Source organism: Phascolarctos cinereus, unplaced genomic scaffold, assembly GCF_003287225.1.
Source record: "Phascolarctos cinereus isolate Bilbo 61053 unplaced genomic scaffold, phaCin_HiC Scaffold_7;HRSCAF=346, whole genome shotgun sequence".
NCBI lineage: Eukaryota > Metazoa > Chordata > Mammalia > Diprotodontia > Phascolarctidae > Phascolarctos > Phascolarctos cinereus.
In genome coordinates this window covers 6,158,024-6,302,202 of record NW_027556180.1, presented here as the reverse complement: position 1 = coordinate 6,302,202, position 144,179 = coordinate 6,158,024, and the positions used below count along the sequence as shown (strand labels likewise).

The 144,179-nt window shown below is 39.1% G+C and overlaps 1 protein-coding gene and 1 long non-coding RNA gene across 3 annotated transcripts; one reads left to right on the top strand and one right to left on the bottom strand.

Annotated features, from left to right (window-relative positions):
- The first annotated feature begins 65,096 nt into the window (after positions 1 to 65,096).
- On the top strand, positions 65,097 to 96,317 carry OSTN (osteocrin). Of its 2 annotated transcripts, none has more exons than XM_020964772.2 (5): positions 65,097 to 65,175; positions 77,252 to 77,350; positions 79,552 to 79,766; positions 92,193 to 92,289; positions 96,113 to 96,317. In XM_020964772.2, exons 2-4 carry the CDS (start codon positions 77,252 to 77,254, stop codon positions 92,275 to 92,277), a joined length of 399 nt encoding a protein of 132 aa, XP_020820431.1. In that variant the 5' UTR covers positions 65,097 to 65,175; the 3' UTR covers positions 92,278 to 92,289; positions 96,113 to 96,317. The 2 variants fall into 2 exon arrangements, with proteins under 2 accessions (XP_020820431.1, XP_020820430.1); XM_020964771.2 differs by having other exon boundaries at positions 79,549 to 79,766.
- On the bottom strand, positions 72,060 to 133,083 carry LOC110193147 (uncharacterized). The gene is made up of 2 exons (XR_002320378.2): positions 132,611 to 133,083; positions 72,060 to 74,118 (listed from the first exon to the last, which is right to left on the bottom strand). It is a non-coding gene; the product is annotated as an uncharacterized LOC110193147 (long non-coding RNA).
- Between the last annotated feature and the right edge of the window lie 11,096 nt (positions 133,084 to 144,179).

The window sequence follows — 144,179 nt, the reverse complement described above, 5'->3', positions numbered from 1 at the left end:
AGAAACCAATTCCATCAGCCATTCCACATATGCCGCAGACCGTGGGGTCCGCAAACCAAGCTGCCCGCAAATGCAGCGGCCTACTCTCCCAATTCCTGTGATACTGAATCCCGTGTTGATCTGCCCCCGGGGCACACCCTGGGCTGGAGCCCCTAACCCTTAGGAGCCTCCATCCCAAAGCTTCCCAATCCACCCTGCTGATTGCCCTATCCCAATTCTCCCCACCCTAGGCACCAGGGTGTCCCTAAATCCACTCTCCCTGCCCCTTCCACCCCCCCATAATGTCTAGATGCAGTCTTCCCCACCCCATTCTCAGTGCCTTGTTCCCTCCTCACCGTGGCTTGTGGTGCCCCCATCCTAATCTTCCTTGATCCTAGTCCCCCAAACTGCCTTCATCTAGAGGCTCCCTACCTCTGTCTCTATGGACCCTCTCCACCCTCACCCTGGGGCATCAGCATTCAAATTCTGCTGGACACTAGCTAGCCCCGAGGAGAGTCTCATCCAAGTCATCCTACTCTAGCCCTTCTGAAGAAATTGTTAGCTCCTTTCATCTGATCTATACATGACTCTCATCTCTCCCTGGCCATGCTTTCCAGCCCTGGCTGCCCCCTCTCTGTGGATTTTTTTCAGTTGACACCTACTGAGCAGCAGCAATTACAGGGATCAGTTTGCTCAGGGCCTATTGTTGGCACTCAGCTGGCCAACGTCAATCAGCAAACTTTCCTTTGAGATTCATGAGATCCAAATACCCTATTCTAGAAGTCCTTAACTATCAGCCTCCGGGCATTTTTCCTCCTCTCTTTATGAATTCAGAGCCTGGCTTAGGATTTTCCTCTTTCCTCCACCTCTGCTCTTACACTTAGAGACTTCAATAGTCATATTGTCATTACTTCAAACACTCTGGCCTCCTACTTCCCCAACTCAGCTCCCTCACCTTGCCTTACTCCTTCACGCTTTCTAGCTGCTTTCAAAGTCAAACACAGACCTAAACTTCCACTAACAGGAATTCTGAAGTTCCCATATCTTCTTTACAGCTCTCTACATGACATCTCTTGCCGGTCCTCATTTGAGAACAAGGAAGATTGTTGTGGCCTTTCTCTGTATCCCCAGTGCTCATTACATAACAAGTATTCAATAACTGTTTTTGTCTTCACCATAACCTCCAATAACTCCGATCTTTAGTACTTTCCCAGGCCATCATCCCCTTTGTGGATACTCTTACCTTGCTGCTTGGGTAGCATGGTAAATAGAGGACTGGACTTGGAGTCAGACCTAAGTTCAAATCTAACTGGGCAACTCTCTTAAACTCTGTTTACTTCCATTTCCTCGACTGTCAAGTGAGAATAACAATAACGGCAACTGAATTGTAAGAATCAAATTATATGTTTATGAAGCACTAAGTCCCTGGCACATAATAGGTACTATATAAACACTAGCTATGTTTATTATCATCATTATTAATATGTAAATGCTTTTCCTCTTCTCCTTCCCCTCCTAATCTTTACCCTCTAGTAAATCAGTTCTGTGTTTCCTTTTCCTCTGTAAACTTCCTTGCCTCATTGTCCTAAAAACATTGAGGTCAAGCCTCATCAATCTCAGCCAAAGTCAGCCCTGGATTACTCCTACCATCTCTCTCCTCCACATCTGTAGGCTTGCTACTTTACACTGCTGGAGGAAAGCATACGAAAGTACTTCCTAGGGAGAATCCTCCATTGCACAGAGCTAACCCTTCCATTCCTCTAATTGATTGTGAAGCAGCTTGGTCAAGTACAGAAGTATCAGATGTGCAGTAGCCTCTGAGTGCCTTCCCAACCAGACTCAAATACGAATGAGAGATCTTTAACAAAATAAACTACAAACGTAGGTAGTGATAATATGTGCTTTTCCAAGTCAATATGCAGCTTAGTGGCTTCTGTTTGTACTTGAGTTTGACACCAATGGTGTCATAGATAGAATGTAGGACTTAAAGTTAGCAAGCTCTGGGTTCAAATCCCAATTCAGACACTTACTAGCTGTGTGACCCAGCATAAGTAACGCAGTCTCTCTGTATTTCAGTTCCCTCATCTAAAAAAGGAGAAACTTGAACTCAGTTCTCTTGGATTATAGATATTTGTTTTATATCTTTTAAGCTGTTCTTTAACCTGTTAAATTCACAAAATTGTCAGTTTTCACACTGTTAATGAGAAGCCAATAGGTGAAGAATTTGTATTTAATATCTGCTGTCATTGGTAATGTGTCCTTAGGAACAAACCTTAGGAAGGGTACTGTAAAGCACCATAAAGAAATTTGTAGTGTGGTGCAAAGGACATCAGAAAAAAAAACATGAAATAATTTAGAATTCATCAATTTTCTTTGAATAGATGTCAGGCAATTGAACCCCTCCAAAAAAAGTCATTTGAGCCAAGACTGCATTTGAAACCGCATCTATTTCATGGAAACTGTAAAATTCTGTATGGTTTAGAAATTTAGAACAAAACAAAGCATTTTCACAAATCACAATCTACATTATGGGGAGAAATTTGTCAAGAACTCAGATTTTAACAACATATTATAAGCATCAAGTCACATGACAAGCTAGAGGAACAGTAACCTAACTTCCATGCAATGAGATCATTAGTGATTCCTACTTCTAGAGATTATCTCAGCTTACATGGCATATATGTATGTGTGTATGTGTGAATATGTATATATGTATGTATGAATATATGTATATTTTTGTCATGTATGTGTTATATATTCACACATAGATACACATGTGTAAATTTTTATATATATATATATATATATGTATATATGTATGTATATGTGGGTGGGTGGGTGGGTGTGTATGTGTGTATATCCTTCCTAAAATCAGAACTCTTAAAACAAAACTATGGATATTATGTATGTACATATATGGTATTAATATGTGTATATGGGTATGTATATACATATATACATATAAATACACACATATATGTGCATATGTATATAGACATATAGACAGTACATATGGATATGTGTGTATAGTGTATATATTCTTGTTAACCAATGTCCTCCCTACAATCAGGACACCTAATTTAAAATAATACTTCAAATATGGCCTGACCATAACATCGCACACAAGACTATCTATCATCCACTTTGTGTTCTATACTGCATATTTCTTATTGCAGCGTAACATTGCATTTTGATCCTTTCTTGCTGTATTACATAAGGAAGCTATTTTCACTCATGCTGTCTTCAACCTTTTAAAAACCTTTAAAAAACTTTCCCCCCAAGTGAACTGCTATAGTCATACCTTCTTCTGACTTATATTTGTTATGCTGATTTCTAAATGAATTATAAACCCTATTGTGGACCACAACCTTCCTAGTTTTTTTGGTCTCCTATGGATTAACCAGAGAGATTTCATTAGGTTCAATAACCTGGGATCTAACAGATAGAATTTGAAGCTGGGTCTAAAAGCTAAGGATATGCTTAAAATAGAGGGTGTCCATCCACCGCCAATAACACCGTTTTTTCAGTCTTCTTACACTTTACAGCATTTCCCTCTGCACTACAAACTCTGAGGTTCTGTGACGCTGGTCTCCTTTCTTTTCACGAAGAAGACACTCCTTGTGCCAAACCTGAAGATTTTTCCTGGCTGTTTCCCCCACACCTGGAACACTCTCCCTTCTCTTTTCTACCTGGCTTCTCTGGCTCCCTTCAAGTCGCAACTAGAACCTCCTCTTTTACAGCAAGCCTTTCCTGATACTCCTTCATTCTAAGGCTTTCTATCTGTTGAATGTCTCAAATTTATCCCTTTTTATAGGTTGTTTGTATGTAGTTGCTTTGCATGATGTTTCCTCATTAGATTGTGAGCCCCTTAAGAGCTAGGATTTTCTTTTGCCTTTATATCCACAGTTTAACATAGTGCCTGACACATAGTAGGTGCTTAATAATGTTTATAGACTACTTCCTTCTTTCGAGTTCATATTTTTGTCACTTTATTCAAGTCCTTGGATAAAAATTCCAAGAAAAAGTCAATTCTTTTGTTTTTCAATAAATCAATGACTCAATCAACCATTACTAATTAAGTACCAACTATGTGCCAGGGCCTTTGCTTGACACTGGGGACACAAGTACACAAAATGAAATAATTCCTACTTGAAATAAGCTTAGTCTATAATGGGGAAGACAAGGACAGACACACATACACTGAGATACATCCAAAATATAAAATGATATAGATAAATACAAAATAGTTATGGACAAGGTTTTTTTTTTTTTGGAGGGGGCAATCAGCATTAACTGACTTGCTCAGGGCCACATAGCTAATAAGTGTTTAAGGATTTGAAATCAGGTCCTTTCTGACTTCAGGGCCAGTGCTCTATTTACTTTACACCTAGCTGTCCTAGAATTAGGTAATTTGAAAAAGGGGGCCCTAACAGTGTAGGGGTGGATCAGAAGAGCCTTCATGCAGAAAATGGTGTTTGAGATGTGTCTTAATGGAAGGAGGGAATTCTGTAATGTGGAGAAAAGGAGAAAGCTCATTCCAGGCATATGGAATGGCTAGGGAAGGTACAAGGTATGGAGTGTTATGTGTAAGGAATAAAGAGAAGGCCATTTTGTCTGGATTTACAGTGGGGGAGGATAAGTAATATTCAGTGAGGGTAAAAAAGATGATTAATTATCAGGTTGTGAGGGAAATTAAAAGCTAAGAAGTGAAATGTATATTCTATGCTGGAGAGTTTAGGAAGTCATTGAGTAGGGTAATCATGTCATCAAATCCATGAGTAGGGAAAATTACTTTGGCAGTAGTGTGGAGGATGGACTTGGGTAGTTAAGAGACCAGAGCCAGGGCAAACAGTTAGAAGGCTTTTGAGGAAATCGTTACCAGTAATAATTATCTTAGGTAAAGTAATGAGGTTATGAACTAAAGTGCTAGGTATGTGCAAGAAGAGACATGATCAGATGTTAGATGGAGGAGTGATTGAAAAGGCACTGCTTGGAAGCTGACTGGATATATGTGGTGGGGGAATGAGGACTTGGATAGAATACCAAAGTACTGGACCTGGGATGATGGTGAATTCTACAGAAACAGGGAAGGCTGCAAGATCAGAGACTTTACAGAGGAGAGGTCCAATACATTTTCAAGCATGTGGAATTAGACATGCCTATTGAACAGTCCAAGAGGCAATTACTGATTCAGGATGGAAGACTGAAGGAGAAAAATGGTTTGAATACATAGAGCTCTTAAGCATCTTCCTCAAGATGATAATACCATGGGAACCATTCAGGCATACTGACAGAATCTATAGAGAAAGAGAAGGCAGAGGGAGCTCAAGTTAGACACTTCTGGATGCAACCAAATTTAGGGTGTGATATGGATGAAAATTCAATATGGAATGCTAAAAAGGAGCAGTTAGACACACAGGAGGAGAACTGAAAGAGAGGGGGAGAGAGAGAGAGAGAGAGAGAGAGAGAGAGAGAGAGAGAGAGAGAGAGAGAGAGAGAGAGAGAGAGACTCATCCAATGTAGAGGGTATAGAATTGACAAGAGGAGACAGTAGTCAACAGTGGCAAATTCAGCATGTAAGTCAAGAAGAATAAGGACCAAGAAAAGACCACTGGATTTGACAATTCAAAGGTTAGTCATAACTTTAGAGAAAGCACTTTCATTTGGGTTATGAGGTCAGAAGGTATAATGTAGAGGGTTTGAGGAGGGAGAGGACAAGTGGACACAGTTAGCATTGACAAAATTTTCAAGCAATTGACATTTGACTCGTGGTAAAAGACTCAGTGGAGTTGTCTGTGAATAGATCTGATGGTGTTTAACAGCCTTGTTCTGGCACTTAGCATTGTTGCCCTGAGCAGGATATCCAAATATCCCCCCCATGATGGATTTATATTCTCAGTCAGACTGTTCTCTTCCACTAATAATGGTGTGCTTCATTTGTGTGCTCCTTCTGTTAATTGAGATATGACCATTTAGTAACTTGGTAAATTCACATGGGTGGATTATTGCCAGAAATAATTATGGGACAAGGATTCAGCCAGCTATGAAGTTTTGCCAAAAACAGACAAACAAACAAACAACTTTTTTTTTTCTGGCATTTGGAACTCTGCCTAGGGCAGAGAAATCTATTCCAATGTCTATCTCAGCCAGTCTCATTCTTCCTGGGAGGCATTCAGCAGAGACCAGAGGCTGGCAACTGTTATCATCAAAATTGTGCATTTCAGTGTCTCAGGGAGTGAACCATTGTGGTGCATATGAACTTTGCCCTCACTAGAGATTGCCATCAACGGGAGGTACATGGTACAATGGTTGGATAAGGGGTAGAACTGTAGCCTGGCCACTGTGGGAAAGGTCAGAGCAAATCAAGACCTTCAAGTGGTAGCAGCAGATTGGAGTTTGTGTCTGGAAGGGAAGTGGAGAGGGGAGAGAGCTACCAGGACAGGGCGCAACAAATGAGTTCGCAAGAAAGTATGAGTCAGGAACTAGTGCTGAGGAGTTCTACCAATAACTGTAGCAATGGAGTAGGTGGTCCCATTGAGATACGTACATCATGCCTGGGGAGTTTGATTAAAAGGGATTTGAAGAGCAGGAGGCCAAGAATGACACTGAAATGTCAAACATGAATAACCGATAAGAATTCAGGGAGAAAAAAGAAGTCTGATATTGTAGGTACTGGCCAGTTTGCCTACCCAATGCTTGATTTTTTTTTACATTTATTCTTCACATATTTTACGTATACTTGTCTCACCCATTAATGTATGTATGTGTGTAAGTATGTATGTTAGAGATTCTTTAATTTTTTTTGTATCTGTACCCTTAGCATCTAACTCAGTGTCTGGCACATAGTAAACAATTAATAATTTTGCTGATTGTTATATGTTCAGGTACTCAAACATGGGCTGGGCTGCTAGTTCTCCTTCCATCTGTTCCACCTGGTGAGTCTAAGGCTTCTCCTGATTTTTTGACATATTTAATCATTATCCTATCTGAAATGCTCCCAGTCTGAAGATATGGCAAGCATCTGGTGCAAGGTCATTGTTATTTCCCTTTCACAGTGCTGAGCTGAGACTAAAAGTTTAATTCAGTAGCATTCATTAAAATGGATTAGTTTATTACACCGGACTTTATAAAGTGGTTCAAAGAAGAGCCTGTTGCTATCACACAATCTCAGAATGGGAAGGAACCTCAAAGGTCATGTGATCCAACTTATAGCTGCACAGGACATCGCTCTCCAGCAACCTGAAATTGTCATCATTCAGTCCTCAGACTGAATATGCCCATCTAACTTTGAAATGGAAAATTATAGAGATTTTCCAGATATCAAATAATATTCATTCTTCTGCCACTCTAAGTCAATAAAGTTTAGTTAAGTATCTGTTATGTGCAAGGAACTGGGCTTGACTCTCAGGATACTCCTGTAAACCAGTGGATCTGTGATGCAATGAAATATTACTTCTGTGAGGTACGGCACAGCCCAGTTCCTCTTGCTTACTCTCTCTCTCTCTCTCTCTCTCTCTCTCTCTCTCTCTCTCTCTCTCTTTCTCTCCATACATACACACACACACACACACACACACACACACACACATACAGACATATACATACGTATATATGTGTGTGTGTGTGTGTGTGTGTGTGTATATATGTATGTATATGTATGTATTTCTTCTTTGTTCCATGAGTTATCTAAATTATCTAGAACTTCCATATTAAGTATCCATTTGGTTCTATATCTTTTGTTTGTGAGTCTTGTACTTGTTATTTTTATGGCATTATGGTTTACAAAGGATTATTTCTTCCTTTTTTACATTAATTTGCAGTATCTTTGTGCCCTACTACATCATCAAATTTTTAATAATCCCATGTGGTTCTGAGAAAAAAAATACACACACATACACACACACACACACACACACATACAGATACATATTCTTTCATCTAATTGAGAAGATTCCATAGTTCTCTCAGATAGAGTTTCTCCAGCAATTTGTACAACTTTATAATTCCTTTTTGATTATTTTTCTGTTAGTTTTATGTAGGATTGAGAGGTACATTAAAACCTCCTGCTATTATTGCATTCTGTTTACATATTCTTACATTTTTTTCTTTATGAATTTATATGCTTTTGTAGTATACAAGTCTAATATGTATATTGGTTTCTTATCTATGGTCCTTTTCAGTATAATGGAGTTTTCTTGTTTATTTCTGTGTAGCAATTTTTTCCCTTTGTTTTGTTTGACAGTAGTTGAAGCTTTTGCTTTTTCAACATCACCTGATGCATAGTCAATTTTGTTCCAGTCCATTTTTCTTCCTTATATGTTTTTGTGTTATAGGTATTTTAAGGGAAAAAAAAACAGACCATGGCATTTTAATTTTTGTTATGGGGCATTGTAACCAAAGCCAACTCACTTGAGAGGAAGGAACCCATGTGAGAGATGCCAGGGACCTGCTTCTGGGAGAAAATAGCATGATAACATGTGAACAAATGCAGCCTTTTGTCTACATTGTCTGTATAGGAGAAATTTCTGCATTTTAAAAACAAACACAGACCTTGGGCAAGTCACTTACCCTCTGTTCCCTCAACCCCTCCCCCCAAAAAAGAAAAGCAAAACAAAAAACAAAACCAAACAAAAACCCTAGTAGCCTAGGATAGTCTCACTCTTGCTGACATTCCCTCTACCTGCCCCAAAGTATAATCATCGTTCATTAAGCTAGATGGGGAAGAGCCACCCCGCCCCTCTCCTTAGGCACTACCCCCGAAGAAGCCGGGCTTGGCTTTTGGTGCCTTGCGCTCCGTCCTTTGCAGTTTTAGGTGCAGTGGGCTAGTTGTTAGATACAGGACTTGAAGTAGGACGTTAAGTCGTGGACATCTTGGTAACTGAATTCCAAGACAAATATTGCAACAGTTCAGAAGGGAAGTTCTAAGAAAGCAGGTTGCAAAGCAGCAAGCCCCGGGGACAGGACTGGGGGGTGAGAGTAGGGTTTTTTGGACTTAGCACTTGGTGGGACTAATGCTATTCAGGAAATGAATTAAACTGAATCAAAACCCCCTCACCTCCTCAGAGGTGGAGGGATTTGAGGGAGAAACATGTGTAAATTCCATTGGAAATACTTTTGTTTCTTGTTGTTACAATTTTGAAGTAAATATTGATTTGAAAAGCTCATCTGACTCTTAAGTGGATAAGTGGAATTGGACTGTTTGGAATCCTAAAGTAATCCTAAACTTAGGGGAACGCCATCAGTTGGGACTCGAGTCAATATCAGAGACTGACCATCCCCCAAGTCCCCTACGGGTGCAGAGACTCTAGTGGGAGGGGTGAAATGTGGCAAATCTGGTTTCAGGTTAAAGAAGCCCTTTCTATTTTCTTATCTGACCTTCCCTCTCTTTTATGGGGTGTTTAATTCATTCACATTCCAAGTTAGGAGAAGTAGATTTAGGTTTTCCTCCATTTCCCAGACTATCACCTTTTTCTCAATTTTGATCTTTTGTTATTGTTCTCTTTCCTTTGTAAAGACAGTAATGAACTTTACCACTTCACTTATTTTTGATTAATTGAATTTAAGGTAACTATTCTCAAAGGCTCTTTTCCCTTTTCTTTCAATTCCTCCTCACATTTCTATGCCTTTCCATAGTTTTTTTTTATTTTTAACTAACTTATTAATTCATTTTCTTCCTTGTATTTAGTTACCTAATCATTACTTTCCCCCCTCTCATTTAGTCAAATAAAATCCCACTTCTCTCATCCAACATAGTGTGTTTCTTACAATTTTGTACCTTTTTTTCTCAGAAGGATCTCTTTCTCTAATTACCTTATTGATTCTATCCTTTTCCTTTCTGTCCAAGATATTTATTCTTTGATTCATGGTATTTGTACTTCTTTATTCCTTTCAATTCTGCCTTCCTTGTGGAATGAAAGATTCAAAGGTACTGATTTTCTTTTTCTTCTTCCCCATTCTATCTATGTTAGTTCATTACAGATCTTGACTCCTGTTCTCTTTTTCCCCCATCGTATCTATTTCTGATAGAGATAAAGAGGATAAAAGTTTTGCCCTGTGGTAGAAATTTTCTTGTGCTCTTGAATGGGAAATTCACTATAACTCCCTGCCTTCTCCATGATCATTATCCTTACTGGCTATAGGAGATATTTCTCTCTCAAGTTATGCTCTGGATAGAACTCTTTATTCTTCTGGATGTCAGTTGTTTCCAGAAGTTTTAATTTGCATATTCTGAGGCAGGATGCTCTCCTTAGAGGCAAAATAATCCCCTATAGTTCATGTTCTCAATAAGTACCAAAGTCCTGCAAGTTATATCCAATATGAGTTCTCTATCACCAATTATAGAATCTCTCTATTCCCAGAGAAATTTTCTTCAGTAGGACCTACTCCCACCCTGAATAGATGTCATTCTGTTTGACCCCTGCCTTTGCCACCTTGCCAAACCTATTATACACTCTTATATTCTTGAAAAGCCACAGATGTTATTTCCCATAGATTTTTTTACCATTAACTTGATAAGAGTATGCACCATCTTTCCCTCTGTCTTCTTCTTCCTCTTACCCTTTATATATATATATATATATATATATATATATATATATATATATATATATATTTCCCCTCTGCAGATAGCTCCCCCTCCCACTTTAGGTGGGAAGAGGAGGGAGGCATTGGGGAGTACAGTCTGTGCTATTACTTTTGTTGGTCTGATTTCACTCTTGTCTCTATATGTACTATCAGAAAAAAATTAAAAAAAGTTTAATGGTCCCTCTGTTGCTATTTTTGGTTGTTAACCATAATGTTGTTTCTAACCTGAAAAGTGATTTTCTATTTCTAGGTTTTCCCTTCTTTTTTTCCTTGGACTATTTTACTTAGTTATTTATGTTTTGTTGGTTGCTACATTTTTAATACCTCTCTTGCTTTTATTTTTCTGACATTACTGCAAAATAAAATTCTGCTCATGTCTTGTTTTTTGTCTATTTGCTTACTTTCTTTGACTATCCCTCTTTTATTTAACATCCATCTTATTTCATTGATAATTAGGCTCAAGTTTCAGGGTACGTTCCCAAAGATGTCATCTTGAATTAATTTACTCTGTAGAATATATTGTTCTATTTTCTACTGTGGTTCCCGGTTGATTCACATCAGTCTTATCTTATTCAAATTTATTTTCTACATATAAAAGTTATTTTCCTGGTCACTTACATAATTTGTTGTTTGTCATTGAAATTGTTCAATTTCATGACTGTTGGGTTTGGAATTTGCAGCTTAGGGTTTTCTTCCCCTGGAGGTGCTCTGTGGATTCATTCAATTGCCACATTTTCTATCTTCAGAAGTTCTGGATAGTTATATTATTTTTTGAATTATATTGTTAAATGTTTTTTGGCTTGCTGGGTCCTTTTGGGAGACTTACAATCTTTACGTTGTCTCTACACACCCTGTATTTGAGGTCATTATGTTTTGTTTGCATAGGGATCATTTTTTTAAACATTATTGCTTTTTCCCCTTCTCTTCATCTATACTGTCCTCTTTTGCATATATTTTCAAGTTCAATCTGTTTTTTCAGTTTTTGTTTCTTTAGTGGTACTTGCCACTGTGGATTCAAGTTTTTCTATTCTGCCAATTATTTCTACTCTACAAGCCATAAATTCTGTTTTATGACTCCTATTTCTCTCTTTAACCATGTGGGAACATCCTGCTACAGTTTCATGTTCTCTTGGAAATCCATAGGGTCCTTTGCCATGCCAGATGTTGGGCTTATTTAGATGTTCTGAAAATCATGTTTCTTTCTGTTTTTTAGTATTTCAGTTCATTAATATATTTGTGTTAAAAGTTTGTAATTGAGTTTATTTCTCCTAAGATCTTTAGTAATTTCAGTACTTTTTTTCCCTTATAATCTGTCTTGCTCATATTTGAACTGCTTCTCCTTTGATGCTAGATACCTCAAGGGCTGGAACTCAAAATCATCTTAGCCTTCTCCCATGCTGGAGAATTCACATTTCCCCAGAACCAATCTCTTCCACAAATGATTCCGTAGGGAACTGCCCTCATCTGGATACCTATCTCCTTTCCTTCAGGCCTGGTGGAAACTCTCCCCCCACCACCACACACAGACACACACAAACACACACAAGCTTTTATCCTGCACTAGTTTCCTATGCTCTTTATTTCTCTGACTGAGCACTAATTCAATGCAGCATGTTAACTCTTTATAGAGAGCAAACTTTCACTTTCATGTACCTCCACTACCTCCATGTAGGGTAAAGTTAGAAGAACAAGATATCTTTCTTGTTGCCATGGAATTATTGGGTGAGGGCAGGAGTAGGTGCTGGCATATTATAGTAATAGTAAGGTAATTGATGAGTGGATCTGAAAGCAAAAGCCTGTGATTCTCATTTTACCAACTTTCTAGAGCATGAGACCTAGTTGAGAGAGGGATATTGAGTGACTTTCTGAGGAATAAGGTATTAACATTAGTTGTTTTCAATTCACCAAGTTTTTACCCCATTGAGGTTCTTGATGCCAGCATCTGGACACAGATGTAATTAGTTTATACATCTTTTTCATAATTATTATTATTTTGAAGAGGTCATGATGATTGGGGGAAAAGTCTAGTCTTCTATGTTGTTAGTCACATGATCATAAAGTATGAGCTTTCAATAAAGAGTCTCATGTTTTTCATTAGATGTCCAAAAACCTTACCTAGATATTATTACGAACCAATGTAAATAAAATGCAAGCTTATAGTTTGCATTTTATATTTAACAAAACATGCATAGGGTAACTAAATGTGTTAACATGCTTGGATATTTACTGGAGTCAGAGCATTTAAAAATTGTTATGGGATAATACGTTTTGACTTACAATGAAATTTAGATATCATCTAGCATAAACCCTCAATTCTTTTTTTTTTTCAAATACGGCTGCAGAAGCCTAAGAAGAATAAATGACTTATCCAAGATCACACAGATAATAAATGGAAGAGGCACATTTTGAACCCAAGTCCTCATTATATTGCACCATGTTGGTTCTTATATAATATTTAACAAGGAATGAGTTAGCTAGATGCACCATTTTCCATTTTAAAATGTCACATATGTATAGCTTCAGTACACATTGTTCCCCTTTCCCCCTTGTATTCTCAGAATTTTACAAAGCTCAAAGCTTCCTGGACCTGCTCTATATCCCCTAAAAAGTGTTTAGACTAACCATTGACCCAGGAAAAACAAAGTGATTTGGCATGCTTGTTGTCTTCCAAAAAATGAGAATTTAAAAGAAATAAATATCTATAATTATACAAAGTACTGACATGAATAGAAGTTGTGATAGACATCTTAAACAGTCTGGTTTCAGGAACAGATTATAAAGAAATTGTCTAGGAGGGAGGCATGTGGGGATGGTTAAATTGTGGAATGAAGCTGACAAAAATCAAAAGACAACTATATTTCTTTTTAAAAAGATAACTCCATTGAACTGAATGTGACATGCAGTTAGATGTCCTTTCTTATAAAGTTCATTCTTCAATAAATACCTTGGATAGACACTAAAAATAGGAAGCAAATTAGGTCCAGAATTAGGTGGAAAAAATAAATACCAAATTGCTTATGGGGGGGGGTAAGAGGAGATGGAGCCAAAATGGCAGAGTAAAAGCAGTGACTTGCTTAAGCTCTCCCCCCAAACCCCTCCAAATACCTGAAAAATGTCTTTGAACAAATTCTAGAGCAGCAGAACCCACAAAAAGACAGACTTAAATATTTCCAGCCCAAGACAACCTGTATTAGAAAGATCTATTATGTAGACCTGGGAGAGGATCACAGTTCAGCATGATCCATGCAAGCAAAGACGGGGCCTCAGTGAACCTGGAGCAGTCCTCAGGGAATTAAATGAAGGGGAAATGTGGAAGTTTCCAGACTTCTCAACCCATAAACACCAAATACAACTTAGAAGGTCAGTAGGAAAGGTCTGTCAGATCCTCAGTGAGAAGACTTTGAAATATCTCATTGGAAAAACAACTGACCTGGAAAATAGATAAAGGAGAGATAATTTTAAAATTACAGGACTACCTGAAAGTCATGATCAAAAAAAGAGCCTAGACATCATTTTTCAAGAAATTATCAAGGAAAACTGCCGTGTTATTGTAGAAACAGAGGGTAAAATAGAAATGGAAAGAATCCACTGATCACTTCCCAAAAGAAATCCCCAAAGGAAAATTTCTAGGAATATTGTAGCTAAATTCCAGAGTCCCCAGGTCAAGGAGAAAATATTGCAAGCAACCAGAAAGAAACAATTCAAGTATTGTGAAAACATAATCAGGATAACACAAGATTTAGCAGCTTCTTTATTAAGGGACCATATGGCAGGAAATATAATATTCTAGAGGGCAAAGGAGATAGGATTGCAACCAAGAATCACCTACCAAGCAAAAATGAGTATAATACTTCAGGGGGAAAATGAATATTCAGTGAAATAGAGGACTTTCAAACATACTTGATGAAAAGACCAGAGCTGAATAGAAAAGTTGACTTTTAAATACAAGATTCTAAAGAAGTATGGAAAGGTAAACAGGAAAGAGAAATCACAAGAGACTTATTAAAGTTGAACTGTTTACATTCCTGCATAGAAATATATTTGTAACTCATGAGACCTTAGTCAATATTAGGGTAGTGGGAGGTGGAAAATTTTATGGAGAGACAGACAGACAGACAGACAGAGAGGTAACAGGGTAAGTTGAAGATGAAGGGGTGATATCTAAAATTGAAATTAAGGGGTGAAAGAGGATTATACTGGGGGAAGGAGAAAGGGAAAGGTAGAATGGAGTAAATTACCTCACATAAAACAGACAAGAAAAGGATTTTACAAAGGAGGAGAAGTGGGGGAAGGTGAGAGGGAATGAGTGAATCTTATTCTTATCAGATTTGGCTTAAGGAGGAAATAACATACACACTCAATTAAGTATAGAAAGCTATCTTGCCATACAGGAAAATAGGGGGGAGGGGATAAGAGAGCAGGGTGATGATAGAGGGGAAGGCAGAGTGGGTGAGAGTGTAATCAGAAGCAATTACTTCTGAGGAGGAACATGGTGAAAACAGAAAAGATTAAATAGGGGGCAGGATAAGATGAAGGGACATACACTTAGTTTTCCACAACATGAGTAATATTAAAGTGTTTTGCAGGACTATGCAAGTAAAACCTGTATCAAGTTGCTTGTCTTTTCAATCAGGGTGAGAGGGGAGGAAGGAAGGGAGAAAATTTGGAACCTAAAGTTTTAAAAACAAATGTTAAAAAGTGTTTTCACTTGCAACTGGGAAATAAGATATACAGGAAATGAGGTATACAAATATATCCTGTCTTACAGAAAGATAGAAGGGGAAGGAGATAAGAGAAGGGAGGGGTGATAGAAGGGAGGGCAGATTAGGGGAAAGGTTATTCAGAATGCAAACTGTCTTGGTGTGGGGAGAAGGGTGAGATGGGGAGAAAATTTCGAACTCAAAATCTTGTGGAAGTGAATGTTGAAAACTAAAAATAAATAAATTAATAAATGTTGAAGAAAAAGGAGGTAAGGAAGGAAGGAAGAAAAGAAGGAGGGAAGGAAGAAAGGAAGGAAAAAAGGAAGAAAAAATGATGGAAGAAAGGAAAGAAGGAAGGAAGGTGAGAGGGAGGGAGGAAGGAGGGAAGAGGAAAAGGAAGGAAGAAAATATGCATTCATAAAGTACTTACTATGTGACATATCCTGTGCTAAACAAGACTGTTGTGGGCTTTGAATATCAGACTTAGTAGTGGCCTATGGAATAAAGAAGGTCTTTTGAGCAAGAGCCAGATCTGTGCATTAAAATAATTGTTTTGGCAGCTATAAGAAGGATGGATTATTGAACAAAAAGACTAGACACTGGGAAGCCAGGAAGAGGGTTCAAGTAAGAGGTGATGAGGGCCTGAATTGGGGTAGTAACTGTGAGTGGAGAGGAGGGAAATAGGTAAAAAGTAAGAGAATCCATTTACAATTGTGATTTCTATGACTATGTACCCAGTGTAGAATAATTGAGTACAACGAGACTTTTGAGGCTGTTTCACAATGATTTTACAGGAGGAAACTGAGGCCCAAAAGGATGAAATGACTTAGCGACTTGTCAAAGATCACACAGATAGTTGATGCCAAGGGTCAAATACAGGAAACATTTTCTCAATCAAGGAAAGATATAAATTTTATAGTAGCATCAAGTGTGTGCTTGTAAATGCTCAATAGCCAGCTCTCCAGGAAAGGATAAAAGTATGCATCCTACACCTTTCAGCTTGATCTGCATTTTCCTCATCTTGCTCTTAAATCTAAACAATCAGCAAAGCTATAAATCAAGCCTTGGTTTAAAAAGAAAAGATGGTGCTAGTCAATATCTGTCTTGTTATATTTTATTTCCAACTTTTGGTGTCAAAATCTTGTTTAAATAGAGTTGCCTCAATTTCATGCCCTATCTTCTTGTTTTTGTTACTTACTATAATTCGGTATTAAAGTATATGTTGATTTGAAAAAAAATTAATTGCCTATTGGGGAGCTATCAGGCTCTTTTAATGGCCCTACCCTTCTCTCTGAAACATTTATTGAAACAAAGACAATTTCTTTAATCCAAAAATTTTACTTGTGTTATTGAAAAACTATGATTCCTGGAACACTTTGATCTCTAAATGAAGGTATTTGTATATCACTCAAAGAACACTAACAAGGTCTACAGTGGGTTCAAGCAAGCCTAACATATAAAAAAGATTTAGAAGAAGACCCAGTGTAAAAGATATCATTAGGCAAATGTTTGGCTGAAATTAATGGGTTGATTATAATAAGATAAGAATGTTGGGCAGCAGGTAGACAGCCATAATTGTCACTGCTATCACTATAATATCAACATGAAGAAATGCCAGTCTCCAGAATATTAGGTGGAACCCTGAGCAAGAACTTAAAAGGAAGAGACCACTGAAAGTGATACAGTAGGAAAAAGCAGTACAGCCTAGGTCCCCCACACAGCTATACCACAAAGACCTAAATAACATACCAAACCAAGTCCTGACTAGAATATCCAAGAAATATATATATATTTTTTTCCTGCCCAGGTTTGCATAGAAAGAGGCATTTAAGTACTGCATGGAGCCTGTGACTGAGGGCTCTGTACAAGGGAAAGAAGAGGTCCCAGCTTCAACGTGCAAGGGCCTAGCACTGTGCAGGGAGCAGGGATAGAAGGCAAAGGGCATTTCTGTTGTTCGTGCCATAGATCTGGCTCTCTGATCCCTTAGGGTCTGGGGAGAAGACCTGAGTCCAGAGGTATGTCCTAGGGACCAAAGGGAAGGAAGCTCTGTCACTCATAGCCTAGGGCTAGCTCTGACCTCATGTGGTTACAGGAGAATATCTGTGCCTAGAAATGTGCACCAAGGCAGAAAGCAGTCAGTGGCCTGAGTTTGTGTACTTTGACAGAAGTAGAGAGCGGCTGTGTGCTTCTAGCATCTGGAGGATAGTAAGGTCTCATATTCAGCCTGAAATCTGTAGGAGAATAAAGAGAGAAAAGAGCTCAAATCAAAGGGAAACCCAGAGTTTTAGACTCCTTTACCTAGCTGATGTTGGCTAGGGTAAACAATAATCTACTGGTACTCTAACAAGGAAGATACCTAATGTGGGATTTCCTAGACCCAAACCCCGATCAAAAAAATTGCAACGGTCAGACTATGAGGATAGTCATCAGTTTTTATCCTGCTATTGGCAGATTTAGGAACACTGAAATCTTCCAGGGCCCCAGCATGAACTTCCTTAGTCCAGACATTCCCTCCAGTAGTGTGCAGAGTCTAAATTTGGAAATTAAGTCTGAAAGAATAAAGAACAAAAAGACAAATGCTATCATAAATATCTATTAGAGTGACAATGATCTCCAACATACAAACCCAGAAAAAGAGAATGACACCAAATATTTTTTAAAGAAAATATAATTTTAAAAAACAGCTTGGGCATTAATTGGATTAGAATTTCTAGGAGACAAAATCATGCTAACTTTTTAAAAATTTGAAGAAATTATTATGATTTATCTTATTTTTTTTACATTTTGAGTTCTAAGTTGTCACACTTCCAATCCTACATTAGAGAAGCACGTGTGTATATGTGTATGTATGTATGTATGTATATAAAATATGTGTATATATACATGTATGTGTATGTATGTGTGTGTAACTACACAATATACACTTCCATACATCAGTTCTTTCTCTGGAAGTGGATAGCATTTTCCTTCATACATTCTTTAGAGTTGATTGGAATGATCATATAACTCAGAAGAACTAGTCACGGTTATCCTTCATACAATGTTGCTCTTACTGTCTACAATATTATCTTGGTTCTGCTCATTCATTTAACTCTGCACTGTTTCCTGGAAGTTTTTCCATGTTCTCTTTCTAAAAACAAAGCGCTTGTCATTTCTTACAGCAAGGTGGTATTCCATCAAGAAGTTCAATGAATTTAAATGATAAATGATATAATAGCGACATAGGAAATGATTGAAAAAAATCGAGTCATGGAAGAGAGAGCTGAAAAGATTGACAGCTTATTAGAACAAATGTAAGGCCTTGTCCAAGCAAAAGAAATTCAGTGGAGAGTAATATGGACCAAAGAGATGTTAATGACTCCATAACACAAACAGAAAGATTAAAACAAAGGACTGAAAAGTAGAACAGTAGAAATGCGAAGTATTCCAGAGGGGGAAAACAATGACCCAGAAAACATACTGAAGAGAAATAATTTTAGAATCACTGGACTATGTAAAAGTCATGATTAAAAGAAAAAGAGCCTGCACATCATATTTCTAGAAACGATAAAAGGCAACTGTCCCAATATCTTATAATTAGAAGGCAAGTAACAATAGGGGAAAAGAATGCACTGAAGGAAATATCAAAATGAAAACTTGCAGGAATATTATGTTGAAAATCTAAAGCTTCAAAGTAAAAGCCAAATGTCAAATAGCAAAAGAATAACTAAAGTTCCAAATAGCCAGAGTCAGCATAACACAACATTTAGTAGCAAGCACTCTAAAGTCCTGGAGAACTTAGAATGTGATATCACAAAATGTAAAATATATAACTTTACAACAATAATAAGTTGCAAAACTGAATATAATCCTACAGGGAGGGTCCTTTAAATTCAGTACTTTCAAGCATTTCTGTTGATTACATCAGAAGGTAGTAGAAACTTTGAAATGCAAACACCAAAGTCAAGAGAAATAACAAAAAGTAAATATAAACAAGGTGATAGAAGGATGTAGACAACAATGTACTTTTTATGTTTTTTCTGTGTGTGGTGCCTTTTTTTTAGGTTTTTTATTGAAAACTTTCTGTTTATTACATCGCTATAATACCTCATGGATATCCCCCCACCCAGAACTATTCCATATGACAAATAGTATTTTTTTTATTAATTTATTTTGATTTATCAACAATCACTTCCAGATGCTTTTGGGTTTAAAATTTTTCCCCCTGTTCCTCCCCACTGCCCTCCCCAAGACTGTGCACAATCTGACATAGGCTATACATTTACATACTTATTGAACATATTTTCACTTCAGTGATGTTGTAAGGAAAAATCAAAACCAATAGCAGGAACCATCAGAAAGAGGTAACAAAACTCAACAAAAGAGAAAAAAATAAAAAGCAATTCAACTTATACAGCTGTTTCTTTGGATGTGGATAACATTTTCCATCACAACACCTCTGGAGGTGTCCTAGGTCCTCGTATAGCTGAGAAGAGTTAACTTTGTCAATATGAGTCGTCGCAAACATGGCTGTTATTGTGTACAACATTCTCTTCGCTCTGCTCACTTCACTCAGCATCAGACTATACAAGTCTTTCTAGGTTTTTCTGAAGTCAGCCTTCTCATCATTTCTTATAGAACAATAGTATTCCATTACATTCATATACCACAACTTGCTCAGCCATTCCCCAACTGATGGGCATCCTCTCAATGTCCATTTCTTTGCCACCACAAAAAGAGCTGTTATGAATATTTTTGTGCATGTTGGTACTTTTCCCATTTGTATGTTCTCTTTGGGATATAGCCCTAGAAGTGCTATTGCTGGATCAAAGGGTATGCACATTTTTATAGCCCTTTGGGCATAGTTCCAAATTGTTCTCCAAAATGGTTGGATCATTTCACAACTCCACCAACAATGCATTAGTGTTCCAATTTTCCCACATCTCTCCAACATTTATCATTTTCCTGTTTTGTCATCTTGGCCAATCTGATAGGTATAATGTGGTACCTCAGAGTTGTTTTGATTTGCATTTCTCTAATCAATAATGATTTAGAGAATTTTTTCATATGCCTATAGATAGTTTTAATTTCTTCACCTGAGAACTGTCTGTTCATATCCTTTGACCATTTATCAATTGGGGAATGGCTTTTATTCTTATAAATTTGATTTAATTCTCTATATGTTTTAGCAATGAGGCCCTTATCAGAGAGACTAGTTGTAAAAATTCTTTCCCAATTTTCTACCTTCCTTCTAATCTTGGTTGCATTGGCTTTGTTTGTGCAAAAACTTTTCAAGTTAATGTAATCAAAGGTATCCATTTAACTTTTCATAATGTTCTCTATCTCCTGTTTGGTCATGAATTCTTCTGTTCTCCATAGATCTGATAGGTAAACTATTCCTTGTTCTCCAGTTTACTTATGGTATCAGCCTTTATATCTAAGTCATGAACCCATTTTGACTTTATTTTGGTATATGGTGTGAGATTTGGGTCTATGCCTAGTTTCTGCCATACTCTTTTCCAGTTTTCCCAGCAGTTTTTTTCGAAGAGTGGGTTCTTATCCCAGAAGCTGGGGTCTTTGGGTTTATCAAAATAGATTGCTATAGTCATTGACTACTGTGTCTTGCATATTTAACCTATTCCACTGATCCACCTCTATTTCTTAGCCAGTACCAAGCAGTTTTGATGATTGCTGCTTTATAATACAATTTAAGATCTGGAATTGCTAGGCCACCTTCCCCTGCATTTCTTTTCATTAGTTCCTTTGATATTCTGGACCTTTTGTTCCAAATGAATCTTGTTATTATTTTTTCTAACTCTATAAAATAATTTTTTGGTAGTTTGATTGGTATGGCACTGAATAAGTAAATTAGCTTAGGTTTTGTCATTTTTATTATATTAGCTTGCCTACCCATGATCAATTGGTGTTTTTCCAATTATTTAGATCTGGTTTTATTTGTGTGAAAAGTGTTTTGTAATTGTATTCATAGTGTTTCTGGGCTTGCCTTGGTAGGTAGACTCCTAAATATTTTATAATGTCTACATTAAATTTAAATGGAATTTCTCTATCTCTTGCTGTTCGACTTTGTTGATAATATATAGAAATGCTGATGATTTATGTGGGTTTATTTTATAGCCTGCAACTTTACTGAAGTTGTTTATTATTTCAAGGAGTTTTTTACTTGATTCTCTAGGATTCTCTAAGTATATCATCATGACACCTGCAAAGAGTGATAGCTTTGTTTCTTCTTTGACTATTCTAATACCTTCAATTTATTTTTCTTCTCTTATTGCTAAAGTTAACATTTCCAGTATGAGACTGAATAACAGTGGTGGTAATGGACATCCTTGTTTCACCCCCAATCTTATTGGAAATGCTTCTAACTTGTCCCCATCATACATAATGCTTGCTGAAGGTTTTAGATAGATGCTATTTATTATTGTAAGGAAAACTTCATTTATACACATGTTTTCTAGTGTTTTAAATAGGAATGGGTGTTGTACTTTGTCAAAAGCTTTTTCTGCATCTATTGAGATGATCATGTGGTTTCTGTTGGTTTTTGTGTTGATATGTTCAATTATGCTAATAGTTTTCCTAATATTGAACCAATCCTGCCTTCCTGGTATAAATCTTACCTGTTCATACTGTATTATTCTTGTGAAAAGTTGCTGTAATCTATTTGCTAGTATTTTGTTTAAAATTTTTGCATCTATATTCATTAGATAAATTGGTCTATAATTTTTTTTTCTCTGTTTTGAGTCTTCCTGGTTTAGGTGCCAGCACCACATTTGTATCATAGAAATTATTTGGTAAAACTCCTTCTTCATCTATTTTCCCAAATAGTCTATGCAGTATTGGAATTAATTGTTCTTTAAATGTTTGATAGAATTTGCATGTAAATCCATCTGGCCCTGGAGATTTTTTCCTAGGGAGTTCATCAATGGCTTGTTCAATTTCTTTTTCTGAGATGGGGTTTTTAAGTATTTTACTTCCTCTTCTGTTAATCTGGGCAATTTATATTTTTGTAAATATGTATCCATTTCACTAAGATTGTCAAATTTGTTGGCATATAGTTGGGCAAAATAATTCCTAATTATTGTTTTAATTTCCTCTTCCTTGGTGGTAGCTTCACCCTTTTCATTCTTGATACTAGTAATTTGGTTTTCTTCTTTCTTTTTTTAATTAAATTAACCAAAGGTTTATCTATTTTATTGTTTTTTTTTATAAAACCAGCTCTCAGTTTTATTTATTAGTTCAATAATTTTCTTAATTTCAATTTTCTTAATTTTTCCTTTGGTTTTCAATATTTCTAATTTGGTGTTTAGTTGAGGATTTTTAATTTGCTCTTTTTCTAGTTTTTTTAGTTGTATGCCCAATTCATTAATCTCCTCTTTTTCTATTTTATTTATGTAAGCATTTAGAGATATAAAACTTCCCCTAAGAACTGCTTTCACTTCATCCCATAAGTTTTGGTATGTTATCTCATTATTGTCATTCTCTTGAATGAAATTATTAATTGTTTCTATGATTTGTTGTTTGACCAAATCATGTTTGAGGATTAGATTATTTAGTTTCCAATTATTTTTTTATTATATCTTTCCATGGACCTGTATTACATATAATTTTTATTGTGTCATGATCTGAAAAGGATGCATTTAATATTTCTGCCTTTCTGCATTAGATTGTGAGGTTTTTATGCCCTAGTACATGGTCAATTTTTGTATATATTCCATGTACCACTGGGAAAAAGTATATTCCTTTCTATTCCCATTCAGTTTTCTCCAGAAGTCTATCATACTTAACTTTTCTGAAGTTCTATTCACCTCCTTAACTTCTTTCCTGTTTATTTTGTGGTTAGATTTAACTAGTTCAGAGATGGGGAGGTTGAAGTCCCCACTAGTATAGTTTTGTTGTCTATTTCTTCCTGTAACTCCCTAAACTTCTCCTCTAACAATTTGGATGCTATACCATTTGGTGTATACATGTTTAGTAATGATATTACTTCATTGTCTATGGTGCCTTTTAGCAGGATATAGTTTCCTTCCTTATCTCTTTTGAAGATTATTTTTGCTTTTGCTTTGTCTGAGATCAGTATTGCTAACCCTGCTTTTATTTACTTCAGCTGAAGCATAATATATTCTGCTCCATCCTTTTACCTTCACCCTGTATGTGTCAATCTTTTTCAAGTGTGTTTCCTGTAAATAACATATTTTAGGATTATGGTTTTTAATACCTTCTGCTATCCACTTCCATTTTATGGGAGAGTTCACCCATTCACATTCATAGTTATGATTACTATCTGTGTGTTTTTCTCCATCCTTTTCCCCCCTATTTATGCTTTTCTTTCTACTTTCTCCTTTTCCCCCCTCACTAGTGTTTTGCTTTTAACCACCACCTCCTTCAGTCCCTCCTCCCTTCTATTTCCCTTTCCCTTTTCTTCCCCTTTGCCCTTACTGCTTCTTCCCTCCTTTCTATCCCCCCTCACTTTTCTTTCTCCTTTTCCCTCCTACTGTCTATAGGGCAAGTTAGATTTCTAGACCTAACTGATTATGTTATTCCCTTCTTGAGCCAAATCTGATGAGATGAAGGTTCAAACAATGCTCACCCCCATCCCTTCTTTCCTTCTGTTGTAATAGGATTTTGTGTCTTTTCCTGTAATGTAATTTACCCATGTCTGCCTCCTCCTTTCTCAGTACATTTTCTTAGATCACACGAATCCATTTACTTGGATCCATTTAACCCACTTGATTAGATTTTTATTTATCATTACATCAAAGTCAACTTATATTTACCCCTTTTATGTATACTCCTTTAACATGGTGTAATAACACTACAGTTCCCAAGAGTTGCAAGTGTCCTCTTACCTTGTAGGGATGTAAGCAGTCCGCCCTTATTAGCAACATATTATATCTTTCTGTCCCATTTACCTTTTTATGTCTTTCTTCAATCTTGTACTTGAAGATCAAATTTTTTGTTGAGCTCTGGTCTTTTTATCAGGAAGGTTTGGAAGTCCCCTACTTCGTTGAACATCCATCTCCTCCCCCGAAAGATCATGCTCATTTTTGCTGGGTACTTGATCCTTGGCTGCAATCCAAGCTCCTTTGCCTCATGGAATATCATGTTCCATGCCCTGAGGTTTTTTAATGTAGAAGCTGCAAGGTCTTGTGTAATCCTGACTGTGCTTCCATGACATTTAAATTGTTTCTTTTGGCCACTTGCCGTATTTTCTCTTTCCCCTGGTAATTTTGGTATTTGGCTATTATATTCCTTAGCGTTGTCAATTTGGGATCTCTTTCAGGTGGGTGAGCGACGTATTCTTTCTATGGTTATTTTACAGGTTATAGGACTTCAGGTCAGTTTTCCTTCATGATTTTCAGGTAGTCCAATAGTTTTTAAATTGTCTCCCCTGGATCAATTTTCCAGGTAAGTTGTTTAACCCATGAGTTATTTTACGTTTTCATCTATTTTTTTTCATTTTTTGTTTCTGTTTGACTGATTCTTGCTCTCTCATACAATCATCAGGTGCCATTTGTCCAATCCTAGTTTTCAACAGATTGTTTTCTTCTGTTAGTTTTTGTATTTCCTTCTCCAATTGGCCAATTATATTTTTAAGGGATTTGTTTTCTTCAGTGTACTTTTTTTCCGGTTGGGTAAATGTGTTATTTAGGGACTTGTTTTCTTCAGTGTACTTTTTTTTCCAATTGTATATTTTAAGGCCTCTTCTGCCTCTCTCATTTGACTTTTAAAATCCTTCTTGAGTTTGTCTAAGAAGGATTTTGGGGCTTCAGACCACTTCATACTCCATTTTGATGTTGCAGATGTGGGTTTCTTAACAACGTTGTCCTCTTCAGAATTTCTGTCTCGATCTTCACTCTTCTCATAATATGAATCTATGGTATGTTTCTTTTTACTCGTGGTGTTTCTTTATTCCCTGGCCTTTACAGAGACTGAGCTCTCCTGCTGGGGAACAGAGGGCACTGACCCAAGCTTCTTGTGTTGGGATCCTAGGTCTTGGTCACTGGCTTTGTGTGCTGGGGCCTCTTAAGTTGGCAGTTGTAGGCTGTAGGGTTCTGGCAGCTTACCTGGTGTTGGGCTGGAATCAGCAAGACTGGAACTTTCAGGCAATTCTAGGTTGCCTGCTTTTCCTTTCCTTTAGCTTTTTTCTGCTTCTTTTAGATGAGTGCTGCAGGGTGTTTTTCTGCCTAGGGCCCCTAGCAGTGCTGATTCCCTTATTTCTGCTGAAGCACTGGGAGACTCCTTTGCTATAGAATGCCAAGGCAACTGGTGGTTTTCTAAGCTGGTTTCCACTGGTTCCCTACCCTCACTGAGGCACTCAGAGGTCCAGGTGTTAGTATTTGCCTGGTCTACCACCTGGGCTTTAGGACCTTCTCCTGGTTGGCAGTTGGAGGCTATAGGGTTCTCACAGCTTACCTGGTACTGGACTGGAATTAGCAAGGCTGGAAGTTTAGAGTGATTCTAGGTTGCTTTCCTCAGCTCCTTTCAGATGAATGCTGCAGGGTGTTTATCAGCCTGGGGCCCTTTATAGTGTTGCTTCCATTATTTTTGCTGAGTCACTGGGAGGCTATTTTGCTGTAGAATGCCGAGGCACCAGGATCTCCTCCTGGTGTGCTAAAGTGTGGCTTTCTGCTAGCTGGTTGGGGTGCCTCCAATTCCATACTGCTCCCCTTCCCCCAGGGTGAGAGGGGCTTTCCCATTAGTCCCTCAAGCTACCTGGGCTACTTCACTGCTGCTCCTCATCTTCTGGTTCAGGTATTCCACAGGTTTTTTTCTGGGGTGATGTTTTCTGGGTTTTCAGAGGTTGTTAGAGGAGGGTGAGACCGACTACCTTTTTACTCTGCCATCTTGGCTTCTGGAAACTCTTTACATTCTTATTGAGGAGATTATTCTATGTCTCCTCAGGCCCCTAATACCATTTTGGGGTTATAGATGGAGTCAGATCAGACTAAGAGATTAGGGGCATTTTTATTATATTTTGAAGACCCTACAATAAGAAAGGAGAGGAATGGAAAAAGGAATATCCTGAGAAGGGAAGAAATGTGGGGGAAATTGTCTCACATAATTAGCGAGCATGAATAGAGATCTATCCAAATACAGAAAAAGAGGTAGGAATTGGGAGACACTTGAACCTCACTTCCATCAGAAGTGGTCAAAGGAGACAAAAATGCCAATCCACACAGTTTGATACAGAAATGCATTTTACTCAAATGGTAAAGAAGAAAGAAAGAGGAAAAAAGGAATAATAAAGAGGGTAGATTAAGAGATGAATTAGAAATAATGCAGACTCAAAACAGAGAGGATGGGTTGTAAGGTATTGAAAAAGAAAGACATAGGGGCCAGTAGGTGGCACAGTGTATAGAGCACCGGCCCTGAAGTCAGGAGGACCTGAGTTCAAATCTGACCTCAGACAAACACTTGACACTTACTAGCTGTGTGACCCTGGGCAAGTTACTTAACCCCAAGTGCCTCAAAAAAAAAAGAAAAGAAAAAAAAAACAAAGATATAAAAAGCAAGAACCTGCATTTGGGCTCTGGATGGGGGAAAGAGAAAAATAGAAATAAGAAAAAATAGACTGCATAAAATTTTATAAGTTTTTGTACAAACACAAATGCAGTAAAATTTCAAGGAAAACAGGCACAAACAAAACTATTTGAATCAAATTCCACTGATGAAGCTTCATGGTCAAGATGTATAAGCAACTGATTAAAATTTATGAAAATAAGTTATTTTCCAACTGATAAAATATCGAAGAATATGAACAGATAATACTTAAGGTAAGAAAACTATATTATCTACATCCTTATCAAAATATTTTAAATAATTAAGAAATAGAGAAATTTAAATTAAAGCCTTTTTGAGATTCCACTTCACCCCCATTAGATTGTCAAAGATGACAAAGGAAAAGGAAAATGACAAATGCTGGAAAGTCTATGGGGAGGAAGGTTACTTGATGGAGCTGTGAACTGGTCCAGACATTCCAAAAAGCAATTTCAAACTGTGCCTCAAAAGTTACAAAACTATGCATACCCTTTGACCCATCCATACCACTTTTAGATCTATATTTTCTAAGAAATCACAAAGGAAAAGGATTGTTTTATAAAAATATTTAGAGGATGTCTTTTTGCAATTGCAAAGAATTGGAAACAAAGGAGAGGTACTCATTAATTAGGGAGTGGCTGAATACATTATAGTACATGAATATAGTGCAATTCTATTTTGCTATAAAAATGATGATTCGGACAGTTTCAGAGAAACTTGTAAAATGTGTATCAACTGATTAAAAGTGAAATAATCAGAACCAAGACAACAATTTATAAAATAGCAAGGGAAAGGGAAGGAAACAAGAATTTATTAGTTACCTAAAATATGCCAAAGAAGGCAGCTAAGTGGCTCTGTGGAGAGGAGGCTGGAGCTGGAGTTATGAAAACCTAAGTTCAAATCCAGACTCCGCCACACACCAGCTATGTGATCAGAAACAAATCACTTTATCTCTTATTGCCTTAATACACTGAGGAAAGCAATTGCAAACCATTCTAGTATCTTGGCCAAGAAAAACACAAGGGCAGTATGGTCTATGGGGTCACAAAGTGTCAGACATGACTGAAATGATTAAAGAACACACGCCAAACACTATGCTAAATGCTTAACAAATATCCCATCTGATTTCCACAACAACCCTCTGAGGTGGTTGCTATCACTATCAACCTTATATGACTGAGGATACTGAGGAAGGTAGAGCCTATGTGATTTCTCCATGGTCACATGTAGTAAATGTTAAACTCTAGATTTGAACTCAGGTATGACTCCAAAATCTACCTGTGTTCCTTGACAACATTCTAAATACAAACAGTTTTGAAAAAAAATTAAGAATTGTGATCAGTGCAATAACCAAAGATAATTCCAAAGGATCTGTGGTTAAATATGCTACCCAATGCTTGACTGACTTGAACAAAGGGTGAAGACTGAGATGTATATATTCCTGGACATGGTCAATGTGGGAATATGCATATTAGTTTCAAGACCTTTTTTTTTTAAATTTCTTTTTCAACTTTCACTTGAGAAAGGAATGTAGGAGGGAGAGAAAACGGATTTATTTTTTGGTCAATTGAAAAAAAAAATAATGGACTTCAAAGGATAGAGCCAAGATAGCAGCATAGAGGAAACACTCAGACAAACTCTCCAACATTTGCCTCCAAACAACTTAAAAATAATTCCTTAAATCAAATTCTGGAGTGGCAGAGCCAATAGCTCAAGGTGAGATATCGTTCTAGCCCAAGACAACTTAGGAGGTCAGAAACATCCATGACATAAGGGTATAGGCCAACTCAGAGCCCATGTGGACGAAATACCAGTAAAAGGGTACGGCGATAATGACACAAGCAGCAACAGCTTCAAGAACTCTCAAGCCAGAGATGGTAAGGGGATGGAACTTGTCAGAAGCAGAATGAAAAGGACTAGCCCTGGATGCAGGGCAAGATACTGTTTGGAAAATCCATTAATTATACACACTTCTGGGTCACAGATGAAGAGCAGAGAGGACTACTTTCAGTCTCTAGGGAGAAGGAGTCTGAGGGGTAGTATCAATTTTGGGCACGAAGGATTGAGGACACTGAGGAACAATATTGCTTGTAGTCCCAAGAGAACAGAGACCCTGAGGAGCAATATCAGATGTGATTCCAAGATATCAGGAGCCCTTCAGGCAAAGAGAGCAGTGACCATACCTCTGCCCAGATTACACCATCTTTAAAGCAATGAAAACTTCCAAATCCCCAGAACTAGCTCTGAAAAGAGCAATGCAAAAAAAAAAAAAAAGCCTAAAGCTTGGGACAGTTCCCCTCTTTCCCAATAATGGGAATGAAGCCCAAATTTAACATAAAGTTCAAAATCAAGAAATAGGATGGGAAATCAACAAAGATTTTTTTTAACTAACCATAAAAATCTTCTATCGTGACAGTATAGATGAAGGAAAAAACTCAGAAGACAATGATGTCAAAACAGCTACAACCAAAGCCTCAAAAATGTGAATTGGACACAAGGCCAGCAAGAATTCCTGGAAGAGCTAAAGGATTTTTTTTTTAAATGAGAGTGGTAAAGGAAAAATTAAATAAGAAATGAGTGGAGGAAGAAAATTATGAAAAGGTCATTAACAACTTGATAAAAGAAGCAAAGAAAATATATTGAAGAAAATCAATTCTTTTAAAAAAAGAGAATTTGTCAAATGATAAAAGAGATACAAAAATTCACTGAAGCAAATAATTCCTTAAACATTAGAATTTGGGAAGTGGAAGCTAATGTCTCCACCAGATGCCAAGAAAAAAAATTTAAAAGTCAAAAGAATGGAAAAAAATAGAAGAAAATATGAAATATCTCATTGGGGGGGAAAAAAAACAGGTGACCCAGAAAATTGATCAATGAGAGATAGTTTGAGAATTATTGGACTACCTGGAAACTATGACCAAAAAGGATTATAGGAATAATTTCAGAAACTGTTTAAGGAAAACTGACCTAATATCCTAGAATCAGAGGGTAAAATATAAATCAAAAGAATCCATCCATAACCACCTGAATGAGATTCCCACAATGAAAACTCCCAGAAATATTATAGCTAAATTCCAGAGCTCCCATGTTCAAAAGAAAATACTTCAAGCAGCCAGAAACAAACCATTCAAATATTTTAGGACTACAGTCAGGATAACACAAGATTTACCAGCTACCATGTTAAAGGAGCAGAGGGCTTGGCATATGATATTCCAGAGGGCAAAAGAGCTGGAATTACAACTATGAATAAGCCACCTAGGAAAATTGAGTGTATCTTTTAAGTGAAAATGCATATTTAGTGAAATAGAGTATTTTAAAGCATTCCTGATGAAAAGACCAGACCTGAATAGGAAATTTGAATTTCAAATACAAGATTCATGAGAAGCATAAAAAACATAAAACTGAAGGAGAAATCATAAGGTATTCAGCAGGATTTAACTCCTTATATTCCTCTGTGGGAAGATGATATGAGTAAATTCTAAAATTTCATGATTATTAGAACAATTAGGATAGAAAGAGGATGTGGAAGTAAATTTAATTGGGGTGATGTAGAAACAAAAAGGATGGGTGAGAAACAGGGATGTCTTTGGAGAAGGGAGAATGGAGAGGAAGAATGGCAAAAATTATCTCTCATAAAAGAGGCATGTAAGAAAGAGCTTTTATATTAGAGAAGAAAATAGTGCAGGGGCAGGCAGTATTTAAACCTAACTCAGATCTTATTTGGTACAAAGGGAATACACAAACAATTGGTTATAGAAACCCATCTTACCTAATAGGGGAAAGAAAAAGAGTAGAGGATAAGAGAAATGGAGAAGTTATAAAATTAAGGGTGGATAAAAGAAGACAATGGTCACAAGAAAAACACATATTTGAGGAGAAAAGGATAAAAAAAGAGAGGGAAGAATAAACAGAAGAAAATAGGTTGGAGAGAAATGCATCGCTAGTAGTCATAACTGTGAATGTGAATAGGATGAACTCACCCATGAAACAAAAATGGATAGCAGAATGGATTAGAAACCAAAATTCAACAACACATTGTTTATAGGAAACACATTTGTAATGGATAGATGTACACAGAGTTAAAATAAGAGGTTAGAGTAGAATCTACAATGCTTTAGCTGCTGTTCAAAAAGTGCAAAGGTAGCAAACATTATCTCAAACAAATCTAAAGCAAAAATAAACTTAATTAAAAGGGATAAGCAGGGAAACTTCATCTTGCTAAATTAATGCACCATAGGCAATGAAGTAAGATCATTACTAAACATATATGCACAAAATGGCAAAATATCCAAATTCTTTTTTTTTGTTCTTAATAGTATTTTATTTTTTTTCAAATTACATGTGAAGATAATTTTCAACATTCACTTTTGTAAAATTTTGAGTTTCAAAATTTTGTCCCTCCTCCCTCTCCACGACGGCAAACAATCTGATATAGATTAAACATGTATAATTATGTTAAACATACTTTCACATTAATCATGGTGTGAAAAAAGAATCAGAGTAAAAGAGAAAAAACACAAAACAGAAAAAAAACCAAAAAACTGAAAACAGCATGCTTTCTGCATTCAGACTCCATACATCTTTCTCTAGATATGGTTAGCATTTTCCATCGCAAGTCCTTTGAATTATCTTAGATCATTGACATGATGAGAAAAGAAAGCTAAGTCTATCAAAGTTGGTCATCACACAGTGTTGCTGTTGCTGTGTACAACATCCAAATTCTTAAAAGAAAATTTAATCAATTACAGGAGGAAATTGAGAGTAAAGCTATACTATTGGGGAAACCTCAACTTTCCTCTCTCAGAGCTAGATAAAATTAACCACAAAATAAATCAAAACCAAGTTGAGGAGATGGAAAGGCTCTTTAAGAAGTTAAATATAATGGACCTCTGGGGAAAACTGAATGAGAAAAGAAATAAATATGCATTTTCTTAAGCTGTACATGTCACTTTCACAAAAATTAGCTATAATTTGAGCAGGGTATAAAAACCTCACAAACATGCAGAAACACAGAAAAATTACGTATCCTTTTATGACCATAATGCAATAAAAATTGCATTGAATACAAGGCCATGGAAGCATAGATTAAGAATTAATTAGGAACTAAATAATCTAATATTAAAGAATGAATGTGTCAAAGAATAAATCATACAAATAATAAATAAGTTCTTTAAAGAGGATGACAACAACGAAACAGTATACCAAAATTTTGAGGATACAGCCAAAGAAATACTTAGAGGAATTTTTTTTTTATCTTTAAATGCTTACAATAATAAAATAGAGAAAGAGCCAATCACTGAGTTGGACATGAAATTTAAGAAAAGAAACTAGAAAAAAATAACAAATTAAAACTCCCCAATTAAGCACCAAAATGTAAAACCTGAAAAGCAAAGAAGAGATTATTAAAACAGAAGGCAATAAAACTATTGAACTAATAAATAAAACTAGGATCCAGATTAAGAGAAAAAAATAGATAAAGCATGGTTTACTTTGATTCAAATAAAGCCATCTTGGCAGTATTAAAAATGAAAAGCATGAATGCATCATCCAAGAAGATGAAATCAAAACAATTATTATAAGCTATTTTGCCCAATTTTATGCCAATAAATCTGACAACCAAAGTGAAATGGATGGATATTTACAAAAAAAAATTTCCTTGAATAAGAAGAGAAGTAGAATATCTAAATATCCCTACCTTAGAAAAATAAATTTTACAATCTATAAATGAGTTCCCTAACAAAAAAAATTACAGAACCAAATAGATTTACAATTAAATTCTACCAAACATTTAAAGAACAATTCATTTCAATATTATATTAATTTCATGGAAAAATAAGCAAAAAAGGAATCCTACCAAATTCTTTTTATGACACAAATATATTTATGATACCCAAATCAGGAAGAATAAAAACAAAGAAGGAAAACTATAATTTCCCTAAGGAATGTTGCTGAAAACATTTTAACTAAAACACTAATAGGAAGATTACAAGGACGTATCACAAAGATTATGCACTGATAACAGGTGGAATTTATAACAGTAATTAAGGGCTGCTTCATATTAGGAAAACTATTAGCATACTTCACCATATCCATAACAAATAGAAGAAAAAATATCATTATCTCAATAGATGCAGAAACAGCTTTTGACAAAACACAACATTTAATCTTCTTAAAAGTACTAAAAAGCATAAGATCAAATGGAATTTTCCTTAAAATAATAAGTAGTGTCTATCTAAAATCATCAGTAAGCATTGTCTGTAACAGAGATAAAATAGAATCCTCTCCAATAAGATCAGGGATGAAGTAAAGATTTCCTTTATCACCAGTATTATTCAATATTGTACTAGCAATACTAGCTATAGCAATTAGAGGGAAAAAAATTTGTAGGAATTAGAATTGTTAATGAAGAAACAAAACTATCCTTTTCAGATGAGATGATGGTATACTTAGAGAAATCTAGAGAATTAACTAAAAAATAGTTGAGACAATTAATAACTTTTGCAAAGTTGCAGGATATAAAGTAAACTTACATAAATCATTAGCATTTCTATACATTACCAACAAAGTCCATCAGGAAAAGATAGAAGGATAAATTTCATTTTAAAATAAGTACAGATAATATATAATACTTGGGAATCTACCTGACAAGAAAACCCAGGCACTATATGAACACAATTACACTTTCTACACAAATAATGTCAGATCTAAATAACTGGAGAAATATTAACTGTTCATGGTTAGGCTGAGAAAATACAATACAAATGACAATTCTGCATAAGTTAATTAACTTATTCAATGACATACCAGTCAAACTGACAAAGAAAGCTAAAATAAATAGTAACAAAATTCATTTGGAGAAATAAAAAGATCAAGAATCTCAAAGGCATTGATAAAAATGTTTTTGAGGAAAGGTGGCCAATTTTCTTTGCCAGATTTTCTTTTTTTTTTTCCATCGGATTTCAAACTGTTATCTCAAAGGGGATAATCACCAAAACAATCTTTTACCAGCTACAAAACGAAGTGGTGCATCAGTGGAGCCCACTATACTGGATACACAGTAGTAAATGGCCACAGTAACCAACTTTTGATAAACTGAAAGGAGTAAGACTCAGTATTTGACAAAAAATTGTTAGAAAAAGTGGAACGCAGCTTAATAGAAACTATGCATACACCAACATCTAATACTGTATATCAAGATAAGGTCAAAACAGATAAATGATTTAGACATAATTGATGATATAAATAAATCAGAGCATACCTTTCAGATCTATGGATAAGAGAAAAGTTTATAACCAAACAACATATACGGAGAATCATGGGAGATTACATGAAACAATCATCTCCTGATTCTGTTCACTTTACATGTCTTTATATAAGTCTTCCAAGGTTTTTTCTGAAACCATCCCTCTCATCATTTCTTATGGAAAAATAGTATTCTATCACATAGGACAGCCAGATTGTGTGTATAGAGTAGTGGGCCTGGAGTCATGAAGACTCATCTATCTCCCTGAATTCAAATATGGACACAAATATTTATAGCTATGTGATACTGGGTGACTGACTTCACTCTGCTTGTCTTAGTTTCCTCATCTGTAAAATGAGCTGGAAAAAGAAATGGCAAACCAGTCCAGTATCTTTGCCAAAAAACCCCAAATTGGGTCATGAAGAGTCAGACACAACTGAAACAATTGAATAACATTCTATCATAATCACGTACATGAAATTTAAAAGTTTTTGCACAAACAAAAATAATACAGCCAGAATTAGAAAGAAAACAGGAAACATGGGGGGGAGGGGAGGTTACAGCAAGTTTCCTTCCTAAAGGTCTCATTTCTCAAATATATAAAGAACTGAGCCAAATTAAAAAAAAAAAACACTCCCTAATTGATAAGTATTCAGAGGACATGAACAAATTTCAATTAACAAGAACAAATCACAGATATCAACAGTTATATCAAAACACTCTCTAAATCACTACTGATAAGAGACATATACATTAAAATAACTCTGAGATATAACCTCACACTTATCAGATTGGCTAACATGACAGAAAAGGAAAATGACAAATGCTGAATGGAGTGTGGCAAAGTTCAGGCACTAATGCACTATTAGTAGAGTTATGCACTAGTCCAACTGTTCTTGAGAACACTATTCCCAGAAGTCTGTAAAACTGTGCACACCCTTTAAGCCAGAAATACCATTATTAGGTCTGTATCACAAAGAAATCAAAGAAAAGGACCTATTTGTACAAAAATATTTATGGAAACTCCTTTTGTGGTGGCAAAGAATTGGAAACTGAGGGGATGCCCATGAACTGGATAATGGCTGAACGTATCATGGTATGTGATTATGATAGAATGTCAATCAATTGTTTCAGTTGTGTCTGACTCTTCATGACCCAATTTGGGGTTTTTTGGCAAAGATACTGGACTGGTTTGCCATTTCTTTTTCCAGCTCATTTTACAGATGAGGAAACTAAGACAAGCAGAGTGAAGTCAGTCACCCAGTATCACACAGCTATAAATATCTGAGTCCATGTTTGAATTCAGGGAGATAGATGAGTCTTCATGACTCCAGGCCCACTACTCTATACACACAATCTGGCTGTCCTATGTGATAGAATACTATTTTTCCATAAGAAATGGTGAGAGGGATGGTTTCAGAAAAACCTTGGAAGACTCATATAAACACACGTAAAATGAGCAGAACCAGGAGATCATTGTGCACAGTAACATCAACTGTGAAAGACTTAGCTAATCTAATTAAGACAATTATCCATGACAATTCAAAAGGATGAATGATGAAAAATGTTCTCTACCTCCAGAGAGAGAACTGATCAACTCTGAATAGAGATTGAAGCAATTTTTTTTAATTCAGAGAAAAAGGAAAAGAGACAAGAAGGGAAAGAACTTCAAAAAAAATTAAATGAATGTTAAAAAAAATTCCATATAGATGAGAAATAAAATAAACAAAAATGAATTGGGGAAAAAGAAAAATAATGGAGGACCCAGGGAAAATGATGTAGATGAGTAGATATAGATGGGCTAAAATCTTCATCATTACAAGGAAAACTCATATTAATGAGATGATAGATCCACTGGAGATTGATTTTTTAATGAAACTGAACTTTTTATGTTTCCTGGTAAATTCTCAGCTTCTTACAAGTTGGGCTTCTTTTTCCCATTTTTTTTTTTTTTACTTACAACTTCAATGCCTGGTACACTTTGAGAGAGCTGGAACTGTGATGCCATCAATGTAGGCAACTCCCTCAGTATGGTTAATCACTCAACATGTATATATATATATATGTGTGTGTGTGTGTGTGTGTGTGTGTGTGTGTGTGCATATATATATATATATGCACATATTTATATGTAATATTCATTACATATCAAGTATTGTTCTAAGCAGCAGGAATACAAAGCAGGCTAAAATAGATCCTGACTTCAAGAAATGTTAATAGTGGAGCTCACGTGTACACTTGTTGGGAATTAGGATGGACAACACACATGCAAAAGAATTGGAAAGCAGCTTTTGGGGGGAAATTTCCAGCAGTCAGGGGAGTACAGGGAAAACGCCTGACCAAAGATGTGGTTGAAGCTGAATCATAAAGGAAAATAAACTAAGTTGTGCATGGAAGGAGGGAGAGCCTTTCAGGGGTGAGAAAAAGCCAATGTAAAGACCCAAAGTCAGGAGATGGAGTGTGGTGTGAGAGAAACAGTGAGAGGCCAACAAAGTTTGACTGGACAGTGTGTCAAAGGGAGCAAAGTGTAAGAAGATTGAAAATTATGAAGACGCCAGGTCATGAAGGACTTTACCTGGCAAAGAAAGGTCTCTCTATTTGATCCTGGAGGTAACAGAGCTTCCTGATGTGCACTGAGCTATGAGGTAACAGAAGAATACATGTGCTTCAGGAAAATCAAGTTAACAGTATGTGGATAATGAACTGGAGTGAGAAGAGCCTGGAGGCAGCAAGGCCAAGAAGAAACCTTGTGCAATTGTTCAGGTGAAAGTGATGAGAATGAATTACAGTGAGAAGTATGTGAGTGGAGAGAAGGGGCCATAAATGGGGATTTTATGAAGGTAGAAGTGAGTGAGATAACTGATTCCATATGGGTGGAGTAGAGGGTCACAGCTTAGTCATGTGAGTTGATGAGGTCACCAAGTGATATCTTACAGAGAGAAAGAGACAAGGGAATATTGGCAATTCAACTGCAATGGTCTTAGAATTTTGCTTGGGACTTATTCTATGTCCAAATGAGGACTTGAATCCAGAACTTCCTGGCTCAATCACCTCTCTATTCCCTATAATATGATCCCTTTATTTTACATGTACCACATGTACAACCTATACCAAATTGCTCACCATTTTCAGAAGAGGGAAGGGGAGGGAGGAATGAAGGAAGAAAAACCTGGAAGTCAAGATCTTGTAAAAATGAATGCTAAAAATTTCCTTGACATGTAATTGTGTAAAAAATAATATTAAAAAAACCCAACCCACAAATAAAAGTAAGTAGTCACTGAAGGAATCAACTAATAAATCCATCTAAGAATGAGCATTTATTAAGCACCATGTACCATGCACTATGCAAGGCCATGTAATACAAAGACAAAAGGAAAAAACAACTGCTCTCAAAGAGCTTGTATTCTAAGGGGGAAATAACATGCTTACCCAAAAGTAAATACAAAACTCATACCAATAAATGCAAATTATGTTGTTGTTTTTAATTAATTTCTTTATTTTGATTTATCAACAATCACTTCCATGTGCTTTTGAGTATACACACACACACACACACACATACATATATATACACACATATATATGCACGTATATACATATTTCTATTAAACATAATTTCACATTAATGATGTTGTAAGTAAGAATTAGAACCAATAGGATGAACCACCAGAAAGAGGAAACAAAACACAACAGAAGAAAAAAATTGGCAAATAGTATGCTTTGAACTGCATTCAAACTCCATAGTTCTTTCTTTGGATGTGGATAGCATTTTCCATCATAAGTCCTTTAGAGATGTCTTAGACCCTTGTATTGCTGAGAAGGGTTAAGTATATCAATATTAGTCATTACACAACATGGCTGTTACTGTGTCAAACTTTCTCCTGTTTCTGCTCACTTCACTCAGCATCAGATCATGTAAGTCTTTCCAGGTTTTTCTGAAGTCAGCCTGTTCATCATTTCTTATAGCACAATAGTATTCCATTACATTCATATATCACAACTTGTTCAGCTATTCCCCAATTGATGGACATCCTCTCATTTTCCAATTCCTGGCCAACACAAAAAGAGCTGCTATTAATATTTTTGTGCATGTGGGTCCTTTTCACATTTGTATGATCTCTTTGGGATATAGCCCTAGAAGTGCTGTTGCTGGGTCAAAGGGTATGCACAATTTTATAGCTCTTTGGGCATAGTTCCACATTGGTCTCCACAATGGTTGGATCTTTTCACAACTCCACCAACAATGCATTAGTGTTCCAATTTTCCCACATCTTCTCCAACATTTATCATTTTCTTGTTTTTTTCATCTTGGTCAATCTAATAGGTATGATGTGGTACCTCAGAGTTATTTTGATTTGCATTTCTCTAATCAATAGTTATTTAGAGCATTTTTTCATATGCCTATAGATAGCTTTTGTTTCTTCATCTGAAAACTGCCTGTTCATGTTCTTTGACCATTTATCAATTGGGGAATGACTTGTATTCTTATAAATTTGACTCAGTTCTGTATATATTTTGGAAATGAGGGCTTTATCAGAGACAATGGTTGTAAAAATTCTTTCACAGTTTTCTTCTTCCCTCCTAATCTTGGTTGCATTGGTTTTGTTTGTGCAAAACCTTTTCAATTTAATGTAATCAAAATTATCCATTTTACTTTTTGTAATGTTCTTTATCTCCTGTTTTTTCATGAATTCTTCTGTTCTCCATAAATCTGATAGGTAAACTATTCCTTTATCTCCCAGTTTGCTTACAGTATCAGCCTTTATACCTAAATCATGAACCATTTTGACTTTATTTTGGTATATGATGTGAGACTTCGATCTATGCCTACTTTCTGCTACATTCTTTTCCAGTTTTCCCAGTAGTTTTTGTCAAAAAGTAGGTTCTTATCCCAGAAGCTGGAGTTTTTGGATTTATCAAATAATAAATTACTATGGCCATTGAATACTGTGTCTTGGAGCAAATTATTTTGTAGTGGATGACTAGTTACTGGGTAAGAAGGGGAGAAGGATATTGAAAAAGAAATTATGTGAGAAGTGGTAGTTGATCTGAATTTTTTTTTATTTCCTTATTTTTTTTAAAATCTCTATTACCAAGGAGAATTTGCTGCATAGGGGATATGATGGAGATATATCTTAAATGAATTTGATATCAAAATAAAACACATTAGTATTATCTGCAATAGCTTTATTTATTGCCACCATATGCAATTGATGCCTCTGTTCCATGCTATTCAATGCAGTTAGGATGGGTCAGTGTTTGAGGATTCTTTTTTTTTTAATTAATTAAATTATTTATTTTTGCTTTTCAACATTCACTTCCACAAGATTTTCACTTCCAAATTTTCCCCCCATCTCACTCCTCCCCCCACCTCAAAATGGTATGCATTCTGAATACCTATTCTTCTAATTTGCCTCTCTTCTATCTCTTTCCCCCACTTCTCCTATCCCCTTTGCATTCAATTTTCCTGTAGAGCAGGATAGATTTTTATACCCCATTTCTTGTATATCTTATTTCCCAGTTGAATGTGAAAACAATTTTTTTTTAATTTTTGTTTTTAAAACTTTGGGTTCCAAATTTTCTCTCTTCCTCCCCCCTCACCCATGCTGATTGAGAAGACAAGCAACTTGATACAGGTAATAAATGTGTAGTTATGCAAAACACTTCCATAGTAGTCATGTTGTGAAAAATTAAGTATATTTCCCTTAATCCTATCCTGCCCCCCTATTTATTCTATACTCTCTTTTGACCCTGTCCCTCCTTAGAAGTGTTTGCTTCTGATTACCTCCTTCCCCAATTTGCCCTCTCCTTCATCATCCTCCTGCTGTCTTGTCCCCTTCCACCCCTCCATTTCCATGTAAGGCAAAATAGATTTCCATAGCCAATTGAGTGTGTATGTTGTTGCCTCCTTAAGCTGAATCTGATAAGAATAAGATTCACTCATTCCATCTCATCTTCCCCCATTTCTTCTCCATGGTAAAAGCTTTTCTTGTCTGTTTTATGAGTGATAATTTACTGCACTCTGTCTCTCCCTTTCTCCTTCTTTCCAAATAATCCTCTGTCACCCCTTAATTTTATTCTCCAGATATCACCCATTCATCTTCAACTCATCCTGTGCTCTCTCTCTCTCTCTCTCTCTCTCTCTCTCTCTCTCTCTCTCTCTCTATATATATATATATATATAATATATATATATATATATATATATTATATATGTATATATATATATACATATATATATATACATATAATTTTTCCCTCCAACTACTCTAATACTGACAAATGACACATGAGTTACAAATATCATCTTTCCATATAGAATGTAAACAATTCAACCTTAGTAAGTTTCTAGTGATTTCTCTTTCCTATTTACCTCTTAATATTTCTCTTGAGTCTTGTATCTGAAAGTCAAATTTTCTATTCAGCTATGTTCTTTTCATCAAGCATGTTTGAAAGACCTCTCTTTCATTACATGTCCGTTTTTTCCCCCTGAAGGATTCTGCTCAGTTTTGCTGGGTAGGTGATTCTTGGTTGTAATCCTGTCTCCTTTGCCCTCTGGAATATTATATTCCAAGACTTGTGGTCTCTTAATGTAGAAGCTGCTAAATTTTGTGTTATCCTGATTGTGTTTCCATAATACTTGAATTGTTTCTTTCTGGCTGCTTGTAATGTTTTCTCCTTGACCTGTGAACTCTGGAATTTGTCTACAATATTCCTAGGAGTTTTCCTTTGGGGATCTCTTTCAGGAGGTGATTGGTGGATTCTTTCCATTTCTATTTTGCCCTCTCTTTCTAAAATATCGTGGCAGTTTTCCTTGATAATTTATTGAAAGATGATGTTTAGTCTCTGTTTTTTATCATGGCTTTCAGATAGTCCAATAATTTTTAAATTCTCTATCCAGGTCAGTTGTTTTTCCAATGAGATATTCCACTTGCTTTCTAGTTTTTCATTCTTTTGAATTTGTTTTACAGTGTCTTGATTTGTCATAAAGTCACTAGCTTCCAATTTCTATATTCTAGCTTTTAGACTTCCTTTTCCATTTAGCCAATTTTGTTTCTTAAGGCATTCTTCCCCTCATTGGCTTTTTGGACCTCTTTTGCCATTTGGGTTGGGCTATTTTTTTTCTTTTTTCTTTTCTTTTTTCTTTTTCTTTCTTTGTTTGGGTTTTTTTGGCTAAGCAATGAGGTTAAGTGACTCACCCAGGGGCAAACAGGTAGTATTTTATGTCTCTGAGCCTTGATTTGAACTCAACTCCTCCTGAATCCAGGGCCGGTGCTCTACCCACTGCACCACCTGGCTGCCTCAATACTTTAAATTTCTACAATGTCTTTTTTTTTTAAGGGCAATTGGGGTTAAGTGACTTGCCCAGCATCACACAGCTAGTAAGTGTCAAGTATTTCGTCTGAGGTCAGATTTGAACTCAGCTACTCCTGACTTCAGGGCCAGCGCTCTATCTACTGTGCCACCTAGCTACCTCTAGGCTATTTTTTAAGGTATTATTTTCTTTAGTATTTTTGGGGCCTCCTTTAACAAGCTGTTGATTTGTTTTTCTTGATTTTCTTGTATCACTCTCAGTTTTTCCTCTACTTCTTTTACTTGCTTCTGAAAATCCTTTCTGAGCTCTTCCATGGCCTGAGACAAATTCATATTTTTCTTGGAGGCTTTGGATGTATAAGCTTGCACTTTGTTGTCTTCTTTTTGTATGTTTTGATCTTCTTTGTCACCAAAGTAAGATTCTATAGCCTGACTCTTTTTGCACCGCTTGCTCATGATCCCAGCAAATTACTTAAGCCATAAAATCTTTGTTAAGGTAAGGGTCTATTTCCAGTGTGGCGAATGTACTGTCCCAAGCATCAGGTGTTTGTGCAGCTGTTTTCAGAGATACTTCTAGGGACCTATAAACTTTCAGTTCTTCCAAGGTGCTATGATCAAGGGTGAGGTATTTATTCCTTTCCTGGCCTATGCTCTGGTCTATGAGTGATCACAAGCACTCTTTTCTGTCTTGGAACTGTAAGGAGGATTTTCTCCTCTTCACTACTCCAAGCTCCACCACACCAGCACTCCTTCTCACCCCAGAACAGCACCCAGAATTGTGACCCAGATCTAAGTACAGACAAAGTAAGAGAATCACGCACCAGCACCAGCAAAGAGATTTCTGCCATCCCCCTCTGATCATCCATTTGATTCCCTGTCAGTCTGTGGGCTTGGAGCTCTGGAGGCAGGAATCACTCAGGGCCAAGCTCTGAGACTGGGGCTGGGACCCCACGCTTCTTTCTCACCACAGATAGACTTTGCCTACTGACCTTCTAAGTTCTCTTTGGCGTTTGTGGGGTGAGAACTCTGGAAACCACCACAGCTGCAAGTGATTCTGAGGCCTGCTCTAGGTTTGCTGAGGCCTTCGTGCCCATGCCAAACTGTGTTCTTCTCCCAGCCCGGCATGGTAGGCCTTTCCAATAAACCATCCATGTTGTCTTGGGTTGGAAATTTGTTTCACTCTGTCTTTTTGTGGGTTCTTGTGCTTTAGAATTTATTTAGAGACATTTTATGGGTATTTTGAGGGGTTTGGGGGAGAGCTCAAGCAATTCACTGCTTTTACTCGACCATCTTGGCTCTGCCCCCTTCTTGGAGCATTCTACTTCATGTAGCAGGCACTAAAGAAATGCTTGTTGGACTGGAATAGCTTAGATTGGATAGCATCCCTGGAACTTAAGGCACTTTCTTTTTTCATCCTAAGTTTTCAGCCTCTAACTGGGCACAAAATCATTTGGTTTAAAGAAGGTGATAGTTTTCTACTGCTGTTTGGAGGAGTTTGGATCAAACAGTAAAATGTTGTGGGTCAGAATGGGAAAGGGATGATTTTTCTTATGACCGCGAATCTCTCACTTCAACAACACTGCACTACAAGGTTACACTCTAACTTTGTATTCAAACTCGTATTTTTCTATTCTGGTTTATTATTAGTGTTAAGGGTAAAGCAAAAGGCATAGAGATTGGCCATACTTTGGCAGGTTTTCAAATGCCGAGTACCATTCTACAAGGGTTTATTTCAGGTAATGAGCAAAATCCATCAAAATGTTAACATTTGAAAAAAGATTTGGTGTGGCCATTGATATTCCTCATGCAAACTACATTCCCTGGGCACTTAAGGGGCATCTAATTGTGGGCATTTGTACTAAATAGTGTATAATAGAGTAATGGTTGGTGAGAATTTTAAGCCACTATAACTCTAAGTTGTAAGCAGCTATAAAATTGCCATTATTTTAAAATTACTTATAATTGATTATGTCTGATTTGCAGGACTGATTTATTGTGCTTTCAGATTTATAGTGGCAAAAGGAGGGTGTGGATCTTGGAAGAAAAAACGGCAATTTCATTTTGACACTTGGGAGTTTAAGAGCGCAGACCTTAATGGACGTTCCCAACCTTTTCGTGTTAATAAGACGTGCATCATTATCCCCAAACATTTGTGCACATACTTGATGCTGTTCTGGTAAGCGTATGTCTGACAGCCACCATTCTACCACCTTGGCAGCTGAAGGAATATGTCTGAGGGTCATTCACTCAACCTTTGGCAATGACATGGCAGAAAGCTGACAGTGGAAAGTTAGAGCTATTCCAGGATAATGATGTCCTGCCTTGAGTTCTTAGAGCCTTGAAACCCTTCAGGTACTGGATTCCAAGTACACAAAACTTCTCCATAGCAGGAAGAGCTCAGTGGAGGATGCCGACTGATGTCATGCCTATGATTTGAAATGCCTGTCCAAGACTTTCCATTCAGTCAATCAACAAGAATTTATTGAATACTAATTGAGTGCCAGGCACTATACTATGCACAAAGGATACAAAATACATAAAGAAATACTCCCTGTCCTCAAAGACTTCATATTCCATTGGAGAAGAAAATATGGTTTAAGAAAATACTCTCCATGGGAACAAGTCAGCTTGGATTTGTGGTTTTAAAGTCAGGTTAGGGCCAGAGCTTACCCAGGAAACCTACAAGGCACAGGGATTGGTATGTAACTGTGCCCTCATCCTCTTCTGAAATAAACTGGCTGTTTTAATGCCATTTTGTTTATTTTGATGCATCATATGCAGTCAGACTCTATTATCTACATTACCAGTTTCTAGGATTTGTCAGCTGGAGCTAGAGGAAGAACTCAGCATGTTAGGTTGACCTCTAGTGCCCAATTTACAGGAATATATGAGCAAGAGCAATCTGGATGGACTAGAGTGGATAAGTTATCAATAGTCAGTATGACAGGTACATGTACCTTCTCTTATGTTCTGCTCTTATTCACACACACACACACACACACACACACACACACAACACACACACACACACACCCTGGGCCACACAGAACCTACCTAGACTTGTAACTGCTTGCATGACTAGATAACATGGGAGTCATCAACTTTTCTGGGAAGATAATAAAACACCAGGCCTTACCATCTGTCCTGCAGTATTACCTACTAAGGTCCTCCAAATCTTCCCATCTCTTCTACCTCTTTATTCTCTATACTGTTAGCACTATCATTTGGCCTATGGAATTATCTTCAGGACCTCCTAGTCTCACCATCTGCCCTGCCACTGATCTTTCAACTTATGAACATTTCTGTCTGCCCCATAATTGCATATCTTTCATATGCGTTGCTTCCCCCAATTAGTGTGATCTCCTTAACAGTAAAGGTAATCTCTCTTTGTTCTATTTGTAGCCTCAATGCTTTGCATAGTGCTTAGCACAGAGTCAATGTGTAATAAATAAATTTTAATTTATTTTTTACCTTCATGGATGAGGTTTTCAGAGAGCTAGCAGAACCTGGAGACACATTAAAAGACATAATCATATGTATATTTGGTAATTAAAACCAAAATGAACTTTAACCCTACAGAATTTTTTTATTTTGTTTTCTACTTTGAAAGAGTAATTATTACAGTCAGCTGAACCCATCATTTCTAACTAGCTTTCCTGCCTTTCTACCATGTTTTGAACTAAAGTCCATATAGTTTTATCTTTGATACTAGAATTCTGAGTAAATATGAATTCTTTAGAGAATGGAAATGACAGGCTCAAAAATCAATGGAGTTAATGATAGTAGTAGCAAAAGAGCCCTCCAATTTCCCTAGAAGCTCCCACTGGGATTCTTTCAGTTTAGATTGAAAATATTAAGGATGTGAATGAATACAATGGGTCACAAATGCTAGTTAATGTCTGGAATTAGAAAGAGTGAAGAGCCAATTCTGTATTTAGATTCCTATTTCCAAAATATTCCAAATTGTGTGTTTGTTTAGCTTACAGACTAGAACTGGATGCCTAGGAGTGGTACAAAAGTATGCTTAGTTTTCACAAATAAATTTCACTTTCAAAAGGCAGATATTTCATACCAGAAATTCAAACTCAGTGAGCTATTGTAAACAAACTATCAGTTTTCATAATGGAAACATAAACAATATGATAATTCATAGAAATTTTGAGTTAGATTCTTGGGTATCAGCTGATCTAACATTCTAGGAGATAGTCCTCCTCTCATTACTTGAGTACTTTCCATATTGAGGAGTTCAGCACCTCACAAAGAAACCTCTTCTACTATTAAATAGTTCTCATTAATTATTCATTCCAACATTACATGTCAATCATATAACAGAGAAAACATTGTGCTAGCTGCTATGGAAGATCAGAAAATGAAGGCATGATCCTCAGTCCTCATATTTTTATATACCTACAAAGGAGAGGAGAAATGGCTTTGTGCGTATCATGATCTAAGACGTGCTTCAAAGTGATCAGTTTTAAAGGCTGCTCTTCTGTTCAACTATGATTTCCTACTCTGGAACTTCTCCCTGGAGGTATTAGCCTAATTTAATCCTCTGCAACAAGGACCACACAGGGCATCTCACACTTTCCCATGACAGCCCCTTAAATATTTGAAGAAAGCTATTAATTCTTCGATCAGTTTCTGATCTTCCAGCAGAATCTTGAACCCTTTTCATCACTTTATATTCAGTGGTTTGTAGACCCCTCTCAATCATCCTGATCAATTTCTTCTTCATGCTACTAGTTTGGAAAAGTACCTCTTAAATGTCTTACTAAGAATATAAAATAAATCTCTAGATTCAAAGAATTTCATCTTTGGAGATTAGCAAATACTCTGTCTTTAACAGTTGCTATTCTTCCGCTGAGAATTAGTACTGAATCATGGGCTTCAGAGCCAGGATAACCTGGTCGAAGTTTCATTTATGATACTTTTTAAAAAAAAAATTAATTTATTTTGATTTATCAACAATCACTTCCATATGCTTTTGCGTTTAAAATTTTTCTCCCCCTTCTTCCCCACCTCCCTCCCCAAGATAATCTGATATAGGCTATACATATACATTTCTATTAAACATATTTTCACATTAGTGATGTTGTAAGTAAGAATTAGAACCAATAGGAGGAACCACCAGAAAGAGGAAACAAAAATCAACAGGAGAAGAAAAAATAGCAAGTAGTTTGCTTCGTGCATTCAAACTCCATCGTTCTTTCTTTGGATGTGGATAGCACTTTCCATCACGAGGCCATTTGGAGATGTCTTAGATCCTTGTATTACTGAGAAGGGTTAAGTTTGTCAATATTAGTATGACACATTTTCTATGAAATTTTACGTAAGACACTTAACTCTTAAGTGTTTTAAGCAGCTCATTAAGACTTACACACACACAAAAATAACATTGACTTTCACTGATACAACTTGTATCTTCCCCATTGCATCCTCTATGCCAAAGAAGTAATAGTACCAGTACTGATTTGTACTATTTCATTAGCTATATTTTGCATGGGGAATATGATCAGAAAGATGAACAAAAGAATAGTTACATTTTTAATTCATAGTCTAGCCAACGTTACTGATAATTCTGAAGAATTCATGAGAATAAAAAGAGTTTTGTAACAGGATCAAAATCACAGAAATAGAAATAGCACTATAATTGGAAAAGATCCTGATGTTGGGAAAGATTGAAAGGAAAAGGAAAGGGAGACAGCAGAGGATGAGATGGATAGATAGTGTTATGAAAACAATGAACATGACCTTACACAGAAATTAAGATATAGTAGAGGAGAGAGGGGCCTGGAATCCTATGGTCCATGGGGTCATGAAGAGTCAGACACAACTGAATGACTGAACAACAACAGAAAGAACTGGCATAACATTATAAACAATTACTCAAATAATGCCACTACAACCAATATCTAAAGCAGCTAAACATAGCTATAATGAAAGATCTGCATTCCAAAAATATACATGATAAAGCACACCTGTTCCTTCAGTAGACAGACAGGTGGTTATGGATGGGGAATGCTGCTAATGCTGTTAGGCCTTATTGCTTTATCATTTTTTTTAACTGTGTGTGTGTGTGTATGTGTAACATCCCCTTGAGATTACTCTACAAATTACATTTACTTTTTCAGCTTTACTCTCCAAAAGCAGAATACTGTCTTTATCTCTCCCAAGTCTAATGTGGGGTTAGAATTGAATTCACTGAAAGCTTGGTTTCCTTATTGAGGAACTAGTCAATCCCAAATAGTCTGTAGGTGGCTACTCCTATTACTATAGTTCACAAGCCCCCATCAGTGCACTTTCCATCAACTACCAGTCAATAAACTTAATGAGCATTGAGCAAAAGCATTTATTGCCATGGTATAGTTTTTAAATAGCATTTTTTACAAATATTCTCACAAACATGCAGCACATTCTCCCACAAAAAACAATCAAAAAAACAAACAAAGAAACATGCAGAGATGGGCAGCTAGGTGGTGCAGTGGATAGAGCACTGGCCCTGGATTCAGGATGACCTGAGTTCACATATGGCCTCAGATACATAACATTCACTAGCTGTGTGACCCTGGGCAAGTCACTTAACCCCATTGCCTAGCAAAAAAAAAAATGTAGAGTATAGGAAAAGTGGATTCAATCTTAGAGTACACTGCTAGAGAGGTACATGTGCAGCATACATATGTGGAAAATGGTGACTCACAACTCCTGATACAAGAAATCATTTCTCTGTTTGTAGTCATCACACAGTTCCCCTTGGATGTAGTTGTCTATTCCTACAAGTTGCTTCCTACCTTATGTTACCATCTTTTCATGTTTGTATCTATCATCAACATTTCTCTCTGCTACCACCTGGTTGCTTTATCTCCTTCTGTTCTAATACCTTTGATGATGTAGAGTGGAAAGAGGAAACCCTGTCCTTCCCTCAAGACTGATTCACTCACAGGGCCTAGTTCTTCCTCTGTGGTATTAACTGTCAAACTGGCATATGCTAACAATGGACTGAATTATAAGATGTTTCCTGTGTGGTATAATTTGTCTTTATAAAATGATCAAACTATAACATAATCACATTGATTAAGTTATTCTTATGGTAACATCACAGAAATTTTGTTAACACCTATTTTATACTAAGTAATTGCATTATGGCATGATTGATTTAAAAAAAAAATTATTCATTCTAGAATCTGAAACTGGGAGAAGGGGACCATGTCTCTCTTACCCTAGATCTCAACAACTTATAATTAAAGTCTGGATTTTCTCTGATTGCATTTATTTGTATGTAATATTTATTATAATAAAGGGTTGTTGGGAGAAGAGGAGGCATTGAGAATTCTGTCTGTGGTTTGAAAAACAAAGTACATCAACAAATCTAAAAAAAGAAAAACAAATAAATCTGTGGCTTACAAAACTCCAGAGTGTGATATCAGTCACATTCTATAGTCAAAGGATATCACAGTTATATAAATGACACAGAGTATATATTTAGTCATCAATTATCAATCAATAAGCAGATAGACAGCATTTACTCTGTATCAGGCATTGTGCTAGGTACTAGTGCTACATCAAAAGTACTTACAAACTAATAGAGAGTGACAATATAAGTATGTACAAAACATGTGCCAAATGCATACAAGGAAGTTTGGGAAGGAGTGCACTAGCAGCTGGGGAGAGCAGGAGAAGCTTTCAATAGAATGTTGCGATTGAGCTGAGTTTTAAAGGAAACAAGGGATTAAAAGAGGCAGAGCTGAAGGTGGAATGTGATCCAGGCATGGTGAAGAGATTATATAAAGGCCCAGAAAGGAGATTTAGCATTATGTATAAGGAACAACAAGTAGGTTTAACTGGCCAACCACAGAAAGGAAGTAGAATGTGTGTGATGTATAACAAAGTCGGTAAAGGGCTTCAAAAGCCAAAGAAAAAAGGCCCATCTTCTTGAGATATAAAGTTGGGAGATGGGGCGGTAAAGGAATTGCCTTTTCTCCAGCAGGCTGGCTGTGAACACATGGACTTCTAGGAAAGCCTGAATCTGGGATGAGGCTGCTTCTTGTTTTAGCATTCTTTCCTTTGGTAAAGAGCCTGTGAAATCTCGGTAGGCAGCTCCCATCTTCCCCCTTCCAGGCAGAGAAAAGTGTGATATTGGCTACTAAAACAAGTAATTTAGTAACAGCCACTGCAGCCGTGTCTGACTGACCAGAAAGGACAGCGTTGCCTACAGAGAGTGAAACCACAGAAAAACTGAGAGTCCACTTAGCATGGATTCCAATATACTAAGAAAAAAGGAATCATATAATAGATGAGCCCTCATGTCTGCTGAAAAGATCCCAAAAGGATTTTTTATAACTTTATAACTGATTGGAATCATTCTAATACTTCATTGCTTGTCATTCCCTTTATGTGTGGGAATAAAACTGCCTAGTCCATACCTGCTTTGTGTTTGTACTTTAGGTACCTTTTTAAAGAAAATCATTCCATGTTCCTTGTTTGGAAGGGCATTTTAGACTAGAAAAAAATATGTAATTATCTCTCCCAAGTCTAGTGTGAGGTTAGAATTGAAGCACTGGGAGCTTGGGGTCCCTACTGAGGAAATAGTCAATCCCAAAGCAATGAAGCCAGGGGGGAAAGAAACAACAACAGCAGGTAAAGCATGAGGACCGTTGATTGTCACCAGACCCCGTGGTTTCATCCTAGTGGTTCCTATTTAGCTATTGCACTAGAAGTTCATTACAATAGTCTCAGTGAAAAGTGATGAGGTCCCAACTATGCTAGTGGATACGTGAGTGGTCGAATGGTAGATGTGAGAGATATTTTGAAAATGTAACTATAAATATCAAAACACGTTGAGACAGAGACATACAGTAACAAAAGAAAAAATATTGGATGAAATGAGGACATGTGCCATATTAAGACTGAGAAATAATCACTATGATCCCCTTGTCACTCACTCAATTGACAAGCATTTATTAAGCTTCTACCATGTCACAGAGACTTGGCTAAATTTTGAAGATACAAATAAACACAAAGAAAACTAAGCCTCTTCTTCAAGGAACTAACATTTTATCAGAGAAGACAACATGTACTTATACACAAAGTGAACACATCAACAATAAATGCTAAGCAACTGGGGGTGAGATTTGTAATTACAGAGGTTGGTAATGGCTTCTTGTAAAAGGTACTTGAGGTACATGGTGAAGGAAGAGAAAGATTCTATGAGGCAGAGCTGAGGACATAGTGTATTCCAGTGATGGGGGATGACTAGTGCTGTTGTTTGTGAGGAATAAAGAGGCCAGTTCAACTATATTACAGGATGTGTGAAGAAGAGTATGATGAGGCTAGAAAGACAAGCTGAAATTGTGTTGTGAAGGTCTTTAAAAGCTAGAGAGAGGAATCTTATATTTGATTATGACACAAAGGAAGCCATTTGGAGTTGATTGAGTTGGGGAATAACATGGTAAAGTTCGAGTGTAAAATAAATCAATTTGATGGCTATATGAAGAATTGGAATGCAGAGCGGATAGATATGAGGCAGAGAGACCAATCAGTAGGTCATTGAAACAGTTTAAGTGTGAGGATAAGGCACGAGGTTAAGGGGTATTCCATTAACCATAACATTCTGGGTTTTGTCATTCAATACATTTGTCCCCACGTATCTGCATCTTATACTCAAGGTGTCATATAATGATAAGTTTTGTCAAATGCCTTACAGTGCACTATCCCCAGGATATTTTCCTGATCTGGTTATTCTGTTTAAAGAGAAAATGAGATTAGAGTAGCATAAAATTATCTTGATAGAACCAAGCTATCTGTTAGTGATAACCATTTCCCTTTCAGAATACTCAAAAATCATCCTTTAAATGGTTAAATATTTTTCAGGAATCAAGTTACAGTTAACTAGCCTAGAGTTTGCTAGCCCCACCCTCATCATTCAAAACAAAACAAACAAACAACAACAACAGCAACAACACCACAATGTATGGTCATTCTCCCAACATCACTCCCCTATCTATTGACAGGAGCTCAACAAGAACTTCTGCCTGTCCTTCGATTATTCTGTTTTATAACTTAGCTAAGCCTTTGTCTTGGATGCACTGAGCACAGTTGGGTGGTCTTGTATTGTCTCCTCCTTTAGCTTTTTTTCTTAATTCATTGTTATCCTTTTTATTCTCTTTCTAATATCATTTTTAATTTTCCTTGGTAGAAAGTACAGAAATAAAATGAGTTGAATAGTTCTGCCTTCTCTCTGGCAGCTGCTATCAAGAAACCTAATGAATGGGGCAGAGCCAAGATGGTGGAATAAAAGCAATGACTTGCTTGAGCTCTCCCCCAAACCCCTCCAAATACCTGTAAAAAAAATGGCTCTAAACAAATTCTAAAGCAGCAGAATCCATAAAAAGACAGAATGAAACAAATTTCTAGCCCAAGACAACCTGGATGGCTGATTGGAAAGGTATATCATGCTAGGTCAGGACAGGAACTCAGCTTGGTGTGGGCACACAGGCCTCAGCAAACCTGGAGCAGGCATCAGAGGACTGAATTGCTGACAGCCGTAGTGGTTTCCAGACTTCTCAACACATGAAAGCCAAAGACAACTAAGAAAGTCAGTGGGAAAAGTCCGTGTTTACAGTGAGAGAGAAGCACAGAGTCCCAGTCCCAGTCCCAGAGCTGGGCCCTGGTGCAGCAGCTGCCTGTGGAGCTTCCAGCCCACAGACTGAGAGGGATTCAAGTAGCTAATAAGAGGCAGATTTCAGGAATCTCTTTGCTGGTGCAGGATTCTCTTGCTTTGCCTGTGCTTGGATCTGGGTCACAGTTCTGGGTGGTGGTCCAGGGGCAAAGAGGAGTGCTGGTGTGGTGGATCTTGTAGTGGCAGTAAAAAGGAAATCCTCCTCACAGTTCCAAGACAGAAAAGAGTGCTTGTGGTCACTCATAGACCAGAGTATAGGCCAGGAAAGGAGCAAACACCTCAGCCTTTACTATAGCATCTTGGAAGAACTGAAAATTTACAGGTCCCAGGAAGTATCTCTAAAAAACAGCTACACAAAACCCCTCAAGCTTGGGACAGTACATTCTCCACACTGGAAGTACACCCCTACCTTAACAAAGAGTTTGTAACTCAAGTAATTTGCTGGGATCATGAGCAAGCTGTGCAAAAAGAGTCAGACCATAGAATCTTACTTTGGTGACAAAGAAGATCAAAACATACAACCCGAAGAAGACAACAAAGTCAAAACTCCTTCATCGAAAGCCTCCAAGAAAAATATGAATTGGTCTCAGGCCATGGAATATCTTAAAATGGAATTTGAGAAGCAAGTAAGAGAAATAGAGGAAAAACTGAGAGTGATGGAAGAAAATCATGTAAAACAAGTCAACAGCTTGCTAAAGGAGACCCAAAAAAATACTGAAGAAAATAACACGTTAAAAAATTGCCTAAACCAAATGGCAAAAGAGATGCAAAAAGCCAATGAGGAGATGAATGCCTTAAAAAGCAAAATTGACCAAATGGAAAAGGAAGTCCAAAAGTTTACTGAAGAAAATACTTCCTTAAAAATTAGAATGGAGCAAGTGGAAGCTAGTGACTTTATAAGAAATCAAGACATTGTAAAACAAATTCTAAAGAATAAAAAAAAAAAACAATGTGAAATATCTCATTGGAAAAACAACTGACCTGGAAAATAGATCCAGGAGAGATAATTTTAAAATTATTGGACAATCTGAAAGTCAAGATCGAAAAAAGAGCCTTGACATCATCTTTCAAGAAATCATCAAGGAAAACTTCCCTGATGTTTTAGAAAGAGAGGGCAAAATAGAAATGGAAAGAATGCATCAATCACCTCCTGAAAGAGATCCCCAAAGGAAAACTCCTAGGAATATTGTAGACAAATTCCAGAGTTCCCAGGTCAAGGAGAAAATATTGCAAGCAGCCAGAAAGAAACAATTCAAGTATTGTGGAAACACAATCAGGATAGCACAAGATTTAGCAGCTTCTACATTAAGGGACCACAGGACTTGGAATATAATATTCCAGAGGGCAAATGAGACAGGATTACAACCAAGAATCACCTACTCAGCAAAACTGAGCATAATCCTTCAGGGGAAAAAAAAAAACGGACATGCAATGAAATAGAGGACTTTCAAGCATTCTTGAAGAATAGACCAGAGCTGAATAGAAAAATTGACTTTCAGATACAAGACTCAAGAGAAACATGAAGAGGTAAACAGGAAAGAGAAATCATAAGAGACTTATTAAGGTTAAACTGTTTACATTCTGCATGGAAAGATGATTTTTGTAACTCATGAGTCTTTTGTCAGTATTAGAATAGTTGGAGGGGAAAAAATGTATATATATATATATATATATATATATATATATGTAGATAGATAGATGGATAGATAGATAGATAGATAGATAGATAGATAGATAGATAGATAGATAGAAGAAAGAAAGAAAAAGGGTACAGGATGAGTTGAAGATGAAAGGGTGATATCTGGATAATAAAATTAAGGGGTGAGAGAGGATTATATGAAGGGAAGGAGAAAGGGAGAGTTAGAATGGGGTAGATTATCTCACATAAAACAGAGAAAAAAAGGCTTTTACAGTAGAGGGGAAAGGTGAGAGGGAATGAGTGAATCTTATTCTTATCAGACTTCGCTTAAGGAGAGAATAACATACACAGTCAATTGGGTATGGAAATCTATCTTACCCTGCAGGAAAGTAGGGGGGAAGGGAACAAGAGAGCAGGAGGATCATAGAGGAGAGGGCAGATTGGGTGAGGGGATAATCAGAAGCAAACACTTCTTGTGAGAGACAGGGTCAAAAGGGAGAATAGAATAAATGAGGGGGTGGGATAGGATGAAGGGAAATATACTTAGTTTTTCACAACATGACTACTATGGAAGTGTTTTGCACGACTACATATGTATAACCTGTATCAAGTTGCTTGCCTTCTCAATGAGGGAGGGTGGAGAGGGAGGAAGGGAGAAAATTTGCAACCCAAAGTTTGAAGAACAAAAGTTAAAAAAAAATTGTTTTCACATGCAACTGGGAAATAAGATGTACAAGAAATGGGTTATAGTAATCTATCCTGCCCTATCAAAAATAGAATGGGAAGGGGTTAAGAGAAGTTGGGGAGAGACAGAAGGGAGGGCAGATTAGGAGAAGGGGTAGTCAGAATGCATGCCATCTTGGGGTGGGGGAAGGGGTGAGATGGAAAGAAAATATGGAACTCAAAATTGTGTGAAAGTGAATATTGATAACTAAAAATATATAAATTTTAAAATAGAAACCTAATGAATGGAGAAGATATGACCCTAATTTTGCCTTTTTCTTATTTCCAACATAGCTTAAGGTGCCCTTTTTATTGTCCTTGGCTATTATTAATATTATTATCACTTAATTTTGTATTTCAGCATTCTTGATCCTGTGTTGTGAAATAATATGACTCATGCATTAACTTTGAATTACCATGTCTTAGTCCCATCTTCTATGCTTTAAAAAAAAAATAGATTAAAGGGGGCAGCTAGGTGGTACAGTGGATAGAACACTGGCCCTGAAGTCAGGAAGGGCTGAGTTCAAATCTGGACTCAGACCAAACACTTAATACTAACTAGCTGTGTGACCCTGGGCAAGTCATTTAACCCCAATTGCCTAAAAAAAAATAGATTAAAAACAAAAATGGACAAGAACCAAGGTGGTATATTAGTTCCCTTTACATTCATGTTACACTTTTTGGTCCTTTGTTTAGCTGCCATTTTTCGTCATCATTTGAATCATTTTGATTTTCATCTTAGAATTCATTCTTTAAAAGTTTCTGTTCTTAAATGGCAAACTTCCTCCTCTTGCTGTTCTTTAGTCATTTACTTGTGAACAACTCTTTCTGAACCTGTGGACCATATCACACCAATACTTTCCATGGGATTTTCTTGGCAAAGATGTTGGGGTGGTTTGCCATTTCCTTTTCCAGTGGATTAAGGCAAACTCAAGTTATGTTACTTGCCCAAGGTCACACAGTTAGTAAGTGTCTAAGGCCTTTTTTGAACTCAGGTCTTCATGACTCCAGGCCCAGTGCTTCGTCCACTGAGCCATCTAGCTGCCTTCTGAGAGACCGTACCTATACTTTTTTCCCCCTTAAACTCCAATAAATAAACTTTAAAAATATATGACAAATCTCAGACTACAGTTGATTTACACCCAATGCTTAACACAGTGCCAGGCACATAGTAGGTGCTTAATGATCATTTAATAATGGATTATCAAAATCTAAGATGGAGTATTCACTTTCTCCTGAGGTTCATATGGTTTCCACTTCAAACATCAGTTTTTCATTTCTGCTCTGAATCAGTGTCAAGATAACAGTCAAATCCTTCATCACTTCATTAATGAAATTATCATCAAAATAAATTGAGAATTTATTAGATGTTCTGGTTTCAGATGAGAGAGGAAACTCCCACAGCATTGTTCATTGTGAAAGTTTCCCATAACTATTCCATCACAACCTAGGGTCAAGTTTTTCTGTTGCTTGAACATGGTTATCCATCTGTTCCTTATGACTAAATGGTCTATAACTTGCTCCCATAATAGCACTTTCATTTCTTCCTCTACTGATTTTTTCAAAAACTTTTTTTCATCCTTGCCCACTCTAATTCATGAATTTCTTCACATAAGCATATCATTTTAATGTGCAAGTTTAATGCATCACTTCTTGCAAGTCCCAGTGATTACATATAACATCAAACTTAACTCTTTGCATTGCTCTCTCTTGTTCATCATGTTTCTCACCCACAATTTGTGTTCTATGTTTAGTCATTTCAAGACATGAGTCTTGGTGCTTGTTCATTTTATTATATGCCACATCTTGTGAATTGCAAAACAGAATCAGAATAAAAAAATTAAAGTATTTCAGAATTGGAAGCTAACTTAGTGAATGAGTATTTCAATTCATAACCTTACAAGAATCCCTACTATAACATAAGAAAGTTATCTTCCAATACTCGTTCAAAGATCTTCAAAGAGGGACTTCCTATTTCACAAGGCCATTCTTTCCATTTTGGTGTTATTTTAATTGTTGAGAGCTTGTTTTTTTTTTTCCTATCAAGTCTAAATATGCCTCTTTACAACTAATGATTCTTCTGAATGTCATCCAATATATCTTACATAACACAGCTTCTTGAGTTCTTGAAATCAGCTATTTTCTTTTTTGTGAGTCTTCTTTTCTCTTCAATTTTAATATCCACAGGCACTTCACCAAATGCACAACCAGGTTGGATTCTAGGCTCTTCATCATTCCAACTGTTCTTTCGATTTAATCTGGTTTGCTAATATGCATTCTAAAATGGACTGCCCAGAACTACACACCATATTCCAAATATGGTCTGACCTAGAGCAGAATGTCCCTCTCCCTGTAAGCTTTGCTTTTCTGAACCAAGACTAAATTTGCACCCATTTTTTGGCATCCATATCCCACCATTGACCCTAATTAAACTCATACTTCATGAAACCCCAAAATCTTTTTTTCTGGGTATACAGACATCCTTACTTTTCTCTTCTTCTATATTCAATTTCATTAAAGAACACATAAGACTTTGAGTACATCCTTATGAAATATAACTTTATTGTAGTCTATCCAATTCTCTAGTCAATATCTTTTTTTTAGATCTAGTTGTCATCCAGTATATAAGCTATCACTAGAATGTTTGTGTCCTTTTGAAATTCAACAAAGATGACATAAATGACTTTATACTAGTCATTGAAAATTATGTTTATCAGTCTGTAACAAATACTTTGCTAAAATCTAGATTCCATGTGACTATAATATTCCTTTCTTCTATCAGGTTAGAAGCCCTGACCCAAAATAAAAGTAATAAGGTTTCCTGGAATGACCTGTTTATTTTATTTTTGTTTAACATTCATTTTTTTAAATTTTTTTTTGAAAATTCTCTTCCACCTCCAGCCCTAGCCCATCTATTGAGAAGGTAAGCAATATGATACTATTATAATGTGGGGGTGTGTAAAACATGTTTCTATATTTCCCATGTTGCAAAAACAACAAGCAATAAAAATAAAGTGAAAAAATATGCTTAACACTACATCAGTTTTCTCTCTGGAGGTGGATTGAATGTATTCTCATGAGTCCTTTGGACTTATCATTGATCACTGTATATTGATCAACATAGCTAGGTCTTTCACAGTTGATCATCCATAAAATATTGCTGTTACTATGCACAATGTACTCCTGGATCTGCTCACTTCACTTTGCATCAGTTCATTTAAGTCTTCTAAGAGTTTTTGGAAACCATCTCCCTCATCATTTCTTATAGCACAGTAGTATACCATCACAATCATATGCCACAATTTGTTCATCTATTACCTAATTGATGGGCATCCCCTCAATTTCTCATTCTTTGCAATGGAAAGAGTCACTAGTATTATTTTTTTTGTAAATATAGGTCCTTCCCCCTTTTCTTATATCTCTTTGGTATACTAATCTAATTGTGGTATTTCTGGGTCAAAGGGTATGTACAGTTTTATAGTCTTTTGAGTAAAGTTCCAAATTGACCACACTCAAATACTCCACACCAGAATGTTTGGACTAGTTTACAACTCTACCTACCTTGCATTACTATACTTATTTTTCCATATTCCCTCTAGGATTTGGAATTTTCATTTTCTTTCATATTAGCCGAATAGATTGATCAACAGATTGACAGATAGATATAAGGCAGCATCTCAGAACTCACAGTTTTTTCATTTGAATAACTCAAATTATTAGAGATTTGGAGCATTTTTTTCTTGTGACTATTGGTAGCTTTGATATCTTTTTCTTCTGAAAACTACCTGTTCATATTCTTTTTTGTTGTTGTTCAATCATGCATGACTCTTTGGGACCCCATAGACAGTATTTTTTACATGATTTTCTTGGCAAAGATACTGGAGTGGTTGGCCATTTCTTTCTCCAGTGGATTAAAGTAAACAGAGAGGAAGTGACTTGCCCAGGATTCCAGAGCTAGTAAGTGCCTAGTGCCAGGTTTGAACTCAGGTCTTCCTGACTCCAGGTATAGAGTTCTATCCACTGAGCCATCTAGCTACCCCTCTTATTCTTTGACCATTCATCAACTAGGGAATGGCTCTTTTTTTATATATGTGGCACAGTAGCCTATATATTTGAGAAATGAGGTGATCATCACAAAAACTTTCTGTAAGTTTATTCTGCACTTTCTTGCTTTCCTTCTAATTTTGCTTATATTTAGTTTTATTTCTGGAAAAAGGTTTTTTTCTTTTATCTCATATAAACAAATATCCATTTTACCACCTGTGATCATCTATATCTTTTGTTTGGTCATAAACTCTTCCTTTATCCATTGATTTTATAGGTATTTTTTTCCATGCTGCCCCAATTTTCTTCTTACATTACCCTTTATGTCTAAATCATGTACCCATTTTTACTTTATCATGATAGGTGGTGAAAGAACTGTTCTTGATGAGGGTATGTTGGTCTTTCTGACTGATACTTGCTTCTTTTCTTAGATAGTTGCTGGCCTTCTCTTTAATACTGCATTCTGTAATTTCCTCAGTAATCAAGGTCAATCTCACTCACCTATGGTTTGCAATTTTGTTCTCTTCCCTTTTCAGAAAATCCCAACATTTATCCTTCTCCAGTCTTATGCTATCTTTTTTTTCTTCACTGTCTTTCAAACATCACCAGTTATATCTCAGCAGTTACAGCATATGCCTTTATTGAGACTTTTGTTCAGTATCAAAGCATGAAGTCTATCTAGCCCAAGTGACTTGAATTCATTAAGTCCACCAAAGTCCTCTTTCATTGTCTCCTTGCATATATTTCTTATCAGCTCCCTAGCATATATGTCATTTTGGTCTTTTCCCGTCAAAATATCACTTTCCTTTGAAGAGAAGAGAAGCAGCCAAAGAATGAACAACTTCTAGTTTAATATCCCATGTCCCTGGGGCAGCAAGTCGATCCCACATTTTATTATCTTTTTATCTTTTTTTAGGCAATACAGAGAAACTCACATGGTACTTTCCTTGGCTTTCCTCACTAAAGTCACCCCTGAGTTTTATCACATTTTCCTTAGAAGGCAGCTAGTTGGCAAAGTAGGTAGAGTATTGGAATTGGAGTTGGTCAAGATGACCTGATTTGAATTCTGTCTCAGATACTTGCTGGCTGCGTGACTTTGGGCAATTCACTTAACTTCTCTCTGTCCACTTCAATTCCCTCATCTGTAAAATAGGGGTAAGAATAGTATCTACTTCCCATCGTTCTTGTTAGGATCAAATGAGATAATATTTTTAAAATGCTTTGCAGACCTCAAAACCCTGTGTAAATTCTATCTCACTGTAGTAGTATTAATATGGTAAGTACCATGTCCTGTGTTAACATTAATCCTTTATTAGCTGTTCTTTTGTCCTCATCTATCTATAATTTTCTATCTTTGATAGCTTTTACAGGTCATACAAGGCTGTTCTTGTTCCCGTGCATCCATCTTGATCCCTTCCACATCCCTTCCATTTGGCCTCTTCACCAGAAAGGATTTCCTTTGAGTCTTCAGAATTGCATTCCAGAGAGTTTCCCTATCCTTCCCAGACACTTTTGCTGAAGAATTTTTATACTTAGGACCTTATTTCTCCTTCATCTGAACCCTCTGAAAGCTGTTCCAATCACAGTATGGATTGTGCTGTATCTGTGCTCCTTCTGCACTGCAAACATTAATAGGGAGGGACTATCAGTCTCCCTAAGGTCCCCATTCCTGCCAATGTTTTGTTTTGTTTTGTTTTTGATGAGATATATAGGACCATCTCTTTGTAGGTTCTTCTGACAAATATTGTAATCAGTCAAGAAGTTCTTAGGTCTTCTATTCATGGAGGGAAGAGAATAAACATTCATATAGCACCTACTATGTGCCAGGTGTACTAAGTGCTTTACAAATATCAACTCACTTGATTCCCAGAGAAATTCTGGAAAGTATTGCTATTTCCCCCATTCTCCAGTTGGAAAAACTGAAACAAAAATGTTAACTTACTTGTCCAGGGTCATAGAGCTAATAAGAGTCTCGGGCCAGATGGGAACTCAGGTCTTACTGACTCCTGGTCCAGCAATCTATCCACTGTGCCACCAATTGCTGAGAGAGAGAGAGAGAGAGAGAGAGAGAGAGAGAGAGAGAGAGAGAGAGAGAGAGAGAGAGAGAGAGAGAGAGAGAGAGAGAGAGAAACTCCAGAAGATGTGTGAATAACTAAAGTCCTCCCGTATGAAAAACTGTGCCAAGATGGTGATATTTCCCAAATTCCCCCAACCAACTTCATAGATATTTACATCTTTTTTTTCTTGTTCTTCTTATGCTGTTGCTTGTCTCTTCTAAATTCTCAGTGGATATTTGAAGATTATTTTTCCCCTTCCCTGTCCTTTTTTTATTAACTTAAATATCTTTTGATTTTATTTGCAAAGCACCAAACAAATACATTCCTATGAGCCTCCTTCCATGCTAAGAGCCTCTCCTTCCCATGTGTTTAGCTATGGTTCACAAATCCAAACACCATTTTCAGATACCAGAAAATTTATATTATATAATATATATATATATATATATATATATATATATATATATATATATATATATATATATATATATATATATATATATATATATATATATATATTATGTATATATGTATATATGTATGTATATATATGTATATATATATATATATATATATGTTGATTAAATACCAAGTATAAGCAAGTCAGTGTATTAGAGACTGAAAGAGTACTTTAGAAATATAAGAACTATAATTTCCTCAATTTTCACAAAATTTCTTGTTGAGTAAAAGGAAATTATATATAATATAAAGACATAAAATGTAATTTGCAAAGTTTATGCTCACATTTTACCTTTACACATTTTATAATGTACTAATGCATGAAGAACTGGAGATTGTTTTTCCATGTAATGAACTATGTTTTGGAAATTCCTCCACTTAAGCAGATTACAACACTTCATAGCTTGGTTGGGAAGTCTTAGAGAGTCTGCCTTAGTCCCAGAGAGCTATAATAAATGACCCCTCCCCTGCCCAAGCACCTGAAGCATATGAAGACTTTCCCTGGTGGAATGGGAAGATAGGAAAAATTTATCCCAACAGCCATGAAGGAGGCTGAAGCAGGCACTGTGGAGTGCTCAGAGCTTGGTCAGACATGGAAGACACCAAGGTCACCCACTACATCTAGAACTATCGCTAGTCATCCTGACTTTTGTCTTGCCATTGGACTTTGATGACCCTGAAAGGGAGAGTGATGCTGAAGACTGCATAGCTTGGCCTCACTTAAATCCAGTTCACACACAAGTCAAGACACTACCCTTGATGTCATCAGTCCTCTTCAAAAATGAACCACAAACAACAATAGTGGACACATTCTCCACAGCAGGTAAGTATCAGAAGGACAATTCAACCCCAGGTCTTCCTGAATCTCCCACTGTAACACTGCCTCTTCTTTAATCTATACAGTATCTAATTGACAACCCACTCTCAGGCTAATGCTGAACAGTCCTCACGTATCCTGGACTGAATTCTGTCATGCCCCTTGGCAAACATCTGCACAGCAGCTACTTAGTCAATGTTGAGGGAACCAACGCTGGAATGAAGGGACGTTCAATCTGGTGGCCCACACAGAGAAGTCCTCCAGTCCTCAAGGAAATGAAGAGAAAGGAACTTTGATGACTTGTGGGATCCACTATTCCAGAAAACGATAACCACAACCACAACCACCACAGCAACAACAACAACAACAACAACAACAACAACAACAACACCAATAAGCCACATTTATAAATCATCTTATGCTTTACAGAAAAAAAATTGTGTTGCAACAACTCTGTGAGGTAGGTGCCAAAGGTACCATGGAATTTCAGAATTGTAAGGCACTTCAAAGGCATTTGGCCAAGGCTGTTCTGGTAAATGCTTAACAAGCAACACTCTAAAAAATATCATGCAGAACACACTTTTAAGTTTAACCTGATATATGTGAAAGTAGCATGGCTTTTAATTTTCTTGGCTGCACAGCAATAACATCAAATTGTTGAATGGGTCAACAAAACCTACAAATAAGGGAGCATCTGTGAACTCCCCAAGTGACAGAGCTGTAACAGCACAGCCCCAGATAGCCTTTTCAGTACCTTGCAGTCTGAGTTTCCAGGATAGGCAGAAGGGAAGCTGAGAGCTCTGGATGCCGAGAGAGTTATGAAAAGTCAGTTAAATCTATATTCAGAGTTTTCCATGATGTGAACTCAAGCTAGCAGAGTTTTGTGTCACTGAAGTCTAAATAAGGGTCCACAATTAGGCTATATTTTTATCTTGACTTCAAGACTCCTGCCAATGACTCAAATTTCAGACTCATTGAGGCACATATTATCCCTGGAAGTGCTTCCTGAGAATGGAGCATTTGGCCAGAGAGCAAATCCAGTTTGGTCTTGATTTGTTCTCCCTGTTTGGATTGGGTTGAATGCTACAGCTCCCATTTTGGGCAGTTCGATTTTGAATGTCCTTTTACAGAAAATCAAGCAGCACGACTGTGGACATTTGTCATCTGGTTTTGTTTTCTCTTCCAGCAAAATCTATTTGCTAGACATGTATTCATATGATATTTTCATTGATGGCATTTTTGAGGTTATCTTTATGACTGGCAACATCAGAGGATTTTAGATTTAAAGTCAAAATAAACCTTAGAGGTTATTTAGTCTTGTGACATCATTTTATAGATGAAGAAATAAAGCTCAGGGGCACTAAGTAGCTTCCCAAGGTCACACAGGAAGTAAAAAAAGATCTGGGATTTGAACTCAGGTTCTCTTCTTCCAAACCTAGCACTTCCCACTGATCAATGCTGTATCTGTTTACCCAAAAGAAAGTTCCAGATACACCTTAAGTATGAACTGTCCTATGTATATGTGTGTATGTATATATGTTTCTATGTGTGTATGCATATATACACATATATGTGTACACGTGCATATATATATATATATATATATGTGTATGCATGATTGTGTATTCCCCTGTCTACCATTGATATATCTACCATCTGTCTGTCTGTCTGTCTAGCTAGCTAGCTAGCTACTCTTGCTGTCTTAAAACTACTAAAATCTCTCCAGGTGGAAATTTGCTCCACCAACATGGTCTGGAAATTGATCTGTAATTTACAATGTTAATAAATTTGGGGAGTAGGGGCACGGACAGGTTGTGCTTTGGGTATATACACACATAAATATATACATTTGTATATACATATGTGCATGTATGTATGTATTCATGCATGTACACATATAAGGCATGTATGTATACATAGGTAAGTATGGCTAGATGTGTGTGTACACTTTTGACATGTGCACACATATATACATGCACAAATACATTATTGGTTTTTTGTTATATTTTGTTACAATATGCCACAGTGGCTAGATGGCTGCTGTAGAAGTAAGGAAGACCTGGGTTTAAGTCCTGCTTCTGGCATGTACTAGATGCATTATCATAAGACAATCCTTTAACTACTTAGTGCCACCAGACAATTTTCTAACACTGCAAGTGACACACCAATTGCTAGACTGCCTCAGCAAAGGGAATTTCTCCACTGGGCATTGCCTCCACTGAGGAAATTCTGTGGCATATTTTTTGTTGATATGAACTTGAAAAATCACTTGATGGAGCTACTGGACAATGGCAAGAGTATCAGTGATGGAGTCCGAGATTAAAAGTTGAAATCCTGTCTCTGAAATTCCATTCCCCAGTGACTTTGGGTAAATCACTTAACCTCTTTTTTTTCATATATAAAATGAAAAGGTTGGAATGGCTTATCTATGTGTTTTCTTCCAGCTCCAAATCCATGATCCTATCACCCCCCCCCAAATAAGAGCCCTAAGGGAGCACTTAGGCCCTCTGCATTTATAGCATGGATTTTATAGTTCCGTATTTATAGATTTGATAATGTCAGTCTTCCCATTTTAGCAATAGGAGGTCTGGAGAACTACAGACTTCACTGACACAGCAAAGTAGCCACAACAGATGGCAAAAACACTTACCATTTCCAGAGATAATCATTTTAATTTAGAGCAGCTAGAAAAATAATAATAAAGCCATGGTGGTGGTGGGAGTCTGATTATGAGTCTTAAAGCACATGTTTCATCCCCAAATTGTAATTCCAAAAACCCCAGTGATTTCTGGTTTAAACATGTCATGAGATATTAAGTTTCTCTAGTGTGATTTGTAATAATCAGAGCCTGGTTAAAACCTCAAGAAGAGGTGATGAGTCTGAGGCTAAATATGATGCTTGGTCCCTTCCCTGTCATACTCCTTCCTTCATCAACAGCCAAAGCTTTAATTGTGCCCAGTCACCTTGATCAAAGCAAGAGATTCAACAATCTGTGGCCAGGGAAGGGAGAGAGACAGAGAGAGTGAAAGAAAGAAAGGGGGTTGAAGGAGAGAGAGAGAGAGAGAGAGAGAGAGAGAGAGAGAGAGAGAGAGAGAGAGAGAGAGAGAGACAGAGAGAGACAGAGAGAGACACAGAGAGAGACACAGAGAGAGAGAGAGACAGAGAAAGAGAGAGAGAGAGAGAGAGAGAGAGAGAGAGAGAGAGAGAGAGAGAGAGAGGCTTAGTTAAAGGATCAGTGGAAAATCTGTAGAAATGATGTAAGAGAAAGCAAAGGCAGGGATTGGAGTAAGGAGTGTAAGGCTGAAACTATAAAAACTCTGAAAAAAGCTCAGCATCAGGGCAAAGTTAGGGAGAAAAAGCATAGCAACGTCTCTTTCAGCTTTGGATCTCTTGAATTTTGAACAAGGTAAGCAAAATAATGACATGGAGAAATCCTTTAAGAAAAGCCCTAATCTGCTATTTTCACAGATTCTTTCATGTTTCATTTATTTGTCACTTTTGCTAAATTTAAAATAACCCTACTTCTAGCAGACCATGAAAACTATATTTCCACTATATATGCAATGAGCTGGAATTTGAAAGGCTGTTTCTGTAGTGTATATTTAGGGCACAAACTAATTGGATGAATTTTGACTTTTCACAGATTTCACAAAAACCTCAGTACTTTTCCTCTATTACCAAAAGAAAGATTAAAAACTATTTAAGTTCCTGGTTCAAATTGCTTATTGCTATTGTTGTAAAAATATATTTAGTGTGTTGTTTGATGTTTATAATCCTTGAAAATAAAAAATGCTTGAATTTATTAGTTTGAAAAACTTGTTGCAAAGTAGTTGTCCCTTTATGTTTTGTTCACCTAATCCACAGATAAGAAATGTGACTTAATTAAATGAAACATTAATGAATTAAAAAATAATTTGGCTGTGTTAAACTTTAGAAATGCACTATGAAATTTGAAACTAATACTATATATAGTATTATACATACAACATATAATGATATATAACATAATATATAATAATAAAGCTTTCATATATATGTATATGTATGAAAGTTTGAGATCTAAGCTTTAGGCTTTGTTCTTTGCTACTAAGGGATTAGTTTTACTAGCACTTTAAATCGCATTTTAGTTTCCTTTAGAAGTAAGTATAAAAATTTAAACAAATTTTCTGTTTTGTTTTTTGGGTTTACACACACAGACACGCACACACAGACAGACACAGATATATCTATATATCTATATCTATATCTATATCTATATCTGTATCTATATCTATATCTATATCTATATCTATATATCTATATATCTATATCTATATCTATCTATCTATCTATCTATATCTATATCTATATCTATATCTATATCTATATCTATATCTATATCTATATCTATATCTATATCTATATCTATATCTATATCTATATCTATATCTATATCTATATCAACATGTTGCCAATACTAGAAACATTATTGATTATTGCTGGGACAAAGAATGATACTGACTTCGGTTTTAGTGATATTTATGCTACCCAGAATTAAAAACCCAACCACTCCCCCCAAAAAAAAAAATCTTTCACAGGTGATAAGGTTTTCTTCATTCCTTTAGAGCTGATGGTACAACACCTGACAGTCCCTAAAAGGCTATTATCTTCTTTTCAAAACTATTCTTCAGGACCCTGCTAGGCTTGCTAAAGAAGACTGCTGTGGCCAGATGGTCATCCAAGTGACTTTTATTTATACGGATGGCCACCTGAGCTCCTCTCTTCCAGCAGCCTTCTCACACCCTTTTACTTTGTTCTAGGTCTTCTGATGTACATTTTTCAAATGTCATAGATACTTTTATCCTTTCTGTAAAGACAGTACTGCACCTTAGCACATTCATTTGTTCTCTCGTTTTCTAAGCATGCATAAGTGTGTATGTATGCTTACATATGTACATAAAATACATATGTGCGGATGTATGTTCATGTATGCTGTTGACATGCAAGGATGTAAATCTATGTGTATGCACATGTGTGGGCACATCCATCTAAATCTATTCACATTTATATTTGCATTATTGCAGATACTTCTAATTTTCTATATCCAAGCTCTGGTAGAGAAGTAAAATACATTAATAAATGATGGTGCCTGGGACCCAGGTTCATCAGCTGATCCACTGTGTTTTGAAGGCTTGTTTGAGGAAACATTGTTAACAGACTTTGAGACATGGGGCTTGGTCAGGAGAGCCACTCCTGATCCTAACTTTGCAAATGGATTTTTTTCATGACATTAGGCAAATGATCCATGATGCTTCATTTTGGATCTATAAAGTGGGCAGGGGGTGCTCACTGAAGGCCCTCATTCAACTTGGAATTTCTGTGATGGGAAAGAATTGAAGTAACATTATGAAAAAGGCAGCAACAGAGCAGATACCAGGCTAGGCTTGGAGTCAGGAGGACCTGGGCTCAAATCCTGCTTCTGAAATTGCTATAGACTATGGGTGAGTCACATAACCTTTCAATTCCCCTGGTAACTTTTTAAGACTTTAATTGCAGAAAGTTGTTCAAACTGCATTAGTAGAAGGAGTTTCCACTTCTTGAGTTCCCTGCACCAGTGAAATTACAAGTTGAGACCACATACATAAGTAAACATGTCTGATGAGAATGCACAGGAGATTGACAGCATCATAGGCTAGAATAAAGCTCATCTTGCTTTTAGATGTTAATTAGTATCCTAGGGAGATTGTTAGATGATGGATTCAAGGACCGTTTTTTTTTCATTTCTTCTTCCTTTGTGTTTTGGGTTGTTTTCTAAATATCTGAGGGGTTGGCAATTTCCCAGGACTATTCTGACTTAAGCCTCCAGGAGGGTTAAACTTTTCACTGCCTCAGCATTCTGATCTATAATTAATGAGAGCAGTCCTCCAAACTCAGACCATCACCATCCGAAATCCTTCTAGGACAAAACCTTTCCTAGCCTGTCTTTTTTGTGCTTGGTGTTGTCTTCTGTCCATCTGCCATAGCTCCAAATCTGGGACCAGGAACCACTGAGCATGGGGGATTCATAACTTCAGAGGTAAGGGAAGAGAATTAAACTTTTGTTTAAAATTTTGAAAAAAACACATTGAAGTAATTAGAGATATTTTGAACAGCTGGCACAATGAGATGGCCAATGTAGAAGTGATTGAGAAGCTGAGAGTTTGCTGGCAATAGATGGTAATGTAATCAAATGTTTGCTCTCCACAATGCATACCAGTGTGATTTTAGCCCCATCATTTATTCTGCCCTCTTCTGCTACATATACAATTAACTCTTCATGATCAGCCAAGCCAGTTTTTCTGGGTGGAGATGATCTGATGGTAGCTGGATTAATCTTGCTCTCCATTCAGTGTGGGTTTTCTTGCACACTTTCTCAGTTAACTTGCTCTGAATATGCCAGGCAGCATAGCAGAACCTAGAAGGGCAGTCTGCATTCTGTGGCAACCTCATTCAGTAACTCAAGCAATTTGTCCCCCTTTTCAGCCACAAGAAAATGCTTTTTAAGCAAAACTATGTATTTTCCTTCCTCCCTCCCACCCAAGAAAAGTATAACCCAAACAAGAATGTTTAAAGAGATGAAGCAACCCTGCTCAGGGAGACTTTGCTCACTGAAGGCCCTGGGAAGTGATGCTGCCCTCCCCCCCATCACAGCATAGGGAGCAGGGAATGGTTGATCAGGAGAACACACCCCAGAAGCTGTCCAATAGCATTTCATAGAATCACAGTTATTTGCTTTGGCATTTTCTTTATCTTCAGCCCTTCAGACGCACCTGGACTGAAAAGTGATTAAAAAGCAGGTATCGCAAATAGAGTTCAACCTTCACACTGCCTTAAATCTCCCCTCTTTTCATTACTTCTCACCATGATTATGAACTGAGAATACATCAGAGTTCAGCAAACCCAAGTTAGAGAACTGAGATCTAGGCTTGGTTCCTCCACCAAATTCCTCAGACAAAGCATTTGATTTTATTCAGGCTTTTCCAAATGTCTTTGTACATACAGTGTTAAGCTATTACAGGTTAAAAGGTGTGTATGTCTGTATGGCATGTGTGAGCATGTACATGTGTGTGGTTGCATGTGTCTGTGCACACATGCAATGGAACCTGTTATTTTGATGGTGAAGGCAATTCCTTGTGTGTGAACTTTTGCCACTGATTCAGATCAACTACTAATTTGTAACTCACATGAAGTACTGGGAGTAGCCTGCCTTGCCTGTAACTGAACAGCTGGTCCATGTCAGAGGCTGAACTTAAAGCCAACTCTTCCTAATTCCAATACAAGCCCCCAAGCTGCACAGTTTGTACTTATTCTGAATCAATTGTTTTGAATTTACCTTTGGATATCTGAGACATGTTTGCTGGTATATTTTTTCGTCACTAGTTTTCCTAGTCTTCTATGTATATTTTTCAGAGCTCTATGGTACAAACCATATTTCCTGGTTTAATCCAATCCACACATAATCAAGGACATTCCTCTTTTGTCAACAGGATAAGGTAGGGAAAACATGTGGTCTTTTTTTTTTTAACACCATAGCACATTATCTGGATGTTTCTAATTATTGCACCAATGGGAATCTCACCTTCTCTTTAGGAATATTTTCTATAGATAAGCTCCACCAGATTTGTCATTGTGTCAGTGTATACCCAGCTCACCAAAGAAGAAGCTCATGTAGAAACTGCATTGCAGTTTCTTTTTGCTGCCCTAATGGGCATGACCATCAAATACGAAAGTGTTCTCATCAAAGCAAGCTAAAATCATGCCATGCCACCAGCATCAGGCTCTGTGCCATGAGATGCTATTAAAATTATGATGGACCTCAAAGGAGGACCCCTTGGTACTTCTGGAAACCACCAAGTACCTTTAGATATCAAGACCAAGCCATAGTAAGGAAAATTCTGGGCTACATTGGTGACTTCTGTGTTTCTGGTTCTGTCCTTTTGGGTTTTACCTTCATTCTAGTGTGATTCACTTTAAATACCAAAGGTTGGTTACTACCAACTCCCTTTTCCTGGATGTTGATTGACAGTGATGAAGAAGAAAATGCCAAGAGACCAAAATAGTTACACAGTTAACAGATAAGTAGTCATGGTAATGGTTTCCCAAGTTGTCTACTTAATACGGTTTCTGAAAAAGAGAGGAGAAATGCTACAAATAGAATAAATGGCGTAACAAAGGTGAAATTATGTATTTTTGATTATTTCAATTTGGTACAGGAAAGGAACCTTTTTTAATGCATGAGTAAATCCTATCTTAAAAAGAGCAAGTTAAGAAAGCCCAAACCTATGAAACACCACCTTCCTAATGACTATTCACACAGAGAGAGGACATATGGCTTCAAATAGAGTCCTTTTTCAATGATGAAATGTCTTAGAGCCTTTTAGCTCCAAAGCATGAGACATTAGCCAGAGATGTGGCCCAGGACTTTTAATTTAATCAATGAGAACATTCAGTTTCCCAAACTGTACCATATTTTAGTCTCCTATAAAGAAATGGCTTGAGTTAGAATACCCATTTTCATAGAATATTTATTTTGCAGTTCCTACAGATACTGAGATTAGAATCTAAGCACAACACTTTCCACTTTCCTCATTCACCATTGTAAGCAGCGGGGATAGTAATATTGTCTACTGGCCCCCACTGCCTCAATGCCAGGCATTTTCTCCTTCCCCCCTCCTTCCATGTTCTCTGTCCCCCTTCAGCGCTTTATTCTAGATAAATCCCCAATGGCACTGGAGTTCATGGGATCAGAGAGCTAGAGCTGGAAGTGCTCTCAGAAGACCACTAATTTAACCTTCTTATTTTACAAATGATCACAGACCTACATATGGAAAACGACCTCAGAAGTTATCTATTCCAACTGCCTTATTTTACAGGTAAGGAAACTGAGACTGAGAAGATAGAGTGATTTGCCCAAGATTACACATGTAAAAAGTGTCTGAGATGAGATTTGAACTCAGGTCCTCAGACTCCTTGTTCATTTTGCAGCAGTGTCTATTGACATGACCTCTCCCAATTTAAAAGATGAATCGGTCATGTAGTATAACTGACAAATAGTAAGAGATAGCCTACGTGCACCATTGTTATCATTAGGATATCAAGACTGTATAACAAAGAACCACAAGCACTTTAGGTGATGCTCCTGTATTAAAACTACAGGAGGACATGGGCAAGATTTGCACAGGACAGATAGACAAGGATGGACTGCAATCTGAAATGAGAGGGAGAATGTCTACCCACCTGGCCGAAATCACAGATATATTGCTATTCTGGAGAATTGGATGGCAAACTCATCGGCCTTTTAGGCCTCAGCCCTTGCTTTTTGATGCATTCACCCCATCATCATTAGTCCATTAGGGCTATAGGATTATTCTGTGCATTCATAAACAAGCTTGAAGGAAGGAGGTGGTGGAGCCAAAGAGTTTAAAAGCAGCTCACAATGTGGTAGCTGTCCTCAGTTGGCTCGCTCTCACACAAACAATGACCATAGCATTCTATTTGATTTATTTATATGGGATGATTTTCTTCCCCAAAACATAAAACTGTGATGGCTTGAGGTTGAGAAAACAACAATTGTTATCTGGGAGCTTCATCAACAGAAAAACAGGAAATTCTTCAGGCATTTGGAAATATCATCTAGCTACTTCTTGAATGAAATGATATTGGTTTTAGATATACATTCATTCATTAAATTAGGGTGGTTGAGAACCAAGTAGGTATGCAAAATCCTGTGTCCCATGGTTTTCCATCCCTGGGTATCTATGAATAGTGTTTGTGTCCAAAACCTGGTTCTGTTGCAGATTATGGTAGAAATCAGCTCTGTGGTCTGTGGAAATTCCAGGTAAAAGATATGGGTATTGATTTTTCCATGGGTTAAGAAGTAAAATACCCTCTAAAAATATTTCTTTTGAGAGGCTTAGAATCTTAGGCGGTAGATGAGATATTCATTTCACCACTGACACATTTTGAGCTGGAGCAGAAATGTGTCTGAATCTAAAGTGAGGAGTTTTCTCTGAACTACTCAGAATGGAACATTAGTTTGAAAAACTCAAGGTGAGGGGGGATATACCTTTAATTAAACTATAATGGGAAGTGAGTATGGCCCACTGTGAATGTTCATCCCATTTGACACATCATGACAATTCTTGTACTGTGTTGCTGTTTCTTCCTAGAGGGAGAATAGCATCCACAACTGAAAAAAAAAAATATGTATATATATATATATGTATGTATGTATATATATATATATATATGTATATATATATTCCAGATATGGCAGGTCCAAGGCAGAGCCCAGAATGACTCTGTATTTATTGAAATGTATACATGTTTTGTCTACCAATACAATGTTGGATTCTGCTTATTATTGGAAGTTCTTCTGCTCTTCATTGAGCCCAAGATCACATTAGCTTTTTTTCACTTCTAGATCATGTTCACTATTCACACTAAGCTTACATTCCCCTAGATCTACTTCCCATCCCTATCCCTTTATTTTTCAAACTCCTGCCTAGCTCGGTCTCCTCCTTCCTATTCTTATGATACTGATTTTTTGAGCCCACATTGAACATTTACATTTAATGTTTTGACAATTCATCTCATTAGATCCAGCCCGATATTCAAGCTAGTCAAGACCTTTTGGATCCTGACCTTGTCTTCAGTTTTCAGTCTTCCATCTCTCTCGGTTTTTTGGTCATCTGCATATTTGATGTGCATGTTACATGTCCCTTTATCCAAGTTATTAATAAAATTATTAAACAGCAAAGAACCAAATAAAGATCCCTGGGGCATTTCCTGAGAGACTTCCAACCAAGTTTCCATTAAACTTTTACCACTGTTTTTTTTGTTTCTGCCATTTAACTAATTCTAAATCTTTGGAATTATATTATTACTTCTCCTTCCCTGTAGAATAGTGTATGATATTTTATGAAAGGCCTCATTAAAATATAAGTAAATTCTTTCCGAGTATTTCCCAGATCTGCTGGTTATCTACTTTGTCAAAAAAGAGGAATAATACATTGTTCCCCATATATGATTGTGAGAGATTGAGCATAATTGGCTATCTGGATAGAGTAAGGGCCCCCAAAAGAGGAGACAGATGCCACAGCTGGACTTGTCCTACAAGTTTCCCTTAAGATGCTGGCACTGACTAACCTCATGTTAGCAATGCTACCTCCAAATCCATTGCTACAGATGTGATCAGGACCTTATTCCTATTAGCATTAGATCATTCCTATTCAATCAAATACTTATTTGAAAACACTGTCTTAGTTGGAGGTAAGTTTCAGACAACCTGTTTAACTAATACCTTATCATATTCCCCTGTCTTGAGATTGCTTTAGTATAGACTGTTATGAGCAATATGGTCTTATAAATAAAACCAGAGATTGGGGAGATTCTGCCCCTATGGTGAGTTCCCTTTCAAATTCCACCTACAATATAAACCAGTCTATGGCCAGGGGTTGTACTAGTAAGTGTCATAGTAGCAGTAGCAATACTAGTAGTAGTGGGAGCAGTGGTGGTTGTGGTCAGTCAGGTCTACTTTTCTACTCAGAATAATCTCTATTTTAAATTCCTCTGACGGTTAAATTTTTGTGAAAAATTTAAACATGATAAAATATAGGAAGGTATATTTTTCAAATTTGATTAAGAACGCTTTATTTCTTGACCACCGTTGACAAGATACTATACTTAGCCCTGAGGGAAGAGACACTAAAGTGGAAGAAGGTGTCTTCTCAAGGATCCAACATTCTACTGGTGGAGAAAACACGTGTACATTTCGGTAAATACAAATTAAATACAAATGGAAGAGAGAAGGGGTTATTTACTGGTACAGGGAATCAGAAATGACTTCAATAAGTAATGGCACCTCAGCTATGGTGTAAAAGAAGCTAAGAAGACACATTAGGCCATGAAGGATCAATCAACTGGGCAAAGACATAGAGGTGGGACTGAAATGTCAGGTAACAGCTTGGAGTTCAATTTGACATCGAAAAGCTTCCATAAAGGGAATAATAGAAAAAATACTCAGAAATGTGGGTGAGAATTAGATCGGTTAGAGTTTTAAATGTCTTGTTTGAAGGATACATTGTCTCTTAGACACAGGGGGAGCTGCTGAAGGTTTTTGAGGAAGGACTGATATGTTCAGCCCTCTGCCTTCGGAAGATAACTTTGGTAACTATGTGGCACATGCCTTGGAGAAAATAGAAATTTCAAGCAGGGAGGCTGAATAGGAAGGCTGTTACTGTAGCCCAAGAATCAGGAGAAGATGAAGGGATCAATAATAGTCCTAACAGTGAAATCAGAAATATTCCATTCTGCAGATGGAGTCCAAAGTCTGTAAGAGAAAAGAAAATATTATATTAGCTTGAATAAAGACGCTATTTTCTCCCCCAGATCTGGTTTGTGTAAACTCTGGATGTGGCTTATAATTAGTGTTATTTTTTGTAGTGTATATATCCATATATATATATATATTATATATATTATATATATATTATATTATATATATATATATATTATTATATATATATATATATATATATATATATATATATATATATATATATATATATATATATATCTCCTTGCATAGGTATCTCATTTAGGGGTGTGGTCAGTATTTAAAGGTAGCCTATATTTGGGCAAATCCCATGTATTTTTAAATTTTATGGCATTTTACTGCCAGAGAGTCTTAAAGCATGTTACAAACATTGCTTAAAATAGCCATGTGAATTAAATGTTCTTACTCCCACAGAAACAATTTCGTTCATCTTTTCACCATCCTGTGAGAAGTTCCATTTTTAAGTTTTCTGGGTTTTGTGACTTGACTATGATTATATTAGAAGTCAAAGAAAAAGACTAGAGTGTAGTTGTCCTTCAGTCCAGTGTTGAATCTATTGGTCAATATATGTTTTTAACAGAGATAGGTGGAAGAAAAGGGTTCAGCTGGGGCATACTGACATGTACCGTTTAAAGAGTCTGCTTTAGTTGAAATAAGTAGCATTCATTTTCCCCCATAAAATTAGTCACCTATCATATGAAATCATTATTTTTTTCATTGTTTCAGTTCAATTTAGGCACCATATTGTTCAGTTGTTACAGGGCTTTCTATATACAGGGTGCCCAAGTAACTACGAATTGGCAACACATAGTATAGGATTCATCTTCTATATAAAGAGATGTGAAGAGAGCAACAGCAAATGAAAGTCACAAAGCAAATCTCTTATGAGGTGATATCCCTTCCCTCAAGATCTCAAGTCAGATTCTGGATGACATATTTGTTAATAACTTGTTCATTATACTTTCATAATGAACACATGGGATGTACTTCCCTTCCAACTCAGAGATTCTCTGATTCTTCTTTTGGTCGCTTACCATAGTGAAGGGGAGAGATTTCACTTCTCCAGATATTTTAAAAATAATTGTATCGACTAACTCACAAGGCTATTCAGTGCTTATGTTATAATCAATGAAGCCATCAATCAGTAAATATTTGCCATGTGGAAACTCTGTGCCAAGCACTATGCTTGATCATAAGTAGATTTTGAAGTCATTAGTTATTTTGGCCCCAGCATGGACCCAACCCTGAAGAAGGGCTAAACTGGGAGAGCCTCCTTGCTCTCTCCCTGTCATTTCCTGTGTTTCTCATGTTGCCGGCTTCAGGTTTCATAGGTTCATCAAAATGTGTCTTGTGTGGCAGGTGCCAGGGTGTTTATTTGTATTAGACTCCCCAGTACTAAATTTAGGTGGCTGGAACTTTTAGATTAAAAGCCACCAGCATGTTATTAGACCACAGCTGTACATGTTTTCAAATGGACCATTTCTTTTTATACCCACATCCCCAAGCAATCAGGATGTGGTTATTGCCAAGGTGTGACACTGTAACTTTTCATCATCACACGGGTGCAGACATCAACATTGATGTGATGGAGGTGGACATCAGGACAACAAACGTGTACAGTCCTGTGCAAGCACTGGCTTCCATGGGCAGGGAGGGAGCTGAGGAACAAGGAAGACATAGCAGGCATATTATAAGCCACTCACGGAAAGACTGGAAAATTTTCAAAGTTTGGCACTTTTTAATGTAAGAAAAGAGATTTCCCTTTGGTCACATGGCTTGTACAAGTCAGGGGTTAGCTTGGATGTGTCAAGGGTGGCATTTGGACCTTGACTTCACATCCAATACCCTACTCACTTTGACACACTCCCTCCTGCTCTGCCATGCTGCAGAAAGAGTTGATAAATGGAGAAAAAACAAGGAGGCAAACATCAGAAAAGCTAGCTATGTCAGTGTTATATTTCTTTATGGTGAAGAAAATCAGTGAAGAAGAATGGCAAGATATGTATGGGTGAATTAGGCTTCCTAGACTGGTTCTCTACATGAATGCCTTGCCCAGATTTTGTCTGGCATTTTGACCAGATAACTACAACAATCCCTTTTTTCTGCCTCCTTTCTCTATTTGTGGAGAGGACTGATGTGTTGTTATTGTTGTCATTGTTGTTGTTGTTGTTGTCTTGTGTTGTTTTCAACAGGACATTTTTTCCTAAGCCTATGGAAAATCAGAGTAACCTCTGGAACTCTGTGTTGATCTACCTCCAGCAGATGACTACTAAGATACTTAAGAAATATTCGCCACCTAGGAAAGATGATGTTAACGAAAGGCCAAAGGAGAGAAAATATTCTTTTTTTATTGTATTCCCTGATAGAAATGGAAAATGACAAGCTTAATAAAATCATAGGATGATTGGTCTTAGGATCATAAACCTGGAGCAGGGAGGAAACTCAGAGGCCAAGGAGACTAGCCAAATCATTTTATACATAAGGAAATTGAGTCCTGGGGAGGATTTGCACAAGGTCAACCAAGCAGGAAGTGTTAAATGTGAGATCTGAATCCAGGTCTTCTAACCCCAAAGGAAGTCCTCTCTCTTTAGATTATAACAAGAAATATTGGTTTGGAATTTGTTATAACTGTTTTTACCTCACGAAGGGCCTGCTTAGATGCATCATCATGGAACAAATATGACTTGGAATTGCTGAACTTTATGCCATGGGAGTGTCCTCCCTGGCTATTCTTACCAATATCACAAGGCTTCAGAGTTACATGACTAAAATTGTAGCACTAAGGCTGATTAGTGCTGGGGTTGGGGGTGCTGGCACACCTTCCCAAGACATTCACCCTTGCATTTTATCCTACGGGGAATAGAAGAGCCAATGGGAATGTTCCTTCCCCAAGTGTGATGGTTCATTCTTTCACATCTGCCTTTGCACAGCAGGTGAAGACCTGTGAAATCATAGAAATGTTCCCTCTGTATTGTCCCTGCACCCAGAGACACATATGAAATGGAATGGAAGGGAATGGAATGGGATGTCTTGAGTGCCTTTCCACCACCCTTGGTTTTGCCATGTTTTACATGATTTTTATGCCCCACTTCCACAGGTTATTGGTTCTCTGTGTTCTCTTTTCCAGATGCTGGCCCGGAGATTTGTGGCCACTCATTTGATCCTGGCCATTTTCCTGATGCAATGGAGCAATGGCAAAGGGCCTGGGGTCAAGGCAGCACCAGAGGTAACAGAAATGATCTTGGAGTGCCCTATATGTGCCTTTCTTGAAGGGAATTTGAGGCCAGATCTGAACTCAGTCCCTAGCTCACCAGCAGAATACATGTCTGGTAACAAAAATTCAAGCAAATTCTTGCACTTTTTTGGCCACTTTCCCTCTTTTTTTCCCCCCTATTATGAAATGGAAAGTGACAGACTCAAATGGGTACCAATTCGGTTTATAATCTCATTACAATTTGGTCAGTTGAAGGTCACAGAAGGATAGAAAGACAAAGAAACTTACACGTGCTAACTTGCTTGTAGCTACCAGTGCTCATATCTGAGTTATGCCAGAAGGATGGAAATCCCTAAGGATCAAGTCTGAGTTTTCCATCATCATTTCTCCAGCACTGGGCACGTCTTACACATAGTAGGCACTTAATAAATATTTGTTTAACTGAATTGAATCTGATACATAAACCACTAGAGAAAATCCCTTTTGATAAACACCAAATTTGGCTACAGATCAACCAACTCCAGTATGTCCTTTTCTGTGACCTTGACAGCTGAGTGAGGGTGGAGAGGAGAACCGAGGCTGGATGGGTCTGTGTCTGCCTTGGCCAAAGTAAAAAGTTAAAGCCATGGACCACCTCATCCATACGGATCGATTTTGATTCTATTCCTTCTTTGCTTTCAGGGTCTGTTGGCCTCTTTGTTCACATTCAGGAGTCATGTTACAGTAGATGGGGTCACCAAAAGGACCTGTTTCTTATCATAGCAGTGCTTTGTGTCTTTTTAAGGATAAAATGCTCCATTGCATTCAGTCCTGGGCTCTTAGATATACTGCCGGGGAGTTATTAAAAGAGAAAGATTTTTTGCCACTTCCAGAGTATTTGACTTCTTATTAGTAATTCACATTCTTTCACATTTTCTTCAACTTGGTTTCAAGCAAGAAAAAATTTGCTGACTTTCACAAAGCATGCTGGATATTTCTACTGTGTTCTGCCTTGGGGGTATCAGACAAAGGTAGCAGGTAACTGGGGCTCTCTGCTGCCAGTCTATCCCAGCAGGATCCTTTGTCCTGCCTCACGTGAAAAACAATAAAATGAAATAAAAACCCACTTCTAGACTTCCACTCCTTTTAGACTTTACTCTGCTGGTCTGGCGAAAACTAATTAGTGCTATGGTGTGAATGAATGATTGTTTTTGAATGTCCTACCTCTAAAAGATAACATATTTATATGGTTATCTGATCCCTCCCGAGAAAGGAGAGTGGAAGGGACTGTAAACACCTGGGCAGGTTAAAGGATGAAGGATGGCCTCAGTACCTGAGAAATGAAACAGCTCCATGTCTGGATGGCTCCGAGAATGACATTAGCATTAGCAGAATCAGTAAATTCAAGGAACTCAACCTAAGGATTTCCTTGTTAATATTCATTTCAAAGAGAATCCCACAATCAACTACAATCACTATACTATTTGTTTCTAAAAATATTTCTTTAAGTAAAGTGAGTAAATGTATTTAAATACATTAAAATGAGTAAAAGTCTACTCATGTCTATGTGGTTACTTGACACCATCATTAGAGATCTCAGCTTGGAGGAACCTTGAAGTATCTAGTCCAACACATTCTTTTTTTTTATTTTTTTTAATTTTAATGTATGTAATAAAACACTTTTGATCAAGAGATGTAGGAACCAAGGCTCCAAAAATGGAAATTATTTGACCAAGATCATGCAGGTAGCAAGTGGGAGAGCCAGGATTCACACCCAGACCCTCCTTACTTCATGTATTTCATGAGATTCAATCTACCTCTAGGGACAGAAATTTGCATGTGAAAGAAGTGTGGCTGCTGTTTGCTAAATAACTGAGTTATTAGAAGAACTAAAGATTCACTTTTAGGGGAAGAATTTTGTAGAAAAGTCAGTGGACCCCAAGCTGATTTCCTACCAAGGCCATCCAGTTGGAAGAGCAGTTCTTCAGAAACATGGCTACAGCCCTGTCCATATTTAGTTACCTGCATTCTTGTGAACAGTCCCCAGGTCCCTACTTTTAATCCCAGAAGTATCTGTCTTCTGCTTGGCTCCTATTCTGATTTTATGAGGATATCTGTAAATGGCCCTAAATGGTGCAAGTACAATCAAGACATAAGGAGATTACTGACTCTCCGGGCCTCTTTAGTTGTTTAAGCATCAATAACAATGATAATGACAATCCCTTCTCCAGCAGGCCCTTAACTCCATAGCTGAGACTGCACAATCCCACATTGAAAACACTGAAGAGAAATCTGCCACTGAGCTGACCCAGAAACTCCTATTCCTTGATGAGCTGGTATCCCTGGAAAATGATGTGATTGAGACCAAGAAGAAAAGGAGCTTCCCTGTGTTTGGGGCTCCCCTGGACCGACTCTCAGCTGGCTCCTTCAACATCAAAGGCAAACAGAGGTAAGTGAAGGCATCTCTAGGCTGAGGGAAAAGGTCTCTTCTTCAGCTCTAGGTTCTGAAACATGAGAAGCTCTGTGGAAAGAGGAGCATGGCTATTCTTGTCATCAGGCCATGTTTTAACCATGTGTCTGGGAGCAAGCTACTCTGAGTAGGAATTTAGGAAGCCACTAACTGTTGGGGCAATCTCATTAACCCCTACTGCTAGAGCGTCCTAAGGACCAACCACTAGTATGGAATGAGGGAAAGAGAGGCGATGACAACCATCTTTGCCACAGTTTATTTGTTTCATTATAATGTTAACTATGAGCATAACACTGGGGACCTATCCGTGTGCACACAGCAACATATGCACACGCACACGCACACGCACACGCACACGCACACACACAGGATTATAGTAGCTGTAGAAGCTGGCACAGTGAAACTTTAGCTAACGAGTATATGAGCACAGGATGGATTCTGGCTAATTGTATTCATGATTAACTAAATCATTTTTAAAAAATCCTTCTCCCTTCAATTCCTATTGAACATCATTCTAAAATTGTCCACATGGTCAACTCTTTTATTTTGGGTGACTATGGTAGTGTGACAATCATTGAATCTTCCTTTGACAATTGAGAATCATCTCTCATGACCTTGAGTCCATCATCCTCAAAAGTTGTGCCCAGTGCTGTGATCTTGAGACAACAGCAAGAAAGGTAGAGATGCAGTGGGAAGGATACAGGCCCTGGAGACAGACCACCCAGTTTCAAATACTAGCCCTACTGCTTCCTACCTGTGCCAAGTACTACCTCAGGCAATGCACTAGATTCTCTGGACCACAATTCTTTTTACATATAAAATAAGAGGTCTTTCTAGCGCTAAACCTCTGAAAAACAGAATCCTTCAAACCTCAAGGAATCCTCTTAGCCTTCTGGATTTTTAGCAACTCCCTGATATAAGCTTTATTATTTATTCATTCCTATGAATAGGAAGTGTGAGGGCATCAAAGGGGTTAAATCTGAGGTAAATGCTGAATTTGTAGTTCATCTTCACTAAATTCCTTCTAAGAATCGGCAATAATAATAATAAAAATGTATGGTGAGCAGGCAAGGGTTTGCCCTTTGCAATAAACCATTGGCCAGCTCATTTCTCTGTTTAAAAACTCTCAGATCAGTCATAATTTGCATGTCACAAGAACTAAAAGGAACCAATCAGAAAAAAAAATTGCAGTTAATTTGATGGAGGTAGAATTGTATTACAAATAGGGTTGTGAGCCTGGAGTCAGGAGAAACCTGAGTTCAAATCCAGCCTATGACACTAGCTGAGTGATCCTGGGAAAGTGACTTGGCCTCTCTGAACCTGTTTTCTTCTCTAGAATACGGAAAAAAGAATGCCTGGCCCTAACATACAGGTGAGTTAGCTGGGAGGCTCACTCTGAGTCTGTAGGCAAAAGGTAGAGGGATCTCAATTATTCTTGTATCTATTAATAACTCTTTCCTGTGTGAAGCCACTCTTGAAATATTGAACGAAAGCTACTGTCTGCTCTATAAGATGCCTAATGTTACGTGAAACAGCATTTTCCCCCACAGACAGCAGCTTCTTGTGCGGTAGTCTGTCAGACACTGAATACAAATGATGTCCGAATGATGTGATTCATGATATAAATTGGACTGTGCTGAAAACACAAGGTCCAGGGATTGGGGAATCCTTCTAGATCTAGGAGTCTGAATGAAAGTTAGCTTCAAGGCCAGGGATCAGGAATGAGTAGCTGTGGATAGGATATGTCCCTGCTTTTCTCGGGGATCCATTAAAAGGCCTGGTCCCTAATTGATAAGTGTTACATCATTTCTACCATTTAAAAAAAATACATATTTTTTAAAAATATTTGGGACCCCAGGAAACCAGGATCTTTACTTGAGCAGCAAAACACTTTCTAGGTTTTCTGGCACAGAAGAATTTGTCTGGGCACCTTTTCATTTTCAGAAGGCAAAGATCAACAGAGATGTTCCTGCACCCTTGAGCATTTAACATGAGCCATGTTTACCTTTATTCCCTTTATGATCAGACCTTTTACAATGGATACATGAGTCACATACCTGTTAAGAGAATATGAATCACTTGCATGTTAGAGACATATGGATCTCATACCTGTTGGAGACATGGAGTTATACCAAACCCACTAGGCCCTAGCTCCACATCCCTGTATTTAAGCCCATCTCTAACTTTTCCAGACCCCTAACTGCATATGTACAAGAAAAGGGCAAAGGTCCTGTTAGGAGTTCTGGAGCATAAAAATTACTGTCACCAGCTCTTTGAAATCTTGTCTCTCATGTCACATCACCTGGACATTCAATTCAACAAACATGTTCTAGGCATAGGGTCAGGCACTGTGTAGACTAAACAAAATCTAAGTCCTGCCTTCAAGGAGTTTCTGTTCCATTGGGTTATCCAGCCTATAACAGATAAATGCCACAATATTTGAGCAGAGAGAAAGCACCAATAGCTAATGGATTCAGGAAGGACTTCCTGAAGGCCATATCATCTGAGTTATGCCTCAAAGCCACCAAGGATTGTATGAGGTTGTTGTGATAAGAGGGTGTGTTCCAGGCATGGGGGCCAACACAGAAAGGGACAAAGGGGTAGGGGTGGGGGGGCATGAATACCTGTACATAAAACACCTTGACAACAGAGACTTGTTTTTATTTTCTGGCTTCTGGTGACGTTATGTATAAACAAGAAATATGCTTCCCTAATCTGCACACCATTGAGTAAGATTCTTTTATTTTTTCTTGATAGCAAACTACAAGGTTGGTCTTTGTCTATTTTTTTAAATTCCCATTTCACCACCAAACAAACTGAGGATAAGGAAGAGATTTTCTTTACGTAGCCAAGTCAAGTAGCAACATATATATATATATATATATATATATATATATATATATATATATATATATATATATATATATATATATATATATATATATATATATAGGTAAAGTAGGAAAGAACCTTAGATTTGAGTTCGGTGACCCGGTTCTGCTGCTTCACTGCTGATGCCACCTTAGATATCATTTCACCATCTAAGCCACAGCTTCCTCATGTGTGACATGAGCTCGAAATCTAATGTTATAACGCAATTTGACACTTGATATAAGATCCAGAGCTAAACAGGAACTCAGGGGACAATTAGTTCAACCTCGCGTTTGACAGATGAGGAAACTGAGCTCCGGGACATTACATGACTTGCCAATGTCACACAGTCTCCAAGTGTCAGAGAACGGATTTGAACCCATGTCATCGGACTCCTGTGGCAATGTGTCCAGCTGCCCCCTACTTCTATCATTGTATATCATTTCTCTGATCTAAGTGCTATGAGTACTCATTCTTGTCGTCGAGTCCTTTTCCAGGGATCTGACTCTCCATAAACCTATTTAAGGTTTTCTTGGCAGAGATGCTGGAATGGTTTGCCGTTTCCTTTTCCAGCTCATTTTACAGATAAAGAAACTGAGGTAAACAGGGTGAAGAGAATTGGCCAGGGTCAAAGAGCTAGTAAGTGTTTGAGGACAGATTTGAACTCATGAAGATGAGTCTTCCTAACCCCAGGTCCAGGCCTCTGTCTACTGCACTCCTGGCTGCCCTAACTGTCCTTATGATCTATATTTTAAAGGTAAGGAAACTGAGCTCAAGAAAGTCAAGGATTTAACCTTGGTTACAGAACTAAGGTCCAGAATTAGGATTCACAACAAGCGTCTCTGTTCTATTATGCAGGCCCTTCCATGGAGTACTCACCTTTCTCTCTGCTCTGAGAACCCCCAAATCCTTTCAGAGCTCAACTCAAGCCTCTCCTCCAAGAGGACTTTCCGAATTTTTTCAGTAGTCCGTAAGCAGCCCACCCCCGCCACCAACTGTAGCTTTCATTTCTTTTGCATGAGTATTTTTTTTCATTTATTGACATGCTGATGTCCTTTTCTAGAATCAATCAATCAGCATGTGTTAAGAATGGAGGTTCCTTTTCAGCAGGGGGTAATTAGTCTTTCTATCTCTTATGTGTGTTGACACATAGTAGGGCTTGCTCAGTGACTATTGGATTGAAATGAATTAGAAGTCCCTGTCTCTACTGACTCTAAGCACTGGATGATTTCTCCAGCACACCTTAGTATTTACTTCACTGATTCCTGGTTATATTGCCGCTACCCCCTTCCATACCTCCCAAGCACTTGGTAGAAATGGGGTAACTTGGGGCAGCTAGGTGGCTCAGTGGATAGATCACTGGCCCTGAAGTCAGGAGGACCTGGGTTCAAATCCCGCCTCAGACCAGAACTTGACACGTACTAACTGTGTGACCCTGGGCAAGTCACTTAACCCCAATAGGCTAAAAAAAAAAAGGGCTAAATTGGAGGATTCTTAGTGTCAAAGAAAGGTCAAAGTTGGAGGGAGCAAAGATGTTCACAGTCATTCCAGTTGCCCTGAATCTAAAGGCAGCTTCAAATTGCTTGGCTCATTTCTTCCAGAAGCCAACTTGAACTCATGTATTTTTACCCATTGTGGGCTCTTTCTTTAAAAAAAAAATGTTTTCCAAGTATGAAATATTCCCATTGTGGCCTCAACTGGTGGGAACCTGAGGTCTCTAGGCCACATGTTCCCTCTAGGTCCTCAAGTGTGGCCCTGCCACATGTGGCCATGTGTGGCCTTGAGGCCACAGGTTCACTACCCCTGCAGCAGACAGAAGTGAGGAGGATGCATCTCAAATAAGCTCATTTTTTCCCACCCATTTCTGAATTAAATGAAAGGAAGGGAAATATTCTGCTTATTCATGAAAAAACATTAGTTTTAAAAAAAGTTTCTTTCCATGAATACTCATAAACAGTCAAGTATTGAAGGCTGGAATGGTCTCAGAGAGAAAAAAAATAAACAGATTTCCTGCATCCTTTTCTGTTTTTTTCAAAACAAACTAAAATTGTAACAGATTGAAATATTACTTGTATATAGGTTTAGTGTAGAATTTCAGAAACTCTGCAGTACATTTCTGTCCCTGGGGGAAGGAGGTTCCATAAAGAAACAGTAGACTGGTTGGGTTCTTAAATAGCCATTTAGGGTTGTTTCTGCTCATTTATAGTAGAAACCAGGAAGACTTTCCTCCTGCCACAGTCCTCCATATTAGGTTTTTGGTTAAACAATTAATATGATAATGTTTGTAAGAACCGTCAGAAAATAACGGTCTCTCCATTACATATGCAAGCTTATACAAACCTTGTCAAAAGCTATTCTGTCAGTTCTTGAAAATACCAAGGGCCTTAACATGGAAACACATGGATAGTCGTCCATTGGCACTGTGGTCACACGCACTTGTCTACACTGCCTAGTACTACAGAGAAGCAGAGCCTCACTGATTCAGAGCTGGAAGGGACCTTATAGGACCATCCAGCCCACGTGTCATTTTACGGATGAGGAAACTGAGGCACAAGGAGATTAAATGACTTGCCAATTATCACACAGCTAGTACGTGTCTAAGCCAGAATCTGGACCCAGGTCTTCTCTTCCTGACTCCAGGTCTAGTACTCTCTATCCTTCTTCCTCTCAACTCACCCATGTCCATCCATCCTCTTAAAATTCATCATATTCTCCTCCAAGTAAATCAGAAGTGATCGATCAAACACATTCACACTGCTATCTTAAGGCAATATGGTGACATCCTATAATAATTGTTCTGCTATATCAATCATAGAACCTAACATTATATATAGAAATTAACTATGCTTTCATCATGGTAAACTCCTGGTTTGGGAACTGTCTCCCTCAATACAAATCACAGATGTGATCTGGGATTTAGAATCTAAGGAATTGCATGAACACCTTGAGATTAATTGACTTATTTACTTGCCTAAGGTCACACAGCTATAATATATTCGAGATAACATTTGAACCCAGCTTTTCCTGACTCCAACCTCTTTTCTATTTATTGAAATTTCCACAAACCAATCCATCCATCTCTCCATATGTTTACCATCCATTTATCTACCTTTCTAACTGTATTTCTCTATGTCTATCTAGATTACATGTGTGATATTCCATCAATGAAGCCATCATCTTATTGATATGACTGCTCCATCTATCCGTGTCAATCATAGGTCATCCTGCCCTTCTTATCCTATGTGGTGAGGACACAGCTCTCTTTCTCCACTTTCCTGCTAGTTACCTAGGCAAGAGCCTATATTTGAGATCACTTTAAATTTAAATCTTACAGATAACACTCATTTCTTGAACTCTTGCTACAATCTCTAACATACATTTAACATCTGTTTAATATTCAAGCAATGTTATTTCAAAAAAATCTTAGTAAGGGGCCCAAAAAAGATGCAAAATTGTAGAATGAATGGACATCTGGACAAGAAACCTTGTCAGGGCAAAAATAAATGTCAGAACATATTGAGCTGAGATGCCATAAGGAAAACACAATACAGACACACAAGGAGACCCAAACACACATACACACATAAGCACACGGAGGCAAAAATTCAATACAGTTACACACTGCAATACAAACATGCATGTACATGCAAGCACACAAACACAAACATGTGGATTGCACTCACAAACATTCATGGGCCAAAAGCATATACAGCCACAAACATCACACACAAATGTGCATGCACACACACACACACAGACAATAACCCTTTCCCATGTTCTGCCTTCTCCATGCTGTCTTTTCTCCTTCTGGACTTAGAAGGCAAGACGCTACCTTCTCCTCCCTGTCTATGATGGAAGGATGCCCTGCTTCGGTCCTTAAACCAAACCTCCCTCGGAACTTGTTTGCAATTACAGACAACTTGCTTTGCATTTTGCCTGTTTTCCCTTTAAACACATCTGCAGTCGTGAAATTATTACACCATTCAAATCCGAGAGACTTAGATACTCAACAGCACCTCCTCACAGAAGTGCTTTCTGAAGTCACTGCATGTTAGCTTGCCCTTTTCCAGAGCATTTCCTCCCTCGTGCCCTTCCCATTAACACATTCTTCTGCTAATGTCTAATGTGTCATGGGGACACAATCTTCCTGTATGTCTTGCACATACATAAATATTCCTTGGATGGAATTGATAAAGATCAGGATAAAAGTCCAGCTAGCTCAGTGCTTTGCTGCTAAAATCAGGGTGAGGAAGCCTCTCAAAGCCAACCTTGAGCAAACCAAGAATTCTTAGCCTTTTTCTATCATGGGTACCCCCTCCCCCAAAAAAGTTTGATGAAGCCCATTTTATTTTTGCTTTTAAATGAATAAAATCCAAATGATTACAAAGGAAATTGAAGGTTAGTGAAGATGAAATTCTATTTTCCTATCCAAATTCACAGAACTTCTGAAATTTCTCCCCAGATTCCTTGGGGATCCATGGAGCCCAGGTTATGAATCCCTGCTTTAAGTTTATTGAGGGAACCTGCATCATCCCAGTTCACCATTTGCTAAGGCTATGTCGTCCATAAAATGTGCTTTACATTTTCAGCAAGACCTACCCCTCTCTGAATGAATTCCATACAGTCACTTCTCCCTATGAGAAGTATAATTTAGTTTTGTCTGTTTCATACATCTTCACAGATTCTCATTCATTGTTTGCCTTTATACATAACCTCAGCACCCTAGCACAGTACCATCACACGCTGGATGCTTAATAGTATTAGCTGGATTGGGGATTTTTCAAGGCCATGTAGCCTCTGTCTAAAAGCTATTATTTGGTACATGCTTGTGTTGAGTTTGTACTATTCATAATTTTAGAGCTTTAGATCATAGGACCTTAGACCTAGAGTGGGAAGTGACTGTAGAGGTCAGCTATTCATACTCCCTCATCCTCCAGATCTGGAGAATGAAGGCCAGGGAAGGAAGTGACTTTCCTAAGGTCATAGCCCTTCTACATCTCTCTACCCCTCATTTGACTGTTCTCCTTGGAGTGGGAGTCTAGCATCCTATGGTAGTCCTGCCTCCAGCCCTCCAACACTAGGATCACTGAAATTGCTCTCCCCTTGGCCTGTCCCATTCTGTGAGAACTTTCTTGAGATCATAAGACTCTAAATTTAAAGCTGGGAGGGAGGGTGGACAGCATCTAGACCAACCTCTTAATTTCATAGATGAGGATCAAAGAGTTTTAGTGACCTGCTCAAGGTTTTATCAGCAGTAAGTGGCACAGATGGAGTTTGACATCAGCCCCTCAAACTCTAACAGCAATGATGACAGAACTGGAGATGTGTCAGCCCATCGTCTACCTGGCTTGTTGTTTTGCTTAGTTTTTATGATTTAACTGAGCAGTACATTCACAGAATCCTAGAACCATCAAATATTAGAGGGAGAAAGGAGCTCAAAGCCTTCTAGTCCCACACACACCTGAACCAGAATCCTGAGCACAACATCTCTGCTGGCATCCAGCTATTACTGTTTTTATCCTCTACGGTAGAGAAACCCATTTCCTCCTAAGAAAGGCCATTTCACTTTGGACAGCTCAGATTGGCAAGAGGTAGGGATTTCTCCTGACATTTAGCCTAAATCTACTTTTCTGTAACATCTCCCTCTCGCTCCAGATTCTGTTTTCTGGAGTAACAAAATATGTCAGGTCCTTCTTTTTAGTGACAGCCCATGAAATTTTTAGATCATTTGTAACAATGTGAAGCAGCATGGAGGAAATCTTCTCTTAACACTTGAAGAGTTGTGCTCTGCAATCTCTGCCTCATCTTTCCCTTATCCAAACTTTTCCCCACCATGAGAAACCCAAGGTCACTTTGTTGTCCTTTGATGGAAAAAGGCATTTAAGGACCTAAAGAGACTCCCACACCAACCCTCAGGAAGCAGGATTTTTCAGTTATTTCATAAGATTATGACAATATTGCAAAAGTTTGAAAGGTGCTTGTTTGTAATGGCTATTTAGTAGCCAACTTAAAGTACTGGCTGTAGAGTCAAAGGTCCTGGGTTCACATCTCACTTTGCTGTTTACTCCACGTGGGATCTTGGAAAAAACATCTAGCTTCCCTGGCCCTCCATGTCCTCATATGTTAAGTGAGGAGGCTAAGCTAGCAAGCTTCTGAGGGCCCTTCCTAGCCTGGGTCTATGCTCTTAAAGTAAGAAAATACTTTTGTGATTCACCAAGGTCAATTGCAGCACCATGATTTTCAAAATGCTAGTAGCATTCACAATCCAATCCCAGTTGGATATGCTGTAATAAGTAGCTAATATCTCGTTTGAACCAAGGGGGCAACAGGCTTTCTTCAATCACACAGGGAAAAGTTGGCATCTAAACTCTCTACTTTTTTAGCCTTGGAGAAGTTTCGTATCATGGAGTGACTCCTGGTGGTGAACTCACTGAAATGCCTCGGGAGCCTTTCTCTCCACTTAGCACAGACACAGTCCAAAGGAGCCTTAGGAGAGTGGAGACAGAGAACCGGGTGGGAGGGCCTGCCTCCAGTCTTGAGAAGGATTTCATTCACTTCTGAAATTCTAGAAGCTGCCCCTGAGTCTAAGCATCTCATATTTGCAAGATTATAAACATCCAGAGAAATTCTGATAGCAGGCTTCTTAAAAATGCTATCGTACTTCTTACCTGAAGATGTGAAAGCCTACAAAGGTAGCCACTAATGACACATGGTGGCTGTGGCCTGGCTAGGCAGCCATTGGATGGAAAGAGGCACCAGGTCTTCAGTATACCTTTACCCAAATATAAGATGAGAGTTGGTATGGGAAGCAAAATGTTACTACAAACTTCAGCTGTGTAGGGGAGGAAACACGGAGATGAATGGCAGCCCTGTTCTCTGTCCTATCGAGAGCAAAGTTATAATATTGCATTCAATTCTGGGGTGGCACAGTGAATAGAGCACTGTTCCAATCTGGCCTCAGACACTTGACACTAGCTGTGTGACCTAGGCACATCACTTAACCCCAATTGCTTCACTAAGAAAAAAAGTCTATGAAAGACATTGGTAAGTTAGAACCCAACATATTGAGGTGCCTCAAGTTTGTGCTGTAAGTGTAGAAATTGATGTTTCTGAGCCTAGAGGAGAGAATGCAGCGGGCAGAGGTGAGGGATCAGTAGGGTCCTTTAAGTAGAGGACATGTTGTGGGTTTGCTTCCAGACCACCAAGATAAAGGGAATGTCGCAATAAAATGAATCACATGAATCTTGTCGTTTCCTAGTGAATATAAAAGTTATGTTTACACTACACTGTCGTCTACTAAGGGTGCAGTAGTATTATGTCTAAAAAAAAAGAATGTACATCCTTTACTTTAAAAAATATGTTCTTTCTAAAAAGAATGCTAACTATCCTCTGAGCCTTCAGTGAGTTGTACTCCTTTTGCTGGTGGAGGGTCCAGGCTTGATTCTGACAGCTACTGACTGATTAGGGTGGGGTTACTGAAGGTTGCAGTGACTGTGTATTTCTTAAGACAACAATGAAGTTTGCCACATGGATTAACTCTTCCTCTCACTTGAACACTTAGAAAGCATTGCAAGATTATTGACTGCCCTTATTTCAATATCATTTTGTCTCAGGGAATAGGGAAGCCTGAGGACCAGGAGGGAGATGGTTGGTGGAGCAGTCAGAACACATACATTTAAAGATGAATTTCATTATCTTATATGAGTATAGTTTATGGCACCCAAAAAACAATTTACAGTAGTAATATCAAAGAGCACTGATCACAGATCACCATAACAAATGTAATGATAATGAAATATTGTGAGAATTACTGAAATGTGACACAGAGACACAACGTGAGCACTGGCTGTTGGGAAAATGGCACCAAAAGACTTGCTTTATTCAGGGTTGCCACAAACCTTCAATTTGCAAAAACAAAACAAACAAAAAAAAATATCTGCAAAGTGCAATAAAACAAGGTGTGCCTGTAAAGTAGCAGAGTAATGGGCCTTGTTCTGCTTGGACCCCAAGAAGAGAACCAGAAGCAATGGGGTGAAGGGGGAAGAGAAGAGGCCAAAAAGGCCATGTAGGCCCCTTTGCCAGGATAAACCCCAGGCTGCCAAAAGTGGGAGGGCCTGCTTTGGGAGGCATTGATGCCTTGCATCTGGAAGTCTTCAAAGAGTCTGGACCCGCTTTGTTGTTATCTAGGGAATTCTGTTCGAGGTTCAGTATGGACTGGCTGTCCTCTAAGGTCCTTTCCTATGATGAGATACTGTGATTGTGAGACACAATTCCTAGAAGCTCTGACAGTGAAATGAATACCGTTGTTAACAGAGAAGCCAATCCAGCCTGCTGGGCAATGGCCAGGGATGGGCACCTTTGGGAGGAAGACTGCAAGCAGGCAGAACTGAATCAATGCCAGAGTCAGATACGTTTTCTTCTTTATGTTACTGGTGAATACTCTCAATTTCCCTTTTGGCCATTGGAGCAATATCTGAAGGTTGAGCCTCTTTGTTGTTTCAGGCTTGTCATACCACTAGTCTGCCACAAGAGGGACTACCAGCCAGCTCCAGTTAGTGTCCCAGACTGAAGTCTGAGCAGCTGCTGTTGCTGATTCTGTTTTTTCAAGCGTCCATGAGTGTGGGTGATGATGGGATGGGAGAGGAGGGGAAAAGAGGAAGAAGGCCAGGGCAAAGTGACCGGAAGCTTTCCAAAAATGTTTCATTCTAGGAAAAATGCCCAGATGAAAATAGGCAGAACCTTTTGACTTCTGAACAGCCACAGCCCATGGCCACAAGAGCCATAGCAAACTGGCCTCCAGAGCGCCTCTTCCCAGATTCCTTCACTCTTGCTCCAGCAAACCCGAAAGGACCGTTGTGCCTCAGTCCCCACCCCCCCCACCCCCACCCCCACCCCCGGCTGAGAGGGTCTTTTCAAAGCACTTGTTTGTAATCTGTAGTTGTCATTACACTCTTTCGATAATTTTAATTTATTTCAGGTTTGTGCCTGTGATTTTGTTGGGACAGGGAGCTTCCAGTGGGGAAACCCCCTCTCCCCATGAATTACCACCAGCTCTGCACCTTAAAGTCCCAGAGAGTTACCTGGGACACAGAGGTTCAATGACTTGTCCTGCCTCACACAAGCAGCATGTGCCCAGAGGCAGAATGCAATCCCATCAGGGGCCATCTATCTAGGCCATGCATCACCATCCTCTAGTTCAACCCCTCCTGAAGTCAGGTGTTGTGTGTATCTGCCTGCATGCATTCCCATTCAGACATCGTTGGACCACAGGCTAAGTCACTGGAAAAGTAAAGGTGTCCAAGAAAATAGGATCAAATGCACAGGTGCAAATCCTACTCTGGGGCTACCTGTGTAATCTCAAGCAAGTCACTTAACCCTTCTGGTCTTCAGTGTCTGCGGTTCCTCAAGGAAAGAGTCACACTAGATGACCTCTGAGGGGCCTTCTGGCAAGCAATCTAGGAGCCTTGGATTTCACTGGGTAGCTCTGTGCATTTCCCTTCTACACTCACCCTTCCTGATTCCTGTGTCTTCCAGAAAAACGGTGGAGCTTCCAAAGAGGCGATTTGGAGTCCCCATTGATCGTATTGGGAGCAACCGTCTTGCAAACACCAGGGGCTAGTAGAATCCATGGGTGAGTACATTTTGCTTAAAGGATGATGCAAATGATCCCCTTAGAAGCAATTCAGAACAGACTCACTGTGTTAACTAGGCACCTTTGCTCTCCTGTTGGACACTAATTTTTCTGACACACAATATTTTTTTTAATTTCAGACTCATTCTAGTAGAAAAATAAATGGTACCAGTTCTAAATAATAATGTTGAGCTTTAATTTTTTAAATCAAAAAATTGATGTAAAACCAACCAGTAAATACTTTCGTGCACTGGTACTGGTAAACACATATTAAAAAATATTAAATGACCCTATCACTTGATCCATAATAATTACCAAATCACAGAAAAAGAGAATTTCAAAGCTGGAAAGGCCCCCAGGAGCATGTGGCCCAGCTCATGCCTCTGAAAACTCTTTGTGACAGAGAGCAAACAAGACTTCATCCCAACAACTCTAGTCAAACTTCAGTGACTGGGAAGCCAGAACTTGGAAGCCATCACCGTTAGAGGTAGGAGAGACAGCCCATTGCTCCAGGGGCAGCCAGCTCTCCTTGGTCAGAAGCTCTTCTAACTTTTTGCCTCAATCAGCCTCTCTGCAGCTTTAGCTCATTGCACCTCTTTCTTTTCCCTGGGGCCAAATAGCACACATCCCACCTTTTTTTTTTAACCCCATTTGATTCTTTGTAGCCAACTAGCCTTCTCTTTTTGAGGATAGACACATAGCAGGCACCAGTATCTCTGTGGGCAAGGAGGGCACCATCCTATCATAGACCACATTATAGAATTAAGATTCCTTGAGTGCATGCACTGTTTGGTCTGGTTTGGTGTTGGGTCCATACCATTTAGCACAGTGCTATGTATGGGACAGTTACTTGATGAAGGTATTTTGAAATATCAAAAGATCAGAAACATTTCTGATAGAAATAATATGAAAGTCTTATGCAGGTGAGTGCAAGAGGGAGGATTCCCACCCCACTCTTCTCCAGGCAGCATTTTCTTTGGACATTCTCCATCTTGCTTCCCTCAAAGGAAGGGAGCTACAGCCCCCAGACCTCTTTGGGTTCTGGAGCATTATGGCTGCATGTGTTACTGATTTTCCCCCTGCCAACATTCCTCAAGGAAACAGGTAACACAAATCTAGATACAACATCAGCATCGCTTTACTCCCAGGTGATAAGGTCTCAGCATCCCTAACAGTGCATCCCTCCCTTTACATGGTCTCAGACCTTGATCAAGTCCTAAGAGGCATGTGCTTGGCAGCAAAATGTTCTCTGCCTGTCCTCTTTTGTATCCTCCTGTCCACCACAATCATCACCGACCAAAGCCCGAAGAGGTCAGAACTTCAGCCAAAACCTACCACCACAACACACCCCATATACACGCACACACACACACACACACACTCACATACACACACTCACACATACACACACTCACACATGCACACACACACTCACATACACACACACGCACACACATGCACACGCACACGCACACTCACATACACACACACGCACACACACTCACACACACGCACACACGCACACACACACACATACACACACATACACATGCACACACACACACATTTATACCATTATATATTCACACACATAACATTCATATATACTAAGTCATATTCATATGGACTCAAAAATATATTCCTACAGCTAAAAATGCACACACATCCAAATTCATACATTCAGAGACACACACATACAAGTTCCCTTATTATCTGTAGACCTTGATTTCACTGTAGTCATTGAATGCCTCACTGGCCACACCCAAGATATGATTCCCTACCACTTAACCAACATCATTATCAAATCACATGATGAGATATACAAACTACATTTACACTGTGGTGATGATCTGAGGATAATTTTACTGTTTTTTTAATGATTAAAAAAATTATTGAATTAGGAGCAAACCAACCGATACAAAAATCCAAGTCACTTCCCAGAGCTCACTGCTCACCCTCTATTTCTTTGATGAGGTTTGAATTTGGAACAGTGTGAAGGGCAGTGGCCCAAAGGAATTAGTGCTTTCAATGATTATTTCTGCATCCTGACATTAAAATGCTATACTCACACACATTGACATTTCAGGATCCAGCCATGATTAGAGGCAGAGTACTGATTGATCCTGGAGTGAGAGGCCTTGGTTCAAATCTGCTTATGAAGCTTATTTCCAGTGTGACACTGGAGAAGTGAGTCAATGTCCAGGGCCTCCATTTTCTCATGTAGAAAATGAAGAGTTGGACCAAATGGTTTCTGAGGCCTCTTTCAGCATAAAATCTACATTCCTGTGATTTTGCAGGCCACCAAAGCCATTTTCCATCAGATTTCTGACCCAGTTTCACAAACCCGAGAAGTTCTAATTGTTGATAAAGTTTTGAATATTGACTAAATTCAAGTGGCTTTTCCAGACCAACATAAACATGGAAATCTGGCCATTGCCACTTCTAATCCAAATGATCATAACATTACCAAGCCAATATAACCTCACAGTTATGTAATTTAAAATAAAAAGAAATGTTTCAAAATGAATGTTTTCTTCTTACTCCCACAGAGTTTTATAGATCACACTTTTTTCTCCTTTTTTATCGCCAATAATTAATTTATATAAGGTACTTCTAGCTCAGCATCTTCTAAGTTAACAGAATATGGTCTGCCTATCCTTGCTCATATGGTTTCCAAGACTCATAGGTCAACAATTCCTGGGTTAACTCCCCTCCCCCCCCCATTTATTTTACCTTGTGTTTCTTTTCTTTTTGTTTGTTTCAATTATAAATTATGTGAAATACACAGCGCTCATGGCTTTACTTTGTGTTTCTTAAGTATATTTAATTTACAATGCACTTTCCATGGACTGCCCTATTTGATCCAGACAGTAGTCCTGTGAGGTATGTAGTATAAACTTTATTATCCCTATTTTAAATGTGAGAAAATTGAGGCCCAGAGAAGAGGTGACTTATCCATATTCACATAGGTACCAGACCTCTTCACTGTGAGTCCAACATTATTTCCACTGCCTTCTTTATTCTAATCTGGCAGGGCTGGATGAACACCCTTCCTTCTTTCACATTTCTAAGGCAGACAAATATAGTAACTGACTCTACAAACAACTTGTCTCCCTTCTGTGGAGTTTGATGTGAATGCCTCTGGGTTTCACTTCACACCTGACAACTTGAAGTGAAACTTCACTCTGACCACTGGAGTTGCGCTTGGTTTGAGGTTAGGGCTATGCAAAATTGTCTAATTTTTTATGATTTCCATTGACAACTAGAATCTCATCCTTTGAGCATGGCTTGAGGAGGAAGGTAACATAAAGCACTCCCTGTGAGCTCCTAACATCACAGGGCTAAGGTTGGGGTTCTTGAGTTAGATAGGTTTTGAGCCCTATTCCATCTATCTACACATTAGGATATTTTCTGCAATCTCTAGGCCTAGCAAATTGCCTGGGCCACTGACCAGGTAAGTGATTTGCCCAGAATCACACAGCCGGTATGTGTCAGAAGTAGGACTTGAACGCAGACCTTCCTGGATGGTCTCTATCTACTACACCATGCTTCCTCTCTGGGGATGAGATTGAGAAATTGGGCTGAAATGTGGCTCCAAGGGCATCATAGAGCTATCCTTTGTTACTGCCTCGGGAAACAAAACAAAGCCTGGAGACATGGCAGGCCTCAGGTGAAGCTTCATGGCTGGGAGACTTGACAAGACTCTGAGATCTCCCATCTTCTCTTCCTGATAGAGCTTCTGGGCTTCAGATTTTCACTGGGACTTGTTTCTTTTATTTTGTGTTTTAGTCATTTTTACAACTTACTTTTTTTCTGTCTGCAGATGTTGCTTCCCAGGATGACATGTGACAGACACCCCAACAGAGAAGACTTTTGTCTCGTCCTAATGAATAACCCCCCAGCAACCTCAAGCCCTCCCCATTCCCTGCATCAGATCAGAACCCTGTCACTTGCCCTGAACATGTCTCATTTCAGTGCATGGCACTTTTCATTTTAAACATTAAAGACAAATTTTCCAAGCTCTGCAACCTGTCTCCAAAGCCTCTTGTTTTAGGAGAATTTGTATTTCTAGGTGTCAGCCAGAAGTCTTAGAGAAGGTGTAGGCTTCCAGGACTTTTAGGAGGTATCACTTTGGCTCAAGGGATCTTCTCAGGGCAGATGTGCCCTAGTAAATTAAGATGCAAAGTTTTCATTTTTTGTTTGTATAGTTAAAGAAACAAGAGAATGATATCTATGTCTCTTTAGAGTAATCTTCACTTTTTTTTTCTTTGCTTTGCTGTGAATAATTACCTGTTCATCTACTTGGGAGTTTGAGATTGCCTGGATCATTACTACATGTTGGTGCCAACCCTGTCAGCATCCAGCTTCCTCAACCATCCCCAACTTAGTCTTGGATCCAGAAGACTGTGACTGTTAGAAAACAAGCATCAGAAAGGTCTGGTTTCCGCTCCCCACTAGGAGTAGAGTGATGCCCTCAGGACTTCAAAGGGCTAAGGCAACTTGTTTCTGAGTGAATGGGCTCCAAACAACTAGCTGCTGCTTGACCACGCTCTTGCCCCTTTTGATGGCGCTCCTCAGATGCATTAATATAATTTTAATGCCAGTTCTACCATTTCTAGGTCTAAAAGAAAAGTCTGCCAAGTCTTGTATGTGGTTTTATGCTGAATTGGGAAAAAAAACGGGCAGTTTGGTCCACTTTAATTGAGTCTCCTTTTGGCCAGGAGAAGCAGTGGCCAGGAGAAGAGTCCATAAAGCTCATAATAAAAGAGAAATAATCTGGAGCCCAGAGATGAAAGGAAGCACAAAGCACATACAATGCAATGACCATCAGAAAGACTGAGACAGGAAAACACCCAATAAATGTTACTTGGAACTTCAGGTGGGTCTAGTCACTTACATAACAACACCAGAATCATCAATAACAGCAACAGCCAGAATTTCTACAGCATTCTAAGGTTTGCAAAGCACTATATAATTACTACCTCATTTGATTCTTACAACAACCCTGGGAGGTAAGTGTTATTATTATCCCCATTTTAGAGATAAGGAAACTGAGACAAAGAGAAGTAAAGGGCCTCACCCAGGATCACACAGCTAGGAAGTGTCTAAAGCCAGATTTGAACTCAGGTCTTCCTGACCCCAGGCCCAGGGCCCTGTGCATGATCCTTTAGACCAGGGATTGTTTTCCATGTGCCCTTTATCAGTGTCTAGCACTTTCCTTGGGCACATAACAGGGGCTTAATAAGCACTTGCTATATTGGATTGAATTTGATTAGATTAGATTGGACTGAGCCATATTGGATTGGATTGGATTGGATTTATTGGGTCCTATTGACCTGAATTGGACTATATTAGATTGAGCTGAATTGTTATTGGACTATATCAGACTGAATTGGATGGAAATAATAATTAACATCTATACAGTGTTTTAAAGTTTGCAAAGCACTTTACCCAAACCATCTCACTTCATCACATTAGATTACGTTGGACTAGGTTAGGACAGACTGCATTAAATTGGATCTGACTAGGCTAGGTTCTAGAGACACCAAGTTAGAATAATGACAAAACACTTGGTGAGTTTAGGAAAGGAACAAGAGAGGGAAAAGAAAAGATCCACTTGGAGACTGTAGTGTTCTTAGTACTTCAGGACAATTGGCAAAGCCATATCTTTCATGGTCAATGGCTTATAAAAGAAAATTAAGGAGTCAAATTTAAACACACACACACACACACACACATCATTAATAAAGTGCTGTGCTTACAATAGTCCTATGAGGTAGAGGCTCAGTGTTACTGTCCCCATTTTCCTTGCAAGAAAACTGAGGCAAAATGAGCATTGAAGTCCAAAATCTTGACCATCTAATGACAAGTCCAGGGCTCCCCCACCATCCCATAATTCCTCTTCACAAAGGACTCTGTGGTGATGGCAGCTCCAAAGTACATCTGCACACCAAAAATTATGTTTCTCCATCAGTTCCATCGGAAAGCTATCAATGATAGGATGGGGCGGGGAGGTGAAAATCCTGCATTACTCTAAGTTTGTGTTTATATTGGCAAAGATAACACAGTCTATCTACACACTTTATTGCAGAATGTAAGCTTCTTGAAGTCAAGAGATTTTTTTAAAGAAGAATTCCAATTAGAAACTTTATACCAAGTAGAGTAATGCTATTCCCTCTCCTCCTGAGGTGTCATTACCTGGCTTTGGTGTTTGGTGTTTGGAGCATTTACTGGCTTCCCATAGCTTAGAGGAATTATCTAAGACAAGACCTGACCATCCCTAGACTTCATAATTCACATCACCTGGAGTGTTCCTCTTCTTTCCGGTCTGGGCATTTGTCATCTCAGTAGCTGGGCCCACAATTACCTTCTGTCAGGAGAAATGGAAATAAATCTCCTTCACCATAAAAACTTCTCCAAGTGAAGACTTTGTGGGATGTAAAACAAATTGATTATACCATTGGTAGTTTTCTTAAATCTCCAGATATGTATTCATTGTTTACTATGGAACACTAGGCTTTGTGGAATGTACAAACAAAAAGGCAAGAGACACTGCATCTGCCCTAGGAGTTCAGAGAGTTTTCACATGAAATAGAATATGTTGCATAAGATCAGACATAAGCAACTGCCCAAATACGATACACAGAATGTTACAGGAGCTCAGAGAAGAGAGGCCATAAAGTTCTCTCATTTCCAGTGCTTGTGACTTAAAAACAAACATGCAAACAACAGGGAAAAAACAGGGAAGTTTCTGGTTTTCTACAGATGGCAGTCACGTGTATCTCTGATATTGATGATTGAGGAAGGAAGAGATGGGCAAATGAGGTAACTTCCTCCCTCTTTGTCCTGGACCTCATTGACACCTGAATAGATTTTTGCAGTAACTTCTTAACAGGCTTTTCTTCTTCTGAACCAACCCGTCCTTCATGCCTCTGTGTGTGTGTGTGTGTGTGTGTGTGTGTGTGTGTGTGTGTGTGTGTGTTACATCCCAGTTATTTTACCATGAAACTCTCTTTTTCTTTCTTTCGGAGGCCCTGGGGTGGCCCATGCTCATGGAATTCATAGACTTGTTATTTCTGGGAAACTTACAATTCTTCAGAAAGGATCGTGGGTACCTACAGCACGTAACAACTGGTACGCTGTCCACCTCATTACAATTATGGTCCATATCTCCCGCAAACTCCAAAATCTTTGCTTGATTCATCCATGCCCAATAACTATCATCCCATATCTCTTCTCCCTTTTGTGGTTAAACTCCTTCTGAATGCCTACTCCAATAGATGTCTCCATTTCCTCTCCTCCCACTCTCTTCTTAACTCCCTAAAGTTGGGCTTCTGACCTCATCATCCATCTGCAACTCGTCTCCCCAGAACTACCAGTGGTCCCTGCCTCGCCAAACCAAATGGCTTTTTCTCATTTCCCATCCTTCTTGACCTTACTGCAGCCTTCGGCATGCTCCATCACTGTCTTCTCAATGCTCTAGGCTCATGACAATTCTCTCCTGTTTCTCCTTCTCCATATTTGACTGCTCCTTCTCCATCTCTCTTGCTGGATCTTCATCCACATCATGCTTGCTAACAATAGGGCTTCCCCAAGCCTCTATCCTGGGCCCTCATCTCTTCTTCTTGTGTCACATTTTTTTCCCCTCTGTGATCTCATCAACCCCCATGATTCAATTATTGTCTGTATTCTGATGATTTTCCAAAATACTTATATAGCCCTAACCTCTCTTCTAACTTACAGATTTCCATCTTCAACTGACTATTGGACATATCAAACTGAATGTCCCATAGGCATCTTGAACTCAGTATATCCAAAATTGAGCTCACTATTTTGACCTCTAGACTTTCCCACCTACTAAACATCCTTTTTGCTGTTATTGCTCATTGCTGGCTATCACCATTGTCCCAGAGACCCAGACTTACAAACGTGGTGTTATTCTTGACTCCACACTGGCATCCCCCACGTCCAATCCAGTCCTATTGACTTGTTACACCTTACTTATCCCTACCCTGCAATGCAGTGAGGCCTCCCTCCTCTCTGTTCCTCACACAGTACACTCCATCTTCTGACTCCAGCCATCTTTCTTGACCCTCCTTCATGCCTAGATTCTCTCCACCTCATCTCCATCTCCTAATATCCTTGGCTTCCTCTTAATCCCAACTAAAGTTCCACCTGGTACATGAAAACTCTCCCAGTCTCCCTTAATATTAACACCTTCCCTCCAAGACTATCCTCACTTCATGTTATCATCATCTTGTTTTTAAATAGTAGTTGGCATGCTGTCTCCTCACCTACATTCGAGCTCCTTGAGGCCAGGGGCTGTTTTTTTTTTACCTTTCTTAGTAGCCCAAGCACATAGTAGGTACTTATGCTCACCAAGTCAAAATTGTTACTGACAAAATTTGACAGAGGGAAGTCTATAATTTGTGTACATAAAACTTTCAGACATAATGATGTCTGATGATTATTGTCCATCCATACACAATGATATCTATTAGCTTTGGCCAAGTAAGTTTTGCCCAAAAAGCACCACATCAGTCCTCGGTACCAGTGATCTCCAAATTTTATTTAACTCACAACTCTTAAAAAACATCAAGCCCACAGCCTATTTTGGGCATATTTACTTACAAACTAAAATACTTATACTACTCAGCAAATATTACACACACTGTAAAATATAGAGCAAATATGCATTTTTAAAAAGATGAGGTAAAATTGAAATAATGGTCAATCTGATCTTCCAATTGAACTGAAGCCTTGGAATGTCTAAAATGTGTTTTTTCAGGTGGATTGATGGAAATGAGAAGCAAAGAGGAAAACCATCTGGGAGCTGCATGAAATTATTGTAGCAGATTGGCTTCAATCTCTGACAGTGGGGCTGATAAACTTCCTTTTTTGAACTATAGCTATAGCTGTGGGAGAGGCATGAATTAGTAACTGACCATCAAAGCACTGGCTCATGGGATCAGCTGGTTATGGGTGCAGAGGCAGAGTCATTACCTCAGGACCATGTCTTCTGAGACTAGGTCCCCTCTGAGTATTCAAGGGCAGAGCTGACAATGCCTATTACTGCATATAGTCAACAGAATCCAAAAAATGCCCCATTGGCTGCTTGGATGGAGCTAGGGCATAGAATGATGACTTTCAACTAGGAGATATTTAAGTGTGGAAATATGACTCCACCTTCATAAATCCACACACATTCACACACAGATGTATACACATTCACACCTACACATGCGCACACAAGTCAGAGAAAGATACTTCAATTTTTGAACCCCTATGAGTCAACATTGACTTAAAAGCATAACTCCCAGGATGCCATCGATGTGCTCACTCTTCCTAAGTAAGTAAAAGACATCTAAATACAGCGAATAAGTGATAAGAAGAGCCATCACAACTGCAGTACACTCTGCAATAGGGAAGACCTTGTGCAATGAGGCACACTGTTTTGCGTTGGGAATGGAAAGGGAGATCAAATTCTTTCACCAATATTCCCCATATTTCAATAGCTACCAGTTTCTAAGTGGATGATTTGTGTTAAACAAGCAACAACTATACAATAGAGCAAAACATGGCCCATGCACAAAATGTCTAAATCTAAAGTCATATTTATCAGAAAGATACTTCATGCTGAAGGTATGCAAACGTTGGACAGTTGACTCCCTTGAGTGCTTTCCTCTGACCCAGCTGGGTCCCTGACTTATACCCTGCTTTCTCCTCTAGTTTGGGTAAAATGTCCAAATGGTCTTTCACTTGTCATTAACCACTTACATCTAAGAAGAAGAGCTCTCTCCTTCTTTACAGAAGTTGTGAACCCATAGATAGGGCAACGTATGGAAATTTCTCCCTCCTGGCCAAGATATGAATGTTTTCTCCAACACCCAGGTCTAAGCCCACAAAAGCTATGAGTTACTAGAAAGTGAAAACTAAAATTGACTTTGGAAAACCCAAGCCACATGTAGCATAGATCCGACAATCATGGGAAGCTGATTTATTTTTGTAATGTCATAGGTCACATCAGGAGGGGAGAGGTTTTTGTTTTATAAAGATGGATCAGAAGCTCCCACCTTGGGGCTGTCGTTTTCTTCACAGAAATGCTCTTAGCTGCGGAGCTTGTACTGGTTCACACCTCTGACAATTCTAAAAAGACCTTTGTGAATATAGCTCTGTGTGTATGCTTTCTTATCCTAATATGAATGATTTCCTAACTGAATTGATACAGATGTAAAACCACTGAGTGGCAGCAGTGAAAGGTATTTGGTGCTTTCAGTTCCCTCCTCTCTTTGGTAATGGGGACTTGGATTCAGCTGAGACTCATCAAGCTCTTTCTTACTGTTCTCCACCTTGGCCTTCTTCCATTCCCAATGGGGAAGCTGCAGATTTAATTACCCGTAGACTGTGACAGGAGCTGCCTCATTTTTTATCCCAGGTTCAATATAATATCCTTCACATTCATGTGGTATATTTTTGTTATCACTATCATCATCATCACCATCACCATCATCTCCATCATCACCATCATCATCATCATTATCATCATTGCCATCTTCATCTTCATCATCATCATCACCATCATCGCCATCTTTATCATCATCATCATCACCATCACCATCATCATCACCATAATTAACATCAATATAGTGCTTACACAGTGCCAGGCACTGGTGCTGAGTGCTTTAAAATCATTATCTCACTTGATCCTCACAATAACCCTAGGAGAAAGGTGCTACTAGTATCTCCATTTTACAGATGAAGAAGCAGAGGTAAACAAGGTTAAACAACTTCCCCAGGGCCACACAGCTGGTTAGTGTCTGAGGCTAAATTTGAAATCAGGTCTTCTTGACTCCAGGTAAGGCACTCTATCCATTGTGTCACCTAGCTGCCTGTCTCAGAGAGTTTAGAGCAGACAAAAAGTAATTAGTACAAGAACAATAGCTCAGAGTCCCAAGTCTGAAATAATCCCATTGAGACAGCAGTTTGATTCTCTGATCTAATTTAAATTTTTTTATCTCTCCAGCTCTATTTATCTATATTTGATCTCACCTATCTATATTTGAAGCGAATTTAGGACACAGGAAATGTTTAGTTGAAAGACATGAGCAGAGTAGAAAGATCAAAGAAAGAAGAGAGGCAGCTGGTTGGCAAAGTGCACAAATGGATGGACCTGAAATCTTAAAGACTCATCTTCCTGAGTTCAAATCTGGCCCCAGATACTTTTTAGCTGTGTGACTCTGGACAAGTCACAGCCCTCTTTGCTTCAGTTCCTCATCTGTAAAATGAAAGGCAAACCACTCCAGTATCTTTGTCAACAAGACCCAGTGGGGTCACAGAGAGTGGAACATGACTAAAAGGACTGAACAACACTAACAACAACAGGACAGTGTCTGTTGCTAGGTGGCCTTGGAGAGACAAGGCTGAGAAGAGAACATCTTTTCATGGAATTTGCCTCAGACATTGGAGAATTAGCAGCTTCAGTCAGAGTCTTCTCTTCTGAGATTGTTGCACTGTAGCTCAACTTCTAGCCTTTTCCATTTCTCCTTTTTTTTCCTTTGAAATTCTTGCTCCTGAATCTCAGATTTGTGCCAGCTCAGTCAGTCACATCGGACAGAAAAGGGGAATCTCTCCCTGGATACTGCCACTTTGCACAACCCTTATAGTCACCATTCTGTGCTCTTCTGTTCTCTTGCAGGCTGTGTGTGTCTCTTTTAAAACTCGTGCACTTGACTCTTGGTACCTCCTGCTTTCAAGACCATGCCAGTCCAAGTCAATCCCAGGGCTGTGAGGATATGCACATCCTTCTGAGTTAGAAATCTCAAGCCACTTGTCAGTTCTCAATCCGCTATGTCAGGGTGCCTTGGGTCTGAGGTTTTGCAGTCCCTTGCAAAATTGTCTGAGATAGAACTAAAATCAGGAATTACATAAAAAATTGTATTAAAAATACATTAGCTCTTAACAGAACTGAGATGATTGGCCCAGCATCCCAGGTAATATCATTCAAATATCCACAGAGAATGGAGATGAACAACACAATTCAAAAATACAATACAGAGAACCACTAAGCAGGGGTTTCAATGCCTATCAACCTAAATGACTCATTGAATTTATTACATTCACTATCTCAATAGCACTTGCAAATCTATAAAACAAAATATGTGACACAGTTAACAAAGTGACAGTGAGTCAGTAGGTTTTATAATATGATCACAACAGCCAGATTAGGTACACATATGATGAGGTAGAAAGGAGTGCTCGAGGCAGATGAAGAAGGCAGGATGCAGGCAGTGACCAGCCAGAAAAGTGATCACAGAAGATGATGCATTGAAACCCCCACCATGGACTTATCTGTGTGCTTTCACAAAGCACCCTCAGTTCCAGAACAACTCTTCCCTCCCCTTCCCTATTCTCTCTGGCTCTCTGTATGATAAAAGTACCTCCAGACTACCAGACATTTCAGAGCCATACTTCCTCCTCCCATTTTCTTGTCCCCTTCCCCCTATTCCATAAAATTGTATTTAAACCAGATCTTTAATATGGACAATCGCCTTTGCCTTCTGCAGGAACAGGGCCACTCTGCTCCCTTGGGGAGTGGGGCCTGCAGCCTATGCTCTGCCTCTCATGTGGAGGACAGCCCACTGGGGCTCTGCCTCACAAGGAGCAGGCCTGCTTGGGTGTATCACCCCAATAAATGCCTTTCTTTTACTTGGAGACTGTCCAAGTGACTTATTTAAAGACAATAGGACCTGCACATGCATTTCCCATCATTTCAGGTGGTACCCCAACATTCTTGGGGTGTACCCTGAAGTCATCATTTATCTAACCACAAACCCAAACACTGTTAACCCCTCTTAGGCAGGTAATACAGCAAACAGGCACATAGAGAGTAGAGAGCACAAGAGTTCATGGGTATAGTAGTAAGCAGAGAATCTGTATATCTTATTATTTTAAGTAAGGGATCCTTCTAATCAAAAGAGGTTTACAAGTATTTTCTCTTGGCTAGGATAGTTTTGCGGATTTAAGGATTATGTCATTTCCTCCTCCTTTTGCAGCCTAAAGTATCTTTAATGGAAGGCAAGATTTATCTGCTGTTCTTTGGAAGGGGTGTGTGAGTGTGTGTGTGTGTGTGTGTGTGTGTGTGTGTGTGTGTGTGTGTGTCTGTGTCTGTGTCTGTGTGTGTGTCTGTGTGTCTATGAGAAAGACAGAGATAGACAGAGACAGAGAAACAGGCACAGAGACAAAAGAGAGTGAGGGGAAAAAAGAGAGAGAGCTGGGAGAGACAGAGAGAGAAGCAATATTTGTACTTACATTATTTAACTGGAGTGAAGGGACAAAATTATTTGCTACTGGCTAAGAGATAGAAAGGTAGATCAATGGAACACAGTGACTATACAATTTATAGCAGCAAATAAACACAACAACCTTGTCTTCGACAAGTGTAAAGATTCAAGATTTTGTAATAAGAATTCATTGTTTGGCAAAAAAAAAATTGTTGGGAAAACTGGAAAGCAATATGGCAGAAACTGGCCGTGGACCAGTATCTTATAACATTTACCAAGATAAGGTCAAAACGGAGACATGACCTAGATATAAAGAGAGATCTTACAAGAAAATGAGAAGAGCATAGAACACATAACTTATCAGACTTATGGATAGAAGATAACCAGCTCTTAAGCACAGTGACATACAAGTGTGTCGACAAGCAGGACTAATATTAATTTACAGAAAGTTATTTAGGACAAGGCAGGTATACATTGTGGCATAAAAACAAATAAATCTGGCTTGTTCTTGAGATTTTTCTGGATATGGTGCCAGGCATCTCTTTGTGTGGGGACTGAGGCCTACCTTTCTATTTTTTTTTTTTTTACTTAAAATGAATTTCTTATAGTGAGGAAAATGGTCATGAATTTAACAGGTGAAAGAGAAAAGTTTTGGAATATTAGTTCCCTTAATCATATAGTTTCCTTATTTGGTTAATTGGAGCAAACAGGACATGGGAGTAAATGCCAGCCACATCAACTATTCCCTGTCTCCTTAGGAAAAACAAGGGTAATTGGTGTCTGGAGGGTGGCTTCCTCTGTGGAACACTGCTTGTGAAGCGTTTGCCAGGTGAACAGCAATAGCACATGCTTTCCAAGGTGCTTACTGGATTGTATTTTTAAGATAAATGTCCACTCTTCTGGTTGCCAGCTAAATCAGCAGAATGGAAGTCTACAATTAGGTGTCTCTGGAATGCAAAAGCAAGTCATTTTTAAAGGAGGCAGAAGGCTCAAAATCTTGGAGCTAGAAGAAAATGGAGAAGCAAGGGGGGATGGAGGGATGTCTTATTTACTTTGATCATTTCAAGGTACCCACAAATCTTGTCTTAAGGCCCTGAACATTGATTTATTCCAGTCCTCAAATTCCCTGTCCAGGGTTTTAAACTCGGCCATATTGAACATTTTTTAAAGTAAGTTTTTATTTATGTCTTCTGTTTCTTACATCATCATAGATATCCCAAGTATCCCACCCCTCCCCCTCCCAAAGAGCCCTCCCATATGACAAGTGGTATTTTTAAAGAGGAAAAAAATGAATACAACTGTTTTTTTTAATACATTGAAAAAGTTCACAAATACGTGCAACGTGTAACACCTGTGGACCTCCCATCTCCACCAAGGGGTGAATTGTGTTTATAGAACAATTTACATAGGGCTTATTTAATTATCCAATAGCCAATATTGTAGCCCTCATGGCTAATAAGATGGAAAGTACCAAGGACAGAAGTTCATATACACATGTATATGTGTAGGGACAATGTGTCACCAGGTCATAATATATGATCAGGGAATATATGTGGAGGAGCATATATAAGGACATGTGTGATTAGGGCACACACACACTGATTAACTTACACCTACAATGCTTCAGAGTGTCACCAGTGCCCTCTGGTGATTCCAGTGCACTACTCTCTGTAGCTCTCTGTTGGGTAAGATGTTACTACTAGACAATGAATCATTACTGGGTGTTTTATCTCGCTTCTCTGCCAGGCACTGTGTAGTCTCTGATGGATATCTTCTTTGCTGTCTGACTATCTGCTGCACTGAGGTGTGTCACAGTCAGCTGGGTTCCAATCTCTTAGGGAAACTCATGCTTTCTGTTCTCATAGGCTCATGTACACTCATTAGTAGGCCTCTCCTTTGCAAGTGAACATTCAAACATTTTGTAGTCCATATAATGTAAGTCCATGACCGTAGCATCCAACCAGAGAGATGTCTTCAGTGTAGGAGTAACTCTATGCTATTAACTGATTCTCTGATTCTATTCCTCAAAATCCCTGGCCTCAGCAAACTCTCTGATGTAGGGTTGGAAATTTTATATTAACTTCTATCAAATCTTTAATTGATAGCTTTCGTTTTTCTGGTCATTTCAGTGACAACGACAAACCTATCAAAAACCGGGTGGGATAAGGCAACATGGCTCCCCTCAGTCCCTAGGAATCTGAAGGCAGGAAGCAAAGAGCTCTTGAGGCCAGAAGGGATCTCTTCTTTACCATGGCCATAGCTTTGAGACTTGGATTGAGAGCCAATAATGTCAGTCTCTGCCAGCAAATTATGAATCTTTGCTTAGCATTCATTCCTGTCAGCACAAAACATCAAAGAAAGTCAGGTTTCTTGGTAGCTTATTTCTACTTCTGAGTGCAGCCTGAACCAAATTGCAATGAAATTGGGAAATAGTTAACAAAGTAAATAATGAAAATATAGTAATACAAAGAGAACACAATAAAATATAGATAATATTACATTTTAAAACTAAGTCAATATATCCCTTGTGGGGATCATGATGTATGTACTTTAGTGATTCATTTATATTTCTTTTGGGTATCACTGCTCTACATTATTAATTCCAAAAACCTGTGGATTACAATGGTTTTCCTGGCTGCTGGATCCCACACTGATGGCACACAATGAGCTTGGGGTCTTTTTTTGTTTTGTTTTTGAGCCCAATAGCTGGTTTGCCACCTCTCCTATTTTGTACTTGTAAAATTGACTTTCTGACATCCTAAATACATGACTTTACATTTATTATAACTAAACATAATCTTTAATTCAGCTTCAATGTTCTAGTTGGCCAATATCATTTTGAACCTTGACTGTATAATCTGGAAGATCAGCAATCCCTCCTCACCTTAGAACATCTTTTGTGTTCCTCTTGTTTCTCCTGAAACTTTTATGGGCAAGTATTGCATTTATTGTCATTAAGTACTTACTACAAGTTGGTTGAATTGAATTTATTGTTTTCTGACACTTATCATTTCCTCTCTCTTACTACCTCATTATCAATGCAAAGTTTTCCTTAATTGCTTGTGGAAAAAGAAAACATTCCCTAATAGAACAACTTTTATTTACATTTCCTAAGAGTTCTTTTCTATTTTCTGCACATATTTTTTTCAAGTAAATGGAGAATTACTCTACTGAAAATAGAATTAAACGAACAGTCTTCATAAACAAAATTGTACCCTATAGACACTGTATAGATTAAGCCTTACTTGGTAATTGCAAAATGAATTGTATAGCAAAATGGCTGAGGAAGACGCTCTTCATGGTACTTCCTGCCTTCCTTGGGTGACTTCTATAGCTTGTTCATTTTTCAGATTGAAACCTTCTTGTTTGCTTCCCTGATATCTGGCAGGCAGTGCTTGCTAGCACCATTTTTAACAATGCTCCTTCCTTCACTCCTTTACCTGCTCTCTACCTAACCATGCATGCCAAATTCAAATTCTTTCTTTTAAAAGAGATATTAATTTGGTTTGGAGAATTCCAAAAATAATTGGAGGATGACCTGCAGAATGTCTTTACTAGACATTGGGAAAGGTTGTCTTGTGTTATTTCAATGAATTTCATTGCAAACAGGTTTGTCTACCCAACTGGGGTCAATGTACTCATCTTGGGGATTCTCATATAACCTAAAATTCATCATAAGGAGAATGCTTGGAGGTGCACTGTTGCTTGTATTCCCTCTACATGGGAAAAACAAAACAAAACAAAACAAAAAAGAAAAGAAAACAAACAAATCAAACAAAATAAACAAAGAAAACAAACCAAAGAAACAACAACTAGAGGTCAGTTATGAACAATCCCATCTCACTTGTTTGCTTTTTAGAAAACAAGAGGAATCTGGGTTCTCCCCGCTCCCAGTCACCCCCTCTTCCCAATGGGCTCAGTATTTGACAGCCAAGGATCTGCTTGACTTTCCTGTAAATATTTGGCACCATGCCCTCAGCCAAAAACACAGTGGGCCATACCTCGGCACCAAAGGGCAGCTCTTGCAGATCTCTGGCAAACTTTAGAGAACTTGCTATTGTCAATGTCAATTATCCATCTGAGACACAAGGCAGATTTCAACCTGTGCCCTCCTGAAGTCGAGACCAGATAAAGGAGCCTTTATGTCACTTTTTGGTGGTGAGGGGGAGGACATGTGACTGAATACTTTAAGGTTTATTTCGGCAAGCTGATAAAATGTTTGACAGTATAACCCAGCCTAGCAAAGTAATTACAAGGGAGTTAAAATGGACACACAGAATTTCAAGGAAAAAAAAATTTATACACACACACACATATGTATATGTATATGTATATGTATATGTATATGTATATGTATGTGTATATGTATGTGTATGTGTATGTGTATGTGTATGTGTATGTGTATGTATGTGTATATGTATATGTATATGTATATGTATATGTATATGTATATGTATATGTATATGTACGTGTACGTGTACGTGTACATGTATCATCCCAACCTTTCGTCCCTCATATCACTTCAGCAGCACCATGGTTTCCAAAGAAGCATTTTTTCTGCCACTTTTAAGGATGGCTTCTAGGTCTCAATTTCTTAGTGAGCATTCCCAAGTGACTTGGATGAGAAGAACAAAGATTATTGTGGTGATGCTACAGTTGAATTAGCACAGAAATCATTACATACTTGATACAGTTGGTAAAAGTGGGTTCTTTGTGGATGACTGGATTTATTTTCTAATTATCAGAGGAAACACTGCAAAAAACAGACTTTCCAAAAGGCTGCTGGAAAGGAAGAAGTGATGAAGACAGAAACTTAGTAGAAGGTATTGAGGGGAAGCTGCTTTTAAATTCTATTCCACTTGGCAATCACTGCTGAAGCACCTATCATATGCCAGCAACTGTTCTAGTCACAGTGGATAAAGAGCCAAATGAGCTAATCTTTGTCCTCAGGGAGCTTATAACCCAGAAACAGATAGAGAAACATGAAGTGTATAAGAGTGATCCAAATGGGGTTTTGTTTTTTATGTTCTGGAGGGATGAGGGGATATGATGGTGAAGGCCCAAATAAAGAACAGTCTTTTCTGCAATGCTGACAAAGCTCACTTGACCTGTTACATAACTGGCATTTTCTAGATCTCAACAGGCTGATGTACATTTACATGCAAAAGCTTGCCTGGAGCACACACCCAGGATGTAGTCATAGAACTCTGGAATTACAGAGCAGGAAGGGACTTTAAAATCACCAACTCACTTCACAGAGGAAGAAACTAACACAAAAAGAAAAAATAAAAGAAACTAACACAGAGAGAATCTAAGTCCTACAATGAGCAAGGGTGTACAAAACTTGAGATTGCATGTGTATAAAAAAGAAGAAAAATGCACCCCAGAAAAATTCTGGGGGCACTGCCCCCCATCAGTATGGAAAGGACTGATTGTCAGGCAAATGTTTGCCTTTGTATTCACACATACACCTCCCAGGAGTGATGAATTTCCACTTCCCACATTGTGTGGGGCATTTCAATACTATAAAAATAGTATTTTCAGAATGAGCAGAATTTTAATCATCAAATGCCTTGGAGAACCCTCATTGGTTATATCCGATCTCTTAGCTGGGTTTCAGGAGAACTGGACACCCTTGCACCAGTTTCTCTAATCACACGGACTTAAATTCTTCTCCTCAGCTGCCAGATCACAGGAGGCAGAGACAGAATGCAACACTGGTGTATGGGTGTGAACATTCTGAAGAATGATATGTGGTGTAAATGCAATGAAAAATTTACCTATACTAAGTCTAAATGTTACTTTTCTTCTTTAACTGTATCTCCTACTTCAAAATTGTGTCTCCCCGTCTCTACTCTTTCATTGTATCACTCTGTCTGAATCTCTTACACACACACGTGTGCACACAAACGTGCACACACATAAACATACACACCACATACATGTGCATACACACATACACATACTGCAAACACACATACATACACACCACACACATGTGCACACATACACACACATACATACACACCACACATACATATACATACATATACATGCACACAACACAACACACATACACACATATACACATACTGCACAAACATACATACATATGTATACACCACATACACACACACACACACACGCACGTTCTGTGCTATAACCATCTCCCTGAGATATTGGTCAGTTGAGCATTTCATGAGTACCTGTGGTGAGCAGTTCCCCACATAGGGCACATAGGTCTGGTTACAATGGCCCTACAGCTATAGAATCACCAGGTAACAGAATGTTAGAATGAAATTGACATCAGCCACCATTTGGTCCAACCAACAGTAGTCAGTCAGTCAGTCAATAAGCACTTATTAGGAGCCTACTATGTGCCAGGTACTATACTAAAAGCTGAGGATCTAAAAAAGACAAAGGAGAGTGTCTGCCCTCAACGAGCTCATAATCTAATAGGGGAGATGTCAAGCAAACAAATGCATACAAACAAGTTATATGTATGGTAGGAAATAATGAAGAGATGGGAAAGTATTAGAATGAAAAGAGGTCTGAAAAGTTTTCCTGTAGAAAGTGGGATTTTAGACAAGACTTAAAGGAAGCCAGGAGGGGAAGCAGTGGAAGAGGTGAGGGAGAGCATTCCAGGCATGGGAAGCAACCTGAGAAAGTGCCTGGGGCTGACAGATGGAGCGCCTTCTTCATGGAATAGCCAGGAGGCCAGTACCAGTGCTAAAGAGTTCATGGCAGGGAGCAAAATACAGGAAGCCTGAAAAGGGAGGAGGAGGCAAGGTTGTGAAGGGCTCTGAACACCCAACAGAGGATTTTGTCTTTGACATTGGAGGTAATTGGGAGCCACTAGAGTTTATTGAGCAGGGGAGTGACCTGCTCAGCTGTACCTGAGAAAGATCCCAGTGCCTCAATGAGAATCTTGACAGCCCCCTTCAGTGACAAATGTGTCATGTCTCGGGGTTTAGTGGCAGGAAGATCTGGTCTTGAATCAAAGCTCTAAGACTTGCTAGTTCTGCAGCCCTGGGAAAGTGAATTTTAACCTCTTGTGGCCTTGCTTTCCTCAACAGTAAATGTAGGAGTTAGACTTCATGGCCTCTACCTTCCTTTCCAATTCTAGATCTCGGAGTCAGTGTTTGACCATCCTCTTCTTGAAGACTTCCAGGAAGAGGAACACAATGCCTCTTGAGATGGTTCATTACTCTTTGGACAGCTTAAAATTTTGGGATGTTTTCTCTGATTTTAAGCCCAAATTCACCTCCTTTCAACTTCCAACCATCATTCTGGATTTTGCCCTTATTCCAGCATTGGTTAGCATTTGATCAGAAGTGGCCAGTAAGTGTTCCCTCCTGCATGACATCTATGACCCCATGAACCTCTATGAATTAAGCCACTGAGCTTAAGAGACAGGATATCCCCAGGAAAATGGACACAAGGTCCACAGGGGGCATATGCCACTTAGGGAAGATAGGTGATTTCAGAAGTCAGAAGAGTAAATGTCCTTTGTGATGAAAAAAAAAATAAAACTAAGAGTCAATAGTATCTCAAAGAAGAGACATGAAAATATACCTTCTTTCTTTTGTTGTTTATGGTGGCAGAAGGAGATTGGGGAGATTATAAGCATTGGACTTGGACATATACTTACTCAAGTGAAATGTTGGTTTATTTTGTAGGACAACTTTTTAGAAGTCTGTTAAAAGAGAAAGGTCTACGAGGGAAGGAGGATGAATATATCTGGCAATAAAAAATGATATAAAAACATGAGATCTAACAATCTAACATGTATCGTCATACTTGGAGAATATTTCCCAAACTCTATTCAAAGAAGATAGAAATGATAGAAGATCAATGAAATTCTCCAGAGTCAAGAAAGGTAGTCAAAACATTTTACCTAGTGCTTTGTGAGGATGAGGATACTATAAAAAGTGTTTTTATATAATTAGGAATCTCTGACTTCAAGCAGCTTTGAGCTCCACCTCTCAACTGGTTCCTGTTGCTCCTGGACCTATTGATACTCCAACACTGAGACATGAAAATTATGAGCTCCTTGAAGATAGAAAGAATGGATTGCTTATCTTGGTATGATATACTGATTCTAGCATGGGTTATTTATAGGACACCTGATCAGTAAATGTGGTTGGTATTGAGAAGTAAAATAAGAAAATAATATTGTTCCACTCATATGTATCCCCAAGGAGGAGGAGAAAGAGAAAGAGAGAGAGAGAGAGAGAAGAGAGAGAGAGAGAGAGAGAGAAGAGAGAGAAAGAGAGAGAGAGAGAAAAAGAAGGAAAAAAGAAAGGAAGAGAGAGAAAAGAGAAGAGAAAGAGAGAAAAGAAGGAAGAGAAAGAAAGAAAGAAAGAAAAAAGAAAAGAAAGAAAGAAAGAAAGAAAGAAAGAAAGAAAAGAAAGAAAGAAAGAAAGAGAAAGAGAGGGAAAGAAGAAGGAAGGAAGGAAGGAAGGAAGGAAGGAAGGAAGGAAGGAAGGAAGGAAGGAAGGAAGGAAGGAAGGAGGATGGAAGGAAAGAACAAGGAAAGAAGGAGGGAAGATATAGGTCAATATACACCAAAATAGTCATAGCAAAAAACTGGAAACAAAAAATTGGGTGCATATCAATGGGTGAATGGCTGAATAAATTGTTATGTATATTCATAAAAAAAAACAGTGAATAAAGTCAGAGAAATATGGGAAGATTTGTATGAACCTGGTGCACAGTGAAGAAAATAGAATCAAGAGAATTAAGATAAATAATGAATGCAAAAAAGGGAGTTGAACGACTCTAATGGTGAGCTTAAATCTGAATTATCACGACCAATTGTTGTTCCTGGGAACAAAAGATGAAGCACACTACTGTCTTCTTAACAGAGAGCTGAAGACTATGGGTACAAAATGGTGATAGACATGGGTTTTTATCAGTTTTGCTGGCCTGTTTTTCTTTCTTTTCCTTCAGGATTCAGAGGAAGGAGTCACATATTAGGAAACTGTGTAAAAACAAAATAAATTAAAAATGTAATTTTTTTTTAAAAAGAGAATAACCTGGCTATTATTACTATTATTATTATTATTTTGAATCCCTGGACACAAGAATTGCCTTAAAAAATAAATACAACTACACATTCCCACTGAGAAGAGAGCCATGTTCACAATTTTTTAAGAAAGAACTCATTCTGATGGGTTTCTCACCTTTCCAAATGACAATTTGTCAATGGCCAACACATGCAAGAGGCCCAATTCCATTTTTTTTAATGATGCTGAATAACTCAAAAGTTAAATTAATTCAGTGGCCACTTGGAGTTCTCATTTTCCAATGTACAAATGTGATGTTTCAAAATTTTATAATAACTTTTAAGAACTAGATTTGTCCCAAAGGGCTATAAAACTCTGCATATCCTTTGATCCAGCAATGCCACTAGCAGGTCTGTTTTCCAAAGAGATCAAAGAAAAGGGGAAATGGACTATGTGTACAAAAGTATGTATAGCTCTTTTTGTGGTGGCAAAGAATTAGAAATTGAAGGGATCCCATCAATCGGGAAATGTCTAAAAAAGCTGTGGTGTATGATAATATTATTCTAGAAGAAATAATGAGCAGGATGTTTTAAAAAACCTGGAAAGACTTACATGAACTGATACCAAGTGAAGTGAGCACAACAAGGAGAACATTCTATATAATAACAGCAGTATGGTACAATGATCACCTGTGAATGACTTAGCTGTTCTCAGCAATACTATGATCCTAGACAATTCTGAGGGAACTATCATGAAAAATGCCATCCACCTTCAGAGAAAGAACTGATGGAGTCTGAAAGCACATGGAAGCATACCTTTTTTTTTACTTTATTATTCTTGAGGGTTTTTTGGGGGGTATTGTTTTTGTTTTGTTTTGTCTGCATTTTTTTTTTGCAGTAGGGCTAATATGGAGATTTTTGTATGATTGCATATTGATAATCTCTATAAAATTGCTTGCCTTTTTAAGAAGGGAGGAAGTGAAGGCAGAAGGGCAAGAATAAGGAACTCATTTTTTAAATGAATCTTAACATTTTAATTTATATGTATTTGAGAAAAATAAAAATAAATAAATAAATGAGAGGGGAAAGAGATTAAAAAAAAACAACAACAACTAGATTTGTTTCGGATGTGCCTGCCCAAACTTGAGCCAGCCATAATCCAATGCACTAATGTCTATAAACCTCCATACACTTTAAGGCCTTAAACATGCAAACTATTCATTCAATGCAAGAGAAAGTCTTAGAGTAGACAGAGATCATGAGCTCAAAAAAACTTCCCACCTCTGGGCCCTCGGCAAATCACCTTCCCTGTCTGTGCCTTACTTTCTTCATATGTAAATCAGTGGGAAAAATTATCAGGCCTCTAAATTCCAGGCTGAGAAGGCCAAGGTTGCAGACATGGGTTGGAGGGAGCAGGGTACATGACCACGGGTTTGCTTGTGAGGAATGGAGAGGGGCAGGCAGTCCAAAGCGCAGCACAGGTCAGCAGTCGTTGCCTCCAGAAGCTGCTCCTTTAGCTTTTTCAGCAGTTAAAAAAGATTTTTCTCATTTTTAAATGAATTAATCACCCTCTAGTTTCCTTTTCCCCATCAGTACCACACTATCCCCCAGAAAATAAAAAAGTTAAACACCCCACACTTTGCATTTGGCAGAGGAAGGCTCATGACTCAACAGGAAACCCGGCCTAAACAGGTCGGTGGTGGAGGAAGGCAGTCGTGGGTGTTAATTGATAGGGTCCCTGTAAAGAAAACTCAGGGCACTGGATCTCATCCCACGGCACATATAATGAGAAGCCCTTTCCAAGGTGCTCCAGTGAAATGGCCTTTCCATGCCTGGACTTCCTTAATTGGTGCTCAGACACAGGAAGTGTTGAGGTATTTGGAAGCCCTGGGCTTTCCACGAAGCCTCTCATTTGGGTGCATTTTGAATAAGCTCTTTCATGGCCCCAATACCATCTTTTGAAGGCCTATATGCTATGAGAGCTGAGGGAGGTGACCCCAGAGGCCCTATGTATTCATTTAAATTCAACCAACAAGCATTTATGAAGCACTTACTGTCTGCTAAGCACTATGCTAAGAACTGGAATAAACAGGAAGAAATAAACCTTCTTGCCCTCAGGGAGCTTATATACCTCTGGGGTAAAACAATACATAGAGAAGTTAATAGACAAAGAAAACACCAAATAATATTGGAGAAAAAGGCCTTAAAATGGGCAGAATCAGGAAAGTCCCAGGAGAGATGGCCCATGAGCTGAGGCTTGTTGAAAGAAGCTGAGGATTCAAAAAGATGGAAGGGAGAGGGGAGAGTGTTCCAGGCACGGGAACAGCCTATGCACATGAATAGAAATGGGAGCCTGGATGTTGGAGATGCAGAAAACAAGAGGCCAGTTTGGCTAGATTGTCATGTGAGCAATGGGGAGTCGTGGATGAATGGCAGTGGGCAAACAGAGACCTTTACACACCAAATGGAGGAGCTTGGGTTTCCTCCTCACAGCAACATGGAGGGAATCTCTGGAGCTTATGAACAAGGAAGCAACATGGTCACACATGAGGAATGTCAATTGGCCAGCTGTGTGGTGGAGGATGAATCGGACCAGAGAGAAACTTGAGGCAGGGAGACCTATGCAGACAAATCTGATAGTTCAAGAGAGTCCAGATAGAAGAGCGGACCAGTCTGTTTGCGGATGTTAGAGTTAGAAGGGCTTACGTTTCCACAGGCAGAATAATGCAGAGATTTAAAGAACAGCTCCAGGAAGCAGTACACTGTAGGTGGGCTCGGGCTGAGCCAATAAAAAGTAAGTTGATGGTTCCATAAAGACCCCAAAATCAAGATAAGGGTCGAGACAGCTCAGACCAGTTAGGGTCAACCTGAGGACATCTGAAAAATGTTACTGCTCCTGCTTAATGAACTTCATTGCTATTAGCTGACACACTCTGCATAAAATTAGAGCCTCATTAACAAGTCATGGGACCCATGACCAAGGGAGGGGGAACATACTTGAGCATATCAAGGGGAAACATGTAAGGAAAAGTGTAACCTGGGAAGGGATGGTCCAGTCCCGGCCTGGGAGGTTTTGCACCAAATTCAACTGCATAAAAGCACACTTGCCCTCGCACTCAGGGCCCACCCCTGCTGAAGAGGAATGGAGCCCACTGCTGGCCAGAAACGTCTAAATCCTCTGGACTTTCCCTGTAATAAATTTTCTTGATACTAAATTTTTGGTGTCAAGCCTATTTCTAACACGGACAAGCAGAGAAGAGGGAGGATGGTGTCGTAGAGACAGAGCTAAAGAGACATGGCAAAGATTATTGGCCATGGCTGGGGAGAGGGGTGCTGTCATAGTGAAGGATAATGAAGAGTCAGAGCTGTTTCCAAGATTCCAAGCCTGGGTGACTTGAATAATAATAGATTGCATGTCAGGTGTTTTCAAAGCACATTATTATTATTACAAATTCATTGGATCTTCACAACAAGCCTAGGTAGGAGTTTTTGTGATCACCATTTTTCAGATGATGAAACTGAGATAAATCCAAATGGGGTCATAACTGGACACAACTGGAAATGACTCAACTATAACACTAACAACAGAGAGACAAATGGAAGAAAAGAAAAGAAACAAAGCCCACAGTTTTCAAGGAGCTCACATGCTAATTGGTGAGACAAAAAGCCTTTACAGAATAAACGTAAAGACAATGCATACAAATAAATATGATGCAGCTGAAGATAAAGTAGATTAGGAAGAGGGGCACTCACAGGCAGAGGATCAGGAAAAGCTTCATGAAGGTGATGGTGTTTGAGCAGAGTCATGAAGGAAGACAGAGGGGAATGGAGGGGAGAGACAGACAGACAGAGACAGAGAGAGACTGAGAGACAGAGACAGAGAGAGAGAGACAGAGAGAGACAAAAAGAGAAAGAGACAGAGACAGAGAGACAGAAATAGAGACAAAGAGAAAGACACCGAGACAAGAACAGAAAGATAGAGAGAGACAGAGATAGAGAGAGAGACACACAGAGATAGAGAGACAGAGAGACAGAGAGAGAGATACAGAGACAAAGAGAGAGACAGAGACAGAGATAGAGAAAGAGAGATGAGAGAGAGACAGAGACAGAGAGAGAGAAAGAGAGAGGAGCTGAAGAGAAAGGGCATGTTAGGTGTCAGAGACAGCACGTGTAAATACAGAAAGGTGGAAGATGAGATGGTGTGTGTGAAGAATAGAGACAAGGTCAGTTTGGCTGTGGCATGGGATGTGAGAGCCAGAGTAATTCCCCCACATAGATTGGGGCCAGGTTTTAAAGGGCTTTAAAACTTAAGAGAGGATTTACGATTGTATCTCCCCGCAATGGGGAGGGTGGGGCTGAAGGTGGTTAAATAAGGGAGTGGCTGGGCACATCTAACTGTTATTCTGTTGTTGGACATGCTCATCTGGAGCAGGGATCGGACATATTAGAAAACAGAAGGAAGACCTAGAAGCCACGCTTCAGAGAGGCAAGGAGCTGCTTCTCGATATTTAGAGCCATCCCAAAGTAGACTGAGCTGTCTTTGGGCTGGGTGGCAGAGTGGGCAAAGCGCTCGGCTTCGGTTCTGGAAAACCAGAGTTGCTGATCCTGCCTCAGACCCTTATTAGCTGTGCGATCCTGGGGAGGTTACAAAACCAAATCCAAAGCAAACAAGACTCTGTTTTCCTCAGTAGCCTCTGCAGTAAAATGGGGATGATAACATCTTCCCAGAGTTGTTGTGAGGAGCGAATGGATAGCAGCCTCAGTTTCCTCTTCTGAAAAATTAAGCGGTTTGAATCAAGCCCCACCAATATCCCTTGAGTTCTAAATCCATGATTCTCTGACCAGCTCATTAGGAGGCTTCAATCAGTTTACTTGAGCGTTTGTCATATAATGTCCAAAAGAGGCTTCTGTTCCAGATACAGGCCAGACGAGGCCACCACTGCTGAAACCCTCAGATTCACTAACTGTGACTCCAGAAAAGTGCAAAGAAGTGTGAGCAGGAGACCTGAGTTAAAGGACTGGGGTTGCCGTGAATTAATTAGCTGAATGACCTTAGCTCCACCCCTTTGTTCTTCACCTGTCAAATGGGAATAAAACTAGCTCCTGCCCATCTGCTACACTGGGTCCTCATGAGGCTCATGAGAAATTCCTTTGCCAGATGATGGGGTTCTAGAAATGTATGAGCTGTTTCTGAACTCTGCTCCAGAACACTAATGTGTGCAGTCCAATGTGGTGGATAATGTATACATTCAACTCTGGTATTATCAATGCCTAGATTTACATCATAATCCCTGGGGCCACCGAATGTCCATATTGTGGTAACCATCATTGATTACCAATAAACATCTCCATCAATAGCCAATACAGAAAGGTTTATTAAGAAACATGCCTGAGAGCAGAAACAATGGGACACCCCTTTCCCTCATGCCACAGCACAAACAATTGTGAAACTCAAAGATCCAACTGGGAAAACAGTCAAGGCAAGGAGTTCATCCACGTGGATGCATTTTATAATCATGCTTTTAAAAGCCTTTGATTCTTGGGACTGCTGCTCCAAAGGAAATTGTCACATCCAGGCCAACACAACTGTGTTTGCCGTGAATACCCCTGGGCCAACCATAACTCCACCCAGTCAGGAATTGGGTTTTACCCCTGTACAGGCAGCTGCTGATTCACAAATGGCTCCTGGAGGGCCTGTGAGTGAACCCAAGAGGCATCTGCCCAAAGAGGTGGCCACAGAAACAGTGCTAGGTCTCTCTGCCTCCAGCCTTTCTCTCCAAAATCCAATCCATTGTCCTAAAACACTGATCTGGCCGTATCACTCCCTTGCTCAAATGCTATTCGTGGCTCCCTGCTGTTGCCTCTAGGGCAAACTATACCCCCTCAACACACTCTCGTTGTGACACCACCCTACCTCTCCCTAACATGCCATTATTGCTAACATGGGCTGCACATTAGCTTTGGTTCCATGAGATGGGGGTTTCAAGCCTTGCCTTTTCCAATATTAACTATGTGACCCTGGCTAAGTCACTTAACCTTGGAATGTTCTGGGTGACCACCTATGATTAAAATTTATGGAGAAGGTGCTACCCTGCATTGGTAGAAGGAGTCTCCTTATCAAGGGTTTTATCTGAACTGATAAAAGCAAAAGTCCAGTCCTTATCCCTCTTATGTGGCTCTCCTTCATTCACTCTTTATGCAAGCCACACCAGCCTACTATCAAATCCCCAAACTTGACATCTCCCACCTCCAGACCTTTGCCCATGCTGTCCTCTACACCTGAGATGCACTCACCTCTTCACCCTCGCCTCCTGGAATCCCAAGCTTTCCTGGACAGTGCGCTCTCATGACATTTCAGGCTGGAGTCCTTTCTCCATTTTACCAATTAGTACTGCTCTCTCCCACTTGGAATCACTCATCTTCACGTATCTATGGCCATGTTACATCCCTTCTGAAGAAGCATGCCTCCTTCAGGGCCAACATCATTTTGGTATCCCCAGCACCCAGCTCAGTGGCCAGAACGTAGGCAATGACATGTGCACACTGAAGATTCCAGATCGGGCCAGCGTAAGGAATTTCTACCACCGCTATCACCGTGGTCCGATGTCACGACTACCGCCGTCACCACCAGCAGCACCAGCCCCGCCCTCACCAAATGAGGTCAAAGCCTGTTTATAACTTAAGACTGAGGCTTATGGAGTGATTGGAGTTGACCGGAGTTAAGTGACTTGCCAAGATCACACACTTCTTACATTACAGGATTTGAACCCAGTTTTCCTGACTCGATATTGAGCACCCTATCTGCTACACCATGTGGCTTCTGTCACCTTGCACATAGTAGGTGCTTAATAAATGTGGAATTGAATTCCCAGCACATTTCACAATTTTTTTTTAAGCTCCAGATGCTGAAGAACAATTTGCTACAATATTATAAACACAAAATGGTCAATGGAAAAGAGCGCTAGCCTGGAAGGCAGGAGCCTGAGCCTTGAGTCCCAGTTTTGTCTGTCGCTGTTTGAGCTCAGACATCATTCCCTGTCTCTAGCCCACAGTGTTTTCATCTGTAAAGGGGCCCTCTTGGAATACATGATCTTTCAGGTCCTTTCAAGCCTGAACATCCTTTGTAACAGGCTTTTTGTAGTCTGTCCGTGAAACTGAACCAACATGATTTAGGGGAGAAAGTAATTGAGTGGGAGGGGCTTCTCCTCAAACACCCCACACACTGTGGCATCCAGGGTGTGGGGCACAGAAAGAGTGTCTTCATTCAGGCCCCTGCTTTTGTCCAAAGAGACCAGATCTCCAGATCTGGGGAGAAGGCTCTGATGAGGGCAGGAGTGGGGATTCCTTTGTCCAGGGAGGGTGAAATTTCTTATCATAACATGGGCCCCATTAGAAGTCTGCTGAACCCTATGGACCCCTTCTCAGAATAATGGAATTTTTCATGCATAAAATAAAGTGCATAGGGTTAAAAAGGAAAATATGTGTATACATATGGACACATATGTATTTGTATGTGTATATATGTGTGTTTACATGCATATATACACTCACATGTGTACATCAGAGCATAAAATGTATATATGTACACATGTGCATTGCATATGAGCTGTGCAGGTGATATATGTATATATATATATAATGCTATAAAGTATATGTATACACATATACATACACACAGGACATGTGTGTGTGTGTGTATATATTTATATATGTATATATTTAACAAACTCAAAGTTAAAAGCCTAACCCCAGAAGAAGCATTACTCTGTGTAAGGGATTGAGAATGTTAATATCAGGGCAGCTGGATGTACAGTGGTTAGGGTGCTGGGCCTAGAGTTAGGAAGACTCATCTTCATGAGTTCAAATCTGGCCTCACACGTTTACTAGCTGTATGACCCTGGGCAAGTCATTTAACCCTGTTTCCTTCCGTTTCCTCATCTGTAAAATGAGCTAGAGAAGGAAATTGCAAACTGCTCCAGTATCTTTGGCAAAAGGAAAAAGCCTTCATAAAGAGTCAAACAGGACTACGGAACAACAATGTTAATATCATCTGCCATTAATTGAGCACTTCCAAGTTTGCAAAGCATTCCGCCTCTGTCATCTCAGCAGATCCTCATGACAACCTTTTGCTATGGCTCCAAACTTTTGCCAGAAGAACCAGGCTCAGAGAGGTCAAGGGCCTGCCTTGTGGACACACAGCTAAAGTCCTAGGGAAGATTCAAACTCAGGTCATCCTCATTCTAAGGCCCCCATTCTCACTGCTTTCCTCCTCCACTCTTTCTCCAATGGCAATCACCCACCTTAATTTTCTAAATCAATATTTCTCTAGCATTTTGTGTTTTAAATGAAGCATTTGCATCCCAACAAGTCATTGAGGTAGATCTTACAAATGTTATCATTCCCATTTTTCAAGTAAGGAAATTAAGGCTTACTTAATTTAATTAACTTAATTAAGTTACCCAAGTAACACAGCTAGACTGAGATGAACTCCCTAAGCCTCTGACTCTGTAATTATCTAATGAAGGAGGAAGCTAGGGGCAGCTGTGGAGGGCACAGCTCCCTGGCAGTCAGGAAGACCTGAGTTTAATGTCAGCCTCAGACACTCGCTATCTGTGTGACCCTAGTCAATTCGCTTTACCTCTGTCTGATGGTTTCCTTATCTGTAAAATAAGGATTCTGATCACACCTATCCCTGAGGGTTGTTGTAAGAACCAAATAAGAACATGGCTTAAAACACTTAGTTCGGTGCCTGGCACACACTAGGTACTTAATAAAAATGCATTTTCTTCCTTCGAATTGTTTCTTTCAGGGTGAGAAAGGAACATGTGGGGCTGTTTCTCCCCTCTTTTCCTAAAGTAGCTGCTTCTTGGAAACTGTCCTCCTTGGGTTAATATGAACTGGCAAAGCAGACTCCTCAATCATCTTTAGAACCTTCATCCCTTTCTCTTTGTCACTTGGCTAATAGAGCAGAGAGTTTCAGTCTAGACAGTGATGACATTCTGCAACCAGGCTGAAATGGAGGTGAGCCCATGCCCAAGGTCAATACTAATAGAAACCAGGCATTATTGAGCTTTCTTCAAGCTCTGATGGGGGTGGGGGTGAGGACCACGCAAGGAGGGGGAGAGTGGGGGAGAGGGGAGAATGGGGGCTGAGGCTGCTCTCCTGAAGGATGCTCCCCAAAGCCACGTGCATGGCGTTGGCTTCTGTGCTACCTTCATACTCTGCTATGGCATCAGCCCTGAACCCTGAGTGGGCTTCTTTAAATGCCATCTTCCATTGCATCAATGAGAGCGATCATGTGCAGAATTTGGGCAAAGACATCCTCTACATGGAAGGAGAAGAGGTTATTCAGGCCTGCATTCTCTAGATATTTTTATGCTGATCAAACTTGCTGAACAATCACTTGATTCTTTGCCCTAGTTTTTATTTATTTATTTTTCAATCATCACATGTTCAAAACAGGAACATGGCTGGCATCTGTCCCAAAGACCTAGCAGACTTTAACCCAAACAGACAAAGACCTCAAATAATAAAGGTATCATTTATCATCTTTCTTCTGGGTTGCCTTTTTTGGTCCTGACTTGTGATTTCATCTCATAGGTAACTCCCATGGGGAAACTCCTCCGTAACTTAGAATCAGAGAGAAGTGCTTGTACAACATCAAAATATCATTCTTTAAATATTCCTCCTAAAGTCAAACCTGAGGAGTGTTCGCCGAGGAAAGGAGCAATGCTCTGCTCTGAGGGCTCCAATTTTGGTCTGAGCTATCAGTAAAGAATACACAATGTGTTACGACAAAAAGTATCCCCAACTAAAAGTCTCACAATAAAAAGACAGAAGCATTTCTCTGGGTAATTGGCACTCTTGATAGATATACCATTAACTTACATATGCAGATAATTAAAAGGGAGTTACACATTGTATTGGCGCTATATTGGCTTTATGACAACTGACCCAACTGATCCTACTCTATTTCTTTTTCTCAGAACTTTGTATCAGTATCTAGTAAGAAAAGCAGGTTTCCACTGACTCTCTAAGGAATAGGAAATTACTGAGATTAAACAGGAAATGTCACTAGATTTTAGATTGAAAGGGAGGGTTAAAAAAGTCTTCAGTGGAAATGCAAGTTGCTTGGTTTCCTTTATATGACAAGAGATTATCTTTTGATAAGGCTGGAAATGTTTTTTTTTTATTTTTATTTCAGCAATAACAGCCAGTTACTCTGAATTTTTTTATCTTAAATTAATAATGAATATTAATGTTGAAATAAATAAAGGGTTCACATGTAAGATGTGTTTTATGTCAAAGGACCCCAGGACAACTTAGACAATGCGGGAGGGGGGCCTGGTACTCTAGTCACTGTGGGAATGATTAGAAAAATAGACAGATACACACACACACACACATACATACATACATACACAAATACATATATGCACATACATATACATATACATATGCATATACACATACACATACACATACACATACACATACACATACACATACACATACACATACACACACATACATATACATATACATATACATATACATATACATATACATATACATATACATATACATATACATATACATATACATATACATATACATATACATATACATATACATATACATATACATATACATATACATATATAGTATGTATGCACACAAATAGGTGCATATATAATTTCTGGGTTCTAAAGTTACATATATACATGTGTAATATATGTATATCTGTGTACACACACACACACACACACACACAACTTTAGAGTCTAGAGATAAAAAGTCAAAGGCTAGACTGACCACCTGTGTGTCAGGTATGGGCTCTCTCCACCTTGCAGGGGAAAATGCTTATACTTGAGAGCTAGGAAGCTAGGAAGCTAGGAATCTGCATGCATATTCACCCTACAAAATGGAGGAAGGGGACAAGTATTGTCCTGTCTTCTTGAATAGGGCAAGTAGCCTTTCCTCTCTAGGTGTTGGCCACACTGGGTTCTCCTAAGACGGCCCCAAACCAACCCTGATGATCCCTCCCTGAATCCCTGAAGATGCCCAGGACCACACTGGTGCTCCCACCAACACCCTGCCAGCATTCCATGTCATAAGACATTCCTAATTATAAGCACCAGTGTGTTTTTAGGTTCTAGTCACATGGCTGGCCAATTCAATTCATTGTTAGTGTTTACTTTCAGAAGAGAAGTACTTGCTTCCTACCTTTTGTCACAGGTATTCCCATACCTATGCCCATGTGTGCTTGCAGGCGTGTTGAGAGGTTGACTAATTTCCTGGATATGGATGTGGGGATACCACAATCATAGTATTTAGGACTTGGAGAGACCTAGAGTCATCTTTGTCCAATGCCTCCTTTTATAAAAGTGGCCATGTGGGCACATGAGGAGAAGCATATAGAGTATCCGGCCCGAGATCACATGTACATTGAAACCAGCCAAGCTGGAACTGGAACTCGGGTTCTCTGATTCCAAATCGAGGTCTTTCCACTCAATTAGACTGCTGTAACCAACCAACAGACCTCATAGAGGTAGATGCCATTCCCAGAATTCATTGTCAGTATGTCATTTGGAAGTCAAAATGGTTTCCAGAAAGAGACTTAGAGAGCATTGAATAAAATCCCGTCTACATCACAGGTGAGGTAAATGAGGCTGAGAGGCCCAATACAGCCTGGCTGATGCGTGGCAGGCCTAGGTCAGGAGCCTGAAGCTCCTGACTCCCAATTCAGTGCTCTTTCCTCTAGTCATGCTGTCCTAATAGGTTTGCCGATAAATCCTTAAAAAGTCAATTTAACCCCTGATGGGCTAAACTCATAGGGACAGGAAAAGTGCCCAGAAAAATATCCCAATGTAAATGGATCTCTATGAAAAAAACGTGTTCTGATTCCTACTGAAAATGCTGCAGACAGGCCTTCCTCCCCTTGCCATGAGATTAGGGAGTCCCCTTTTCCCTGATGCTGGAACCTGCCAGCCAAGAACAATAGAGACTCTCCCACCCCCCAGCCTCAGTGCTACCGCCTCTGACCTGGGTAGGGTTGCAGCAAGAAGGAGATGAAAGAGACAATGGTGGTGATGCTGGGGAAATATAAGAGGCCAGAGCCTGGAGATCTGTGAAGAAGTCAGGGAAACCTCTTTGAGTATGGGTTGGACTGGGTACAAACATGATATAGATGGCCATGGAGGTGCCTTGAAATTCTAAGTTTGGGGATTCCAGACAGAATAAAATCCTGGGACGTTCCTCAGGCAAGTGCAGAACCTTAACATTCTTCAGACTCTGGTCCTCCAGACTCTAAGAAAAGGAGAAAATCAAGAATAAGGCTGGTAAGAATGGGGTCTATCATGATGAGGGGAGAGAGAAAAGAAGGCTCGGAGATATGTAGCTGGGGAAAAACTCAGAAGTTAACAAGCAAAACTCCTTATTTTACAGAAGAGGAAATAGAGTCCCAGAGAGGAGAGGTGACCATCCAGGATCACACAACTACAAAGTGGCAGAGCTGGGTTCCGAGCCCAGCTTCTGAGTCATTGTCCTGGCACATTTCCACACTGTCTTCAGTTTCCCTTCCTTTGGAAAAAGTCATTGGCAAAGTGGTTTAGGCCAGTATAATTTATTTCCACTGTCCTCGTTTGCACTGTCAAAATCCTGTCTCCTGGCACAGGGGTCATTGGAGCGTCCATCCCAGTACACGCTGGAGTTTGCTAAACTGCAGTTACTTTAATCTGAAGCCACATGGGCCAGGGAATCAAATGCAATTCAAAATTGGAAAGCTGGCTTCCTGTTCCTGGCTCCCATAAGTTTTCCAATTTCTTTTGCTCTTAGTTACCCCATCCATAAGATAGGAACAAATTCCTGCTGCCTCTTTATTGTCCCTCCTCCCTTTTCCCATCAGGGATGCAGCTAAGATTAAAGATATCTGAAACTGACCAATGTTGCCCAAATTCAAATGACTTCCCCTCATCTCCAAATCACCTAACACAATGCATGAAGCATGGTAGTTACTAAATGCAGAGTTGTCGGAAGATTGACTGATTGATTAGTGTGAGGTAAAGCAGTATAGGCCAGCACCTTCATAATAGTTAACCATTACATACATGGGAGCATAACATAAGCCAAATCATAATCCCCAAGGCAAAGCAACTCCAAATATGAAAAATCAGATCAACACAACTACCACATATAAAGATGGGGTTGAAATATGATTTCTCAAAACCAGAATGACAAAAAAAATGTTCCCTAAATTCAAACTTCCAAGTCTTTTAGCCTAAATCCTTCCCTTTGTGTATGCCACGGACCCAACTCTTCCTCATTCCCAAAGAATCCAAAATGAGAATCTGCTCTGCATTGGAATGTTGGACTTTGGAATGTTGGGTCCAGATGAAACCATCAAAGACATTCGTCATCTTTCCACAGTCTCACATCTTTGCTTCTTGATAAAGGAAGGAGCCCTACACATGCTACCAACAATGTCATCTCATCATTTCTATTTCTAAGGGTTCTTAGAATAGAGGATGGTTAAATTCAATCTAATTTGATTAATTTGATGAGGCCAACATCATGTTGCAATTGGGTTGAAATCAGCAGTTCTGTGGCTGAGGACAGGTTTAAATGGAGATACAGGGGAGTTAAGAGACTTGATCAATGGCCACAGGTAATAAACATCAGAGATGGATTTGAACGCAGGACATCTAACTCTCACTCTTTCTACTGTATTGTTTTGGGTCCTTGAAGCTAGAACAGCCAGGAAACCAAGAAGAACTCTTTGTCCACCTTTACCATGGAAGGTTCAGTTCAATGTAACTCACAGAGTAAGGATGGCTTCCCTTATAGAGATTACAGAAGCAACATCATGGAAAAAGGGTTTGGATCTTGAAGGACAAGTGAACTGGACAGCTCATGTTTCACAGATATTTTCTACCTAGCCCAGGAGGGAAAGCCATGCTTTGAGTTTAGAGGATTATTTCAAAGCCTTTAGTTGACAGATTTTCCAACGACAGAAAACAAGATTCAAGAAGCAATGTTCTGTAGAAAGAAAGGGGAATAAAAACCTTCTAAAATGGCTATGACACATCACATGGATAGGCTGGACCATCTGGAGAATTGTGAGGTCTGCTCCATGGCCAAGGACAGGAAGAATCCAATTGATACCTCTCAAATCATGCAAATGAAAGCAGCTGTCCCTACATGCACCCAGAAGCCTAGGGACTAAGCATGGGAGGGAAATGTGAACAGTGAAAGTGACAGGAGCACTCTGAATTTATCCTTTAATTTCCTCATGCCTGGATCAATTACCCTCCTACCCAATTCATTCAAAAATGCAGGACAGCATCAAGAAAGCACAAAAGGGAGCAATCCACTCTCCTTGCACTGATTCCTGAAGCTCAGGGCTTCTTCTACTCAACACTTCATCTTTAACCAAGCAGATTCAGGGAAAGAAATGTTCAGGCTGCAAATAAATCCTAAGTAGGGACATGCTAGTCTGCCAGTGTTAAAGAAGAATGAGTCCACACTGGGTACACAGAAGTGCTTTAAAAAAAGCAAAGAAGAAGTAAATTCATCCTGTATTGGCAGAGTTCTCTCAATGCTTTTCTTAGTGACTTGGCTTAATCTTGCTAAGTGTTGTTTGTTTGTTTTTTAAACCTATTTCAGTTGTGAAGACACACCTTCCATTCTAATTTTATGAGTCCAAAGAAAATGTGATGTTGGTCTGGGCTTCAGCTTCTATTTCTTCTCCCAAGTGATCCTGACCCCTATTTCGATGGGACCTCCTCCTATCCAAGAGATGAACCTGAAACCAGAATCCCAAGACATCCACAAAATCATATGCACTCTCTGTGGCAAAGACCTGCAGTGCTGTGGTAGCCACTATTCTGTTGCACACACCCAGACCTGGGGTGCTGACAAGGGAAATGAGCGGGCCCAAGTCCCCCAGCTAGACGGAATAGCCACTGTGTCTCCCTGTCCGTCTGCCTCCGAGCCCAGGCCTTGGGCCCCCAGCTCTTTGAGCGTGCGTCAGCTAGGAGACCGGGTGTTCTGCAGCTTTACTTGCTCAGTCCAATTTCCTGAGCAATAATAACTTGGAAGGCCTCATAATGAACTGTTAGAGGCTGATGCCTGAATTCTGCCCTATGCTCCACTGCATTCAGGAGAAGCCCAATTTGCCCTGAACCTATAATATATATATATATATATATATATGTGTGTGTGTGTGTATATATATATATATGTGTGTGTGTATATATATATATATGTGTGTGTGTGTATATATATATACATATGAGTCAGCCAGGCCTGTAAACAACCCTGAAGTTCCTTTGGAAGCAGATCCCGAAACCTGATCAAATTGATAGACTAATTCAATGTGATGTCTCAGGAGGAAAGAGTCAAGGTGGCCTGCTAGAGGGAAAAAAGCCCTGACTCTGGGCTGGGAAGACTTGTGACACTGGGCAAGGCATTTAACTTTTCTGGGTCTCAGCTTCTTTAATTCTCAAATTAAAAAAGCTGAATCAGAGAGGCCTCGGACTTCCCTTTCACCACGAGATCCAAGATCATACATGTGGCTTTGGCCAAGTCACTTAACCCACTGTGGCCTCGGTGTCTTCAGTGTCCTTAGTGAGGGAATTGGGCTAGATGGCTTCAGAGGCTTTTCCTGTCCTCGATTTAGAATGCCCTGACCTCATTTTACTTACCACAATTCCTCTAACCTCCGTTGGGAAACCTACATTTAACACTTTGATTTGGAAAAGGCATATATGTACAGGCAGACGGACAGGCAGGCTGCTATGCACACACACAGGCACAAACACACACATATACATATATACATATATGGGGGTATATGTGTATACATACATATATGCATACATATATACCTAAATGTGTAATTTAAAAATATGTATTTAATTTTAAAATTATTTAAAATTCAATTTTTGTTTTTATTTAAATTTATTTAAAATTTTAGTTATTTTAAATATTATTTTAAATTTTTAAATTCTTATTTAATTAGTATAGGGAACTCCACAGTGAAGAAAGTCTACATCAATATAGTTTTCCATCCGTTCTGCAAATTGTAACATTTTATCATTTGTAGAGTTGCCTTGCAGCACTGAAAATGTAAGTGACTTTTCCAGGGTCACACAACCAGTATTTGTTGGAGGTAAAATTTGAACCCATTGTCTCCTGGCTCTGTGGCCAGTTTTCTATGTACTGTACTCATCCTGCCTCTCCTAACTAATGTGAAATATAAATTAACTTGTAATAGCGACAGTAACACTAAAGTGGTATTTCTCTAGCACCCACAAAGACTGGCCTCCCACACAAGCAAGCTTATTTCCCTTTGACGCATGAGGAAACTGATGCGATGTACCTGGGTGCGCACCACAGCTGCCCAAGATCAGTGGTGGGACGCATTCTTCCCATTTCTCAAAGTCAGAAACTCTCAAGGCCCGTGGATCTCTCAATCTAAGAGACGATTCTCCTGCTCATTGAGCTCCAGGTTTTCACTTTTAAGCAAAGATAGAGAGAGGCTGGTGGCTACTGTAAAAAAATCCCAGCCTCATTTTTGAAAGCTTCTTTTCTTATTATGAACCCAAGAAATGTCAACCAACTTGATAATTTTCTTCTGCAAAGAGCAAAGAGGCCTGTATGTGAAAATTCATGAATTTACTTGGTTTATTTTTAACTGCGTATTAAAATCAAGATGGGCACCAACACTTTCTTGCTCGTCTGTGCCCCCTTTCCAACTTCCCTTCTGTTCTTTTCTATCTTTTTTTTGTCAGTGGCCCTTTGTTATGTCTTTTCCTTTTTTTTTTAAACTCACTATCACCACTCTCCAAACTGTCCAACATCTATCCTCCAAGCAAAAACTAAAAGCCTTCCCTTGCAGCAAACGAACACAGTCCAGCAGAAGAAACCCACACCTGTGACGTGTCGGAAAGTCCGGGCGGCTGCTGGACCTCGCTCGGGCTGTACACCTCCTCGTGAGCAGGGAGGACCCATGGAGCCTAGTGGCCGGGGCTGCGGGCTCACGACTGCTCCTTGCCCTGGGCCATCCGCGGTGCTGCCCAGATGGTTTTCTCTACAATGCCTTCCTGCTTGTTTAACCTGTTCCCTTGGCGGGGCTCACCTCACTCTCTATCACCTCCAAAGCGGCTCGGCAGTTTTCTGTGAAGCTTTCTCTTTCGTCATTTCTTTGGGCGCAATGATTTTTCATTCCATTCACTATCATTTGCTCAGCCATTTCCCAAGTGATAATCATCCCCGTTGTTTCCAAGCCTTGCTACAATTAAAAAAGTATTGCCATAACCAGGTTTGTACCTGTGCCCAAACTCATTTTAATTCCCCCTACAGAAGACAAGTATTGCAGAGTTGGAAGGGACATCCAGAGCCATCTAGTTCAAGCCTTACGCAAAAAAGAATCCTGCCCATATTGTACTGGACCAATGTGCTCCGAGACTTGACTTGCAGCCTGCCAGTGAGGGAGAAATCACACCTCCAACCTAGTCAACCCCGGGCAGTGCTCGTTCTTTAAGTATTTTTCCTTATATTGCTCATTTACCTCTTTGCAATGCCACCCCCCCACCCCCTTGCTTCCACCTTGTTCCTCCTTTTCTGCCCTCTCTGACCAAGCAAAACAAGTCCAATCTCTATTTTTGGTGACATTATCGATCCTTTTCTTAAACACATGAGTAGGAGAAGTGACAAAATCCTTCTTGTCTCACTCTGCCCTGGACCTCCTCTTGTGAGCTAATAAGCAGTGAGGCCCACAGCTTGCAGAGAATGGAAGAAAAGGAGAAGGGAGGGGCCTTGATCAGTTGGAGAACTGGCCTCTGGACTCGGCTGCTGAAAACAGCATCAGGAATTGGATCTGCTTTAGCATCCAACTGCTACGACTTGGTTTTCCACCTTCTGTCACTCAAATGATCAAACAAATAAACAATAGAGGAAATGAAAGGCATCTGTCACATGGGAGAGAAAAGCAGGATTACTTCTATCTAGTCTTTAGTGAAGCCATACTCACCTCCCTTGGTACCCATCTGGAGCACAGATGTGGGATTGTTGTCCTATCAGAAACATGGAGGGAGGGCTCACTCTATCCAATAGCCTTTGTCCCCCAATTTATTCCATATGCAGGGAGAGCTTCCCTTGAAACTCAGTAGAAGAGAAGCAAGGGTGAAGGCGAGGCTCGGTAGAGAGGAAAAAATCCCGGACAGAAGGTCCATCAGGCCACCAAGCAGAAGCTGCAGTGGAGATGTGCCCACTGCCGGCTTGGCAGGCACATCTCTCAGTAGACTGGTCATGCCTTCATCAGAATCCGGTATGGTTGGCCTGTGGGCATGTTAATGTTCAACTGATATTCAGTGAGCAGATAGTGGTGCAGTAACCACAGAAGCAACAAGGGGACTTCGAGGGCTGTTAACTGCTCACTAGGCAAAGAGATCAGTAATTGTGCAAGTGGTCTAGGTTAGCTTCCGAGCTCTGAGGCTCATAGATGAGTGATCAGCTCAGTAAAGGCTCAAGTAGCCAATTGGAGATTAAGTCAGGGGTCATCACATCGATTGCAAATGCTGAAACCCAGCTATGGAAACCAATGGTTAAAGACCTTAGTGTGGTGGGAGGGGAAGACCTTCCAAGAGCAAAAGCATCTAGCCCTTTCCCCTTGATTAGTTCATAATTCCATGCCTCATTTTGTTTGGACTCCACACTTAAATACTTCCCTCCAAGACCCAGGAGAACAAGGCTTATTCCTCCAGGTGAAAGGGCTTCAAATATTATCACAGTGGTCATGTCCCATCTACTTCTTATCTGATCAATCAGCAAGAATTTATTTAGTTCCTCTCGTAGGCCCAGCATTCTGCTAGGCACTGAGAAAATAAGGACGAAAATAAAATTGTTCCTGTCCTCATGGAGCTTCCTTTCTATGAAAAGAAATTGCATGCATGCATCTACACAAATACAAAATATTCTCTCAGATGATGGGTCTGTGACGTATCTCTTCAGCATTTACCTCCGACAGTACAGATGGTAGCATGGGCTGTTCTGACTCTTGGTTCTGTGGGCCTCTTAGTCACTTTCTCTTCAGATTTCATCAGTGGTGATCAGCCATTGTATTGGAGGCCTTCCTTGTTTTCTCCTGATATTGCGGAGTGACTACCAGGACACCAAGGTCATGCACTAGCTGCCGTGTAACCAGCTCATCGTCTCTTTGGTGATCTGGCTCCTTGGTGGCTTGCTTTGCTCTTCTACGGAGCTACCCATTGAGTATATGTGGCAGCCTGGTCATGACCCCCGTATACCTCTTTATTGCCCAGATATACATCAGTGCCAGTAAGACATTTATGTTGAAAAGTTGGTCCTTCCACAGGAAGCTTAGAGTCAGGAAACAAGCTCTCTGCCTCCTTTTCTGCCCTGTGACAAATTCATTCTCTGTTTGTGCTGACCATCCCAGATATCCGTACTCTTGGACAAGCTCTGGAGGCCATCCATTCAAATGCAAGTTGAAATCTGAGCCATGGGCAAACTTCATCCAAAATATAGACACAGCAATTTCAGGATTCATTGTTAGCTGAGAGCGGGCAGGGGGTATCTCAGAACAAAATGTTTTAAAAAAGCACTTTATGTAGGAGAAAATCACCTTCAAGGTGTGCTTTGAAAGGAGTTCAAGAGTCTATGAGATGGAAATGAGGAGAGAATATATTCCAGGCATGACAAGAAGCCAGTGTAAACCATAGTGCTGGGAAGTGGAATCTTGTATGTGAGAAACAGCCAGGAGGCCAGCTTGGCTGGAACATGTAAGAAGATTGTAGATCTTACAGGTAGGTCCTAGCCAGAGTGGGAAGGGCTCCAAGTCTCTGACAGAGGAATCAAGACTGGAGGCTAGAGGCGACACAGAGCCTTGTAGTATTTTATTGGTTGTCATTGTTGTTAGCGTGGAAGTCATTCCTTCAACTAACTGTCACATGCCTTGACCCAGAGTCCTGTCATCAACCTGGCTACCCTCCTGTAGCTGTGCTCCAGCCTCTTTATGTCCTTCCTACAGTGCTCCATGCAGAGGTGAAACCAATGGCCCTGGAGTTATTTGATTAAGACAGGATGTCAGGATATACACAGTAAGACTGTCATGTCCCTGGTCTGGTACATCACATCTCTCTTCCTGTAGCCTAATGAGCTATTCCATAAACCTTCAGCAAAAGCACCCTTGAAAAAGGATCATGAGGAAACAAAATATGAAATACTTTGGGAAAACCCCCAAACACACCTTTAAGGGCTGTGTTTTCTTTCACCCATTTAAGTTTGTTTATTAAGTTTTATTTAAGAATTTATTAAGTTCAATTCTGAAGATCTCAGACCATTTGGGTTTAACTTCATGGGGGAACAAAGGTCTTTCCACAGACTTCTAACCTTGGACCTCAGGATAGTGTTTGAGAGAAAGGTGACATTTCTGAGTGAGATTTCCTCTTCCATGGGGAACTATTAAAGGGAGCCAATATTGACGCAGCTTTTAGCCTGACTCATGTAATTTGTAGCTCCTGCCTGGGTCTGTGTTCCAAGCTCAGCTGTCCTGAGGCCCATTAACTGCTCTAAAATTATGGTCTGAGATTTAATGGCCCTGTTGTGAGCTGTGCTGGAAGAGATAGAAAAGGATCCTTTAAAAGTTAAAGCCTGGGGTGAGGGGTGGCTAAGTGGGCAAAGGAGGTCTCTTTCCATGGGGTTCACCCCAAGGCACCCTGACCCCTAAGGCCCAGGGTGGGATGTCATGCTGGAGAGTCACCGCCAAGCATTAGTAGGAAGTGATTTCAGGGCCCATATTCCTCCAAAGAAACTCCAAATCAAACAACCAATTCATTGGGCAAATATGGTGGAAAACAGAAGAGCTATATGGAAAATGGGCCTTGCCTTTGAAGAAAGGGAAGTGGCATTAAAGGTATGTGAAACAGTTGAAGGACAAAAGCCATCATTAGTAGTGGGGAAATACTGGAATGAAAGCCACAAACACTAGATCAGAATCCTGGCTCTCTGTGGCCTTAGCAGTCATTTCATTCCTCTGAGTCTTGATCACTCAAATTAGTAAGAAGTATTTATGAAGCACCTACTATGTGCCAGCCATTCCTCTAGCCACTGCAGATTCAAAGAGAGAAAGGCAAACACAGAAGACCCTGTTGTCCTGAAGTTAATGCCCTAAGAAGGGAGTTTCACCATCTGTAAAATGAAGGTAACTCTAGGTTCCATTCACCTCAGAAAACTGGGTGATCCTAAGAGAATATGTAATAGATGTGCCTGGGGGACCCAAGCACCCACATCCAGGAGAAACCCAGAGAAGGGAGAGTACTGAGTGTCATAGGAGTTAGGGAATACTTCAGAAGGAAGGAAAGCCACAGAAACAGAAAGACCATGGATGGTTGGAAGGACCTCAGGGCTATCTCATTCAACTTCCATCTGAATGAAGTGGCCCTTCCATGTTCTTCAGGGGCTGGCAGTATGGCTGGGGTGCAGATAAGCAGGCAGAACTTGCCAAGCGGCTTATTGTAATGACTGTGTATGGCGGCTGCTGGTTAGGGATGGGGAGGGGAGTGCAAATGGCGGCTCACATATCAGTGGCACTGGAAAGTTGGCAAAGTACGTGAAATCCATCGGCTCATTGGCCCTCCTGGTGTCCTTTCCATTTTACAGAGGAAAACACTGAGGCTCAGGGAGGGGGGAATCTATGAGTATATGAGGTAGGATTTGAACTGATGTCTTTCTGGCTCCACATCAATCAATCTACTAATCAATAAACACATATTAAATAGCTACTATGTGTCAGGCACTATGCTAAGCACTTGGGATACGAAAGAAGTAAAAGACAGTCTCTACCCTCAAGGAGCTTACAGTCTAATGGAGGAGATAACATGTAAACAACTACGACAAGTATATGTACATACATATACATACGTGTATATAAATATGAATAAGAAATAATTAACAGAGGAAAAGCACTTGAATTCAGTGGGGTTGGGGAAGGCTTCTGTGGATACCACGTCAAACATCTCATTACTACATATGGCTTTCCTTGGCCTGTGTCACACAGTAGGTGCAATTTGAAGAATACTTATGAAATACTCACTGTGGCCTGAACACTATTCTGGGCACGTGACATGTGATTGATAGAAAACACATCGCTCTCACAGAGTTTATATTTAATGAGGGGAGTAAAAATGACAATAATTAATAATAACAATAATAGAAAATGTTATCAAGGAATTACGCAATCAAAGGGGAAGGGACATCTGCTGACCAGCTGGCCAAGTGTTGGCCTGGTCACCTCCTGAAATCAGGAGAAGCAAAGAAGGTTCCCAACAGACTGGATGGAGCCTGTGTGGCAAACGTGGAAAAACGAGATCTTGTATTCAGGGATAGGCCACCAAGGATGAGGAGAGGACGGCAGCATTTCAGAGAACCCCCAGATGGAAGAGCTTACAGAGCCACGGGAGGATGATATAATCAGTAGAGGAATGGAAGCCCAGAAAGCAGAATGCAGAGAATGGAGGGAGACTTGCTAGGACCTGCCTACTGCTTGCCGAGGGAAGGGAAAGGGAAGAAGAGGGGTGAACAAGGCCCCAGTGTTTTATACCTAAGGAGCAGAGCTGATCACTCCAGCTTCCTTCAAGTCAGCTAAAATCCCACCTTCTCCCATCCCCTCCATACTAATGCTTTCTGTCTGTGAGGATCTCCAACTTACCCTGCAGATACTCTAGTTTTACATAGTTGTATGCATGAAGTCATGTGTATGTGGCTTCCCCCATAAGACTTGTGTTTTTACCTTTCCTTCTGTCCAGCATGGTGCCCAACACATAGTAAATGATTAATAAATGGTTGTTGTTGACGACTATTACTACTACTTCTACTACTACTACTACTACTACTACTAATAATAATAATAATAATAATAATGGCTAACCTTTATATAGCACATACTACATGACAGCTATTGTGCTCAGAATTTGACAAATATTATCCCATTTGATCCTTACAACAACCCTGGAATGTAGGAGCTATGACTATTCCCATTTCACAGATGAGGAATCTGAAACAAGAGGTTTCTCACATCTAATAAGTGTCTGAGATCACGTTCAAACACAAGTCTTCCTGAATTCAGGACAAGTGTTCTTCCCACTGCATCACCAAGTTGCCCTAAGCTGCCTTGACTACTCAAAGAAGTTGTGCATTGGGAAGGAAGGGAAAAAAAGTAAGAAGGAATGACTACATGCAACTTTGGCCATAGAGCATCTGCTGCTGGGATGACCTGAAAGATGTCTTGCAGACAGCTGGAAGTTGAGGCCTGGAGCTCTGAGGATGGCTGAGGTACAGATCTACATTTAGGAGTCATCTGTGCGGAGACACTAGTTACAGCAGCCTCAGTTTGCTTTTGTGTAAAATGAAGTAGTTACACTCAGTGACTGCTAAGGCCCCTCTCTGCCTTATAGTTCAGAAGGCTCTGATTAAATGATTATGACGTTAGATTACTAAGAGAAAAAACCAGAAGAGTGGAGGATCGGGCTGCGGTGAGAGGGATTGGGGGGGTGGGACTGTGGGAGCATCCTCTAGTGTGCAGGGTTGGGATGGAGATGAGATGATGCTGGAGTGGGGGAGATGCAACAGGAAATCAGAGACCAGAGGTGAAGAAGTCAAGAAGACCGGAGGTGGTAGTGAGTGTTCCAACAAGGTTCCAAGTGAATGAGGAAACAGACAAAGGTGGAGGCAGGGAGTGGAAGGCTTGCCCGGCTGCCTCTTCACCATCAACATTATTAGCTGGAGCACTCATTATTGAACACTTACTACGTGCCTGGTACTATTCATGTAAATTTGCACAATCAAAATAAATAAAAGCAAAAAGACAGTCTCTTCCCTCAAAGAGCCTCTACTCTAATAGGGGAAGGTAACACATATGAGGTAGCTGGGGGGGTGTCCTTTCATGGGGCTGGGGGAAGAAGGGGCCCACTTAGTCTTTCCCTTTCCTGCACTGATAGAAACTTGCCCTGCTCCCCCAGCTTCTCTTGGCTTTCCAAAGAGGTTCCCTGCCATGGGCTGTCCCCATTAACATCAGCAGAAACAAATTCTGCAGGGCTGAGGACTCGGAGAAGGAGGAGGTAGAGAAGACAAATATTGGGTATTGCTTGTTTGTGGAAAGATTTCCTCTTCATCAACTATTTTCAAATGTGGCTGAAAATACAGGTTGTTGGTTATCATTCTGCTGTGTCCTTAGGAATGCTGAACGCTGAGAGACATCCCAGAAGTGCTGGTCTTCTAAGGATGATCACCTCCGTGTACCAATGTTGCTAGGGGTCTTGGGCACAGAAAAAAGTAACTGAGCACAGACTTTGGGACTGAGATTATAGCAGCACAGCTGGGAGTCCTGTGGTTATGTCAACAGTGGCCTGCAGGTGTGCGTTTGCATGACAGAAAGGGGTGGGAAAGAGAAAGTGAGGTGGCCTGGGTGGGTGAATTTCTTGCTGAATGATTAGGGAAGTGAGAGCAGCAATATGGGAGAGATGCCCCAGATGCAAATAAGAACAGAGGAGAGCAGAGGATACATGTCCCCAGGGACGTGGGTGCCTGCCCTAGGGAAAGCAGTGATATACTGGGGCTCGTGTCTTCCAGCAGTATTCCAGGAGGCTCAATATCCAAAGCCTAAAGACCCCATTCTGCCTCTGTGGCTGCCTTTACATTAAAATCACCTCGCCCTATGGGATGCACAGTATTGGTTTCGATGATTTTCTGCAGTTTGGGTAGCATCTCATGGCGTCTCCATTTTCCACAACAGATACTTGGCACATTGATGGTAATGACTTTCTCAACTACACATTTATCATAAACCATAAAAGGCAGGAGGATCGAGTGTCCCACGAGATGATATTTCAAGTGATGTTTGCATGTTTGAAGAACCGCCTAGCAAAGGCTTCTCTGCAGCTCCCCCAACTTCTGGTTTCATCATCAGAACTATGCCAACGTGCAGGTGGCTTACTTTCTGCAGTTGTGTGTTCACTTCTACCTTCAGCGTCCCAAGGGTTAAGTTCATGTTTATAAATGGTACCCTCTTGTTTGGCTGCTCAGTGGGGAGAGGGGGTGCAACTGGAAAGCTATTCGACACAGCAGTCGAGGAGGGAGTCTGCACAAGGCATCAGACACAGAGAACCCTAGCAGATAGATCCTATTTGGCAGCTACCATCAAAAGCTCACCAAAGGCTCAGAGAGACAACAGGACAGAAGAACCTCAGGCCTCTCCTTTCCAGGGCCTGTTCCACAGTGACAAGCTAGCTCCACCAAGAAGGATTTGGAAGTCTTGTCCAGCAACAGTCAGGAGGTGGAAATGAACCAGCCATCAGAATGTCTGTGTATACTGAGTTATGGCACCCGGAACCAAGGAGAGTCGCTCATCTCTGGATCCAGAGCTCTTGAGTCTTCATTGAAAGAATGGCCCCGTTGTCAGTGGGACATGGAGATCCTTTGGGGAGTGTGTTGTGTGGCCTGCATACCCATTCCCTTGCCCACTTGCAGCAGGAATAGACATGGGAAAGCATGCAAACAAAACCGTTTCTTCCCTAGAACTCATGGCTTCAGAGAAATCTGCGTCATCTGGGACCTCAGACAGGTGGTTAGTTGAACCCAAACAAAACCCTTCGCTGGTTCCAGGCCAAGTAGGGATTCAAACCCTCAGCCAACACAGGTTAGCTTTGAAGATTGGATTTGACAGAAGCAGGGAAAAAGCCTTCTCCTTTGGCTGGTGCAGAGGACAATGGATTCCTCCTCTTTCCGTGTGGTTTCTCAACAAATCGCACCATTGTTTGTGGGACCATGCATGTCGCCACATCTTGTTCTAAGGACATTAGCCACTTTACTGCTTGTTGCTTTGCTCAGGGGTTTTAACTTCAGTGCGTGGCATAGCGTTCCTACAAGTACCAGCTGGTGATGAGTGTCATGGGACAAGAATCTTATTACTGATGACGTACTGCCATGCTCCCTGCCAAGTCTCTTGTCTTCCCACTGGCTTCCTAACCAGGTCTTCAGACTGCCTTTCTACTATTCTTCACCCTTGTATCTGCCTGCTCTCTGGTGGCCACCATGGAAAACCCACCCTGTGATAGTGTACCAGCCCACTCATCCTATTTGTAATTTTTTTTTAAATTTTCTTTTTACACATGATGTGTAGAACTTGGGATAGTTAACAATGCAACAATAAAATTTATGCAATTTTTTGAAGCTCAATTAAGTGAAATTGGGTCATACATTTTTATTGTCACAGATATAGTGCTTTCTTTTCACATTATTAGAATTTCCTATTTTTCCACTTTATTATGCTCTGAATTCTACCCCCGTTTTTACTTACTGCCTACATAGGACTTAAAATTTAAAACCCATTTGTCATTGTTTACTTGGTCTATTCTTAGGAGTATTCATATCCCTGAATTATTCAGCATAAATTATCCCTTTCACTTGTAAATATATCTCTTCTAGTCTTCTTGCAATTTCTCTTCATCATCTGGATAATGAAACATGAAAAAGGCATTCCTGGAGGTGATCTCTCTGGAATTGTGTAGAAAAGGACAAGCATCATTTGAATTCCTACCTTCATGCATGGCCTGACTCTGGTTATCTTGGAATACAGGTTTGATTATGATCCAAATGACCTTTTGACCTTGACATGGCTTTGGGCTTCTTTTGAAATGTCCTTCCTACATTGTTAAAATAATATTAATAATAATGATCACCATCCTTCTCCTCTTCCTCCTCATCATTGCCATCATCATCATCATCATCATCATCATCATCTTCACCCTTTTCCTCACCGTCATCATCATCTCTGTCAGTTTCCTCCTCTCTAAAGGAAACCATTGAGTTTTCCATTGTAATATCAATTACTGTTCTCATTCATCCTCTTAAGTCCTGTCACAAGTAATGCAGTGGTGGCCCACCTACTCAGGATCAATAGGTCAAGAAAAACAAAACAGAACCTTCCAAGAAGGGTTAGTAATATGGATGTGAAACATACTTTAGACAGGCCTAGGCTTTGAGAGAATTGGTGGCTGGGGCAGAAGTGATGGGAGTCTTGGGGAAGAAGGGAAGAATTCAACAAACAATCATTCTTAGCATTTTTGATAGAGTGAAGGGGTCAGGGTTAATCCCCCCTTAACAATCACAGAAGTACAAGGCAGATCAATTGAATCAATTAATCAAAAGTGTAAACTTGTGACAGAGAAAAAAATTCTTAGTCAACTGGAGAGGATTAAAAAGATTTGATCATTGAATAAAAAGCAAATTCCACCTAAGAAATGCCTTGTGATTGACTGAAAGAAAATAACCACAGCCCTGGATCAAGGTAGAAAACAACAAATTATTTCAAAATGCTCAGTTTCAAGGGCTATCTCCTGTAGAAAACTATTCTTGATCCCTCTTGTGGTTGGTATTCTCTTCCTCCTCAAATGGTCTCCTACTTATTTACCTCTGTAAATGTCATGTCCCTCTATCCTATAGAATGTATGCTTCTTGAGAGGATAGTCTGTTTCATTTGTTATACCCGTATCACCAGCTTACAAGATGCAGTGTTTTAGACATAGTAGGAGTTTGATAAGGGTTTATTAATTTCAGACAAGAGGGGATAGGGTGCTCATGAATGATGGAAATTCTTATAGTGGGACATTTTGTAATATCAAAGCACTAGAGGAAAGTAGATGGGCACCAACTGAGGAATAGCTAAATAAATAACGATTTGTGGATGAAGTGGAATGGTACTACATTTTTAAGAAACAATGAAAATGAAAAACACAGCAAAACATGCCAAGATTTCTATGAAATGATGCAAAGTGGCCTGAGCAGATTCAGAGAAATGATATATAAAACAACTGCAACAATGTAAAGCACAGCAAAAAATGAAACTAAATTCAATGTACTTATGAGAACCATGTTAACTGCTGAAGGAGACATAAGAAAATGAGACCTGTGAGTTGAAGGTGAATGGGTGATATCTGGAGAACAAAATTAAAGGGTAAGAGAGGATTATACTGGGAGAAGGAGAAAGGGGGAGATAGAATGACATAAATTATCTCACATAAACCAGAGAAGAATAGGCTTTTACAGTGGAGGGGAAGTGGGGGAAGGTGAGAGGGAATGTGTGAATCTTCTTGTCATTGGATTTGGCTTAAGGAAGGAATAACATACGCACTCAATTGGGTATGGAAATCTGTCTTACTCTACAGGAAAATAGGGGGAGAAGGGGATAAGAGAGTGGGGGGGCATAATAGAGAGGAGGAGAGATTGGGGGAGGGGGTAGTCAGAAGCAAACACCTCTAATGGAGACACAGGGTCAAAAGAGAGAATAAGATAAATGGGGGGGGTTATAGGATGAAGGGAAATATATTTAGTTTTTCACAAGATGACTATGGAAGTGTTTTGCTTACACTTACTACACATGTATAACCTGTATGGAGTTGCTTGCCTTCTCAATGAGGGTGGGTGGGGAGAGAGGAAGGGAGAAAATCTGGAACCCAACGTTTTAAAAAACAAATGGCAAAAATTGTTTTCACATGTAACTGAGAAATAAGATATACAGGCAATGGGGTATAAAAATCTATCCTGCTCTACAGGAAAATAGGAAGGGGAAGGGGATAAGAGAAGGGGGGAGGGCAAATTAGGGGAAGGGGTATTCAGAATGCATGCCATCTTGAGGTAGGGAGGGACAAGATAGGAAGAAAATCTGGAATTCAAAATCTTGTGGAGATGAATGTTGAAACCTAAAAAAAAATAATTTAGCTAAAAAAAAGAATAAGGAAAAAAATGAGCCCTGAAATTCTTTAAAGAGTTGGGGGACTATTGGTGTGTCATATTCCAGATTGTGTCAGGTACAGTTGACGGGTTGTTTTCTTCTTCTGCCTGCTTTTTTGCCCCTATTTTTCTTTCCATTCTTTTTTTGTGTGTTTTCATTAAAGAGATGGCTTTTGGGAAGGGTTTGTGTATATATATATATATATGCATATATATATATATATACATATATATATATATATACATATATATATGTGTGTATATATATATATATACACACACACACACGCACACACATATGTATGTATGTATGTATGTATGTGTGTTTGTGTATGTGTATATGTGTGTGTATATATATGGAAAAGAAATGATATAAAAGAATGATACAAAAGAAAAATGAAAGTTATTTATCAATAATTTTTAAAGCAAATGCTTAGTGAATATAGGACAATGCTCTTTCAGTCATTTTTCAATCATGTCCAACTCTTTGTGAACCCATTTAGGGTTTCCTTGGCAAGGATACTGGAGTAGTTTGCCATTTTACAGATGAGGAAACTGAGGTAAACAGGGTTAAGTGATTTGTCCAGAGTCACATTGCTTTTCAGTGTCTGAGGACAGATTTGAACTGAAGAAGATGAGTCTTCGAGTCCAGGCTCAGCATTCCATCCACTGTGCCTCCCAGGTACCTCATATAGAGCAATAACTTAACAAATTTAGGGTATTCTGTAATAAGATCATTTTCATTGATTCTACCAATTGTAGTAAAAACATCAGAAGTGGGTCAAAGACCAAAT

What these genes read in the sequence shown, in the direction of transcription:
- OSTN (XM_020964771.2), top strand. Translation starts at nt 77,252, where the DNA reads ATGCTGGCCCGGAGATTTGTGGCCACTCATTTGATCCTGGCCATTTTC. An exon ending in GGGTCAAGGCAGCACCAGAG is followed by an intron (nt 77,351 to 79,548) that starts GTAACAGAAATG and finishes TCCCTTCTCCAG; the next exon opens with CAGGCCCTTAACTCCATAGC. An exon ending in AACATCAAAGGCAAACAGAG is followed by an intron (nt 79,767 to 92,192) that starts GTAAGTGAAGGC and finishes TGTGTCTTCCAG; the next exon opens with AAAAACGGTGGAGCTTCCAA.